Source organism: Anolis sagrei, chromosome 10, assembly GCF_037176765.1.
Source record: "Anolis sagrei isolate rAnoSag1 chromosome 10, rAnoSag1.mat, whole genome shotgun sequence".
Classification (NCBI taxonomy): Eukaryota; Metazoa; Chordata; class Lepidosauria; order Squamata; family Dactyloidae; genus Anolis; species Anolis sagrei.
In genome coordinates this window covers 33,335,516-33,452,566 of record NC_090030.1, presented here as the reverse complement: position 1 = coordinate 33,452,566, position 117,051 = coordinate 33,335,516, and the positions used below count along the sequence as shown (strand labels likewise).

The 117,051-nt window shown below is 43.5% G+C and overlaps 1 protein-coding gene across 1 annotated transcript; it reads right to left on the bottom strand.

The window, feature by feature from the left end:
- Positions 1 to 6,752: 6,752 nt before the first annotated feature.
- On the bottom strand, positions 6,753 to 116,743 carry ATP7A (ATPase copper transporting alpha). The gene is made up of 24 exons (XM_067471685.1): positions 116,664 to 116,743; positions 91,438 to 91,570; positions 76,382 to 76,522; positions 68,736 to 69,216; positions 63,488 to 64,204; positions 59,871 to 60,095; positions 56,866 to 57,029; positions 48,136 to 48,297; positions 45,184 to 45,260; positions 43,235 to 43,460; positions 39,567 to 39,800; positions 37,890 to 37,981; positions 34,889 to 35,016; positions 34,598 to 34,752; positions 30,747 to 30,881; positions 28,785 to 28,979; positions 28,213 to 28,395; positions 27,847 to 28,054; positions 26,330 to 26,476; positions 24,187 to 24,329; positions 19,504 to 19,707; positions 19,151 to 19,268; positions 16,279 to 16,381; positions 6,753 to 13,409 (listed from the first exon to the last, which is right to left on the bottom strand). Exons 3-24 carry the CDS (start codon positions 76,499 to 76,501, stop codon positions 13,142 to 13,144), a joined length of 4,485 nt encoding a protein of 1,494 aa, XP_067327786.1. The 5' UTR covers positions 76,502 to 76,522; positions 91,438 to 91,570; positions 116,664 to 116,743; the 3' UTR covers positions 6,753 to 13,141.
- Between the last annotated feature and the right edge of the window lie 308 nt (positions 116,744 to 117,051).

The window sequence follows — 117,051 nt, the reverse complement described above, 5'->3', positions numbered from 1 at the left end:
TTATGATTGGTGGTGTTCAGAATGCTCTTTGATTGTAGGTGAACTATAAATCCCAGCAACTACAACTCCCAAGTGTCAAGGTCTATTTTTCTCAAACTCCTCCAGTGTTCACATTTCAGCATATTGAGTATCCGTGCCAAGTTTGGTCCAGATCCATCATTGTTTGAGTCCACAGTGCTCTCTGGATGTAGGTGAACTACAACTCCAAAAATCCAAGGTCAATGTCCACCAGATCCTCCCAGTATTTTCTCTTGGCCATGGGAGTTCTGTGTACCAAGTTTGGTTTAATTTCATGCTCTTTGATTATAGGTGAACTATAAATCCCAGCCACTATAGCTCCCAAATGACAAAATCAAGCCCCCCGCCCCACCCTACCAGTATTCAAATTTGGGCATATTGGGTATCTGTATATCAGATATTTCCATTATGATTCATAACAGTAGCAAAATTACAGTTACGAATTAGCAATGAAAATGTTATGGTTGGGGGTCACCACAACGTGAGGAACTTAGGAAGGTCTAGGGGGTTTGATTAGGAAATGTTGCCAAATGCTTTTCTGATGGGGCTCCTACGCATTTAGCAACAGTGGTGTCAACAGATAAATGTGTTTTTTATCCGGAGGACTCCAGGAAATCATAGAATCATAAAGTTGGAAGAAAAATAAACAGTATAATATGGTAGATTCTCACTTATCCAACCTTCGGTCATCCAACATTCTGTATTATCCAATGCAGTCTTTCTCCCACCCGGATCCACAACTGTTTCAATACATTGTGATGTTTTGGTGCTAGATTCGTAAATACAGTAATTAGACTGTAGGATCTAAATAGCAATATTAAATAAGCACTCACAAGGCGGCTTGCTTTGAAATGGATATATTGCTTGTATCTCCGCAGCAAAGAAAGACACTAGTGACTTTTTCCCACCACCACTTCCTTTAATACACCTTTCCTACCCATCTCCCCCTCTTCTCAGTTTACTTATGAGAACTTGTTGCTTCACAAGTTCCACAACATGGTTTCCAGCGGCCTTTGCTGGCTTCAGAATCATAGAATCAGAGAATCAGAGTTGGAAGAGACCTCATGGGCCATCCAGTCCAACCCCATTCTGCCAAGAAGCAGGAATCTTGCATTCAAATCACCCCTGACAAATGGCCATCCAGCCTCTGCTTAAAAGCTTCCAAAGAAGGAGCCTCCACCACACTCCGGGGCAGAGAGTTCCACTGCTGAACGGCTCTCACAGTCAGGAAGTTCTTCCTCATGTTCAGATGGAATCTCCTCTCAGAGAAGGTCACAGAGAGAATTGATTCAGTCAAGATAATTAGTCAGGATGTCGTGGAGGGAATTTGTGATGTCTTCATGCCATCAGAAATTGACTCCTGACATGTTCCCAACTCTCGGCAGGCCTTACCTTAGGTCAGTGATGGGCAACCTTTTGAGCGCGGTGTGTCAAAATTCGCCAAAAAACTGAGCATAATTCAGGTGGTGTGTCACTTCAAGAAAAAAAAACATAATTTTGCAATATTTAGTTCAAATAGGAATTTATTTATCGTGTCATCCACAACCAGAACATTGTATTACATTTCTAACAGAACAAAACAAACAAACAGATTTAAAAAACCACAAATTTTGCAAACTTGGTAGCTGATTAGATGTCCTTTGACCAGTATCTGGCCATTTGGAGTGCTTCCGGTGTTGCTGCAAGAAGGTCCTCCGTCATGCATGTGGCTGGGCTCAGGTTGCATTGCAGCAGGTGGTCAGTGGTTTGCTCTTCTCCGCACTCGCATGTTGTGGATTCCACTTTGTGGCCCCATTTCTTAAGGTTAGCTCTGCATCTCATGGTGCCCGAGCGCAGTCTGTTCAGTGCCTTCCAAGTCGCCCAGTCTTCTGTGTGCCCAGGGGGGAGTCTCTCATTTGGTATCAGGTTCTGGGTTTGAGACTGCCACTTTTGAACTCTCACTTGCTGAGGTGTCCCAGCGAGTGTCTCTGTAGATCTAAGAAAACTATTTCTTGATTTGAGTCGTTGATGTGCTGGCTGATCCCCAAACAGGGGATAAGCTGGAGATGTCTCTGCCTTGGTCCTTTCACTATTGGCTGCTCCTTCCCGGCGGATGTCAGGTGGTGCAATACCGGCTAAGCAGTGTAATTTATCCAGTGGTGTGGGGCGCAGACACCCTGTGATAATGCGGCATGTCTCATTAAGAGCCACATCCACTGTTTTAGTGTGGTGAGTTGTGTTCCGCAATGGGCATGCGTACTCAGCAGCAGAGTAGCATAGCGCAAGGGCGGATGTCTTCACTGTGTCTGGTTGTGATCCCCAGGTTGTGCCAGTCAGCTTTCATATGATGTTGTTTCTAGAGCCCACTTTTTGCTTGATGTTCAGGCAGTGCTTCTTGTAGGTCAGAGCTACAAGAAGCACTTTCTTTGCTGCAGAGATACAAGCAATATATCCATTTCAAAGCAAGCCGGCTTGTGAGTGGTTATTTAATATTGCTATTTAGATCCTACAGTCGAATTACTGTTTTTACGAATTTAGCACCAAAACATCACAATGTATTGAAACAGTTGTGGATCCGGGTTGGAGGAAGACTGCATTGGATAATACAGAATGTTGGATGAGCGAAGGTTGGGTAAGTGAGAATCTACCATATTATAGTGACTCCCAGGTATTTGGGTGTGCTGCAATGCTCCAGTGGGATTCCTTCCCAGGTAATAATCCTCAGAGCTCGAGATGCTTCTCTGTTCTTAAGGTGAAAGGCACATGTCTGTGTTTTAGATGGGTTGGGGATCAGCTGGTTTTCCCTGTAATAGGCAGTAAGGGCACCTAGAGCTTCGGAGAGCTTCTGTTCTACCATCTCAAAGCTCCCTGCTTGAGCAGTAATGGCACGATCATCAGCATAGATGAAACTCTCTGTCCCTTCTGGCAGTGGCTGGTCATTTGTGTAGATGTTGAACATGGATGGAGGAAGCACGCTCCCCTGAGGCAGGTCGTTCTTCTTTTTCCGCCATCTGCTTCTCTGGCCCTGGAACTCCACAAAAAAGCTCCTGTTTGGTAGCAGGTTTCCTCTGAGGCGGGTGAGGTGGTCGTCCTTTGTGATACTATACATTTTTCTCAAGAGGAGGCGGTGGTTCACAGTCTCATAAGCCGCTGACAGGTCTCTGAAGACAGCTCCTGTGATCTGCTGCCTTTCAGAGCCATCTTCTATGTGCTGAGTCAGGTTCAGCACTTGCGATGTGCAGCATTCAAAGCAGCCCTGACAGATGGCCATCCAGCCTCTGAAACACTTTCCGAGAGTGCCGCGCATGCTCAGTAATGAGCCCCCAACTTGAATGTGGGACTCCACTTCCCAGAAACCTCTAGAACATGGCCATATAGCCCGAAAAAAACCTACAACAACCCAGTTATATAGATTACAAGCTTGATATTGCACAGTGTTGTTTATTTATATTTTTACCAAAAAGGTATCAAGAGTGTTTCCTGGAAACAAAACAAAACATGCCTGGCATTTCTGCATTTTGGAGTGGAGGCAACAAAACAGTTGCGAGAGAGGAAAACAATTCTAGCTTTGTCTTTAGGTCAAGGTAAGTTTTATAGCAAGAGGGAGGACATTCCGAAAGTACAAAAAAATACAGTTTTGTTTCAAGAGGATGGACATTCAGATTGCACCAAAAAAAAAAAAAAAACACTTTGCAAAAGACACAAACGTTTCTCCTTGCCATAAGGTGGACCCATTGGGAAATATTATATATATATATATATATATATATATATATATATATATATATATATATATATAATTCAAACTTCTATGCCACCACTCCCCTGGGGCTTGGAGCGGCCTACAAGAACAGGCTAAAATTGAACACAATTTAAAAACAATTTAAAATAATGTAAAAACAGTAATATCAAAGATCAAAGTCCTGTCGAAACAGATATGTCTTACATAACCTGCGGAAAGCTGATAGGTCCCGCAAGGCATGGACTTCAGGTTGCAGAGTATTCCAGAGTGATGGTGCCACTGCTGTGAAGGCTCTGCGTCTAGTTGCTGTTAGGCGCAAGGTCTTGACACTGGGGATTTCCAACAAATCTTGGTCCTCAGAATGGAGGGATTTCTGGGGTTGGGAGGGGGTGAGGCGGTCCCTCAGGTACATCGGCCCCAGCCCATGCAAGGCCTTCAAGGGGAGTCCCATCCCTTTGAAAGTGATCCAGTGCTCAACTGGTAACCAATGCAGCTGCAGGAAGATTGGTGCTATGTGGCATCTCATCGGGATTCCCGCAAGAAGCCGAGCAGCTGCATTTTGTACCAACTTGAGCTTCGAGATCACCGACAGAGGAAGGCCGATGTAGAGGGCGTTACAGTAGTCCAGTCTTGAGATGACCGTAGCCTGGATCACTGTAGCTAGGTCATCCCTGGACAGGGAGGGGGCAGCCGTCTAGCCTGCCGCAGGTGAAAGAAAGAAGGCGGTTCTGCTCACGGCGGAGAGAGACCTGGGCCTCCATCGTCAGCAGAGGGTCCAAAAGGACTCCCAGACTCTTGACCAATGATGACGGGCGTAGCGCCTCGCCATCCAGGGTAGGCAGCTGGATATCCCCACTGCCCGGTTGTTTAGGTGCTAGATTCGTAAATACAGTAATGAGACTGTAGGATCTAAATAGCAATATTAAATAACCACTCACAAGCTGGCTTGCTTTGAAATGGATATATTGCTTGTATCTCCGCAGCAAAGAAAGACACTACTGACTTTTTCCCACCACCACTTCCTTTAATACACCTTTCCTACCCATCTCCCCCTCTTCTCAGTATACTTGTTGCTTCACAAGTTCCATAACATGGTTTCCAGCGCCCTTTGCTGGCTTCCGAATGTCACAGAGAGAATTGATTCAGTCAAAATAATTAGTCAGGATGTCATGGAGGGAATTTGTGATGTCTTCATGCCATCAGAATTGACTCCTGACATGACTTCTTAATGTTCCCAACTCTCGGCAGGCCTTACCTTAGGTCAGTGATGGGCAACCTTTTGAGCGTGGTGTGTCAAAATTCGCCAAAACACTGAGCATAATTCAGGTGGTGTGTCACTTCAAGAAAAAAAAAACCATAATTTTGCAATATTTAGTTCAAATAGGAATTTATTTATCGTGTCATCCGCAACCATACCATTGTATTACATTTCTAACAGAACAAAACAAACAAACAGATTTTAAAAAACCACAAATTTTGCAAACTTGGTAGTTGATTAAATGTCCATTGAGAAGTCTCTGGCCCCTTGGAGTGCCTCGGGTGTTGCCGCAAGGAGGTCCTCCATGGTGCATGTGGCAGGGCTCAGGGTGCATTGCAGCAGATGGTCAGTGGTTTGCTCTTCTCCATACTCACATGTTGTGGATTCCACTTTGTGGCCCCATTTCTTGAGGTTGGCTCTGCATCTCGTGGTGCCAGAACGCAGTCTGTTCAGCGCCTTCCAAGTCGCCCAGTCTTCTGTGTGCCCAGGGGGGAGTCTCTCATTTGGTATCAGGTTCTGGGTTTGAGCCTGCCACTTTTGGATTCTCGCTTGCTGAGATGTTCCAGCGAGTGTCTCTGTAGATCTAAGAAAACTATTTCTAGATTTGAGTCGTTGACGTGCTGGCTGATACCCAAACAGGGGATGAGCTGGAGATGTCTCTGCCTTGGTCCTTTCACTATTGGCTGCTCCTTCCCGGCGGATGTCAGGTGGTGCAATACCGGTTAAGCAGTGTAATTTCTCCAGTGGTGTAGGGCGCAGACACCCCGTGATAATGCGGCATGTCTCATTAAGAGCCACATCCACTGTTTTAGCGTGGTGAGATGTGTTCCACACTGGGCATGCGTACTCAGCAGCAGAGTAGCATAGCGCAAGGGCAGATGCCTTCACTGTATATGGTTGTGATCCCCAGGTTGTGCCAGTCAGCTTTCGTATGATATTGTTTCTAGCACCCACTTTTTGCTTGATGTTCAGGCAGTGCTTCTTGTAGGTCAGAGCACGGTCCAGAGTGACTCCTCCCAGGGATTTGGGTGCGCTGCAGTGCTCCAGTGGGATTCCTTCCCAGGTAATAATCCTCAGAGCTCGGGATGCTTGTCTGTTCTTGAGGTGAAAGGCACATGTCTGTGTTTTAGATGGATTGGGTATCAGCTGGTTTTCCCTGTAATAGGCAGTAAGAGCACCTAGAGCTTCGGAGAGCTTCTGTTCTACCATCTTAAAGCTCCCTGCTTGAGCGGTGATGGCACGATCATCAGCATAGATGAAGCTCTCTGTCCCTTCTGGCAGTGGCTGGTCATTTGTGTAGATGTTGAACATGGATGGAGCAAGCATGCTCCCCTGAGGCAGGCCGTTCTTCTGTTTCCGCCATCTGCTTCTCTGGCCCTGGAACTCAACAAAAAAGCTCCTGTTTTGTAGCAGGTTTCCTATGAGGCGGGTGAGGTGGTCGTCCTTTGTGACATTATACATTTTTCTCAGGAGGAGGCGATGGTTCACAGTCTCATAAGCCGCTGACAGGTCTATGAAGACAGCTCCTGTGATCTGCTGCTTTTCAAAGCCATCTTCTATGTGCTGAGTCAGGTTCAGCACTTGCGATGTGCAGCATTCAAAGCATCCCTGACAGATGGCCATCCAGCCTCTGAAACACTTTCCGAGACTGCTGCGCATGCTCAGTAATGAGCCCCCAACTTGAATGTGGGATTCCACTTCCCAGAAGCTCTAGAACATGGCCATATAGCTCGAAAAAAACCTACAACAACCCAGTTATATAGATTACAAGCTTGATATTGCACAGTGTTGTTTATTTATATTTTTACCAAAAAGGTATCAAGAGTGTTTCCTGGAAACAAAACAAAACATGCCTGGCATTTCTGCATTTTGTAGTGGAGGCAACAAAACAGTTGCGAGAGAGGAAAACAATTCTAGCTTTAGGTGAAGGTAAGTTTTATAGCAAGAGGGTGGACATTTCGAAAGTACAAAAAAAATACAGTTTTGTTTCAAGAGGATGGACATTCAGATTGCACCAAAAAAAAAAAACGCTTTGCAAAAGACACAAATGTTCCTCCTTGCCATAAGGTGGACCCATTGGGAAATATTTTATATATATATATATATATATATATATATAATTCAAACTTCTATGCCGCCACTCCCCTGGGGCTCGGAGCGGCCTACAAGAACAGGCTAAATTTGAACACAATTTAAAAACAATTTAAAATAATGTAAAAACAGCAATATCAAAAATCAAAGGCCTGTCGAAACAGATATGTCTTACAAGCCCTGCGGAAAGCTGATAAGTCCCGCAAGGCACGGACTTCAGGTGGCAGAGTATTCCAGATTGATGGTGCCACTGCTGTGAAGGCTCTGCGTCTGGTTGCTGTTAGACGCAAGGTCTTGACACTGGGAATTTCCAATAGATCTTAGTCCTCACAATGGAGGGATCTCTGGGGTTGGGAGGGGGTGAGGCGGTCCCTCAGGTACATCGGCCCCAGACCATGCAAGGCCTTAAAGGTGAGTACCATCCCTTTGAAAGTGATCCGGTGCTCAATGGGTAACCAATGCAGCTGCAGGAAGATTGGGGTGATGTGGCATCTCATCGGAATTCCCGCAAGAAGCCGACCAGCTGCATTTTGTACCAACTTGAGCTTCCGGGTCACCAACAGAGGACGGCCAATGTAGAAGGCGTTACAGTAGTCCAGTCTTGAGATGACTGTAGCCTGGATCACTGTAGCTAGGTCGTCCCTGGACAGGGAGGGGGCCAGCCGTCTAGCCTGCCGCAGGTGAAAGAAAGAAGGCGATTCTGCTCACGGCGGAGAGAGACCTGGGCCTCCATCCTCAGCAGAGGGTCCAAAAGGACTCCCAGGCTCTTGACCAATGAGGACGGGCGTAGCGCCTCGCCATCCAGGGTAGGCAGCTGGATGTCCCCACTGCCCGGTTGTTTTGGTGCTAGATTCGTAAATACAGTAATTAGACTGTAGGATCTATATAGCAATATTAAATAACCACTCACAAGCTGGCTTGCTTTGAAATGGATATATTGCTTGTATCTCCGCAGCAAAGAAAGACACTACTGACTTTTTCCCACCACCACTTCCTTTTATACACCTTTCCTACCCATCTCCCCCTCTTCTCAGTTTACTTATGAGAACTTGTTGCTTCACAAGTTCCATAACATGGACCCAGCCATAGGATCTCCGTCTTTGCTGGATTCACCCTCACCCGCTGGCACGCAGCCATCCAGTAACGGCCTCGAGGTACTGATGGAAATAATTGGGTACAGAGTCCGGTCTGCCCTCCATCTTCAGCACCAGCTGAGTATCATCAGCATACTGGTAACACTCCAGCCCAAAACCTCGAACCCGCTGAGCAAGTGGTCGCATATAGATGTTAAACACCAGAGGGGAGAGAATGGCCCCCTGAGGAACCCCACAAGATAGAGGGGACCTCTCAGAGACCAGGCCTCCTCTCTCCACTCGCTGTCCATGGTTGTGAAGAAAGGAGGGGAGCCAGTTTAAAGTTCTCCCCCTGACTCCAGCAACAGCAAGGTGGTGGGTCAAAAGATTGTGGTCGACTGTGTCAAATGCTGCTGTGAGATCCAATAACACAAGCAGCGCCGACCCGCCATGGTCAAGCTGGCATCGAAGGTGATGCATGATGGAGACCAACATAGTCTCTGTCCCGTGCCCCGCATGGAAGCCGGACTGGAAGGGATCTAGACCGGCTGTGTCATCGAGAAATTGCTGCAACTGCTCCGCTGTATTTAGTGCCACAACGCTGGTTGCAACCGAAAGCTACAGGGACTCCAGGTCTACAGGTGGAACGCTCATCACAATGAAAAGACTTTGGTTCCGAATCACCTGTGTAGGTGCGTCTCGCACTGCAAACCGACTTCTGCTCCCATCAAGGTGGATTGTAATAGGAAGAGCAGAGACAGAGCAAAGTCTTCAGGGCATACGGCATTAGAAACTTGCAACTTATAACACTCTCTGCTTCATTCGGAAAAATGCTGCACTCGCAGAGCTCAGGCAGTGTTGAATTTCAGTGTCAATGGCATTGACTGGCATTGACAAATTTGGGGCCTCCATGTATTTTGGACTTCAACTCCCAGCCTGAGGCTCTTAGGAATGGTGGGAGTTGAAGTCCGAAACACACAGAGACCCCAAATTTGCACATGCCTGCTATAGCCTCTGATGCAGGATATTGCTCCATTTACTGCCAGTCAAGAGGACGCTTACCCAAGTTGTTGGATGCAGACCCACATAATTGTGGGTTGCAAATTGATGGGACACTTTTTTTATATATAAATAATGATATTTACTGATATAATTGCAAATTGGTGGGACATATCAGTAAATGATGGGTCTCTGGAAAGGAATGTCCTGTGACGATTTGGAAGAAAGCAAAACGCATTCATCTCTAGGCTGCATCCCTTTGAGGGAAGTAATTCAATTACACGGGTATTTTTGGACAAAGTGGGCATCCCTACCCTCAGCTGGGCCCTTTTGGCACACAAGAGATCATCATCATCATGTTTCCACACTCCTTTTCTGCATGAATCTAGAAGCTCAAGAGCTTGCCAGGTTTGTGATGAGAAACCAAGAGGGAACGGAAAGAAAACATGAGGCAGAAGTCTAGTGAGGAGTGCAACAAATAAATAGAATGAAACACACTGCATAACTTTTCCTATAAGTCGGGTCTTAAAGCTGGTTTATAACTTCACATTCATGACAACAAAGTGCCCAAGAAAAGGGAGGCGCACCCTTCAGGCCAAATGGCAGTTGCGCGTAATCACAGTCACCAAGCGTTTGAGGCAGAAGGGCCGTTTTGGTTTCCTTGAATTAAAGCCGAGTATAAAACATTATTCACAAGGTTATTCCAAAAAGACTGCAAAATGACATCTAACTAGAAAAGGGAGAACATTCAGGGGAAAAGGATTTCCTGAATTAAGTAGATATTTAAGAAATCGCCGTGCCATACAATTCCGTCACATTACATTTCTCTATTCAGCAGATCAAAAGGAGGCATGCTTCACTGATTACGTTCCAACATGTCCTGTTGCGTGTCCGGTAAACATGACCACGTTTGCTTTTGTTTGTTCGTAAAGCTGAAACAGACCTTTAGAAAGGGAAGTTTTTCCCACCTAGGAAGAAAATGGGATAAAGGGGCTCCGAGATTCATTCTCGATGAACCCAGATTTCATTGAGCCGTCATGGGCATTCGGGGCTGAGATCACAGAGGTTGTTCTGGCAGGCCGTTAAAACCCAGACACTCATTTCAGAGGGCAACCACCATTACTCCCAGTTTGAACCAATAGAGTCCATTCCAGCCTCTAACACAGTGATTCCCGAACTTTTTTTTTGACCAGGGACCACTTTGACCAGGGACCACTCTCCAACACTAGTACTAGTTTGGTCAACTTCAAATTCAGTTTGGTTATTTGGAGTGCTGATTGAGAAAACTGCATTGGAGAGACCACATCAACTCTAGTTTCTAATACAGAACATATACCATAAGGTAGTTGCCATCTGCTCGCTCACAGAAAACCATATTAGAGCTGATGAGGTACAATAGAGTCTCACTTAACCGACCTTCACTTATCCGACTTTCTGTCTTATCTGACATTCTTATCTGACGCCCCCCTTTTACTCCTACATTTCCCCTTAAATTTCCACGTTCCTCTTCCGCTTCTGGGCACTTCTTGCTGGGCCACTCTATCCCTGAGGCATTGCCTTGCCTTCGCCCTTTGAGTCCCTGTTGTTTGCACTGAATAGCCTTGCAGCTTCAAGGCTTGGCTGCTTCCTGCCTGGGGGGATCCTTTGTTGGGAGGTGTTAGCTGACCCCAATTGTTTCCTGTCTGGAATTCCTCTGTTTTCTGAGTATTGTTCTTTAGCATTGAATAGCATTGAACCAATTTGTGAAGCTTGTTGTCAACCTTTGCAGCTCAAAAGACAGTTGCATCTGTCAAGTAGGAAATTTAGGTACCACTTAACTAATTTACGAGGCCATAAAGATCTCCAGGAAGTATGCAAAGAATGAGGAAGCACTTCCTCATTGTCACAAATGGTCGGTGAAGGGACAGCTCCCCTGGTGACCAGAAGCTGGAATGTTAAATAGCCTCTGAGTATCTGTCTATATATGTTGTGTGTCTATGGCATTGAATGTTTACCATGTATATGTACATTGTAATCCACCCTGAGTCCTCTGTGGGGTGAGAATGGTGGAAAATAAATATTGTAAAAAAATAAATAAATGTGGTCCTGTTACGGACAGGAATCCGTGACGGCTGAGCCCTTGCTGTTATGGATACCAAATCAAACCGAAAAAAAACTTAACTAATTTACGATGCCATAAAAATCTCCAGCAAGTCTGCAAAGAATGAGGAAGTACTTCATCAGTGTCACAACAGCTCCCCTGGTGGCCAGAATACCTTCAAGGAAAGCTGGACTGTTAAATTGCCTCTGTGTGTCTGTATATATATGCTGTGTGTCTATGGCATTGATCTTCATACACTCTCCTGAGAAGCTCTATGTTGACAGGACGTAAATCTCCTTTCTAAGTGCTGAGTCTGTCCGCCTGGACTTTCATTTTTACCATTTATATTATTTATTTATTTATATTTACTCACTTATATGTACATTGTAATCCACCCTAGAGTCCCCTGCGAGATGAGAAGGGCGGAATATGAATACTGTAAATAAATAAATAAATAAATAAAGGATTCCTCCAGGCAGGAAGAAGCCAAGCCTTGAAGCTGCAAGGCTATTCAATGCGAATCAAGGTGATCAATTGCCTCAATATAATTCTTTCTCCCATCCTGGACATAAACCATATAACCTCTTGAGGATGCCTGTCCTAGATGTGGGTGAAACGTCAGAAGAGAATGCTTCTGGAACACGACCGGACAGACCGGAAAACTCACAGCAACCTAGTGATGATATTAATTATTTTTTTGCCTGGCAGTGAGGAAAGAGAGAAAGCCTTGTATATAAGGACATTCCCAACTTCTTCTGCAGCAGATAATTTGTCTCTAACGAAGGTCTCTTGACCACTGAGTTACAATTACGTGATCGGGAGTTGCAAAGAGGCACAGCTTCAACTCACGAAAGTAGTGCGGGTCGTGGCCCCCCAAAACTCACCAAGAACGAATGGAGAGCCCATTTCTGAGAGCAGAGGAGTGTAGCAATGGTCAGTCGGCCCAAAGGGAAAGGGACATAAATAAAGGGCCATGGAAAAGACCACACTCCGGGCCACGGGAAAGACTACTTTCCGGGCCACGGAAAAGTCCACATTCTGGGCCACGGAAAAGTCCACATTCAGGGCCACAGAAAAGTCCACATTCAGGGCCACAGAAAAGACCACATTCCGGGACACGGAAAAGTCCACATGCCAGGCCACGGAAAAGACTACTTTCTGGGTCACGGAAAAGTCCACATTCCAGGCCACGGAAAAAACTACATTTTGGGACATGGAAAAGACTACTTTCCGGGCCACAGAAAAGACTACATTCCGGGACACGGAAAAGACCACATTCCGGGCCATGGAAAAGACTACATTCCGGGCCACAAAAAAGACTACTTTCCGGGCCATGGAAAAGACTACTTTCCGGGCCATGGAAAAGACTACATTCCGGGCCACGGAAAATACTACTTTCTGAGACACGGAAAAGACTACATTCCGGGCCACAGAAAAGACTACATTCTGATGGGAGAATGCCGCTTTTGCAATTTACCCTCGAGGAAGAAGGGAAATCCTGAACGTTAAGCGATAAGGCACATCCGTTTTGCAAATTATTAAAAAAAGACGGAAAACGTCGTGGTTGCCCGCCGACAATAAATGCCACGCAGCTTGCAAAGAAAGGCCTTGGAAACCCTTTCTTGATCCCAAAGACGGTCCTCAGACCCACTCAAAGCACAGCGTGGCATCACTGCTCCGTTTGGCTTCCAGTGCATGATTCTCCCTCCTTTTCTGGCTTCCGAATACGGGCAAAACAGTGCAAGAACTACCTACACGCCTCTCTCGAACCCAAGACATCCCCTGCGTTCTATTCCAACGAGCGATGGGAACCCAAAGAGCGTTCGAACTTGGTTCCAGGTCCAGCCACGTCAACCCCCAGAATGAGAGGCCTGCCCCCCACCGCCGCCCCCTTTTCTCCATCAGAGCGTCGTGTCGTCTTCCTCCCCGACGAGGAGCGAGTGCTTGTCTGGGTCGCTGAGGACGATGCTGCTGCGCGAGCGTTTGTCCGACAGGAGGGAGTTGATGGAGCTCCGGCTGTAGTTGAGGATGCGGTCCATGAGGGTCAGTTTGGGTGACTCCGGCCCGCTCTCGTCGATCCCGATGTGGACGCTGACCTCCGAGGGGCTCTTCTGCCTCGCCTGGCCCCGGGCACGGTGCTCGTACTCCTCCGAGGTGGGCTTCCGATACCTAGGCAGGAGGAGGCGAAAAAACACCTTGGGAACTCTGACTTGGTCACGGTAGTCCACGCTCTGGTCACATCCCGCCTAGACTACTGCAACGCTATCTACATGGGGCTGCCCTTGAAGACGGCCCGGAAGCTTCAATTAGTCCAACGTGCGGCAGCCATGATTCTAACAGGAGCGGAGCGCAGGGAGCATACGACCCCCTTGTTGCACCAGCTCCATTGGCTGCCGATCTGCTACCGGGCTCAATTCAAGGTGTTGGTGCTGGCCTATAAAGCCCTAAACGGTTCCGGCCCAAGATACCTATCTGACCGCATCTCTGCCTATGAACCCACCAGGACTTTGAGATCTTCCGGAGAGGCCCTGCTCTCGATCCCGCCGGCTTCTCAAGCACGGCTGGCGGGGACGAGAGATAGGGCCTTCTCGGTGGTGGCTCCTTGGCTGTGGAACGCCCTTCCTACGGACATTAGGCTGGCACCATCTCTCATGGTATTCCGAAAAAAGTTGAAGACCTGGATGTTTGTGCAGGCGTTCGAGTAATCTAGTGCGATATTGGTAATTGAACATAGGAATGGAACAATGGATGACGAACCTGGACTACGCTTGGATGACGAGACGATTGGGCCGGTTATTGTAATAATTGTTTAGTGTAATTGCTTGTTGTTTATTAAGTGGATAATGTGTTAAGTGGTCAATTGTTATATGTGCATTGAATTATTGCTGTTTTTATTGGGTGTAAACCGCTGTGAGTCACCTTCAGGCTGAGAACAGCGGTATATAAGCAAAGTAAATAAATAAATGAATAAATAAATAAATAAACACAACGTTTCGAGAGGAGAACAAACTAAGGCTGGGAGGCACCTTTGTACTTAATATACACCCCAGTCCAAGAAAAAATAGCAAAACAGATTATTAAAGAATATATATATATGTGTGTGTGTGTGTTAGGGTTCAGCCTGCGTGTGAACCTGAACCTGATTCTCTGATTGTATTTCCTGATGCAACTGAACAGGCTACTGAACATGAATTCGTCCCTGAAGGTTTGGAAACTGTTGATTCTGAGGGCAGAGGCTGGGAAAGTAAAACTATGCATCCTGATGGGAATGTTTCTGAATCAAGCGGTGATAGCTCTCCAGAGGAGCTAACACCTGCCTTTTTTTAATGAGGATAGGAAAGGGCAGATTTGGAAAAACAGGAGTGAATCGCAGAGTCCGCGAAGGTCAAGCAGATTAAAGGAAAGGGAGGCACAGGCTTCAAAGCCTGGCGGCGTGTCCCGAAACAGTTTTTTAGTTCTAAGTGTCTCTCCCCGGGCTCTCTCGTTAGATCAAGCATCTTTTAGACTGAGGCATTACCTTGGCAGATTTCCCGGTTCCCATGGCCTGCATTCCCAGAGGCTTCTAGTTTCCAAGTACGGTTAGAGAGATGCTAACAGGTTCCAGGTTTTTATAGTGTTGCTTTTGGAATTTTGATCTAGTTCAGAGATATTCCTGACTGCTGAATTTTACTGTGGCTTTTTGGACTTTGTATTTTCCTCTATTTTGTAACCATTTTTCATCAATAAAAACGGATTGTTTTTTCCTACAGTCAAGTGTGGTGGATTAATATCTTATGGTCTTGTTTCCTGATCTGGGTTGCAACTATATATACATATATATACACACACACACATATATATATAGCAATTCAGCAAAAATCTATATAAATAAAAATGTAATGTTCGTTTGTGCCATTCACAGAACTCAGAAACCACTGGGGCAATTGACACCAAATTTGGACACTGTGTCCTTAACAACCCAATGTATGTCCTCCACTCAAAAAAAAAACCAACGAAAACCAAAAGCAGAAAGGACTTCTAAACTGCATGTCCACAAAGGAGAAACTGCATGTCTACCGAGACCCATGGCCACGCCCCCTCCTCCTCCTTGTGGGGAAACAGTCGGCCGTTAAAGCCAGGCGCACGTGCACGGCGAGTGGAGGTGGAGGCTTGCCGCATGCAGTCCCTTCTCTTCCCCTCCTATGTCAGGAGAGCAGTCTCTTCCTCCTTTCCCTGTTGGAAAGTGCCAGCAGCAGCAACGGAGTGCTCCACACAAGGAAGAAGGGGAGGAGGAGGAGGAGGAGGAGGAGGAGGAGGAGGAGGAGGAGAGGAAGGTCCACGATGCTTGAATGAAGGACCTTCCTTCTCTCCCTCCCTTCCCTTCTTTCCTCCCTTTCCTTTCCTTCTCCTTCCTTCTCCTTCCTTTCCTTCTTTCCCTCCTTCCCTTCCTTCCTCTCCCTCCTTCCTTTTTCCTTTCCTTCTTTTCCTTCCTCCCTCCCTCCCTTTCCTCCTTCTTTCCCTTTCTTCATTTCCTTCGCCTTCATTTCTACAGAAAGTCCCTCCCCCACTTCCCGGCTTCTTCCAACAGGGAAAGGAGGAGGAGGAGGAGACCGCCCTCCTGGCAGAGCAGGGAAAGAGAAGGGGCTCCATGCGGCAAGCCTCCCCCTCCACTCCCATGGGGCCCACTCTTGCTTGTGTGTGTGTGTGTGTGTGTGCGGGGCCATGCATGCATGCCTGGCTCCTTGAGTTTTAATGGCCGGCTGTTTCCCAGCGCGGAGGAGGAGGAGGGGGCGTGGCCATGGGTCTCTTCGTAGATATGCAGTTTCTCCTTTGTGAACATGCAGTTCAGAAGTCCTTTCTGCTTTTTGTTTTCGTGGATTTTTTGAGTGGAGAACATATATTGGGTTGTTAGGTGTATCGTGTCCAAATTTGGTGCCAATTCATCCAGGGGTTTTTGAGTTCTGTGAATGCCACAAACGAACATACATTTTTATTTATATAGATTATTATTATTATTAGTAGTAGGAACACTAGGAATGTTTCCCTGTATCGTACTTACAGTCTGAGCATCAGGGAAGAGAGGACCACAGAAACGGAGGAGGCTGCCATTGCGGCTGAACCCATCCAAGGCTGCAGCACCAAACCGATGGGAAGGAAGACGCCTGGGAGAGAAAATGGGGACAGCTCAAAGGAACTCAGGGAATGTCTGAAAAGCACAGTGTCTCCTATTATCAGGGTCTGTTTTTATGACCCCCTTCCTTTAGGAGTTTCTCCCTCACAAACAATCTGCTCCACTCCTGTCTCATCCTGATTTTAGTATTTTTAGTATTTTAGTTTTTATTTTGCACATGCGGCCCGCTCATTAGGGCTGGGCGGTTTCATTCGTTAATTTCGTAATTCGTTATTAATTCGTATTTAAATTAGCTTACGATCCGATATTGAGCCATTTTGGAATAGTGTGAGGAGTAATTAAGAATCGAAACAATTTTTCCAATTTTCGTAATTATTTCGTAATTATTTTCGTAATATAATAATATATAATATATAATACAATATATTATAATAATATAATAATAATATAATATAATAATATATAATAATATATATAATATAATAATATAATATATATAATATTATAATAATATAATATAATATATAATAATATAATAATATATTATATAATATATATAATACAATATATTATAATAATATAATATACAATAATGTAATATAATAATATGTAATATAACATATATAATATAATTAATATAATATAATATAATAATATATATAATACAATATATTATAATAATATAATATACAATAATGTAATATAATAATATGTAATATAATATATATAATATAATATATATAATATAATATAATAATATATATAATACAATATATTATAATAATATAATATACAATAATATAATATAATAATATTATAATAATATAATATAATAATATATAATATAATATATATAATATAATAATATATACTATAATAATATAATAATAATAATAAAATATATAATAATATAATATAATATAGTTGTTGTTTGTTTTATCACACCAACAGTCAACAACAGAGGGAGAGGGAAGCTTCAGAAGTTCCCCCTGTCCCGTTTGGAGGGTTTTTTAGCATATTGCGCAATCTCGTCCGCCATTAACGAATCGATTCGTAAATAACGAAATTTTGAAATCTCAAAATTTCGGAAGTATTTAGAATTTGGAAACGCTAGCACCCCCTGGAAACGAATCGAGTTTAGAAACAAATTTTTCCGTGGTTACCCAGCCCTACCGCTCATTGCTATTATATTGTGTATGATTTTGCTTTATCGTGGGGTTTTTTTTGTATTCGTTTGTTGTATGTATTTTACTGTGTTGTTATTGTGTTTTGGTTTTATTTTATTGTAATATGGTGTTGGGCTTGGCCTCATGTAAGCCGCCCCGGGAGCAGTAAAATCAAATAAATGTAATAATAATAATAATAATAATAATAATAATAATAATGCAAAATAATAAATGAAATAATAATAAAATAATGTAAATGTAATAATAAAGTAAAATAATAAATATAATAATAATAAATAGAGTAAAATAAATGTAATAAAATAAACACAATAGTAACAATAATACTATTGTGAACTGCGTTGAGTCGCCTACGGGCTGAGAAACTGCGGTATACAAGCAAAGTAAATAAATAAATAAATAAATAATAGAGTAAAATAATAAATATAATAATAATTAATAGAGTAAAATAATAAATGTAATAATAACTATCATAATGGAGTAAAATAAATGTATTAATAATACAATAAAATAAACACAATAGTAACAATAATAATAGAGTAAAATAATAAATGTAATAAAAATAGTGGAGTAAAATAATGTAAATGTAATAATAAAATAAAATAATAAATGCAATAATGAATAGAGTAAAATAATAAATGTAATAAAAATAATAATAGAGTAAAATAATGTAAATGTAATAAAGTAAAATAATAAATGCAATAATAATAATATTGTAAAATAACAAATGTAATAAAAATAATAATAGAGTAAAATAATGTAAATGTAACAATAAAGCAAAATAATAAACGCAATAATAATAATAAATAGAGTAAAATAATAAATATAAATGCACTAATAATAAATAGAGTAAAATAATAAATGAAATAATAATAATAATAGAGTAAAATAATAAATGCACTAATAATAAATAGAGTATAATAATAAATGTAATAAAAATAATAATAGAGTAAAATAATGTAAATGTAACAATAAAGTAAAATAATAAACGCAATAATAATAATAAATAGAGTAAAAATAAATGAAATAATAATAATATTAAATAGAGTAAAATAACAAAATGAAATAATAATAATAATAATAATAATAGAGTAAAATAATGTAAATGTAATAATAAAGTAAAATAATAAATGCACTAATAATAAATAGAGTAAAATAATAAATGTAAGAATAATAATAAATAGAGTAAAATAACAAAATGAAATCATAATAATAATAAAGTAAAATAATGTAAATGTAATAATAAAGTAAAATAATAAATGCACTAATAATAAATAGAGTAAAATAACAAAATGAAATAATAATAATAATAATAGAGTAAAAATGTAAATGTAATAATAAAGTAAAATAATAAATGCACTAATAGTAAATAGAGTAAAATAATAAATGTAATAATAATAATAAATAGAGTAAAATAACAAAATGAAATCATAATAATAATAAAGTAAAATAATGTAAATGTAATAAAGTAAAATAATAAATGCACTAATAATAAATAGAGTAAAATAACAAAATGAAATAATAATAATAATAATACAGTAAAATATTGTTAAGGTATAAATAAGAAGAAGAAGAAAAAGAAGAAAATAATAAAACTAAGGGATTCAGGTACGTACCAGCAGCTACCGGGACGCCAACCAGGTTGTAAATGAGGGCAAAGACAAAGTTGATCCGTATCCTTCTGACAGTCTTCCGCGATAGATCAATACTTGCCACGACATCCAGCAAATCGTTCTGTCAAGGAAGCAATGACGTTAGTACAAGGCCATTATGGTTGGAATCAGTGGGTTGTTGTGAATTTTCTGGATTGTGTGGCCATGTTAGAGAAGCATTCTCTCCTGACGTTTCGCCTGCATCTGTGGCAGATGTTGTGAGGTCTGTTGGAAACTAGGCGAGAGGGGTTTATATATCTGTGGAATGATTTTTTTAAATGCAAGGACAGAGGCTTATCCGTCTCTGCGTGACTCACCCTGATCAAGACCACGTCGGCCGCCTCGATGGCCACGTCGGTGCCGGTGCCGATGGCGATGCCCACGCTGGCCATGGCAAGAGCCGGGGAGTCGTTGATCCCATCGCCCACCATGGCCACCCGCTTCCCTTCGTCCTGCAGCTGCTTCACTTTGGCCACTTTGTGCGAAGGCAGCACCTCGGCAAACACTTTGGAGATGCCCACCTGCAAAAGAAGAGGCGGCAAGGGAAGCCAAGATCGAAACGGAGACAGAAGAGCTGCAATCGCCAGGAACACAGAGCCAGAACTGTGAAAAAAACTCAGGGAAACTCAAGAGCCTAAGTGATCTAAAGGAAAAAAGTGACTTTTAAACTGAGATTTGAGTTCCCAGTTTGCCAGTTGGTGTTTGGAAAGGGTAGAGAGAAGAAGCGTGGGTGTTATTTAGAGCACTTTGGGTCAGTCTTGTGTGTAGTATTCAGAATAGCTATTGAGAATATAGCTAGAATACTGTTTGGAGCAGTCTGTCCATTTCCTAAGGAAGTCTAGTTCAGGGTATTTGGCTAGATTCCTAAGGGGCATTTTTGGGAGTTACTATCAGAGATTCATTTCCTGAGGTCATTTTCTGTGGTGGAACTTTGAAGACTTGTAACCCGGAAGTTTTTAAAATATTGACTCTAACGCAACCACAAGCTTTCTATGCCAGTATTTTACTGAAACCATTAAGCATTTGTACCTGAAATATTTCAAGCCTGTTCAAAAAACGTTCTTGTTATTTTTATCAACTTATACCAGCCTCAGTGTGAATACCTTTGTGGTCAAAGTGTTAAAGACAGCTTATGTTACTAGCCGTCCCCTACCACGTTTTGCTGTAGCCCAGTCTGTGTATATGTGTTTTGTGTGTGTTTAAATTTGTGTATATATGTGTGTTTGCGTGTATGTGTGTGTGTATACACACACACACACACACATATATGGGTGTATATATGTGTGTGTTTGTATATATTTGTGTATTTCTGTGTTTATATGTGTAGATGCATATTGTGTATATGTGTGTGCTTGCCTGTATGCATATTTGTGTGTATATATGTGTGTATGTATGTGTATATGTATATATGTATATGTGCATGTGTATATGTATATGTGAATATGTCATGATAAAATATGCTGTATGGTTTGAGTGAGATTGTATGAAAGGCGTATGAATGTGGCCCAACTGGGCTGAAGATACCATTCTAAGGAATGAGGCCTGGAAAACTACAAGACAGAGGCAAAGGACTTGTGGACTAATTAAAAATTGCTGATGAGATTTGAGAACTGTTGACATCCTGACTTGATTAACTCTTGGTGGAAAAACAACTTGTTTACATTGCCAAAGACAATGGTTCTCTTAAGTAAGGAAGTCAACACTATGACTCCTTACAGAAATGTTTACAGGGCTCCTGGATAAGGAAAGCCAATCAATCAGAATCAACATCTGTCCAAGAACTGATGGAATCCGTCTGTCAGTAATCTACAACTTTCAGAACCACATCAACAGGAAATACTACATAAAAGGACCCTTCTCTCTCAGAGAGTGTGTCAGATCAACTGAACACCATTTCTGAACGCCATCGTGAACTGCTGCCTCCTCTCAAGAAGCTGATCATCTTCAGCAAGAAGAATGGTAAGAATGCTTGATGAATGAATGGATGATGATTGAATGTTAGAGTATATGTGTAAATGTTAATGCAATATTCCCCTTTTTCTATGTAACCAATATAATTATTATAAAACCTAGTACTGGAGTCTGTCTATTTTTTCTCTGAAAGTGCCGAATGCAACCTGTCTCACAAAAAGCAGAATACAAGAACCTATTTAATATTTTTAAAAGTACTTATGACATGTATATATGTATATTTGTGTGTGCATGTGTATATATGTGTGAATGTATATGTATGTGTGTGTATATGTGTATATTTGTGTGTATTTGTGCATATATATACGAATGTTTGCATGTGTATATGTATATGAGTGTATGTGTATATGTATATATGGTGTTTTGGGGATTTTTTGTGTGTGTTTTTAGGGGTGATGGACACTAATTGGACAGTTAGGTGTATTGTGTCCAAATTTGGTGTCAATTCATTCAGTGGTTTTTGAGTTATGTTAATCCCACAAACTAACATTACATTTTTATTTATATATTATATCATATCATATCATATCATATGTCCCCTGGCCCCCTCTCCCTTCACTCTGGCCTGATTTTACTTCCTGATTTTAGAGTTTTTAAAATACTGTTAGCCAGTTTGTGTTCATTTTCATGGTTTCCTCCTTTCTGTTGAAACTGTTCACATGCTTGTTGATTTCAATGGCTTCTCTGTGTAGACTGGCAGGGTGGTTGTTAAGAGCATTAAAAAAAAACTCATGGTATCCCTTCCTGGTGTGTAATTGTGGCGCAGCTGGCTGTGAGTCAGCTACATTAAGATTAAGATCCACTACTGACCGAAAGGTCATGGGTTCGAAGCCAGCCCGGGTCGGAGTGAGCTCCCGACCAAAATTGTGAAGCTTGTTGTCGACCTTTGCAGCCTGGAAGACTGTTGCATCTGTCAAATAGGAAATTTAGGTACCACTTTGTGGGGGGGCTAATTTAACTAATTTACGAGGCCATAAAAATCTCCAGTAAGTATGCAAAGAATGAGGAAGTACTTCATCAGTGTCACAAACGGACGGTGAAGCAACAGCTCCCCTGGTGGCCAGAAGCTGGAATATTAAATAGCCTCTGTGTGTCTGTCTATATATGTTGTGTGTCTATGGCATTGAATGTTTGCCATGTATATGTACATTAAGATCACTACTGACCAAAAAGTCATGAGTTCAAAGCCAGCCCGGGTGAGAGTGAGCTGCCGACCAGTTTGTGAAGCTTGTTGTCGACCTCTGTGTGTCAGTCTATATATGTTGTGTGTCTATGGCATTGAATGTTTGCCATGTATATGTACATTAAGATCACTACTGACCAAAAGGTCATGAGTTCAAAGCCAGCCCGGGTCAGAGTGAGCTGCCGACCAGTTTGTGAAGCTTGTTGTCAACCTCTGTGTGTCTGTCTATATATGTTGTGTGTCTATGGCATTGAATGTTTGCCATGTATATGTACATTAAGATCACTACTGACCAAAAAGTCATGAGTTCAAAGCCAGCCCGGGTCAGAGTGAGCTGCCGACCAGTTTGTGAAGCTTGTTGTCGACCTCTGTGTGTCAGTCTATATATGTTGTGTGTCTATGGCATTGAATGTTTGCCATGTATATGTACATTAAGATCACTACTGACCAAAAAGTCATGAGTTCAAAGCCAGCCCGGGTCAGAGTGAGCTGCCGACCAGTTTGTGAAGCTTGCTGTCAACCTCTCTGTGTCTGTCTATATATGTTGTGTGTCTATGGCATTGAATGTTTGCCATGTATATGTACATTAAGATCACTACTGACCAAAAAGTCATGAGTTCAAAGCCAGCCCGGGTCAGAGTGAGCTGCCGACCAGTTTGTGAAGCTTGTTGTCAACCTCTCTGTGTCTGTCTATATATGTTGTGTGTCTATGGCATTGAATGTTTGCCATGTATATGTACATTAAGATCACTACTGACCAAAAAGTCATGAGTTCAAAGCCAGCCCGGGTCAGAGTGAGCTGCCGACCAATTTGTGAAGCTTGTTGTCAACCTCTGTGCGTCTGTCTATATATGTTGTGTGTCTATGGCATTGAATGTTTGCCATGTATATGTACATTAAGATCACTACTGACCAAAAGGTCATGAGTTCAAAGCCAGCCCGGGTCAGAGTGAGCTGCCGACCAGTTTGTGAAGCTTGTTGTCAACCTCTGTGCGTCTGTCTATATATGTTGTGTGTCTATGGCATTGAATGTTTGCCATGTATATGTACATTAAGATCACTACTGACCAAAAAGTCATGAGTTCAAAGCCAGCCCGGGTCAGAGTGAGCTGCCGACCAATTTGTGAAGCTTGTTGTCAACCTCTGTGCGTCTGTCTATATATGTTGTGTGTCTATGGCATTGAATGTTTGCCATGTATATGTACATTAAGATCACTACTGACCAAAAGGTCATGAGTTCAAAGCCAGCCCGGGTCAGAGTGAGCTGCCGACCAGTTTGTGAAGCTTGTTGTCAACCTCTCTGTGTCTGTCTATATATGTTGTGTGTCTATGGCATTGAATGTTTGCCATGTATATGTACATTAAGATCACTACTGACCAAAAGGTCATGAGTTCAAAGCCAGCCCGGGTCAGAGTGAGCTGCCGACCAGTTTGTGAAGCTTGCTGTCAACCTCTGTGTGTCAGTCTATATATGTTGTGTGTCTATGGCATTGAATGTTTGCCATGTATATGTACATTAAGATCACTACTGACCAAAAAGTCATGAGTTCAAAGCCAGCCCGGGTGAGAGTGAGCTGCCGACCAGTTTGTGAAGCTTGTTGTCGACCTCTGTGTGTCAGTCTATATATGTTGTGTGTCTATGGCATTGAATGTTTGCCATGTATATGTACATTAAGATCAATACTGACCAAAAAGTCATGAGTTCAAAGCCAGCCCGGGTCAGAGTGAGCTGCCGACCAGTTTGTGAAGCTTGTTGTTGACCTCTGTGTGTCTGTCTATATATGTTGTGTGTCTATGGCACCCCCATTTGTGGTGATAGGTCAGCTCGCGGGACACGGAGGTGTACCTGAGAAGCAATGGACCTTGCCGTCTTGCTGTTGTCACCAGTCATTAAGATGACTTCCAAGCCCATCGCCTTCAACGTACGGACCGCCAGCTCCGCTTCGGGTTTCACCGTATCAGCAATGGCTACCAAGCCGCAGAGTTCGCCTAGAAAGACACCAGGAACAGGTTGCCATTATTCTCCTCCGTTTCTGGATGGTAGGAAATGGAAAGGGAGAAGGAAGCATGGAAGCAAAGAGAGAAGGAAGGAAGGAGAGAAGGAGGGAGGAAAAGAAAAAGGGGGAAGGAAGTTAGAGAAGGAAGAAAGAGGAGAAGGAAAGAAATAGGGAAAGAAGGAGAGAAAGAGCAGGGGAAGGAAAGAAGGAAAGGGAGAAGGAAGCATGGAAGCAAAGAGAGAAGGAAGGAGGGAAAGAGGGAAAGAAGGAAGAAAGGAGAGAAAGAGGGAGGGAAAGAAAAAGGGAAGGAAGGAGAAAAAGAGGGAGGGAAGGAAAGAAGGAAAGGGAGAAGGAAGCATGGAAGCAGAGAGAAGGAAGGAAGGAAAGAGGTAGAGAAGGAAGAAAGGAGACAAACAGGGAGGCAAAGAAAAAGGGGGAAGGAAGGAAAGTTAGAGAAGGAAGGGGAAAAGGAAAGAAAAAAGGGAAAGAAGGAAAGAAAGAGGGAGGAAAAGAAGGAGAGAAAGAGGGAAGGGAAGAAGGAAAGGGAGAAGGAAGCATAGAATCAAAGAGAGAAGGAAGGAAAGAGGTAGAGAAGGAAGAAAGGAGACAGAGGGAGGGAAAGAAAAAGGGGGAAGGAAAGTTAGAGGAGGAAGGAAGGGGAGAAGGAAAGAAATAGGGAAAGAAGGAAGGAAAGAGGGAGGGGAAGAAGAAAGAGGGAAGGAAGGAAAGAAGGCAAAGGAGAAGGAAGCATGGAAGCAAAGAAAGAAGGAAGGAAGGAAAGAGGTAGAGAAGGAAGAAAGGAGACAGAGGAAGGGAAAGAAAAAGGAAAAGAAGGAAAGTTAGAGAAGGAAGGAAGGAGAGAAGGAAAGAAAAAGGGAAAGAAGGAAGAAAACAGGGAGTGAAAGAAGGAGAGAAAGAGCGGGAGAAGGAAAGAAGGAAAGGGAGAAGGAAGCATGGAAGCAAAGAGAAAAGGAAGGAAGGAAAGAGGGAGAGAAGTAAGAAAGGAGACAAAGAGGGAGGGAAAGAAAAAGGGGGAAGGAAGGAAAGTTAGAGAAGGAAGGAAGGGGAGAAGGAAAGGAAAAAGGGAAAGACGGAGAGAAAGAGGGAGGGAAGGAAGGAAGGAAAGGGAGAAGGAAGCATGGAAGCAAAGAGAAAAGGAAGGAAGGAAGGAAGGAAGGAAGGAAAGAAGTAGAGAAGGAAGAAGGGAGAGAAAGAGGGAGGGAAGGAAAGTTAGAGAAGGAAGGAAGGAGAGAAGGAAAGAAATAGGGAAAGAAGGAAGGAAAGAGGGAGGGAAAGAAGGAGGGAAGGAAAGAAGGAAAGGGAGAAGGAAGCATGGAAGCAAAGAGAGAAGGAAGGAAGGAAAGAGGTAGAGAAGGAAGAAAGGAGACAAAGAGAAGGGAAAGAAAAAGGGGGAAGGAAGGAAAGTTAAAGAAGGAAGGAAGGGGAGAAGGAAAGAAAAAAGGGAAAGGAGGAGAGAAAGAGGGAAGGAAGGAAAGAAAGAGGGAGGGAAGGCTTCCTTCTCTCTAAACTCATAAAGCAAAACAATAACATTAAAACAATAGCAATAGCAATGCTCTTTGATTGTAGGTGAACTATAAATCCCAGCAACTACAACTCCCAAATGTCTAGGTCTATTTCCCCGAACCTCCACCAGTGTTCACATTTGGGCATATTGAGTATTCATGCCAAGTTTGGTCCAGATCCATCATTGTTTGAGTCCACAGTGCTCTCTGGATGTCGGTGAACTACAACTCCCAAACTCAAGGTCAACGCCCACCAAACCCTTCCAGTATTTTCTCTTGGTTATGGGAGTTCTGTATACCAAGTTTGGTTCAATTCCATCGTTGGTGGAATTCAGAATGCTGTTTGATTGTAGGTGAACTATAAATCCCATCAACTACAACTCCCTAATGAGAAAATGAATTCCTTTCTCCAATTCCTCAATGTCTTCCATGTAAAATGCTCAACACTGTTGTTTGCACCCAGGCTTACCGTCCACGGCCACAAGAACAGCGGTGCGCCCGCGTCGCTCGTGCTCGGTCATGGCGTGGTCCACGTCGTTCTTGACCTGGAGGCCGTTCCGAGACATCCACTCCCGGTTCCCAATGAGAACGGAGTATTTGTGACGATTCCATGTGGCTGAAAGAGAAACAGTGGCGCCATCATATTTTAGTGTCGCCTACGTATTTTTAATTAAGAAAGTGTGAGTCAAACACCGAAAGAGTTAAATGGATGCAATGACTCAGCAAAATCTGCACTTCAATATAGCTTAGCAGCTCTCAGTCTGAGGAAAACCTCAGTGGGAGAAAGGTCTCAGTCTGTGAGAGGAGGCCTCACAATGTGAGGTAGGCCTTAGTCTCCTGTGTGAGGTAGGCCTCACAGTGTGAAGTAGGCCTTAGTCTGTGAGAGAAGCTTCTGTGTGAGGTAGACCTCACAGTATGACGTAGGCCTTAGTTTGTGAGAGAAGCCTCTGTGTGAGGCAGGCCTCACAGTATGACGTAGGCCTTAGTCTGTGAAAGAAGCCTCTGTGTGAGATAGGCCTCACAGTATGACATAGGCCTTAGTCTGTGAAAGAAGCCTCTGTGTGAGGTAGGCCTCACAGTATGACATAGGCCTTAGTCTGTGAGAGAAGCCTCTGTGTGAGATAGGCCTCACAGTGTGAAGTAGGCCTTAGTCTGTGAGAGAAACCTGTGTGAGGTAGGCCTCACAGTATGACATAGGCCTTAGTCTGTGAGAGAGGCTTCTATGTGAGGCAGGCCTCACAGTATGACGTACACCTTAGTCTGTGAAAGAAGCCTCTGTGTGAGGTAGGCCTCACAGTTTGATGTAGGCCTCAGTCTGTGAGAGAAGCCTCTGTGTGCGTTAGGCCTCACAGTGTGAAGTGGGCCTTTGTCTGTGAGAGAAGCCTCTGTGTGAGGTAGGCCTCACAGTATGACGTAGGCCTTCATCTGTGAGAGAAGCCTCTGTGTGCGTTAGGTGTCACAGTGTGAAGTGGGCCTTTGTCTGTGAGAGAAGCCTCTGTGTGAGGTAAGCCTTAGTCTGTGAGAAAAGCCTCTGTGTGAGGTAGGCCTCACAGTATGACGTAGGCCTTAGTCTGTGAGAGAAGCCTCTGTGTGAGGTAGGCCTCACAGTTTGATGTAGGCCTCAGTCTGTGAGAGAAGCCTCTGTGTGAGATAGACCTCACAGCGTGAGGTAGGCCGTACTCTATAAGCCTCTATCTGAGGTAGGCCTTAGTCTGTGAGAAGGCCTAGTGTGAGAAGGTTTGGTGAAAGAAGCCCCAGGTTAAAAGCCTCGTGTGTAAAGCTGTGTGTAAAGCTACTATGTGAAGCCAGTATGTAATTTCGGTGTGAGAGGAGGCTCTGTGGGAGTGAAACTATTTATCTGCATGAGAAAGAAGTCCAGCGTGGAAGCAAAGAAGGAAGTATAAAGAACCTTGTTTGTGTTATGGAAAGTTTGTTCTTGTAAATAGTGCGACGATATTATTTTACTACAAAGAAAAGCCTCCTCACTTGGCAGCTGTTCATCGATAATCAAGGCGGGCTGCATTGGCTCCCCGTCGTCGATGTTCACCAGGGCAGCGTTCCTCACGTTGTTCTCTTCGAGGCTCTCGCTCCTCCGGTAGATCAGGGATTCGATGTTGGTGACCTTGCAGCGGATGCCGCAGCCGGGGACCACTTGGAAATCCGTGCAGGTTCCAAGGGTCTCAGTGTTCAATTCCTGATGGGGAGGACCATATTCAACTGACCTTGGGCCTTTCTGAGAGAAAACTCACAGTGTGAGATAGGCCCTAGTCTGTGAGAGAAGCCTCTGTGTGAGATAGGCCTCACAGTTCCGTCCTTCCTCTTCTGAGCCAAGCAACCTCATCGGACTCCTACCTGTTTGCAATACTTGGTGATGGCCGCCCCCAGAGGGTGCTCGCTGCTGCTCTCCGCCGTCCCCACCAGCGCCAGGATTGTATTGCGTGGCATCCGGTTGCTCTCAACCAACATCTTCAGTTGCATCACCACCGGTGTGCCATGAGTGATAGTCCCGGTCTTATCAAACACCACAATCTTCACCTGCAACACAACGTTAAGAGACTGAGGATCTTTTTTACCTGCAAGAAGGGTGGTCCATGCCTTGGTCACCTCCAGATCGGACTACTGTAATGCGCTCTACATGGGGCTACCCTTGAAAACGGCCCGGAAATTCCAACTGGTCCAACGGGCGGCGAACAGGTTGTTAACTGGTGCTCTTTACAGAGAGAGGTCAACCCTCTTGTTTAAGGAGCTCCATTGGCTGCCGTTCATTTTCCGGTCCCAAAATAAATAAAAAGGATTGCATTTTTCCTAAACCAAGGTGTGTTATATTAATGACAAGAGGGCCCTGTTTCCAGCTCTGGAGTGCAACATTATGTTTGTCAACAGACCCCTGCCACTGGGTTCCTTAAGGACAACCCCTTTCCTACCTTGTGCGCCATCTCCAGCGGCTCTCCGCCTTTGATCAAGATGCCATTTTGCGCTCCAACTCCGGTCCCCACCATCACCGCGGTTGGAGTTGCTAGTCCCAGGGAGCAAGGGCAGGCGATGCACAGCACGGTAATGGAGGCCTGGAAAGCGAAGCGGATGACCACCTCGGCTTTGGAGATGCTCTTATTGTAACCCTGTGGTGGATGCAGAGGAAGAAAAGGGGTCTTAAGCTTGCATTTCAGCTAAATTATAGGAAACCTACTACAAAACAGGAGCTTTTTTGTTGAGTTCCAGGGCCAGAGAAGCAGATGGCGGAAACAGAAGAACGGCCTGCCTTTATTATTACTTTTATTACATTTATCATTTTACATTCTTTATTAGTACATTTATTATTTTACTCTATTATTATTATTACATTTATTATTTTACTCTATTATTGCTGTTATTACATTTCCATTATTTTACTCTATTATTGTTATTATTTTTATTATTATTACATTTATTATTTTACTCTAGGATTGCTGTTACTACATTTCCATTATTTTACTCTATTATTATTATTATTATTACATTTATTATTTTACTATTATTTTTGGAAGGATACGTGTGAGGAAGTCGTTATTAAACTGCTGCCACCAATTGTAAAGAAGACTGTATTAATGCCACCGAATGCCACCAAATGTGAAGGCGCGCGTGGTAAAACACCCACTGCCACCTAATCTATGAGGGAAGCTGGGCAACGATCAATATCAGCCTAGGAACTACTTTACAAAGGAACTGTTAATTACAGAAGGCTTTGTTTCAGTGATAGCATAGCGTTTACTTTCCTGGCTTGACTTTACTATTCTAGGCTGTTCAGCTTATAAGGAACTGTATCAGGCCAGGCTTGAGGAAAACAGTAACAAGTTTATTTTAACAGGAGTATAACAATGTATAACTGTTCTTCAAAAGAGGCACAAATCTTGATGGATACATTGGAAAGGTTTCATGAGTAAACTCAGGCAAACACTTCATAAGGTTTCACAGCTGGCACAACAGGCTTAAACCCAGCCAAACCTTGATTCTTAATTCAGAATCAACAACCCCCTGTACCGCGTCCTTCTCTGCAACCACTTTGGTCACCAATTGATTCCCTGAATCTCCAAGAGATTCAGTTTTTTCCTATAGCACACTGGCTACAGACACATTCCCTGAATCTCCACCAAAAGATTCAGTGTCCTCTCAGTAGCTCTCCGGCCACTGACTCATTCCCTGAATCTCCACCAAAAGATTCAGTGTCCTCTCAGTAGCTCTCCGGCCACTGACTGACTTTTTAAAACACAGCTGCCTCTGAAGAGGCGGTTGGCTCCGCCCCTGTTGCTATGGCAACTTAGCTAACATCAAGCCACTCTCTCCAACAAAACATAATCTCCCATACTTACCATCCCTAAACCATTGTCCAAACTACACATAACCAAAGGAATAAAATCTACACATCGTCACAATACGTAAGCACATTTAGGTTGAAGACGGTTAGAATAACAGTTTAATTAGAGCTGGACAGTCTTATCTTAATTTACAGTTTTATGTAAATATTCAAAAACATGTCACCTCTGGATGCCTCAATTAATGTTATTTTATTGGTATTCATTTTTATTTTGAAATTTACATGTAGCTGCTGCATTTCCCACCCTTGGCTTATACTTGAGTTAATTCGTTTTCCCAGCTTTTTGTGGTAAAATTAGGTGCCTCAGCTTATATTCGGGTCGGCTTATACTCGAGTATATATGATATATCTGAACTTTAGATCATATTTAGTGACTCTGCATAATAGTTCATAACAATCTTCCAGAGGTCACAGAAAGCAAAACGAACACAGAGCACGATAACAGAGCTGACGGGAGGCAATCTTGCAGCTCCATTTCCCACTGTAAATGTCTTCGGAAAAGCGTCAAAAGGAGTCACACACATCACAGACTTACAGGGAAGTAGGTCTCCACAATTTCGAAGTCGACAAACCCAATCACTATCCAGGCAAACAGGGTAAGCACCGAAACGCCAACGATAAAAGGAACGAAGTAGCCACTGATTTTGTCAGCAAACTGTTGAATTGGAGCCTGAAACAGGGAGAGAAAGAAGCAAGGAGTCAAAACAGGAGCTTGGGCCGGTGCTTCAACATACTGCTTATATCTATCTGTTGCAACCCAGAAGCAGGAAACGAGACCCTAAGATAACCATCCACCACACTTGACTGTAGGAAAAAAAATCCCTTTTTATTGATGAAAAATGGTTACAAAATAGAGGAAAATGCAAAGTCAAAAAGCCACAGTAAAATTCAGCAGTCAGGAATACCTGTGAACTAGATCAAAATTCCAAAAGCAACACTGTAAAAACCTGGAATCTGTTAGCATTCCACTAACCATACTTGGAGCACTAGAAGCCTCTTGGGTTGTAGGCCACGGGAAATGGGGAATCTGCCAAGGTAATGCCTCAGTCTAAACGATGCCTGATCTAACGCGTCAACTCGACGAGAGGCACTTAAAGCTGAAGAAACTGTTTCGTGACACGCCTCCCGGCTTTGAAGCCTGTGCTTCTTTTTCCCTTAATCTGGTTGACCTTTGCAGACTCTGCGATTCACTCCTGTTTTTCCAAATTTGCCCTTTTCTATTCTCATTAAGGATGCCAGGTGTTAGCTACTCTGGAGAGCTATCACCGCTTGTCTCATCAGAATGGGTAGTTTCGCTTTCCAAGCCTTCAAGGCCTGCAGGAGTTTCTTCTATACTAACCTCAGAATCAACATGATCATTACCATCAGGGAAAAATACATTTTCAGTAGCATCAGGAAATACAATCAGAGAATCAGGTTCAGGTTCAGACCCAGGCTGAACCCCAACACTATCTATCTATCTATCTATCTATCTGTGACGATGTGTAAGTTTTATTTCTTTAGTTATGTGTAGTTTGGACAGTGGTTTAGGGATGGTAAGTATGGGAGATTATGTTTTGTGGGAGAGGGTGGCTTGGTGTTAGCTGAGTTGCCATAGCAACAGGAGCAGAGCAAATTCCCTCTTCATGAGGCAGCTGTGTTTTAAAAAGTCAGTCAGTGGCCGGAGAGCTACTGAGAGAACACTGAGTCTCAGGGTGGAGATTCAGGGAATGTAGTTGTAAGCCGGTGAGCTACAGGAAGGGCCTGATTTCTCTAGTGGGAGAAACAGGGAATTAGTCAGTGGCCGGAGAGCTACTGAGAGAACACTGAGTCTCAGGGTGGAGATTCAGGGAATGTAGTTGTAAGCCGGTGAGCTACAGGAAGGGCCTGATTTCTCTAGTGGGAGAAACAGGGAATTAGTCAGTGGCCGGAGAGCTACTGAGAGAACACTGAGTCTCAGGGTGGAGATTCAGGGAATGTAGTTGTAAGCCGGTGAGCTACAGGAAGGGCCTGATTTCTCTAGTGGGAGAAACAGGGAATTAGTCAGTGGCTGGAGAGCTACTGAGAGAACACTGAGTCTCTAGGTGGAGATTCAGGGAATGTGTCTGTAGCCAGTGTGCTATAGGGAATTCTGTGAAAATAAGCCTTTTAGCTTAGTTGTTATATTAGGGCAGTTGTCCAGAAGGGTTACATCTGCTTAAAGAAACTTCTTGAAGACTGTGCCTGAGATTACTCATGAAACATTACTATTGTAACCATCAAGATTTGTGCCTCTTTTGAAGAAACAGTTAAACTTATTATACTGCTATTAAAATAAACTTGTTACTGTTCTCCTCAAGTCTTGCCTGATATAGTTTCTTATAAGCTGAACAGCCTGCGATAGTAAAGTCAAGCCAGGAAAGTAAACGCTACGCTATCACTGAAACAAAGGCTTCTGTAATTAACAGTTCCTTTATAAAATAGTTCCTAGGCTGATATTGATCGTTGCCCAGCTTCCCTCATAGATTAGGTGGTAGTGGGTGTTTTACCACTCACACTTTCACATTTGGTGGCATTCGGTGGCATTAATACGCTCTTCTTCACAATTGGTGGCAGCAGTTTAACGACTCCTTCACACTATCTATCTATCTATCTACACATACATACACACACACACACACATATATTGACATTATGTTAAAGCACCAGCCCAAGCTGAAGTAGTTGTTTATATCTAAGATGTTCCCTGCTTAAGTTTTAATAATGCTGTATTTACTTGGTTTTATCTAGTTTTTAACCATGCAGGTGCTAGTCCATGCAGTATCTTATGTTTATTAGTCTAACAACTGAGAAACCTAATTGCCTTGAATGAATGCCAAAAGGTTATGACTCTTAACAGGTCATGCTTTTTACCAAGAGGCGATGGCATCATTTTTCAAAAGGTTATGACTTCTAACAAGGCCATGTGTGGTGATCCTTACCTCATAGGCCGCAGTAGGAGATTTCCATTTTCCAAAAAAAAAAAAAAAAGGGGGGGGGTCTTTCTGGCCAATTCAGGCACAAGGGGGCAAATCCTGCTAGAGACTTGGGTTTCTCTCTCTTTCATAGAATCATAGAATCAAAGAGTTGGAAGAGACCTCCTGGGCCATCATCCAGTCCAACCCCATTCTGCCAAGAAGCAGGAATATTGCATTCAAATCACCCCTGACAGATGGCCATCCAGCCTCTGCTTAAAAGCTTCCAAAGAAGGAGCCTCCACCACACTCCGGGGCAGAGAGTTCCACTGCTGAACGGCTCTCACAGTCAGGAAGTTCTTTCTCATGTTCAGATGGAATCTCCTCTCTTGTAGTTTGAAGCCATTGTTCCGCGTCCTAGTCTCCAAGGAAGCAGAAAACAAGCTTGCTCCCTCCTCCCTGTGGCTTCCTCTCACATATTTATACATGGCTATCATATCTCCTCTCAGCCTTCTCTTCTTCAGGCTAAACATGCCCACCTCCCCAAGCCGCTCCTCATAGGGCTTGTTCTCCAGACCCTTGATCATTTGAGTCGCCCTCCTCTGGACACATTCCAGCTTGTCAATATCTCTCTGGAATTGTGGTGCCCAGAATTGGACACAATATTCCAGATGTAGTCTAACCAAAGCAGAATAGAGGGGTAGCATTACTTCCTTAGATCTAGACACTAGGTTCCTATTGATGCAGGCCAAAATCCCATTGGCTTTTTTTGCCGCCACATCACATTGTTGGCTCATGTTTAACTTGTTCCCCACGAGGACTCCAAGATCTTTTTCACACGTACTGCTCTCGAGCCAGGCCTTGTCCCCCATTCTGTATCTTTGCATTTCGTTTTTTCTGCCAAAGTGGAGTTGTTTGAATTCTTCTTTGGTGGTTTCTCCCTTTTTCCACTTCTTGTGCAGGTCTCTTTTGTGTCTTAGCACAGTTAGAAGTTCTTTGGAGTATCTTGCATTTGTCCCTGTTGAACTTCATTTTGTTAGTTTTGGCCCATCTCTCTAATCTGTCAAGATCGTTTTGAATCCTGCTCCTGTCCTCTGGAGTATTGGCTATCCCTCCCAATTTGGTGTCGTCTGCAAACTTGATGATCCTGCCTTCTAGCCCTTCATCTAAGTCATTAATAAAGATGTTGAACAGGACCGGGCCCAGGACGGAACCTTGCTTGTGGCACTCCACTTGTCACTTCTTTCCAAGATGAAGAGGAAGCATTAGTGAGCACTCTCTGTGTTCGTCCACTTAACCAATTCCAGATCCACCTCACCGTAGTTTTGCCTCGCCCACATTGGACTAGTTTCCTTGCCAGAAGGTCAGGGGGGACATTTGCTAAGATGAAGTTAACTATTCTCTTGCCTTTTGTGCCAAAGCTTCCTTCAAAGAAAACAGGATGAAAACATTTCTGATCCTTTTTGAAAAGTACCTTGGAGGTTTGGGCTTCTTCCACCAGTTTGACAATCTGGGAGAGAGTGGTGTCGGCCCCAACGTGAGTCGCGGAGACCAGCAGGGAGCCATTCTGGTTGATGGAACCGGCAATGACGGTGCTGCCGGGTTTTTTGGTGACGGGCATCGCTTCTCCTGTGGAACAGAGACAAAGAAGATACTCTGAGTGAAATTTCAGCGCCATGCTATATAGCATTGCCTTCTCGCTCTTCTTCCCAACCACCTCAGAGAGTTACACACAAACACAACGCACAAAATACATATAACTTGCCTGTGATGAGTGACTCGTCCACCATCGAATGCCCTTCGATGACACGGCCGTCCACCGGAAACTTGCCCCCCGGGACCACTTTGATAACGTCGCCCCGCTGAACCAGTTCGACATCCACTTGCTCTTCGCTGCAAAGAGTACATGTGAATTCTGCAATTAATTTTTGGGAATTGCAACTTTCTTATAGCCTCCTATATTAGTTATTGGTTATGTATATAATTCAAATTGCTTACTGTATTGTCTATGTGTATATTGGTATGCATTTTTTTCCTTGGCTCTTTGTTGTGAGAGGGGCTGAAGACCATGTGATCAGGTCTGGGCCTGTTCAGGACTCAGACTCAATTTTAAAACAGTTTTGTTTAGACTTCCATAGGAACAGTATGCCTAGAGACTCCAATGGAGTTTCAGACTAGACAGAGACAATATTAGACTCTCAGAATAGAAAGATATGTTGTGAGAGGGGTTGAAGACCATGTGATCAGGTCTGGGCCTGTTCAGGACTCAGACTCCATTTTAAAACAGTTTTGCTTTAGACTTCCATAGGAACAATATGCTTACAGACTCCACTGGAGTTTCAGACTAGACAGACAATATTAGACTCTCAGAATAGAAAGATATGTCGTGAGAGGGGTTGAAGACCATGTGATCAGGTCTGGGCCTGTTCAGGACTCAGGCTCTATTTTAGAACAGCTTTGCTTTAGACTTCCATAGGAACAGTATGCTTAGAGACTCCAATGGAGTTTCAGACTAGACAGAGACAATATTAGACTCTCAGAATAGAAAGATATATTGTGAGAGGGGCTGAAGACCATGTGATCAGGTCTGGGCCTGTTCAGGACTCAGACTCCATTTAAAACAGTTTTGCTTTAGATTTCAATAGGAACAGTATGCTTAGAGACTCCATTGGAGTTTCAAACTAGACAGAGACTTGTAGATAGTCTGTAAATAAAGCTACTTGGTTTATTGCTTAATGGCTGTGTGTCGGAACAGTTTTATCGCCTCGTCAACCAACAATTAACAATTCTGCAACCATTTTGTCACATACTGTCTTGACATGATGTCCTCTCCATAACCTGAAACAACTTCGCGATGAATCGCAGTGGCGTTCATGCCCTGAGCATTAGCGTATTACAGCGTGAACTTCACACTTGGAGGGAAACGGAATGAGGATGCTCATCTCTAACCTTCACCACAATACCAGTTGATGAGCTACTGACGACTGGCACTGCTCATTCGCTTCCACTGCCTTCCCACTACACAGCAGTGATACCAACATTCCCGTGAGAGCTACATGCCTTGTAACATTAGTTTCTGGATTACTCTCATATATGTGTGTATTCTTATGCTGTTTTCCTTAACTCAAAGTTGTGGGAGGGGCTGCAGACCATGTGACAAGATCTGGGACTGTTCAGGACTCAGACTGCAATTTAGAAACAGTATGCTTTTAGAAGTCAGTAGAGACAGAATGCTTTACAGGGTTTAGGGCTTTCTAGGTCAAAGCCAGCACTTTGAATTGTGCCCGGTAGCAAACTGGCAGCCAGTGGAGCTGGCGTAACATGGGAGTTGTGTGCTCCCTGTATGCCGCCCCAGTTATTAACCTGGCTGCCTCTTGTTGGACTATTTGAAGCTTCTGAGCAGTCTTCAAAGGCAACCCCACATAGAGTGCGTTGCAGTAGTCTATCCTAGATGTAACGAGAGCATGGACCACCGTAGCTAAGTCTGACTTCCCAAGGTAGAGTGTAACTGGTGCACAAGTTTTAATTGTGCGAACGCTCCCCTGGCACCGCCGAAACCTGGGATTCCAGGCTCAGTGATGAGTCCAAGCTGCAATCCTGTGTCTTCAGGGGGAGTGTAACCCCGTCCAGCACAGGTTGTGACCCTATTCCCTGTTTGGCCTTGTGACTGACCAGGAGGACCTCTGTCTTGTCTGGGTTCAACTTCAATTTGCTCACCGTCACCAAGACCGTCACAGCGGCCGGGAACCGGTTGAGGACTTGGACAGCCTCCTTAGCATCTGGTGGAAATGAGTGCTAGAGTTGGATGTCATCTGCATACAAATACCCTTGGTCCTAATCTACAGATGCAATAAATCAGCACTTGTAAGTGGACCGGTGCACATTGAGGCTCCTTCCAGCCTTGGCACATCCTTAAAGAATATTTTAGAGGGCAAGTTCCTTGCACAAGGGACTGGACTTCTGCGAAATCTACTCTCGCCAAAATTCAATGTATACAGATCATGATATCAAAGGAAACCAGAGTGGAAGGAGCATAGAAATGCCAGATGTGCGTTTTCACAGCAAAACCACGTAGGGAAAGATTAATTTGCATACGTGCAGCTGATTGGTCGTAGGCAGATGAGTGTAGGCCAGGATTTGAAAAGGCCACTGAGCCAGAATGGCAGTTGGGGAGAAGAGAGCTGAACATTCCAAAGGGGCGGAGTTAGGTTTAAGAATAGGCAGTTAGAGAGTCAGAAAAGATTCAGTTAGGGATTCATGTTTGTGAGGTACAGTTAGGAACTTCTGTGAGAGAAAAGCAGTTAGGAAAATGGAGCTCAAGTGTTAAGGAAAATAAAGAAATGCCAGTGTTGTTTAAGGCAGGATATAGTTCTGTCAAAACTATATGTATGATTTGAAACAGTTGAAGTTTGATAGGAAAAGTTAACCAAGTGAATGATATTGAATGTACGATTTCAAGACTGTAACAGAACACACAAATGTAACCATCAGCGTTGGAGCCAGAAGCTATAAATAAACTCTGTTACTTTGTTTACTACAAGAGTGTCTCAAGCCTGTGATATAAAGCCTCAAAGTAAAAGCTCACAAGAAAGCCAATTTTTAAGGGAAACTGTTTCAGTACAAGGCAAGTAAAAGATTTAAAAGAGAAATATTTTACCCCCCACATCGTCACACATAAAAGGCACCTGTGAAAGGACTGAAGTAGTGATACGTTGTCCCAGGCCTCTTTTAATGTTTCAAGAAAAAGCAGGCAAAACCCAACCAACCTCAGCAGGATGTTGTCTGAGCCCAGCGTCACAACAGTCGCCTCCGTGGCTTGCAGCGAGATGAGCTTTGCGAGCGCTTCTGAGGTTTTCCCCTACGAAAGCCCAAAGCAACATGTTTTACATTCAAAACAACATCGAAGGCAAGCAAGCCACCTTTTAGACAAATACTGACTGCAGAAAACAGAGACTGAGTTAAGTCTAAATTCTAAGTTTGTTCTAAACAGAGAGCAAAAGAAAGATTTGTCAACAGAGACAATGAAGTCGGCTTCAGACCCATTTATCAGGCTTTATGTTGCCAAAAGGGTCTTTGTAGGGTAAAGTATAAGAGAAGGTCTGTTTTCTGTGGCATTGCTACTCAATGCAGTAAATGAGTTTGCAAACCACTTCTGCCAAATTTAGTGATAATATGATGTTTTCAGATTTAAAAGTCCTACAACCATCATAAGGTTTTATGTTGCCTTAACCCATGCATGCTGTAATGAATCCCTCGACTTAACAGGCTAGCTTAAGCCTAAGGAAGTGGGCCTGGCGAAACCACGGCACCCATTTTGGGAAAGGGAGACAGGGAGACAGGTTAGGTTTGCCTCTAGTCTTGGAGGGAAAGTTAGAAGACTAGGATTGGTTAGGAAGATGAGGGCGGAGCCTAAGTGATCTAAAGGAAAAAAAGTGACTTTTAAACTGAGGTTTGAGGTCCCAGTTTGCCAGTTGGTTTTTGGATCGGGTAGAGAGAAGAAATGTGGGTGTTAGCGAAAGCAGTTTGAGTTTTTGAAGAAGAAGTTTGGGTCAGTCTTTTGTGTAGTATTCAGAATAGCTATAGAGAAGATAGCTAGAATACTGTTTTGTGGAACAGCACCCCGTTAGTGGTCTGTTCATTTCCTAAGGAAGGCTAGTTCAGGGTTTTGGCTAGATTCCAAAGGGGGATTTTTGGGAGTTTTCATTTCAGAGATTCATTTCCTGAAGTAATTTTCTGTGTTGAAACTTTTAAGACTTGTAACCCAGAAGTTTAAAGATCTTTACTCAAACGCAACCACAAACTTTTTATGCCAGCATTTTACTGAAACATTAAGCATTTGTACCTGAATTATTCAAGCCTGTTCAATAAACGTTCTTGTTATTTTTATCAACTTATACCAGCCTCAGTGTGAATACCTTTTTTAAAAAAAATATCAGATCAGTAAGCCAAATTCCAAGTGTTACACATATAAGACCTGAATAATTCAACAAATATTAAATACATTATGCTAATTTAAACTGGTGTATATTACATTATCTCCACCTTCCCTCCCTCTCCCTCCCTCTTTAACCACAGTATATTTCTACTAATCTTGCAGATCCAGCCACTGGTAGAGTCTTTGTATTTTTCCTTGATGTGAATACCTTTGTGGTCAAAATGCTATTCAAGTCAGCTTTAACAACCTCTCAAAAATACCTCAGCCTGTTTATTAGTAATATGGTGGCAGCGGAAATCTTTTGAGGAATCATTTTTAAGTCTCTCCGTTCCAGTGGTTCCCAGTTCCTAGATTTTACATATACAGTTGGTTCAGCAACTATACTCCCTCTATATTTTGGTGAGCTAGTCTGTAGTAGTGGAGGTGTTATCATTATAAGTTGAAGGAGCAGCATTGGGATTATTTTTCTATATTTCCCCGTCAGATAAATCCCCCCGCACCCCTTTACCTTGGCAATGTGCTCCAGCCATCGTCCCAGGGCTATGAAGACGAAGAGCATTGGCGGGGTGTCAAAGAAGGTCACGGGGTTGACCTTTGCCCTCTCGGCCATCGCCACCAAGACGACAACAAGGGAGTAGACAAAGGCAATGGTGGTGGCCAGGACAATCAGCACGTCCATGTTGGCCGTCCGGTGCTTCAGCGCTTTGTAGGCCTGGATGTAGAAGTGCCAGCCCCCAAAGATCTGCAGCAAAGCCAAAGACACGTTTCGTAACCAAAAGGCAGAAGAAGCAAACAAACAAATCTGATTCCAGGGAGAATACTAGCCCCCGCCACCATTGAAACAGCTCCACTGGCTCCCAATTTGTTTTCAGGCCCAATTCAAGGTGCTGGTTTCATTTCACTTCTAAAGCCCAACACGGCTTTGGTCCAGGCTACTTGAGACACCATGTTGTACCACACAGACCGCGCAAACCTTTAAGGACTAGCAAGGAGACTCTCATCTCCACTGTTAAAAATCTCTAGTGAATGCACTTTTGGGTTGCTGTGAGTTTTCCGGGCTGTCCGGCCATTTTCCAGAAGCATTCTCTCCTGACGTTTTGCCCACATCTATGGCAGGCATCCTCCGAGGTTATGAGGTCTTGTCAAAGGCTTTCATGGCCGGAATCACTAGGTTGTTGTAGGTTTTCTGGGCTGTCTGGCCATGTTCTAGAAGCATTCTCTTCTGATGTTTCGTCTCCATCTGTGGCAATCATCCTCAGAAGTTAGATAGGAGATTTACATTCCATCAACATAGAGCTTCTCAGGAGGGTTTCCAAAGGTTAAGATGCCTATTAGCCAAGAAGTCCTTGCCGGTTTTCCAGAGGAGAAGGCATGATTTTCTGTCTACATTAGCAAGACCAGCAGACTGTTTCACCAGTCGAGGCAACTTTGGTTATTGAGTATGGAACTTCTGTCACGTCAAGGAATTTCTAGTTCCATGTTGCATTTTCCCCTGAATGTCATGTTTTGGCTTTATTCTGCTTATGTATTCCTGTTTTTTTATGCTACTCATGTACTTTGAATTCTGTGGATTATTCCCGATATTTGGGACTTTAGTTTGCTAAATTGCTTTTCATATATATTCTTCAATAAACTTTCATATTTTACCTTGGATTAGAGTGTGTTAACAACAGTGGTGGCTCCCAGCCTTGGAGTACAACACTTGTTTGTTCTCATCTAGAAACGTGGTGTTTCTTCGCCTCCTCTTGTCTACGTATCAGAAGCCTACCAAGCCTTGAAACTACAAGGCTATTCAATTCAGAGCAGGCTGTATTGGGACAAATGCAGCAATTTTTGGATGACACAGCTGGCCTGGACCCTTTCCAGTCAGGCTTTCGCCCGGATCATGGTACGGAGATGGTCCTGGTTGCTATTACAGATGAACTTCATCTGTCTGATAGCGGCGGATCGGCACTTCTGGTACTTTTCGATCTTACCACAGCGTTTGACACCGTTGACTACGATTCAATGATCCACCGTCTCGCCATGTCCGGAGTTTGCGGTCAAGCCCTCAATTGGTTCAGTTCATTCCTCCGATATCGGAGTCACTGCGTGGAATATATGGACCGTCTCTGAAAGTTCCCCCCTCCTATGTGGGATACCCCAAGGTGCAATTCTCTCCCCTCTTCTCTTCAACATCTACGTGAGACCCCTTGCCAGTTTGGCTTGGAGATTCGGCCTGGACTGCTATCAATATGCGGACGACACCCAACTCCTGTTGCGCTTGGAGCCTGGAGTCACGTCAATACCTGACAATCTCACCTTATGCTTGGAGGCTCTGTCGAACTGCCTACGTGCTAGCAGACTGAAGGTGAATCCGGCGAAGACTGAGATCCTGTGGCATGGCCGCCTGATAGGTCCGACCCATCCGTTACCTTCCTTTGATGGCGATGCTCTATCTCCACCGCCTACCGTTAAGAGCTTGGGTGTCGTTTTGGATTCGCAGCTGACGATGGAAGCTCAGGTCGCTGCCGCCAGCAAACAGGCCTTTTTCCATCTACGGCAAGCGAGGCAACTGGCACCTGACCTGTCGGATGAGGCTCTGGCAACGGTCATCCATGCCACCGTTACGTCTAAGCTGGACTATTGCAACACCTTGTATGTTGGCCTTCCTATTTCTACGGTCCGAAAGCTCCGTATTGTCCAGAATGCTGCAGCCAGGTTACTCACAAGAATGCCCACGAAATGCCATAGAACACCAGTGCTGCGGCATCTACACTGGCTCCCAACTGAGTATCGTGGTTTGTATAAGATGCTGGTCCTGACCTTTAAAACTATATGGCCAGGGTCCATTGTATCTTAGAGACCGTCTCTCCTTCTCCCATCATCGGAGGTCACCACGACCATCCCAACGCAATTTGCTCTATATGCCGGGTCCTAGGGAAGTGCACGTGGAAAGCACCAGACACAGGTGGGCCTTCTCTATTTCTGCCCCTGCCTTATGGAATTCCTTATGGCCTCCCTATTTGAGATGAGCCATGCGCGACTCAGGGCATGTTATCCTAGCACTTAAGACCTGGCTTTTTACGAGAGCATTTGACCCATGTTAATTTTAATATTTGTATGTATGTGTTTTATCCTGTATAATTTATGCAATGTAAATCGCCTGGAGCATCTCGGTTGGAGGGCCATTAATAAGTAATTAAAGAATCGCTGTGAGTTTTCTGGGCTGTATGGCCTTGATCTAGAAGCATTCTCTCCTGACGTTTCACCCACAACAACGGCAGGCATCCTCAGAGGTTGAGGGATGTGTTGGAAACTAAGTAAGTGAGGTTTATATATCTGTGGAATAATGTCCAGGGTGGGAGAAAGAACTCTTGTCTGTTGGAGGCAAGTGTGAATGCTGCAATTGATCACCTTGATTATCATCTCATCATCATCATCATCATCATCATCATCATCTTTAACTCTAACAAAACTTTCAAAATTTCAGTATTATTTCATTATTGATTATTGATTGATTCTATAGTGTTGCTAAAGTTCTGGTGGTGAAAATTTCAGAACTCGAACAAAATTTTCAAAATTTCATTATAAGTGGCAGTTACTAATTGGTTCTGTCATAATAATAATCAATAATGAAATAATACTGAAATTTTGAAAGTTTTGTTAGAGTTAAAGATGATGATGATGATGATGAGATGATAATCAAGGTGATCAATTGCAGCATTCACACTTGCCTCCAACAGACAAGAGTTCTTTCTCCCACCCTGGACATTATTCCACAGATATATAAACCTCACTTACTTAGTTTCCAACATATCCCTCAACCTCTGAGGATGCCTGCCGTTGTTGTGGGTGAAACGTCAGGAGAGAATGCTTCTAGATCAAGGCCATACAGCCCAGAAAACTCACAGCGATCGAGTGATTCCGATCAATGTTGATCACTGTTTTCTTTTGTTTATGTATCATGGTTTTTTGATTGAATATTGTTTGTCTTGGCTGGTCGAGTATTATTATTATTGTATTTTTTTCTATTGCGAGGAGGCAGGATATGAATTAAGTTATTAGTAAGGTGATGATGATGATGATTATTATTGCTCCCTCCCATTGTGTCCCTAAGATTTTGGCCCATGTTGTTCACCAAACGAAACCTCAGCGTGAACTTTAAAGGCAAGCTTACGAAGTCCTCCTACTTGCCTGGACAGGGACGCAGAGCAGGAAGGAGAGCAAATTCATGACGGACAGCCCAGGGAGGACTTGCTGCTCCAGGAACATGGCCGAGTGGTGCTCCTCCGTGTCTCCTTGGGTCACGTTCCCAGCGTGGTGTGTCGCAGACATGTGGCTGTCCATTGCCATCATGTAAATCATGAGCCCCATCACAGGGATGCAGAAGAACAGGCTGACGAGGAAGGAGCGTTTCCACCTGACAGACAACAACAATATAATATAATACAATACAATACAATCTATATAAATAAAAATGTAATATTCGTTTGTGGGATTAACATAACTCAAAAACCACTGGTCGAACTGACATGAAATTTTGACACAATACACCTAACAGTCCAACGTGTGTCCATCACCCCTAAACACACACACACAGTAGAAAAGACTTAAAAACCTAAAAAATTACACCATACATACATATACACATACACTCATACACATGCACACATTCATACACACACACATATATATATATGCACAAGCACACACAAATATACACAAATATACACATATACACACACACATAAATATGCATACACACATATATACATATACACATGCACACATATACATATACACATGCACACACATATACATACACACACATACACATGCACACATACATACATACACACATATACACACAAATATGCATATAGACAAGTACACACATATAGACAATACGCACATTCATATGTAAACACATGAATATATACACACATATATACATATACATACACACTTATATACATATACACATGCACACACATATACACACATATACACATGCACACACAAACATACATATATACCCACACACATATGCACACATACATATACACATATAAACATATACACATGCACACACATATACATATACACATATATACACACAAATATGCATATAGACAAATACACACGTATATGCACATACATATGTAAACACATGAATATATACACACATGTATACATATACATACACACATCTATATATATACACACACATATACACATGCACACACAAACATACATATATACACACACATACACATGCACACATACATACACACATATATACATATACACATGCATGCATATATACATATACACATGCACACACAAACATACATATATACACATACATGCACATACACACATACATACACACAAATATGCATATAGACAAGCACACACATATAGACAATATGCACATACACATATAAACACATGAATATATACACACATATATACACAGACATATATACACCCACATAGATATACGCAGGCATACATATGTACACAAATATATACACAAACAACACATATATATACACACAAAACACATATACACAGACTGGGCCGCAGCAACACTTGGCAGGGGACGGCTAGTATAACATAAATAATAATTACAAGAACCACTTCATAAATTGGGTTGCTGTGAGTTTTCCGGACTGTCTGGCCATGCTCCGGAAGCATTCTCTCCTGACATTTTGCCTGTATCTATGGCAGGCGTCCTCAGAGGTTATGAGGTCTGTTGGAAACGAGGCAAGTGGAGTTTATATATCTGTAGCAGGCATGTGCAATCTATGGTTCTAAATGGTTCTAAAGTACTTACAAAACTAAAGTTCTGGTGGTGAAAACTAGGGGGCGCTGGTGCTTTGCTTCTACAGTGTTACTAAAGTTCTGGTGGTGAAAATTTCAGAACTCTAACAAAAATTTCAAAATTTCATTATAAATGGCAGTTACTAATTGGTTCTGTCATAATAATAATCAATAATGAAATAATACTGAAATTTTGAAAGTTTTGTTAGAGTTATTCCAAATGCACACAACTAATTCTGAGAAAAGAATCAAAATAGTTTTAGCAACATTAACCAACCCCCCCCCCCCCAAAAAAAAACAACAACAACAACACTTACTGCCTTATTTCCTGCTTGTGATCTAAGTGGCTTGCACTTCGGTCTTTCTTCACCAACGCAGCTTTAAATCCTAAATCCTAGGAAAAGAGGGAAGTTTAACTTTAGTATACAATTCCCATGACATAGTCGGTGCTAAAATGTCAATAGAATCATTTTGAAATACTTCAAATATTTTTTAAAAAAATAGTTCAAGCAAAGATAATAATATTATTATAATTACTATAATATAATTATAATTATAATTATATAATAATAATAATATATTATTATATTATAATAATTATTATTATTATAATATTATTATTACAATTATTATAATATTAGGTTCTTGTGGGTTTTTTCGGGCTATATGGCCATGTTCTAGAGGCATTTTCTCCTGACGTTTCGCCTGCATCTATGGCAAGCATCCTCACTTCCTCCCCTCACTACTTCTGAGGATGCTTGCCATAGATGCAGGCGAAACGTCAGGAGAAAATGCCTCTAGAACATGGCCATATAGCCCGAAAAAACCCACAAGAACCTAGTGATTCCAGCCATGAAAGCCTTCGACAATACAGAACAAGCCCTATGAGGAGCGGCTTAGGGAACTGGGCATGTTTAGCCTGAAGAAGAGAAGGCTGAGAGGAGATATGATAGCCATGTATAAATATGTGAGAGGAAGCCACAGGGAGGAGGAGGGAGCAAGCTTGTTTTCTGCTTCCTTGGAGACTGGGACGCAATGGAACAAGGCTTCAAACTACAAGAGAGGAGATTCCATCTGAACATTAGGAAGAACTTCCTGACTGTGAGAGCCGTTCAGCAGTGGAACTCTCTGCCCCGGAGTGTGGTGGAGGCTCCTTCTTTGGAAGCTTTTAAGCAGAGGCTGGATGGCCATTTGTCAGGGGTGATTTGAATGCAATATTCCTGCTTCTTGGCAGAATGGGGTTGGACTGGATGGCCCAGGAGGTCTCTTCCAACTCTTTGATTCTATGATTCCATGATTCTATGAATACAATTATAATATTACTATAATTGTTATATTATTATAATTATTATATAACAATAATAATAATATAATTATTATATTATTATAAATATTATAATATATAATAATAATATAATGTTCGTTTGTGGGATTAACAGAACTCAGACACCACTGGACGAATTGACACCAAATTTGGGTACAAGACACCTAACGAACCAATATAGATTATAATATAATCATTATAATCATTATATTATTATATATATATTATTATTATATATTATTATATTATAATCTATATAAATAAAAATGTAATGTTCGTTTGTGGGATTAACAGAACTCAGAAACCACTGGACGACTTGACACCAAATTTGGACACAAGACACCTAACAAACCAATATAGATTATAATATAATAATTATAATCATTATAATAATAATATAATAATAATAATATATTATTATAATTATTATTATAATATAATAATAATATTATAATTATTATTATATTATTATTATTATTATTATTATTATATTATTATCATTATTATATATCATTATAATTATCATTATATTATAATCTATATAAATAAAAATGTAATGTTCGTTTGTGGGATTAACAGAACTAAAAAACTACTGGACGAATTGACAGCAAATTTGGACACAAGACACCTAACAACCCAATGTATGTCCTTCACTCAAAAAAATTGATTTTGTCATTTGGGAGTTGTAGTTGCTGGGATTTATAGTTCACCTACAATCAAAGAGCATTCTGAACCCCACCAATGATAGAATTGGGCAAACGTGGCACACAGGACTCCGATGACCAACAGAAAATACTGGAAAGGTTTGGTGAGCATTGACCTTGAGTTTGGGCATTGTAGTTCACCTACATCCAGAGAGCATTGTGGACTGAAGCAATGATGGATCTGGACCAAACTTGGCACGAATATTCCAAATGCCCAAATAGGAACACAGATGGAGTTCGGGGAAAATAGACCTTGACATGTGGAAGTTGTAGTTACTGGGATTTATAGTTCACCTACAATCAAAGAGCACTCTGAACCCCACCAGCGATGGAAATGAACCAAACGTGGCACACAGTTCTCCCATGACCAACAGAAAACACTAGAAGGGTTTGGTGGGCATTGACCTTGAGTTTCGGAGTTGTAGTTCACCTACATCCAGAGAGCATTGTGGACTCAAACAATGATGGATCTGGATCAAACTTGGCACGAATATTCCAAATGCCCAAATGTGAACACAGATGGAGTTTGGGGAAAATAGACCTTGACATGTGGAAGTTGTAGTTACTGGGATTTATAGTTCACCTACAATCAAAGAGCACTCTGAACCCCACCAGCAATGGAAATGAACCAAACTTGGCACACAGTTCTCCCATGACCAACAGAAAACACTAGAAGGGTTTGGTGGGCATTGACCTTGAGTTTCGGAGTTGTAGTTCACCTACATCCAGAGAGCATTGTGGACTCAAACAATGATGGATCTGGATCAAACTTGGCACGAATATTCCAAATGCCCAAATGTGAACACAGATGGAGTTTGGGGAAAATAGACCTTGACATGTGGAAGTTGTAGTTACTGGGATTTATAGTTCACCTACAATCAAAGAGCACTCTGAACCCCACCAGCGATGGAAATGAACCAAACTTGGCACACAGTTCTCCCATGACCAACAGAAAACACTAGAAGGGTTTGGTGGGCATTGACCTTGAGTTTCGGAGTTGTAGTTCACCTACATCCAGAGAGCATTGTGGACTCAAACAATGATGGATCTGGATCAAACTTGGCACGAATATTCCAAATGCCCAAATGTGAACACAGATGGAGTTTGGGGAAAATAGACCTTGACATGTGGAAGTTGTAGTTACTGGGATTTATAGTTCACCTATAATCAAAGTGCATTCTGAACCCCACCAAAGACAGAATTGGGACAAATTGGAACTAGGAAGGGGACTGTGGGCTTACCTCTATGACCCGCATGATGCTGCGAGGGCCAATGATCTCGGGGTCGTACTTAATGTGCGCCTTGTTGGTCGCGAGGGCAACCGAACTGTACAGGACCCCTGTGGTTTTCATGAGCGTGGATTCGATCTTATGGACGCAGGAGGCACACGTCATTCCTTTCACCTGTTAGGAGGGGGAAAAAAACCTGTTTTTTAATCAATGTTTACAGAGCACCGCATCAAGGGCGGAAATCGGCATGCATTAGAAACAATGAAGATGGGCATGAGGATGTTAACAAGTGAGACCTGTGGTACACGCTCTTGTCACATCCCGCCTAGACTACTGCAACGCTCTCTATGTGGGGCTGCCCCTGAAGACGGCCCGGAAGCTGCAACTAGTCCAACGCGCGGCAGCCATGATCCTAACAGGAGCGGAGCGCAGGGAGCACACAACCCCCCTGTTGCACCAGCTCCACTGGCTGCCGATTTGCTACTGGGCCCAATTCAAGGTGTTGGTACTGGCCTATAAAGCCCTAAACGGTTCCGGCCCAAGCTACCTATCCGACCGCATCTCGGCCTATGAACCCACCCGGACTTTGAGATCTTCCGGGGAGGCCCTGCTCTCGATCCCGCCAGCCTCTCAAGCACGGTTGGCGGGGACGAGAGATAGGGCCTTCTCGGTGGTGGCTCCTCGGCTGTGGAGCGCCCTTCCTGTAGACGTTAGGCTGGCACCATCTCTCATGACATTCCGTAGAAAGTTGAAAACCTGGATGTTTGTGCAGGCATTTGAGTAATTTAGTGCAATCTCTGGTAAATTGAACATAGGAACGGAACAATGGACGACGAATTTTGGATCACGTTTGGATGATGAGGCGATTGTGATAACTGTGTATTGATGATGGTTTATTAGCTAGTAATGGAAATGTGTAATTTAACTGTTTTGAATATTAATTATTGCTGTTTTTATTGTCTTTGCTGTTTGCTGTCTGGAAACCGCTGTGAGTCGCCCTCGGGCTTGAGATACAGCGGTATACAAGAATAGTAAATAAATAAATAAATAAATAAATTATTTTAATCCATGTCTACAACAAAACGGACCTTACTTAAAAAATACCCCTCGTACCTGCTTCCCTCTTTTATCTTGCCCAACTTTTTAATTAGTTTTAATCAGTTTGCCCTTTTGATTACTACATGTTGCCTGCCCATTATTATTGTTGCTGTGCTTATTCTTTATTTTTCATATTGTTATGTATTCATGTGTTTTATATAACTATGATGTTATTGTTTATTGTTCGCATTTTTATTTATTTATTTATTTATTTATTTATTTACGTCGCTTATATCCCGCCCATATCAGCCCGCAGGCGACTCAGGGCGGTCTACATATCGGCACAATTCGATGCCATCAATACAATACAAAAGCAAAAACAGTTAAGTGCAATTAGACAAAAAAAGAGCTCTATCCTCTCATTCCAATCCTTGTCCATTTCATCGTCTTGGCTGTTCCTGGGTCATTCTCCATCTCAAGCTTGACTATCTATTCCGGGGTTTCGAATGCCTGCTCGAAGAGCCAGGTTTTCACTCTCTTACGAAAGGTCAGGAGGGAGGGGGCTGATCTAATATCCCTAGGCAGGGAGTTCCACAGCTGAGGGGCCACCACAGAGAAGGCCCTGTCTCTCGTCCCCGCCAAGCGTGCTTGCGAAGCAGACGGGATCAAGAGCAGGGCCTCCTCAGATGATCTTAACGTCCTGGAGGGTTCGTAGGAAGAGATGCGTTCGGATAGGGTAGGCTGGGCCAGAATTTTCGGTTTGTGTTTTTGGTTTTTCTTTATTGTAATTGTCATTTGGGCTTGGCCTCATGTAAGCTGCTCCGAGTCCCCATTGGGGAGATGGTGGCGGGGTAACAAATAAAGATCATCATCATCATCATCATCATCATCATCATCATCATTATTATTACTATTTAATGGATCTGTAATTGCTTAAGTGACTGAACCAAAATTATTATTATTATTATTAACTTTATTTGTACCCCGCTAGCATCTCCCGAAGGACTCGATGCGGCTTACACGGGCCGAAGCCACAAAACACAATACAATAGAAAACATAACACAGCAATAAACAAAGCAAATCAAACAATTAAGCAAAATAACCACAATGACAATACATCAAGACACTATTAAAACTGGTTCGGCCAGCGCAATGGGGTACAGGGTTAAAAGTGCTGAGATGGCAGGAGGAACGTAGGATTAAAGTGCGGTGTGCAGCAACATTAGTTGTGCTAAAGTGCATCTAGGACTTGGGATGGGGATTCCTAATCTGCGAAGGCACATCGGAACAGCCAAGTTTTTAGGTTCCTTCTGAAAACTGCCAGAGTAGGGGCCTGACGAAGCTCTTTTGGAAGGGCATTCCAAAGTCGGGGGGCCGCCACAGAGAAGGCCCTGTCCCGCGTCCCCACCAAGCACGCTTGCGACGTAGGTGGGATAACGAGCAGGGCCTCCTCAGATGACCGGAGCGAGCATGTGGGTTCGTAGATGGAAATGCGGTCACGCAGATAGGGTGGTCCCAAACCGTTCAGGGCTTTGTAGGTGAGCACCTGCACCTTGAATTGGGCTCGGAAAATAAATGGCAGCCAGTGGAGCTCCTTGAACAGAGGGGTAGACCTCTCTTGATAATGAGCCCCGGTTAGCATCCTAGCTGCTGCCCGCTGGACCAATTGTAGTTTCCGAGCCGTCCTCAAGGGCAACCCCACGTAGAGCGCATTGCAGTAGTCCATTCTAGAGGTGACCAAGGCGTGGACCACCCCGGCCAGATCTGCCTTCACGAGGTACGGTCGCAGCTGGCGCACAAGTCTCAGTTGTGCAAAGGCCCTCCCGGATACCGCCGACACCTGAGCCTCAAGTGTAAGCGATGAATCCAAGAGGACTCCCAAACTGCGGACCTGTGGCTTTAGGGGGAGTGTAACCCCGTCCAACACAGGTTGCCACCCTATACCCCGATCCGGTTTACGATCGACCAGGAGGACCTCTGTCTTGTCGGGATTGATCTTCAGCTTGTTCTTCCTCATCCAGATCGACACAGCGGCCAGGCACTCGTCCAGCACCCGAGAAGCCTCCTTGGAATTAGGTGGAAAAGAGTAGTAGAGTTGTCTGTCATCTGTGTAGAGATGGCACCCAACTCCAAAACTCCGGATGACCTCTCCCAGCGGTTTCATGTAGATGTTGAAGAGCATGGGCGACAAGATAGATCCTTGCGGGACCCCACAGGTCAAAGGCCAGGGGTCCGAGCAGGCATCTCCCAGCTTCACCATCTGGGTGCGTCCCTCCAGGAAGGACCGGAGCCACGACAGAACCGTGCCCCCAAGGCCCATCCCAGAGAGACGACCCAGAAGGATACCATGATCGATGGTATCGAAAGCCGCTGAGATGTGCTTCTCCCCAATGGTTCCTCTTCTTCATCCTGGAAAGAAATGAATATTTCGGGGCCACGAAGAGGGTTCAGTCCAGGGCCCAGTTCAATATCTTCATTAATTAATATCTTCATAATTCTGCCTTGGTTAGACCACACCGGGAATATTGTGTCAAATTCTGGGCACCACAATTGAAGAGAGATATGGACAAGCTGGAATGTGTCCAGAGGAGGATAATAAGCCCTATGAGGAGCGGCTTAAGGAGCTGGGCGTGTTTAGCCTGAAGAAGAGAAGGCTGAGAGGAGATATGATAGCCATGTATAAATATGTGAGGAGGGAGCAAGCTTGTTTCCTGCTTCCCTGGAGACAAGGACACAATGGAACAATGGCCTCAAACTACAAGAGAGGAGATTCCATCTGGACATGAGGAAGAACTTCCTGACTGTGAGAGCCGTTCAGCAGTGGAACTCTCTGCCCCGGAGTGTGGTGGAGGCTCCTTCTTTGGAGCCTTTGAAACAGAGGCTGGATGGCCATCTGTCAGGGGTGCTTTGAATGCAATTTCCCTGCTTCTCGGCAGAATGGGGTTGGACTGGATGGCCCAGGAGGTCTCTCCCAACTCTAGGATTCTATGAGTCTAGCGTCCAGATTGAGGGAAGTCCTGGTGCCTCTCTCTTCTGCTTTGGTGAGACCTAGAGTCACACTGTGTCCCATTCTGGGCCCCACAGTTGAAGAGAGATATCTAAGCTGGAAAGAGTCCAGAGCAAGAAGGAGACTCAGAGGATCAAAGGTCTGGAGCCCATGAATAATCCCTCTGAGGAGCATCTTAAAGAGCTGGGTCTGCCTCAGAAGAGAAGGTGGAGAGAAGACATGAGAAGAGCCATGTATAAATATGTAAAAGGGCGTGATAAGTTAGAAGGAGCAGGTTTGTTTTCTCTGCCCTTGAGACTGCGACTCAATGGAGCCATGGGTACAAATCCCAGCAAAGGAGATTCCACCGGAACATTAGGAAGAACTTCCTGACCGTAGGAGCTGTTCAGCAGTGGAACTTTCTGCCTCAGAATCCGGTAGAAGCTCCTTCCTTGGAAACTTCTGAACAAAGGTTGAATGGCCATCTATCGGGGGTGGTTTGATTGTTATTTCCTTCATAGCAGGGAGTTGGACTAGATGGCCCACTTGGTCTCTTCCAACTTTATTATTATTATTATTATTATTATTATTATTATTATTATTCTACTGACACAAAAGCACAGTATGTCACAGCAAATGAGATATGCAGGATTTCGTTATAATTATTATTATTTTACTGACACAAAAACAACTTATTATTATTATTGTTATTGTTATTGCTATTATGTCTGGATGGCCATCTGTCAGATACTGAGATTGTGCTTTTCCTGCATGGTAGAATGGGGTTGGACTAGATGGCCAATGGGGTCTCTTCCAACTCTATTATTATTATTATTATTATTATTATTATTATTATTATTATTATTATTCTACTGACACAAAAGCACAGTATGTCACAGCAAATGAGATCTATATGCTGGATTTTATTATTATTATTATTTTACTGACACAAAAACAGATGATGATGATGATGATTATTATTATTATTATTATTATATTATTAGGTCTGGATGGCCATCTGTCAGATACTGAGATTGTGCTTTTCCTGCATGGTAGAATGGGGTTGGACTAGATGGCCCACGTGATCTCTTCCAACTCTATTATTATTGTTGTTGTTGTTCTTGTTGTTCTTGTTATTATTATTTTACTGACACAAAACATATTATTATTATTGTTATTGTTATTGCTATTATGTCTGGACGGCCATCTGTCAGATACTGAGATTGTGCTTTTCCTGCATGGTAGAATGGGGTTGGACTAGATGACCCACGTGGTCTCTTCCAACTCTATTATTATTATTATTATTATTATTATTATTATTATCTGACACAAAAACAAATTATTATTATCGTTATTGCTATTATGTCTGGATGGCCATCTGCGAGATACTGGGATTGTGGTTTTCCTGTATGGCAGACTGGGGGTGGACTAGATGGCCCATGCATTCTCCTCCAACGCTATTATTATTGTTGTTGTTGTTGTTATTATTATTATTATGATTTTACTGACACAAAAACAGATGATGATGATGATGATGATGATGATGTCTGGATTGTGCTTTTCCTTCATAGCAAGGAGTTGGACTAGATGGCCCACGTGGTCTCTTCCAACTCTATTATTATTATTATTATTATTATTATTATTATTATTTCACTGACACAAGCACAGCTTATTGTTGTTGTTGGACAGCCATCTGTCAGATACTGAGATTGTGCTTTTCCTGCACGGTAGAACAGGATTGGACTAGATGGCCCATGGGGTCTCTTTCAACTTTATTATTATTATTATTATTATTATTATTATTATTATTATTATTATGCGAACACAAAACAAATTATTATTATTGTTGTTGTTATTGCTATTACATCTGGATGGCCATCTGCCAGATACTGAGATTGTGCTTTTCCTACATGGTAGAACGGGATTGGACTAGATGGCCCACGTGGTCTCTTCCAACTCCATTATTATTATTATTATTATTATTATTATTATTATTTTACTGAGACAAAAACAGATGATGATGATGATTATTATTATTATGTCTGGAGAGCCATCTGCCAGATACTGATATTGTGCTTTTCCTACATGGTAGAATGGGGTTGGACTAGATGGCCCACGTGGTCTCTTCCAACTCCATTATTATTATTATTATTATTATTATTATTATTATTATTATTATTATTTTACTGAGACAAAGACAGATGATTGATGATGATGGTTGTTATTATTATGTCTGGATGGTCATCCATCAGATACTGAGATTGTGTTTTTCCTGCATAGTAGAATGGGATTGGACTAGATGGCCCACGTGGTCTCTTCCAACTTGATTATGATTATGATTATGCCAGAGAAGTAGATGGCGGAAACAGAAGAATGGCCTGCCTCAGGGGAGCGTGCTTGCTCCATCCATGTTCAATATCTACACAAATGACCAGCCACTGCCAGAAGGGACAGAGAGCTTCATCTATGCTGATGATCGTGCCATCACCGCTGAAGCAGGGAGCTTTGAGATGGGTGAACAGAAGCTCTCCGAAGCTCTAGGTGCTCTTACTGCCTATTACAGGGAAAACCAACTGATCCCTAATCCATCTAAAACACAGACATGTGCCTTTCATCTCAAGAACAGACAAGCATCCCAAGATCTGAGGATCACCTGGGAAGGAATCCCACTGGAGCATTGCAGCGCACCCAAATACCCGGGAGTCACTCTGGACCGTGCTCTGACCTACAAGAAGCACTGCCTGAACATCAAGCAAAAAGTGGGAGCTAGAAACAATATCAAACGAAAGCTGACCGGCACAACCTGGGGATCACAACCAGACACAGTGAAGACATCTGCCCTTGAGCTGTGCTACTCTGCTGCTGAGTATGCATGCCCAGTGTGAAACACATCTCACCACGCACAAACAGTGGATGTAGCTCTTAATGAGACATGCCGCATTATCACGGGGTGTCTGCACCCTACACCACTGGAGAAATTACATTGCTTAGCCAGTATCACACCACCTGACATCCGCCGGGAAGTAGCAGCCAATAGTGAAAGGACCAAGGCAGAGACATCTCCAGCTCATCCCCTGTTTGGGCATCAGACAGCACGTCAATGACTTAAATCAAGAAATAGTTTTCTAAGATCTACAGAGACACTCGCTGGAACACCCCAGCAAGCGAGAGTCCAAAAGTGGCAGGCTCAAACCCAGAACCTCAACCAATGGCTGATACCAAATGAGAGACTCCCCCCTGGGCACACAGAGGACTGGGCGACTTGGAAGGTGCTGAACAGACTGTGCTTGGGCACCACAAGATGCAGAGCCAACCTTCAGAAATGGGTCCAAAGTGGAATCCACGACATGCGAGTGCGGAGAGGAGCAAACCACTGACCACCTGCTGCAATGCACCCTGAGCCCTGCCACATGCACAACGGAGGACCTCCTTGTGGCAACACCAGAGGCACTCCACGTGGCCAGATACTGGTCAAAGGACATTTAATCAACTACCAAGCTTGCCAACTCTGTGTCTTCTGTATGTTTGTTTGTTTGTTCTGTCAAAAATGTAATACAACTGTTCGGTTGCCTGACACGATAAATAAATAAATTATGATTATGATTATTATGATTATTATTCTACTGACACAAAAGCACAGTAAGCAAGTGAGATCTATATGCTGGATTTCGTTGTTGTTGTTATTATTATGACTGGATGGCCATCTGTCAGATACTGAGATTGTGCTTTTCCTGCATGGTAGAATGGGGTTGGACTAGATGGCCCATGGGGTCTCTTCCAACTGTATTATTCTATGATAAGAGGGGGCTGTGGTGCCTTCAATGGGAGTTGGTGAGTAAAGTTGGGCTTGGAAAAGTGGTCTGCACTCTCCCTTCAGAGCTGTATTGCCATTTCAAAGAGAGAGGCCATTACTTCAAATACTGCAGTGTTGTTGAATTCCTCATACACAATATACATATATTTCCCTTCATGATGGAAGAATACGAGGCCCAGACTTGTTAAAGCTTATCATAGAATCATAGAATCAAAGAGTTGGAAGAAACCTCCTGGACCATCATCCAGTCCAACCCCATTCTGCCAAGAAGCAGGAATATTGCATTCAAATCACCCCTGACAGATGGCCATCCAGCCTCTGTTTCAAAGCCTCCAAAGAAGGAGCCTCCACCACACTCCGGGGCAGAGAGTTCCACTGCTGAACGGCTCTCACAGTCAGGAAGTTCTTCCTCATGTTCAGATGGAATCTCCTCTCTTGTAGTTTGAAGCCATTGTTCCCTTGCGTCCTAGTCTCCAGGGAAGCAGAAAGGAAGCTTGCTCCCTCCTCCTCCCTGTGGCTTCCTCTCACATATTTATACATGGCTATCATATCTCCTCTCAGCCTTCTCTTCTTCAGGCTAAACATGCCCAGCTCCTTAAGCCGCTCCTCATAGGGCTTGTTCTCCAGACCCTTGGTAATTTTAGTCGCTCTCCTCTGGACACATTCCAGCTTGTCAATATCTCTCTTGAATTGTGGTGCCCAGAATTGGACACAATACTCCAGGTAAAATGGTCTAACCAAAGCGGAATAGAGCATGGGGAGCAGGACTTCCCTAGATCTAGACACTAGGCTCCTATTGATGCAGGCCAACATCCCATTGGCTTTTTTTGCCGCCACATCAAACTGTTGGCTCATGTTATTATTATACACTTGTCTGTGGCGACAAGAGACGGCCCCGCTCACCACCAGCTCCAGGACGCCATCTCCTTGGTCATAGTTCTCCAGGACGGTGGCTCCGAACCCCAGTTCTCGAATCAGTTCGGCAACAAGCGGCGGCTGGATGATAGCGGGATTGTACCTGACTTCCGCCTTCCCGGCCATCAAGGCCACGAGGACAGAGGATATCCCTTGAAAGAGAGGGTCAAATAGGGCAAGCGTTAGTGGAGGAACTATCAGCGCAACACACAACATTTTAGTCCAAGCAAAAAGGCACAGATCTCTATTTAGAGCAATGTTTCTTAACCTTCCTAATGCCGCGACTCCTTAATACAGTTCCTCATGATGTGGTAAACCCCAAACAAAACATTATTTTCGTTGCTACTTCATAACTGTGATTTTGCTACTGTTATGAATCGCAATGTAAATATCAGATATCCAGGATGTATTTTCTTTAACTGGACCAAATTTAGCACAAATACCCCATACGCCCCTGGAAGGTCACAGGAGAGAGGAGGGATGATTTATTGTTGCCACCAATTTGAAAGGAACCAGTATTCAGGAGATTTTACCCCAGTTCCCAATTTTAAAAAGAACTAGCCGATTTGCAATGGAGGTTGCCGATTAGGAACCAAATTTACCACCAAGTTGGAAGGGAGGCTGTTCAATTGCACCTCCTCCTTTATTAAGAAAGTAATAACTTAGTAGTAATTACACTGTATATACTATAGCGTGACTGGGGAGAAGAATGTAGATTTATTTGGTTACTTTTCCCTATGTTTCTGCCACCACGTGAGGTAAGTTGTGATATTGTGAGAAATGGCACTTTGGACACAGAATAGACGGAGCTGAGGCAATCTTCAAATAAAAGTTAACAATTTTATTAAGTACACAGCATGTGGTTGCAAGACGTAACTTTTCCTTGTTGCACTTGGAATAATACTTGTAACTTTAACAGTTCATTCTTTCAAGTAACACAGTATCTTTCTGACGTAGAGCACTTGTTTCAGACAAAGTTTCAATACAGGGATGTTTCCCTTATTTGATCCTCCCTAGATCAAATACTAAGTAAACTATTCTTTAGCCTCTCCTTAGACTAAAAGAATACCAGCTATATTTCACCATTCAGCTGCACTAGCATGAGAAACTTCCAATAGCCAAACCCAGCTTTTCAAAGCCTCAAAGCTTTGCTTCACAAGTCACTCCGCCACCTTTCCTTTCCTTCTCTCCCAACTCCTAACTCCTCACTCCTCTGAACCTAACTCCTGACTCCTCTAAACCTAAATCCTGACTGCTCATTCCTCTAAACCTAACACCTAACTGATCTTTAACTGTCATTTTTTTAAACTCTCCCCTCTAAGCTCCTCCCACTTCCCTCTCTCCTGCACCGGTCTCCATGGCAACGCACATGGAGGACTCCTCTGACTTAGGCCGCTCCAGCATTACTGCAGCCAATCTAAACACAAATACAGTTAAAATCATACAATTTATAATCAACTCCTGTACAGCCCCAATTTGAATACTGGTAGGGTTTGGGTAGGTGTTTGGAGAGGGATGGGTTTGCAGATATCCTGAATCTCTGATAAAGTGCGTTGGGGGCAAAATGCTTGGAGTTTCCTTATTCTGGGAAGGCACACTGGAACAACAACGTTTTCAAGCTCCTCCTAAAAATTTCCAGTGATGGGGCTTGCCTGATGTCCTTAGGGAGAGAGTTCCAGAGTCGAGGGGCCACCACTGAGAAAGCCCTATCCCTTGTCCCCACCAATTGTGCTTGCGATGCAGGTGGGAGCGTCAGCAGGGCCTCTCCAGATGAACGAAGAGATCGTGTGGGCTCGTACACAGAGATGTGGTCACGCAGGTAGGCGGGTCCCAAACCGTTTCGGGCTTTGTAGGTAAGCACCGGCACCTTGGATTGGGACCGGAAAATGAACGGCAGCCAGTGGAGCTCCTTAAACAGGAGGGTTGACCTCTCCCTGTAAGGAGCACCAGTTAACAACCTGGCCACCGCCCGTTCGACCAATTGAAATTTCCAGGCCGTTTTCAAGGACAGCCCCATGTAGAGTGCATTACAGTAGTCCAATCTGGAGGTGACTAAGGCATGGACCACCCTGGCCAGATCCACCTTCACGAGGTATGGTCGCAGTTGGCGCATGAGTCTTAATTGTGCGAAGGCCCTCCCGGCCACTGCCAACGCCTGAGCTTCAAGCGACAGTGATGAGTCCAGGAGGACACTCAGACTGTGGACCTGTGACTTCAGGGGGAGTGCAACCCCGTCCAGCACAGCTTGCCACCCTATACCCCGATCCGGTTTACAATCGACCAGGAGGACCTCTGTCTTGTCGGGATTGATCCTCAGCTTGTTCCTCCTCATCCAGACAGCCACAGCGGCCAGGCACTCGTCCAGCACCCGAGAGGCTTCCTTGGAGTTAGGTGGCAAAGAGTAGTAGAGTTGTGTGTCATCTGCATAGAGATGGCACCCAATTCCAAAACCCTGGATGACCTCTCCCAGCGGTTTCATGTAAATATTAAAAAGCATGGGGGACAGAATGGAGCCTTGCGGAACCCCACAGGTCAAAGGCCAGGGGTCCGAGCAGGCGTCTCCCAGCTTCACCATCTGGGAACGGCCCTCCAGGAAGGACTGGAACCACGACAGAACCGTGCCCCCGAGACCCATCCCAGAGAGTCGTCCCAGAAGGATACCATGATTGATGGTATGGAAAGCCGCTGAGATGTCCAAGAGAACCAACAGGGTCACACTCCTCCTGTCCAGTTCCCTGCAGAGGTCATCCACCAAGGCGACCAAAGCCGTCTCGGTGCTGTGGCCAGACCTGGAACCAGACTGTGACTGATCTAGGTAGTTGTTGTCATCTAGAAACCCCTGGAGCTGGGAGGCGACCACCCGCTCCAGCACCTTGCCCAGAAAAGGGAGGTTGGAGATCAGTCTGTAGTTGTTCAGCACCGTGGAGTCAAGGGATTATTATTATTATTATTATTATTATTATTATTATTATTATAAATACAGTATTTCTCACCTTCTTCTCTCTTCAAGTTCCTTTCAATGTTGGCCACGCACGAAGCGCATGTCATACCAGTGACCTGAATGTAGCATTTTGAGGGTGGGTTTCCATCCTGATTCTCATGGACCGGGGACGGTTTGGAGCGAGTCTCTGTTTTGGAGAGTTTATTATTCTGGGATTCTGCCATCCTTTCCTGGGAAGGCTGGGTTATGAGCACCACTGGATCCGGGCTTGGTGTCCCTGGAAGCAGAAAGGAATACTTTCGAATGCTTTACAGACAAAAATCTCCATTACTAAAAAGGTCATAAAGATATCCAAACTGGGAGAAGTGTGCCTGTTGCTTTGCCAAAACCTTCCCAGACAAAGCGGGTTCTTAGAGAAGGGAAAACACACCTTACAACAGGAGTCCTCAAACTATGGCCTGCGGGCCGGATACGGCCCTCCAAGGTCATTTACCCGGCCCTCGCTCAGGGACAACCTAAGTTTGAAATGACTTGAAAGCACACAACAACAACAACAATCCTATCTCATCAGCCAAAAGCAGACCCACACTTCCCATTGAAATGCTAATAAGTTTATATTTGTTAAAATTGTTCTTCATTTTTAATTATTGTATTATTTTAAGTGTTTTTTCCCACTACAAATAAGGTATTTATTATTTATTTTATGTATTTACAACATTTGCATCCCGCCCATATCAGCCCGAAGGTGACTCAGGGCGGTGTACAAGTCGGCAACAATTCGATGCCATATATAAAAATACGTACATTGGTAAAAAGCAATAACATCACAATACACTTAAAAACCATAAAAGCAATGAATAATAAAAATTATAAAAAACATGTCTTCTTGTTCAAATCCTCAGCCGTTCCTAGTTCATTTTCCGACTTAAGTTTTTCTGGTCATGCTATGGTTCCAAACGCTTGCTCAGACAGCCAGGTTTTCACTCTTTTTCAAAAGGTCCGGAGGGAGGGGGCTGATCTAATATCCTTAGGCAGGGAGTTCCACAGCTGGGGAGCCACCATTGAGAAGGCCCTGTCTCTCATCCCCACCAAACACGCCTGTGAGGCAGGCGGGATCGAGAGCAGGGCCTTCTCAGACCATCTCAACTTCCTAAAAGCTTGGGATAGATGTGCAGTGTGCATAGGAATTCATTCATTTTTTTTCAATTTATAATCTGGCTCTCCAACAGTTCGAGGGACTGTGACCTGGCCCTCTGTTTAAAACGTTCGAGGACCCCTGCCGTTCAACATTCATGTTGGAATTTAGCCTGTGATTGTGTTTCAGGATGAGGGTGCTTTGGATTTGGGAAGTGATGCCAATGAATTTCAAGATGGCAATGGTTTGGTCAATGACACTGATGCAGAGAAGGACCAGGAGACCCCTATGTAAAGTGTAGTTTCACATGAGAATGTGTCTGAAGAGTGTGGGGATGATAAGTGTACTCCCTGAATTGCTACCAGAGACTTCCCGGGATTTGGGGCTTGAAAACAACTGGGCACCTGACCCAGCTGTGAGACTTAAGGAGCAAATAGATAGGTGAGAGGAAATTAGTCAAAACAGACAGGCCGAACAGTGCCTTCGGCATTCTGCCAGGCTCCGACAGAAAAAGATAAGCGAATACAAATACAGTATTTTGAACCAGGCTTTCCACACGGTTAAGTGGATGCAATGACATGATTTAGAATTGCTGTTCCAGGGGGGTGGGGGGAATGGGGGAGGGGGGGTTTGTTGGGCAATACATAATTAAGGAATGTAAGAACTATCTTTAAAAGGGTACCTCAGAAACACAATCCTGAGGGCTAAAACCATCACACTCTTTCACAAGATACCCCCAAGTAAGCCAAGGGCTTATCAGTGCTTCTAAGTGGGTGGGTGCCAGTGTGCTTTCAAAAAGGGTTTTTCGGGCTGAGAAAGGCAGTACACAAATACAGTAAATGCAGTAAATAAATAAATACTGTATATACTCAAGTATAAGCCTAGTTTTTCAGTCCTTTTTTTAGGTTGAAAAAGTCTCCCCCGGCTTATACTTGAGTCAATGTTATTTATTATTTTACTTTGTTGTTATTATTATTAATATTATTATTACATTTATTATTTTATTATTGTTGTCATTATTACATTTATTTTACTCTATTATTGTTATTGTTACATTTATTATTTTACTATATTGTTATTATTACATTTATTACTGTTATTATTACATATTACATATTATTACATTCCATTATTTTACTCTATTATTTTTGGAGGACATGTAAGCATATTCACTTTGAAGGTTAGAATAATGGTTTATTCAGAGTTGGACAGTCTTATCTCGAATTACAGTTTTATGTAAATATTCAAAAATATTTAACCTAACGATGCTTAAATTAATATAATTTTATTGGTATCAATTTTTATTTTGAAATTGACCCGTAAATGCTGCATTTCCCACCCTTGGCTTATACTCGAGTCAATACATTTTCCCAGTTTTTTGTGGTAAAATTAGGTGCCTCGGCTTATATTCGGGTCGGCTTATACTCGAGTATATACGGGGTAAATATTTTTTTCTCAAATAAAAATTTATTAAACTAGTAAATATTTTTTCTCAAATAAAAATTTATTAAACACGCGTTGCTGTGGCCAACCTTCCCTCCCTCTTTCTTCCCTTCCCTCTTTCCTTCCTTTCCTCTATTTCTTTCCCTTCCTATTTCTCTTCTTCTTTCTTCCATTTCTACCTGTTTCTTTGTTCTTTGGTTACATCTATCCTTCTCTCCTTCCTTCTCTCCTTCCTTCCTTAGTTCCTTCTCCCCTTCCCTGTCTTTTTCACTTTTTTATTTTCACTTTTTTATTTCCTTCTCTCCTGCCTTGCTTCTCTACCTTTCTTTCCTTTCTTCATTCCCTCCTGTTGGGGTTCAGCCTCCGTGTGAACCTGAACCTGATTCTCTGATTGTATTTCCTGATGCAACTGAACAGGCTACTGAACATGTATTTTTCCCTGATGGTTTGGAAACTGTTGATTCTGAAGGCAGTGGCTGGGAAAGTGAAACTACACATCCTGATGAGAATGTTTCAGAATCAAGCGGTGATAACTCTCCAGAGGAGCTAACACCTTCCTTTTTTAATGAGGATAGGAAAGGACAGATTTGGAAAAACAGGAGTGAATCACAGAGTCTGCGAAGGTCAAGTAGATTAAAGGGAAAGGAGGCTTCAAAGCCTGGAGGCGTGTCCCGAAACAGTTTCTTTAGTTTTAAGTGTCTCCCCCTGGGCAGTCTCGTTAGATCAAGCATCGTTTAGACTGAAACCTTGGCGGATTTCCCATGGCCTGCATTCCCAGAGGCTTCTAGTTTCCAAGTACGGTTAGTGAGATGCTAACAGGTTCCAGGTTTTATAGTGTTGCTTTTGGAATTTTGATCTAGTTCATAGATATTCCTGACTGCTGAATTTTACTGTGGTTTTTTGGACTTTGTATTTTCCTCTATTTTGTAACCATTTTTCATCAATAAAAAAGGATTGTTTTTTCCTACAGTCAAGTGTGGTGGATTAATATCTTATGGTCTTGTTTCCTGATCTGGGCTGCAACACCTCCCTCCTGGATTCATGGATTATGAAACAAAACAAAACAAAAACAACATCAAGGGCAGGATTACCTGTTAAGGAAGCATCAAAACCCATGTCCTCAATGGCGTTTCGTAAGTCATCCGGGGAAGTCTGCGCGGGGTCATACTCGATGGTTGCATTACGGTTCTGAAGCGACACACGGATTGACTTCACCCCTGGCTTTTGAGAAATCACTCCCTCAATAGACTGGACGCAAGACTGGCAAGTCATTCCCTCCACATCCATCACAGTGACGTGCATCAAGGGGTGATGCGCAGGACTGTTGGCGACCCTTGGAGACTTCGGGACCTCAGTGTTTTCACGTCCGTCGCAAAGGCTGACCGTGAAGGTCTCGGGGGACACGGCTTCTATGGCTCTTCTCAGTGCGTTGATACTGATGAGGCTGGGGTCGTACTTTACGGTGGCCGATCTGTCCTCTAACGAAACGTCAATGCTGGCCACGGCAGGGAGCGTCGAGAGGCTGGACTGAATATTGAAGACGCACGATTTGCAGTGCATGCCGTCCACCCGGAACCTGGCAGTCTGTAAGTTGAGACCGTCCTTCGGACTCAACGGTGGGGATGTCGGTAAGCTTTTGGCTTGCGCGTTCTTCAGCCGCTCCACATCGATAGCGCCGAGGTTGAGGAGTTTGGGCGGCTTCTTTATGGAGGCCAGGAAGCCTGCCGCTTCGATTTGGTTTTTGATTTCCTCGGCCGTGATGATGTGAGGCTGGTACACAACCACCGCTTCCTGATTGTCCAAGGAGACTAGAGGAAAAATGGGGAAAGACTTACTGTAAGAGTGTAGGTTTTATATAGCAAAATTAAATAATCACTCACAAGCCGGTGTTGCTTGGAATATATTGCTTGTATCTCTGCAGCAAAGAAAGACACTACTGACTTATTTATTATTTATTTATTTATTTATTTATGGTACTTTTACCTCGCCCTTCTCAACCCCCGAAGGGGGACTCAGCGCGGCTTAAAGAAAAGGCAGAATTCGATGCCTATACAAATTACACATAATATACAAAAACGTAATTAAAACAGTTATCACAATTAAAACAATCAACAACCAGTACATAACACATCATATAAAACATCATATAAAAGTCGTTCTTATAATCAGCGTTTCGTTTTCCAGAGTTCCATAGATCCAATCCGTTAATGATTTCCTAGTCATCAATGAAGTTCTTTATCTGCCCGCTTGTCCAAATGCCTGGTCCCAGATCCATGTTTTTAGTTTTTTCCTAAAAGAAAGGAGCGATGTTGCAGATCTAATTTCCCCGGGGAGTGAATTCCACAGGCGGGGGGCCACCACCGAGAAGGCCCTGCTCCTCGTCCCCACCAATCTCACTTGTGATAGAGGCGGGGTCGAGAGCAGGACCTCCCCAGAGGATCTTAGGCTCCGGGGTGGGACATAGAGGGAGATCCGTTCGGACAGATACACTGGGCCGGAACCGTATAGGGTTTTGTAGGTCAAAACCAGCACCTTGAATTGTGCTCGGAACTGGATTGGCAGCCAGTGGAGCTGACACAACAGGGGGGCGGGATGATCCCTGTATGACGCCTGGTGAGTAGTCTGGCTGTCTCCCGCTGGACTAGATGGAGTTTCCAAGCAGTCTTCAAAGGCAACCCCACGTAGAGTGTGTTGCAGTAGTCTATTCGGGATGTAACAAGAGCGTGGACCACCGTGGCCAGATCAGACTTCCCAAGGTATGGGTGCAACTGGCGCACAAGTTTTAATTGTGCAAAAGCTCTCCCGGCCACCGCCGAGACCTGGGGTTCCAGGCTCAGCGATGAGTCCAGGATCACTCCCAAGCTGCGAACCTGTGTCTTCAGGGGGAGTGGAACCCCGTCTAACACAGGCTGTAACCCTATACCCTGTTCGGCCTTACGACTGACAAGGAGTGCCTCTGTCTTGTCTGGATTCAGTTTCAATTTGTTAGCTCTCATCCAGTCCGACACAGCAGCCAAGCACCGGTTCAAGGCCTGGACAGCCTCCTTGGTGACATGTGAGATGGAGTGACAGATTTGGACATCATCTGCGTAGAGATAACATCTGCGTAGAGATAACTTTTTCCCACCACCACTTCCTTTTATACACCTTTACTGCCCATCACCCCCTCTTCTCAGTTTCCTTATTAGAACTTGTTGCTTCACAAGTTCCAATACAAGGTTTCCAGCGCCCTTTGCTGGATTCAAAATGTCAGAGAGAAAACTGAGGCAGCCAGGATGATTCAGTCAGGATATCACGGAGGGAATTTGTGATGTCTTCATGCCGTCGGAAATTGACTCCTGACACTTACTATGTTTCTCCCGTGATGTTGAATTGAAAATCTATATATATAAAAATGCTCTGCGCATAATGAGTACCTTAAAAACAAGAGAACCAATGAATGAAATCACACCAAATATGGCAACAAAATGTCTCACTACACAAGGAGTGACCATCACTCAAAAAATACGATTTTGTCATTTGGGAGTTGTAGTTGCTGGGATTTATAGTTCACCTATAATCAAAGAGCATTGTGAACTCCACCAACAATGGAATTGAACCAAACTTGGCACACAGGACTCCCATGACGAACTGAAAATACTAGCAGCATTTGGTGGGCATTGACCTTGAGTTTGGGAGTTGTAGTTGCTGGGATTTATAGTTCATCTACATCCAGAGAACACTGTGGACTCAAACAATGATGGATCTGGACCAAACTTGGCACGAATATTCCATATACCCAAATATGAACACAGATGGAGTTTGAGGGAAATAGACCTTGGCATTTGGGAGTTGTAGTTGCTGGGATTTATAGTTCACCTACAATCAAAGAGCATTCTGAACTCCACCAATGATGGAATTCAAGCAAACATGGCATATAGGACTTCCATGACCAACAGAACACACTGGAATGGTTTGGTGGGCATTGACCTTGAGTTTGGGAGTTGTAGTTCACCTACATCCAGAGAGCACTGTGGACTCAAACAATGATGGATCTGGACCAAACTTGGCACGAATATTCCATATACCCAAATATGAACACAGATGAAGTTTGGGGGAAATAGACCTTGGCATTTGGGAGTTGTAGTTACTGGGATTTATAGTTCACCTTCAATCAAAGAGCATTCTGAATGAACCCCACCAGTGACAAAACTGGGGCAAACTTCCCACACAGAACCCCCAGGACCAAGAGAAAATACTTAAGGCCATCCAGTCCAACTCCCTTCACCAGGGCAAGAAAACATAATCAAAGCCCTCCTGACAGAGAGCCATCCAGCCATAGATATTGATAGATATATATGATTCACACACAAACAGATAAAGTATTATACATTTGAAAGGGGCTCCTAAAGATGGACAATTATATGTTGCATATTCCAGAGTAGGCAAACCAGACAATCTCTACGTCAACACTGGCAACGAAACATCAAGAAATACTGTTTACCCACAAACATAAAGACATTACATATATTAGAAACCAACACTTTCTCATTACTTTATTTTCCAGATCAACAGACTGGGCCACAGCAACGCATGGCAGGGGACAACTAGTGTTTTATAAATAATAATAATAATAATAATAATAATAATAATAATTTATTTATACCCCGCCACCATCTCCACAAGGGGCTTACATGAGGCCAAGCCCAACAACACATCAAAAACAACAAGCAGTAATAAAATAACAAGCAATAAACAAAATAAACAATACAATTAATACAACTCACAAGTAGACAATAAACAAAAGAATTTAAAAACCTATGGCTGGGCCAAATGTAATAGTTAAAACTTTAAAAAATAAATGCTGGACATGAACAGAGGAAGTATCTATTTAAATGGAAATGATTATTATCATTCTATGGAAATTATTATTATTATTATTATTATTATTATTATTATTGGATTATTGTAGGTTTTTTCGGGCTATAGGGCCATGTTCTAGAGGTATTCTCTCCTGATGTTTCACCTGCATCTATGGCAAGCATCCTCAGAGGTAGTGAGGTCTATTGGAACTAGGAAAATTGGGTTTATATATCTGTGGAATGACCAGGGTAGGACAAAGAACTCTTGTCTGCTGGAGCTAGGTGTGAATGTTCAACTGACCACCTTGATTAGCATTTCATTGCCTAGCATTTGTTTGGTGTGGCTTGTTAGTGCCTGGGGCAATCTTTTGTTGAGAGGTAATTAGATGTTGTAGTGAAATTGCTACTCTATGTTAAAGTTTTGGTGTATAGCTCTATGTTTCCATATGGCAGTTAGGGAAGAATAGGCACAGACAGGGTAGCAACAGCAGATATAGGATTCATTTGCATATGTGAAGCCGATTGGTCATATTCAGATTAGTGTAGGCCCAGGATTTGAAAAGGCTGCTAGGCCCAAAATGACAGTTGGAGAGAGCGAGCTGAACATTCCAAAGGGTTCTGAAAGATGCAGTTAGAGTGAGGGAGTTTGAAAATGACAGTTAGGAATTTGTGTGTGAAGAGGAGAGTTGGTTTTTGAGTGCCTGATAGAAATAAACAGTTATGAAGATGTGTTAAAGACTTCTGATATAGAGAAGCAGTTAGTTAAATAGAGCTCGAGTTTTAAGGAGCATAAAGAAGGCTAGTGTTGCCTTAGTTCAGAATATAATTCAGCCAAGAGTGTGTGAAGCAAGTAACATGTTTGTGAATGTGAAACATTGATAGTTTATTCAGAAAAGTTAACCAAGTAACTGATACTGACTGTAAACCTCAAGATTACAACAAAACACAAATGTAACCACAAGCGTTGGAGCCAGAAGTTATAAACTGTGTTACTTTGTTATAAACAAGAGTGTTTCATTGCCTGTGACATAAAGTACAAAGGTTTAACAGCACACAGAAAGTCCCAGCCAATACAAAAAAAGAAACTGAATCGGCATAAGGCAGCAAAGAGGTTTTTAAAGAGGAAATAGTCTCTCTCCCTCACCACAGATGTCTCTGATTGTTTCCTCTCTGTTGTTTTGCTGTTGTGATTTTAGAGTTTTTTAATACTGGTAGCCAGATTTTGTTCATTTTCATGGTTTCCTCCTTTCTGTTGAAATTGCCCTAGGCACTAAAAAGCCACACCAAACAACTGCCAGGCCATCAAATGTTGTGTCCAAATTTGGTGTCAATTCATCCAATGGTTTTTGAGTTCTGTTAATCCCACAAACGAACGTTACATTTTTATTTATATATTATTATTATTATTATTATTATTATTATTATTATGCGAGACTCTATTGTGCTGGGGAACGAACAGCAGTGCATAAAGGCATGCAAATAAATTCCCATTCATTACCTTTGACTCGCGTGACGCCTTGCAGTTTCCCGATCTTCCCTTCAATTGTACTGGTGCAGGAGTGGCAGGTCATTCCCTCCACTTTGAGCCTCAGCACAACGTCCCCCATTTGGGACACGTTCGCATCTTCGGGGGCTCTCTCTCGAGCTGCATGGTCCAAACTCAGCCCGGGCACTATTTGGCCGATCTGCTTCCCATTGATGAGAGTGGACACAAAAGTGACCACCAGGGATTTCTTATCGGAGGAGGTTTTCACGTCCAAGACGCCCTCGGTCTGCAAGAGGCGGCTGCGGATTTCGTCGAGGGTGGAAGCAGCCTGAGCAGGAATGGCGAGGAACACGGTGTCCACTGGGACAGGTTGCGGGTCTGCAGCTGTAGGTGCAGCGACAAACCCCATGTCCTCTATGGCTTCCCGTAGGACTTCTGGAGCTTGTTCTTTGGGGTTATAAATAATGGCCGCACTCTTGTCTCGAAGGGAAACCTGGCAGGAAGAGAAACGCACACACAAACTTCAGACAACGAGGCTTAAGTAAGATTAAGGGTTGTCTTATTACAGTGACACCTTGCTTCGCGTTTTCATTCGCCTAAGAAGGAAGCGTAAGCTGATATGCCTATGGAACCATAAATTAACCTGGATTTACCTGTAAAAGAAGATTGGCTGGCCTGTTGGCTTACGAAAACATTCCACATGCAAAGATTATACTAATCTCCAAGCTTTATGCAAACTGGCAAATACCGAATACAGAGTTACATTTAGTGCTTTGAGAGAATCCAAGCCAATCCGGCTCGCTAGGAAGTATTTGTTGGCGTTCAGCCTGTGATTGTGTGTAATGATCAGATCACTCTGGATGTTCGGAATGACAATGAGGTTCATGTATCTAATGATGAGGTTTCTCTAGATTCAGAGAATGACAATGGGATTCCTGTTCAAAGTGACTTTTCTGATGGGAATGTTCCTGAAGGGTTTGGGGATGATGTTATGGTCCCTGGAAGGGGGCTATAACGAATGACACCTCACCAAAGAGCTTCTTTAGCAGGGAGAAGGAACAGGGAATTCTGAAATAGTGAATCCCACAAGCTACCAGCAATTATAAGGAACTTCACACTAAGGATCACACTGCTGGGAATATCACAGGAGGAAAAAACAGGGAAAAATATAACTGTGTATACATATATTTGAATGACATCTGAACTGGGAGGTTTTCAAAAGATTTCTTCAATTGGGTATGCTGCCACTTTATTGTTTAGGACTCAGGCTGAATTATATGTGTGGAGAGGGTATTTAGTAACACCCTTCTGTGTTACGATAGTGTTTATTTTCTTCAGAGGGTTTAAATACCAATGACGTTCACACACAGGCTGTTGTAAAGTGTTAACTATAATAAAACGTTTATTTAACAGGCTTAAACTCTTCTGGTACAAATGCGTAATGGTTTCTGTAAGTTAATGGCACAAAAGCTTTTTGGTTACGTTTGATGTACAATTCTTAGATGGGTACTGGGTTCAAATCTAGGGTTAACAAACCGGATATTATCTCAGGAAACTAATCTCTGATGGTAATTCCAAACCAAATTCCCACTTTCTGGAATCTAGCCAAACCACCTTGGCTTAGCCTTCCTCGGGAATAAAAGAAACAGATCATAAGCAAGGTCCTATTTGCACTGTCAGTATTCCTGGCTAATTCCTCTGGCCCTTGAATAGTACAAAAGGTTAAACCAGTTCTCCTATCTAGCAGTATCCAACTGTGAACACCAACCGACTACCTAACTCCCAACATAAAATGGCGTCTCCCTGTTTCCCTAATCTAAAATGGCCGCCAGGGCTTCGCTAGGCCCACATTCTAACTGTTAAGGCCACTAGGTTTCGCTAGGCCCACATTCTGGCTGCTAAAGGTTCTTTACAAGGGCCTGAATTGCTACCAGAGAATTTGAACCTGAGTAAAACTCGGCACCTGGGTCAGCTGCAGAAATTAAAGAGCCAGTAGATAAAAGGCATATTTTCAATCAACACAGCCAAACAAACCAAACTCTCAGGCACTCTGCCAGACTGAGAGAGAGACTGATAAAAGAGTCAAGCCTGAAACGAAATCCGTTCCTGGCCCCTTGGGATATAGAGTAGATTAGGGGATAAGAGTGCCAAATACAGAATCTGTAGCCAGACGAAGCAATGTTGGAATTGAGTCAAGACTTCTTCCCACGTCCCTGGAAGCCTTGCCTTGGATAGATTCATGTGTTAAGTGCCTTGTTTGATTCATGATTCAAGTTTTGTGGTTTTTCCTTGGAAGTTTCAGTATTTGTTTTTCATAGAATCATAGAATCACAGAGTTGGAAGAGACCTCATGGGTCACCCAGTCCAACCCCATTCTGCCAAGAAGCAGGAAAATCGCATTCAAAGCACCTCCCGACAGATGGCCATTATTATTATTATTAACTTTATTTATACCCTGCTAAAATCTCCCGAAGGACTTGATGCAACTTACAAAGGCCAAGGCCACCAACAAAACAACAGCATCCAGCCTCTGTTTAAAAGCTCCCAATGAAGGAGTCTCTACCACACTCCGGGGCAGGGAGTTCCACTGCTGAACGGCTTTCACAGTCAGGAAGTTCTTCCTAGTATTCAGGGGCAATCTACTTTCCTGTAGTTTGAAGCCATTGCTCTGCATCCTAGTCTCCAGGGCAGCAGAAAACAAGCTTGCTCCCTCCTCCCTATGACTTCTTCTCACATATGTATACGTGGCTATCATGTCTCCTCTCAGCCATCTCTTCTTCAGGCGAAACATGCCCAGCTCTTTAAGCCACTCCTCATAGGGCTTGTTCTCCAGACCCTTGATCATTTTAGCCGCCCTCCTCTGGACACATTCCAGCTTGTCAACATCTCCCTTCAACTGTGGTGCCCAGAATTGGACACAATATTCCAGGTATGATATAACCAAGGCAGAATAGAGCATGGGGAGCATGACTTCCCTGGATCTAGACACTATACTCTTCTTGATGCAGGCCAAAATCCCACTGGCTTTTTTTGCCACTGCATCACATTGTTGGCTCATGTTTAACTTGTTGTCCACAAGGACTCCAAGATCTTTTTTACATGTCCTCCTCTCGAGCCACGCCTCCCCCATTCTGTATCTGTTGGGGTTCAGCCTGTGTGTGAACTTGAACTTGACTCTCTCATTGTATTTCCTGATGCCCATGTGAATTCTGAGGCCAATTTAGATGAGGATGGTTTGAGTAGTGAAAATCCCACAGCCTTGGAAAGTGAAAGTCAAGATTCCCCTGAGAACATACATTCCGAACCAAGCGGAAACGGTTCACTCCCTTTTCCTCCCAGTTTTAGCTCTCCACAGAATCAGGCACCTGGCCTCCTTAATGAGGATAGGCGGGGGCAGATTTGGCAGAGTCGGGGAGAAGCTCAATGTTTACGCAGGTCAGCCAGATTGAAAGAAATCCAAACAAAATCTTCAGGTGTGTCTCGTAATAGATTTCTTGGCCTTAAATATGCCTGGGATGAATACATCTTCAGACCAGGCATTGTTCCACATTCATGTGCCAGCGTTTGCAGGTCTCCTGATTCAAGTGGCCTTGTTCCTCGGAGGCTTTCTAGTTTTGCTAAGTACGGTTAGTGGATTGCTAACAGGTTCCAGGATTCAGCAGTTTTGCTGTGGGTTTCATGATCTTGTTTATGGACATTTCTTGTTGCTGATTTTTATGGTGGCTTTTTACTTTGCATTTTTTCCTCTATTTTGTATTCATCTTTCACCAATAAAAAAGAATTGTTTTCCTGAAGCCAAGTGTGGTGAATTGTTGTCTGAGGGTCCAGTTTCCTGCTCTGGGTCGCAACAGTATCTTTGCATGAACTCTGATGGACTAATTTCCTGGACTACTTGTTTCTACTTATTTTTCTACCTAGTTGGATTTACCTATTTTTATGGAGTGTTTTTTTTTATTGCTACTGCTTTTTAAATATTTTCAATAAACTGCTTGCAATTTTACTCAGCTGTGTGGTGTTTAAAGTCAGAGGGTTTCCTGGCTTGGAGTGGAACAGTATTTTGAAGCGTGACAGGAAGAAAAAAACCTGAATTTCCCAACCAAGAGAACATTGGAAGAGGCCAGAAACAGAAGCGTCCCATCTGAACCCGAAACAGCCTCTGCTCTTGTTCTCAACGGCATCATGCAAACCTGCTAATGTCATATGCTTCCCAATAAGAGAGGACCAAATGCTTGAAATCCAATTTCCTTCCCACAGGCACGGCTCTTGTCCTGCCGTTTCGATTTTTAAAAGGGTAAACTGATGCCACCGAAAGGCCCATTGAATTAGCTTCGAGGTTGAAATTATCCTTAGGCAAAGTACAACCAGGAAGCCATTGTTGTGATCTAATTACACAAACGTAACCTATTTAAGCATCTCTGTTCTGCCTTTGGGTAGGGCTATGCTTATTGGTTTACCTGCAATTCTACACAGGATGACCAAAAAGACAGGCTTTCTGACATGGCATTAAGAGGACAGATCTTCTCCCCCGCCCCGCTTCCGCTTTACAACTGGGCCATTGACACTTATTCCATCTCCAAACACTGGTGTTGTATGTGTTGGGGTTCAGCCTGTGTGTGAACCTCAACCTGATTCTCTGATTGTATTTCCTGATGCCAATGAAGATGTTGATTCTGATGACGGTTTGTGTAGTGAAACTCCTGCAGCCTTGGAAAGTGAAAGTCCAAATTCTCATGAGAATATTTCAGAGTGAACTTTCACTCCCTTTTCCTCCCAGTCTTAGCTCTCCAGAGAATCTGACACCTGGTCTCTCTAATGAGGATAGGAGAGGGCAGATTTGGCAGAGCAGGGGAGAATCTCAAAGTTTACGAAGGTCAGCTAGACTGAGAGAAATGCAAACAAAGCCAGCAGGCGTGTCACGTAATAGATTTCTCGGCCTTAAGAACCTCTCGCCTGGATGCATCTTCAGACCAGGCATTGTTCCAGATTCAAGCATCATCCTTGGCAGGTCTCCTGATTCCAGTGGCCTTATTCCTAAGAGGCTTCCTAGTTGCTTCAAGTACGGTTAGTGGATTGCTAACAGGTTCCAGGATTTAACAGTGTTACTGTGGGTTTTTTATCTTGTTCATGGACATTTCTTGTTGCTGATTTTTACTGTGGCTTTTTACCTAGCATATTTCCTCTATTTTTGTACTCATCTTTCTTCAATAAAAAAGGACTGTTTTTCCTGAAGTCAAGGGTGGTGGATTGTTGTCTGAGGGTCCAGTTTCCTGCTCTGGGTTGCAACAGTATGTCTGCCTGTTCAGCCTGTGATTGTGTTTGATGTTGATGATGGGAATGGGGATGATGTTCCTGATGATGGGCCTCGGCCTGTTGGCAATGGGAATGCGGGTTTGCCTGGGCCTGAGTGAAGCTCAGAGGAAATGTCCGAGCAGTCTCAGGAAGATTCACAAGGCCACATTCCTGGGAGAGGCCTTTCACGGTCTTTCTCAGAGCAACTGTCTGAAGATGATTTGTCAGGTGCAGAAGTTAATGAGTGTCAAGTCAATGAGAGTGTAGATAGAAAACAAGACTTTTGTAAACAGACAGTATGTTCAGGCGTAGCAAAGATCAGTTTGTTTACAAGAAAAGAGAGATAGGAAACCTTATCTATCCAAATGCGTCTCTTCCTACAAACCCACCAGGAACTTGAGATCGTCGAAGGAGGCCCTCCTCTCGATCCCGCCTGCTTCGCAAGCACGTTTGGCAGGGACGAGAGACAGGGCCTTCTCTGTGGCAGTCCCTCAGCTGTGGAACTCCCTGCCTAGGGATATTACATCAGCCCCCTCCCTCCCGACCTTTCGAAAAAGAGTGAAAACTTGGCTCTTCAAGCAAGCTTTCGGAATCTCAGCATGAACAGACAAACTTGAATCGGAAAATGACCCAGGAACGGCCAAGACGATGGAACAGATGAGGATTTGAACGAGAGGACATAGTTTCTAAAAATTTTATTGTTCATGTTTTTATGATTTTAAATGTACTGTAATACTTTTTTTTTTTTTTTGCTTTTTATCAATGTATGTATTTTATATATGGCATCGAATTTTGCCGACTCTGTACGCCACCCTGAGTCGCCTTCGGGCTGATATGGGCGGGATAGAAATAGCGTAAATAAATAAATAAGAAATAAATTGATCTGGTAGTAAGGTCAAGAGAAATGCTTTCCTTTTGGTTTTGGGATCTGGAAAACCCTTATATGGATTCATGGGAAAGAGATGTCTCAGTCGGGTCAACGTTGGAATTTCATGACGATCTTGCTGTCAAGTGTTCTTAGTTTCATGTACCAAGTTTTTGCCAAGCACCTGATTTGTGCTTTGGATTATTCATGTTGCCTTGTGTACAGGAGTTGATTATAAATTGTATGATTTTAACTGTATTTGTGTTTAGATTGGCTGCAGTAATGCTGGAGCGGCCTAAGTCAGAGGAGTCCTCCATGTGCGTTGCCGTGGAGACCGATGCAGGAGAGAGGGAAGTGGGAGGAGCTTAGAGTGGAGAGTTTGAAAAAACGACAGTTAAAAATCAGTTAAGGTTTAGGTTTAGAGGAGTGAGCAGTCAGGAGTTAGGTTCAGAAGAGTCAGGAGTTAGGAGTTGGGAGAGAAGGAAAGGAAAGGTGGCGGAGTGACTTGTGAAGCAAAGCTTTAAGGCTTTGAAAAGCTGGGTTTGGCTATTGGAAGTTTCTCAGGCTAGTGCAGCCGAATGGTGAAACATAGCTGGTATTCTTTTAGTCTAAGGAGAGGCCAAAGAATAGTTTACTTAGTATTTGATCTAGGGAGGATCAAACAAGGGAAACACCCCTGTATTGAAACTTTGTCTGAAACAAGTGCTCTACGTCAGAAAGATACTGTGTTACTTGAAAGAATGAACTGTTAAAGTTACAAGTATTATTCCAAGTGCAACAAGGAAAAGTTACGTCTTGCAACCACACGCTGTGTACTTAATAAAATTGTTAACTTTTATTTGAAGATTGCCTCAGCTCCGTCTATTCTGTGTCCAAAGTGCCATTTCTCACAATACTACAACTTACCTCACGTGGTGGCAGAAACGTAGGGAAAAGTAACCAAATAAATCTACATTCTTCTCTCCAGTCACGCTACAGTATATACAGTGTAATCACTACTAAGTTATTGCTTTCTTAATAAAGGAGGAGGTGCAATTGAACAGCCTCCCTTCCAACTTGATTGTAAATTTGGTTCCTAATCGGCAACCTCCATTTCAAATCGGCTAGTTCTTTTTAAAATTGGGAACTGGGGTAAAATCTCCTGAATACTGGTTCCTTTCAAATTGATGGCAACAATAAATCATCCCTCCGCTCCCTTGCTTCTTTTCACCTTGTTTCATGGATTGTTGTTCCAATTGGTATTTTATTTTGCCCTGAAGCTCATGGACTACCCTTTGTTTTGGAACTTTACTACTTTTGCCAATTTTATTGCTTTCCCAACTTATATTCTTCAATAAACTGCTTGCTGATTTTACCAAGCTGGTGTGGTGTTGAAGGTCAGACATGTTCCTGCTCTGATGTTCGACAACTATTGTGGGAAACCATGAGGATGTCTAGATTATAGAAGCAAGACCTTTAAGTACCTATCACAATCCACTCACCCCAACAGAATAATTTTACTTACTTTAATACTAAGAACTCCATTTAGTTTTGCGATGTGGGCTTCGATCGTCTCTACGCACGAACTGCATGTCATTCCCTCCACAGAGATCACAACAGATCTGGCCCCGGATGCTGGATCCATTCTGTTCACAGCTTCGCATCCCTGTTTTCAAGGAAAAACAATGAAAACATTTAGACGTGGCACTTAGTCTCGGGCAAAAGATAGATAGAAGAAAACCTCTAGGAACACTGGTTTAATTATCTCCGTCAGCTGACTGGCACAACCTGGGGATCACAACCAGACACAGTGAAGACATCTGCCCTTGCGCTATGCTACTCTGCTGCTGAGTACGCATGCCCAGTGTGGAACACATCTCACCACGCTAAAACAGTGGATGTGGCTCTTAATGAGACATGCCGCATTATCATGGGGTGTCTGTGCCCTACACCACTGGAGAAATTACACTGCCTAGCCGGTATTGCACCACCTGACATCCGCCGGGAAGTGGCAGCCAATAGTGAAAGGACCAAGGCAGAGACATCTCCAGCTCATCCCCTGTTTGGGTATCAGCCAGCACGTCAATGACTTAAATCAAGAAATAGTTTTCTAAGATCTACAGAGACACTCGCTGGAACACCTCAGCAAGCGAGAGTCCAAAAGTGGCAGGCTCAAACCCAGAGCCTCAACCAATGGCTGATACCCAATGAGAGACTCCCCCCTGGGCGACTTGGAAGGCGCTGAACCACGAGATGCAGAGCCAGCCTTCAGAAATGGGGCCACAAAGTGGAATCCACGACATGCGAGTGCGGAGAAGAGCCAACCACTGACCACCTGCTGCAATGCAACCTGAGCCCTGCCACATGATGCACAAGGGAGGACCTCCTTGCGGCAACACCAGAGGCACTCCAATGGCCAGATACTGGTCAAAGGACATCTAATCAACTACCAAGCTTGCAAACTCTGTGTCTTTTGTATGTTTGTTTTGACCAACAGAAAATACTGGAAGTGTTTGGTGGGCATTGACCTTGAGTTTGGGAGTTGTAGTTCACCTCCATCCAGAGAGCACTGTGGACTCAAACAATGAGGGATCTGGACCAAACTCGGCATGAATATTCAATATGCCCTAATGTGAACACTGGTGGAATTTAGGAAAATATACCTTGACATTTGGGAGTTATAGTTGCTGGGATTTATAGTTCACTTACAATCAAGGGCATTCTGAAACCCACCAATGATAGAACTGAGCCAAACTTCCTACACAGAACTCCCATGACCAACATAAAATACTGTGTTTCTTAATGGTCTTTGGCAACCCCTTTGATACCCCCTCATGACCCCCTTAGGGGTCCCGACCTCCAGGTTGTGAAACACTGGTCTATATAAACAACTAGCTTGGGGACCCGGCTTGCCCGGGTTATTTAAGAAAGGCATTGTGCACCAAGGTTGGTTTTTATCAGTTGTTTATGTGGCTCGCAGTGCTCTCAGGAAGTTAGTGAAGGTACTGCGAGCCCCATCATCCATAGTCCATTGTCCTCTAAACAGCACCAGGATGTAGAGTGGGTCTTGCGGGCTCTATTTGCCAAGTTTGGTTTTGATCAGTTATTGGATGAGGTTCACAGTGGTCTCAGAAAGTGAGTGATAGCACTGCAAGTCCCATCATCCATGGTCCATCCTCCTCCAAACTGCTCCAGGATGGAGAGCGGGTCATGGGGGCTCTGTGTGCCAAGTTTGGTCTTTATTGGTAATTGGATGAATGTTGCTGTGGTCTCAGGAAGTGAGTGAAGGTACTGCAAGTCCGATCATCCATGGTCCATCCTCCTCCAAACAGCGCCAGGATGTAGAGTGGGTCTTGCAGGCTCTGTGTGTCAAGTTTGGTCTTGATCAGTCATTGGATGAGGTTCACAGCGGTCACAGAAAGTGAGTGATGGTACTGCTAGTCCCATCATCCATGGTCCACCCTCCTCCAAACTGCAGTAGGATGTAGAGTGGGTTATGAGGGCTCTGTGTGCCAAGTTTGGTCTTTATCGGTCTTTGTTGGGGGGCACGGTAGTCTGTGGGAACAGAAGGTGGGAAAGTACTACAAATCCCATCGTCAATTGTCCATCCTCCCCGAATCTTCACCAAGATGTAAAGAGGGCCATGGGGGTTATGTATGCCAAGTTTGGTCTTGATTGGTCATTGGATGAGAGTTGCAGCGGTCTCGGGAAGTGAGTGGAGGTACTTCAAGTCCCATCATCCATGGTCCACCCTCCTCCAAACTGCAGTAGGATGTAGAGTGGGTTATGGGGGCTCTGTGTGACAAGTTTGGTCTTTGCTGCGGGCCACAGTGCTCTGTGGGAACCGATGGGTTTGAAAGTACTATAAATCCCATCATCCCTAGCTGCAGTTCCCGCTCAAGCTGACCCATTGAATCAGTGGTGTGGCTGCAGTTGGGACTCACAAACCTTTGGGAAATGATTAACCAGAGAAAGGGTTTTATTGTTCTGCCTTTTATTGTTCTCTTTTTGAGCAGTGCTTCAATGCTGTTAAAACTCTTAATCTCAACATCTGAATGTTTCTTCTATTGTCCTTTTCTGCCCTTTGTAAGCTGCTTTGAGTCCCATTCTGCAGAAAGGAGGGATGTAGGTGAACTACAACTCCCAAACTCAAGGTCAATGCCCACCAAACACTTCCAGTACTTTTTGTTGGTCATGGGAGTTTTGTGTGCCAAGTTTGGTTCATTTCCAATGTCGTGGAGTTCAGAATGCACTTTGATTGTACGTGAACTATAAATCCCAGGAACTATAACTCCCAAATGGAAAGGTCTATTTTCCTCAAATTCCACCAGTATTTACATTTGTGCATATTGAATATCTGTGACAAGTTTGGTGCAGACCCATCATTGTTTTGAGTCCACAGTGCTCTCTGGATGTAAGTGAACTACAACTCCCAAACTAAAGGTCAATGCCCACCAAACACTTCCAATATTTTGTGTTGGTCATGGGAGTTCTGTGTGCCAAGTTTGGTTCATTTCCAATGGCATGGAGTTCAGAATGCACTTTGATTGTACGTGAACTATAAATCCCAGGAACTATAACTCCCAAATGGAAAGCTCTATTTTCCTCAAATTCCACCAGTATTTACATTTGTGCATATTGAATATCTGTGACAAGTTTGGTACAGATGCATCATTGTTTTGAGTCGACAGTGCTCTCTGGATGTAGGTGAACTACAACTCCCAAACTCAAGTTTAATGCCCACCAAACCCTTCCAGTACTTTTTGTTGGTCATGGGAGTTTTGTGTGCCAAGTTTGGTTCATTTCCAACGTCGGTGGAGTTCGGAATGCTCTTTGATTGTAGGTGAACTAGAAATCCCAGCAACTACAAGTCCCAAATGACAAAATCAATCCCTCCCAAACCCACCAGTATTCAAATTTAGGTGTATTGGGTAGTGAATGAAAATACATCCTGCATACCAGATATTTATACCACAATTCATAACAGTAGCAAAATGACAGTTGTGAAGTAGCAACGAAAATAATACTATGGTGGGGGGTCACCATAACATAAGGAACTGTATTAAGGGGTTTGTTGGGGTTCAGCCTGCTCTGTGTGAACCTGAGCCCCAATCTCTGTGTGAACCTGATTCTCTGATTGTATTTCCAACTGAGCAAGCCACTGATCATGTATCTCTCCCTGATAGTGTTGAAACTGTTGTTGATGCTGAGCTCAGTGGCGAGGAAAGTGAAACTGAACAACCTGATGAAAATGTTTTGGAATCCAGCCGTGATAGCTCTCCAGAGGAAGTCACACCTGGGTTTTTTAATGAGGACTGAAGGGAACAGAAAGCTAGAAACAGGAGTGATTCACAGTTTCTACGAAGGTCAAATAGATTACAGGAGAGACAGGCCCAGGCTTCAAAGTCAAGGGGTGTTTCAAGGAATAGTTTCTTTGGTTTAAGGGGCCTCTTTCCGGGTGTCTTGTTAGATCAAGCAATGTTTGGGATTGTGGCTGTGCCTTGGCAGAATTCCTGTGTTCCATGGCCGGTAATCCCAGAGGCTTCTAGTTTTCAAGTACACGGTTAGTGAGATGCTAACAGGTTCCTGGTTTTTGTATTATGGTTTTTGGAATTTTGCTCAAGCTCAGAAATTCCACCAGTGTTCACATTTGGGCATATTGAATATCTGGTGACAAGTTTGGTCCAGATCCATCATTGTTTTGAGTCCAAAGTGCTCTCTGGATGTAGGTGAACTACAACTCCCAAACTCAAGCTCAATGCCCACCAAACCCTTCCAGTACTTTTTGTTGGTCATGGGAGTTTTGTGTGCCAAGTTTGGTTCATTTCCAATGTCGTGGAGTTCAGAATGCACTTTGATTGTAGGTGAACTATAAATCCCAGGAACTACAACTCCCAAATGTCAAGGTCTATTTTCCACAAATTCCACCAGTGTTCACATTTGAGCATATTGACTATTCGTGCCAAGTTTGGTCCAGATCCATCATTCTTTGAGTCCAAAGTGCTCTCTGGATGTAGGTGAACTACAACTCCCAAACTCAAGGTCAATGCCCACCAAACACTTCCAGTACTTTTTGTTGGTCATGGGAGTTTTGTGTGCCAAGTTTGGTTCATTTCCAACATCGGTGGAGTTCAGAATGCTCCTTGATTGTACGTGAACTATAAATCCCAGGAACTATAACTCCCAACTGGAAAGGTCTAATTTCCTCAAATTCCACCAGTGTTCACATTTGGGCATATTGAATATCTGTAACAAGTTTAGTCCAGATCCATCATTGTTTTGAGTTTTGAGTGCTCTCTGGATGTAGGTGACCTACAACTCCCAAACTCAAACCCTTTCAGTACTTTTTGTTGGTCATGGGAGTTTTGTGTGCCCAGTTTGGTTCATTTCCAACGTTAGTGGAAATGAACCAAACTGGTTCATTTCTAGTTCACCTCTTTGATTGTAGGTGAACTAGAAATCCCAGCAACTACAAGTCCCAAATGAAAAAATCAATCCTTCCCAAACCCACCAGTATTCAAATTTAGGTGTATTGGGTAGTGAATGAAAATACATCCTGCATACCAGATATTTATATCACAATTCATAACAGTAGCAAAATGACAGTTGTGAAGGAGCAACGAAAATAATATTATGGTGGGGGGTCTAGTTTTCAAGTACATGGTTAGTGAGATGCTAACAGGTTCCTGGTTTTTGTATTATGGTTTTTGGAATTTTGCTCAAGCTCAGAGATTTTCCTGACTGCTGTGTTTTCATTGTGAATTTTTGACTTTGCATTTGCCTTTCTTTTGTAACCAATTTTTCATCAATAAAAAGGGATTGTTTTCCCTACAGTCCAGTGTGGTGGATTTAATCTTATGGTCTCGTTTCCTGATCTGGGATGCAACAGAGTTGCGGTATTAGGCACGTTGTATAGACCAAAGGGCAGTACTGGAGTGTTGCCTGCACCTGCTGCTTATAGGCAACAATATAAAAACCCTGTTTGTCGCACAACAATGAAGGCAAATGCCCGACGGTCAATACAGGCACAAAAATGGCATGTCACCTGGCAATTAACGAACAGGTGGCAACAAACCCCCTTAAGACAAATGGCTTTCACAGACATGAATCAAAACAATAGGAAAGGATCATAGAATCATAGAATCATAGAATCAAAGAGTTGGAAGAGACCTCCTGGGCCATCCAGTCCAGCCCCATTCTGCTAAGAAGCAGGAATATTGCATTCAAATCACCCCGACAAATGGCCATCCAGCCTCTGCTTAAAAGCTTCCAAAGAAGGAGCCTCCACCACACTCCGGGGCAGAGAGTTCCACTGCTGAACGGCTCTCACAGTCAGGAAGTTCTTCCTAATGTTCAGGAGTGTCAAGCCACTGCGGCATCAAAGGGCTTTTATGCGTCGCGCTCCTCCTTCCTTGGGAAATCATGGGAATGCAAAATATCGTCTCTCCTAGCACTGACAGACTCAGCACTTTGGAACCCATCAAGCCCGTTGATATCCTAGAAATTCTCAGCCGCTTGCTATAATAATAATAATAATAATCTATATATATATAAATGCTCTGTGCATAATGAGTACCTTAGAAACAAAAGAACCAATGAACGAAATCACACCAAATTTGGCAACAAAACGTCTCACAACACAAAGAGTGACCATCAAAGAGCATTCTGAACCCCACAAACGAAAGAATCGGGGCAAACTTCCCACACAGAACCCCATGACCAATGGAAAATACTAAAGGCCATCCACTCCAACTCCCTTCATTACGTCAAGAAAGCGTAATCCAAGTTCTCCTGACAAAGAGCCATCCAGCCATAGAGATAGATAGATAGATAGATATGTATTGTCGAAGGCTTTCATGGCCGGAATCACTCAGTTCTTGTGGGTCTTTTTGGGCTATATGGCCATGTTCTAGAGGCATTTCTCCTGACGTTTCGCCTGCATCTATGGCAAGCATCCTCAGAGGTCTGAGGTCAGACCTCTGAGGATGCTTGCCATAGATGCAGGCGAAACGTCAGGAGAAATGCCTCTAGAACATGGCCATATAGCCCAAAAAGACCCACAAGAACAGATAGATAGATAGATAGATAGATAGATAGATAGATAGATAGATAGGGAGTTGTAGTTGCTGGGATTTATAGTTCACCTACAATCAAATAGCATGATAGAATTGAACCAACTGGGGCATACAGGCCTCCCGTGACCAACAGAAAACACTAGAAGGGTTTGGTGAGCATTGACCTTGAGTTTGGGAGTTGTAGTTCACCTACATCGAGAGATTACCATGGACTCAAACAATGATGGATGTGGACCAAACTTGGCATGAATATTCCATATGCCCAAATTTGGGCATATTGAGTACCTGTGCCGAGTTTGGTCCAGATCCATCATTGTTTGAGTCCACAGTGCTCTCTGGATGTAGGTGAGCTACAACTCCCAAACTCAAGGTCAATGCCCACCAAACTCTTCCAGTATTTTCTATTTGCTCATGGGAGTTCTGTGTGCCAAGGTTGGTTCAGTTTCCACCACTGGTGGCATTCAGAATGTTTTTTGATTGTAGGCGAACTATAAATCCCAGCAACTATAACTCCCAAATGACATCCATCCCCTCCAACTCCACCAGTATTCAAACTTGGGCGTATTGGGTATTTGTGCCAAATTAGGTCCAGCAAATGAAAAGACATCCTACATATCAGATATTAGGAGCCCTCGGTGGCGCAGTGGGTTAAACCCCTGTACCAGCAGGACCAAAGACCGACAGGTCACAGGTTTTAATCCGGGGAGAGGTGGATGAGCTCCCTCTATCAGCTCCAGCTCCTCATGTGGGGACATGAGAGAAGCCTCCCACAAGGATGATTAAAAAAACATCAAATCATCTGGGCGTCCCCTAGGCAACGTCCTTGCAGACGGCCAATTCTCTCAAAACAGAAGCGACTTGCAGTTTGTCAAGTCACTCCTGGCACAACAAAAAAAAAATCAGATATTTATATGACGATTCACAACAGTAGCGAAATTACAGATATGAAGTAGCAACGAAAATAATGTTATGGTTGGGGGTCACCACAACATGAGGAACTGTATTAAGGGGTCGCGGCGTTAGGATGGTTGAGAGCCACTATTCTAACCTAATTGGATTTACATATTTCTTTAAAGTGCTTTTTTACTTGCTGCTTTTAAATTAACTTCAATGAAAGGATTGTTGTCAGGGGGCTTTTCCTGTCCTGGAGTGCAACACACACACAAAGCCAACTGAAACCTATTGCTTCGTAATCATACCCAAAACCTACAGTCTGGCAGGGCTAAGAAAAATAAATTATCACTCTCACACAGATGGCAAGCTATTCAACCTCAGCAGACTGAAAGCCAAAACCAAGGTTACAACAACATCTGTTATAGAACTCCAGTATGCTGATGACAACGTCTTCTGTGCGCATTCAGAAGAAGATCTACAAGCCACTCTAAACACCTTTGCAGAAGCATACGAGAAGCTCGGCCTGTCATTGAACATTGAAAAAACCAAGGTGCTGTTCCAGCAGTCGCCAGCCATCCCCTCTCTAATGCCAGATATATAGCTTAATGGTGTAACATTAGAAAATGTTGATCATTTCCGCTACCTTGGGAGCCACCTCTCCACCAAAATCAACATCGACACCGAAATACAACACCGCCTGAGCTCTGCAAGCGCAGCATTTTTCCGAATGAAGCAGAGAGTGTTTGAGGACCGGGACATCCGTAGGGAGACCAAGGTGCTTGTTTATAAAGCTATTGTCCTCCCAACCCTGCTCTATGCCTGTGAGACGTGGACAGTCTACAGACATCAAATGCAACTCCTGGAACGATTCCATCAGCGCTGCCTCCGGAAAATCCTGCAAATCTCCTGGGAAGACAGGCAGACAAACGTCAGTGTGCTGCAAGAAGCAAAGACCACCAGCATTGAAGCGATGGTCCTCCAACATCAACTCCGCTGGACCAGCCACGTTGTCCGGATGCCCAACCACTGTCTCCCAAAGCAGTTGCTCTACTCTGAACTCAAGAACGGAAAACGGAATGTTGGTGGACAGGAAAAGAGATTTAAAGATGGGCTCAAAGCCAACCTCAAAAACTCTGGCATAGACACTGAGAACTGGGAAGCCCTGGCCCTCGACCGCTCCAGCTGGAGGTCAGCTGTGACCAGCAGTGCTGCAGAATTTGAAGAGGCACGAATGGAGGGCGAAAGGGAGAAGCGTGCGAAGAGGAAGGCGCGTCAAGCTAACCCCGACCGGGACCACCTTCCACCTGGAAACCAATGCCCTCACTGCGGAAGAAGATGCAGAGCAAGAATAGGGCTCCACAGCCACATACGGACCCACAAGAATGTTGGAAGACAATCATCCTCGGAAAACGAGGATCGCCTAAGTAAAGTAAGAACCAAGCCCTGACCAAGTCCAGATTTATGGACCACTTCCTTCTTCGAAAGCACGTAATCAACAAGGTGCAAGCAATGGGAAGTGCCCGAAATGCTGCAGAGATTGTGCCACGCCAAGGACACGATAGACTTAGATTGCCGACTGTTGTCTTATTGGGTGCGTTGCCCTTCATACCAGCCACCTCAGCACCCAAGGACAGATCTGAGAAAGCGCCTTAAAACAATACCATACTTAACCAGGAAAATAGCGACAGGTTCCAAAGATCATCCACCCCACGCCTTGGTTCAGACAATAATCAGCCTCAAAGCCACTTGTCGCTTTCATATAGAGCTAGCAGTCCATTATCAATATCAAGAGCATTGCTTGCATGGACAATAAAGGAGCAGTTAATGGTTTTACAGGCCTGTGAATCACTGTTGTGGGAACAGGGATGTGGGAGAAAACGTACCACTCTAAACCAGGCACAGGCAAAGAATGCAGATTCCCTGGGAGGTCCAACAAGATGCTTCTTGTTGGAGTTCAGCTACAGACCAATCTCTCTGTTGTGCCACCTCTACAAAGTTCTGGAGAGACTTATTTTGCATAGAATTACAGAAAAAATATGTCCCCAACTATAAGGCCTCAGGAAGTTCGATTTAAACGAAGATTCAACTTAAGAAAGGCAGATTGGACTAAATTCTCAGACAAGAGGAAGCATTCTCACCAATGCTTCCTCTTCATCTTGGAAAGAAGTGACAAGTGGAGTGCCGCAGGGTTCCGTCCTGGCCCCTGTCCTGTTCAACATCTTTATTAACGACTTGGATGAAGGGCTAGAAGGCAGGATCATCAAGTTTGCAGACGACACCAAATTGGGAGGGATAGCCAATAGTCCAGAGGACAGGAGCAGAATTCAAAACGATCTTGACAGATTAGAGAGATGATGGGCCAAAACTAACAAAATGAAGTTCAACAGTGACAAATGCAAGATACTCCACTTTGGCAGAAAAAATGAAATGCAAAGATACAGAATGGGGGACGCCTGGCTCGAGAGCAGTACATGTGAAAAAGATCTTGGAGTCCTCGTGGACAACAAGTTAAACATGAGCCAACAATGTGATGTGGCGGCAAAAAAAGCCAATGGGATTTTGGCCTGCATCAAGAGGAGCCTAGTGTCTAGATCTAAGGAAGTAATGCTACCCCTCTATTCTGCTTTGGTTAGACCACATATGGAATATTGTGTCCAAATCTGGGCACCACAATTCAAGAGAGATATTGACAAGCTGGAATGTGTCCAGAGGAAGGCGACTAAAATGATCAAGGGTCTGGAGAACAAGCCCTATGAGGAGCGGCTTATGGAACTGGGCATGTTTAGCCTGAAGAAGAGAAGGCTGAGAGGAGATATGATAGCCATGTATAAATATGTGAGAGGAAGCCACAGGGAGGAGGAGGGAGCAAGCTTGTTTTCTGCTTCCTTGGAGACTAGGACGCGGAACAATGTCTTCAAACTACAAGAGAGGAGATTCCATCTGAACATTAGGAAGAACTTCCTGACTGTGAGAGCCGTTCAGCAGTGGAACTCTCTGCCCCGGAGTGTGGTGGAGGCTCCTTCTTTGGAAGCTTTTAAGCAGAGGCTGGATGGCCATCTGTCAGGGGTGATTTGAATGCAATATTCCTGCTTCTTGGCAGGGGGTTGGACTGGATGGCCCATGAGGTCTCTTCCAACTCTTTGATTCTATGATTCTATGTTAGATGACATGATCACATCGGCCGCGCCAATCCCTGAGGAATACGAGCATTTTATTGAAATTGTGAAAACCTGCTCACGGGCCTCCATACCGAGAGGCTGCAGAACCAACTACCTTCAGGGCATTACTCCTGAAACAGCTGCCTTGTTGGAAAACTATTACAGGCTCCACAACGAAGACCCATTTAGTGAGCAGACCCTTCTTCAGGCAGCGCAGAGCATCGTGTCCTCCATCTCTGAAGCCAAGAAAGAACAGTGGATCAAGCTCATCACAGAGGTCGACATGGGCAGGAGCAGCCAGAAGGCGTGGAGGCTGCTGAGACGGCTGAGCAACGATCCCTCACAAACTAATACCCATGCCAACATAAAGGCAGATCAGATCGCACACCAACTCTTGAAGAACGGGAAACCCAACCTTGCCACCAAAGTAGGAAAGAAACCAATAGCCAGACAACCAGAGATTGAGAACAACAACCTCCATGAACCCTTTACATCTACTGAATTGGACATGGCTCTCAATAAATGTAAAAATGGCAAAGTAGCAGGCCTGGATGATCTACGGATGGAACAAATCAAGAACTTTGGCCCAAAAGCAAGGCGCTGGCTGCTGGAGCTGATGAACAACTGCACTGCATCCTGTCAGATCCCCAAAATCTGGAGGAAAGCAAGAGTCATCGCCATCTTGAAGCCAGGCAAAGACCGTAATGACCCAAAAAGCTACAGATCAATCTCCCTGTTGTGCCACCTCTACAAAGTTCTGGAGAGACTTATTTTGCATAGAATTACAGAAAAAATAGACCCACGTCTGATCCCACAGCAAGCTGGCTTCAGGAAAGGCAAAAGCTGCACATCACAAGTGCTGAAAGGCAGCAGATCACAGGAGCTGTCTTCATAGACCTGTCAGCAGCCTATGAGACTGTGAACCACCGCCTCCTCCTGAGAAAAATGTATAGTATCACAAAGGACGACCACCTCACCCGCCTCATAGGAAACCTGCTGCAAAACAGGAGCTTCTTTGTTGAGTTCCAGGGCCAGAGAAGCAGATGGCGGAAACAGAAGAATGGCCTGCCTCAGGGGAACGTGCTTGCTCCATCCATGTTCAACATTTACACAAATGACCAGCCACTGCCAGAAGGGACAGAGAGTTTCATCTATGCTGATGATCGTGCCATCACTGCTCAAGCTGGGAGCTTTGAGATGGTAGAACAGAAGCACTCCAAAAATCTAGGTGCTCTTACTGCCTATTACAGGGAAACCAGCTGATCCCTAATCCATCTAAAACACAGACATGTGCCTTTCACCTTAAGAACAGACAAGCATCCCGAGGTCTGAGGATTATTACCTGGGAAGGAATCCCACTGGAGCATTGCAGCGCACCCAAATACCTGGGAGTCATACGAAAGCTGACAGGCACAGCCTGGGGATCACAACCAGACACAGTGAAGACATCTGCCCTTGCGCTATGCTACTCTGCTGCTGAGTACGCATGCCCAGTGTGGAACACATCTCACCACACTAAAACAGTAGATGTGGCTCTTAATGAGACATACCGCATTATCACGGGGTGTCTGCGCCCTACACCACTGGAGAAATTATACTGTGTAGCCGCAAGAAGCCGAGCAGCTGCATTTTGTACCAACTTGAGCTTCCGGATCACTGACAAAGGAAGGCCAATGTAGTGGGTGTTACAGTAGTCAAGCCTCGAGATGACTGTCACCTGGATCACCGTAGCCAGGTCGTTCCTAGATAGGAAGGGAGCCAGTCGCCTAGCCTGACGAAGATGGAAAAACGCAGATCTGCTCACAGCAGAGACCTGGGCCTCCATTGTGAGCAGAGGGTCCAATAAAACACCAAGGCTTCTTACAGAAGGTGACGGACGTAGTGTCTCGCCATCCAGGGTAGGCAGCTGGATCTCCCTCCCACCCGGGCGGCCCAGCCAAAGGATCTCCGTCTTCGCTGGGTTCACCCTCCACCTGCTGGCACGCAACCATCCAGTCACGGTGTCAAGGCACGGATGGAAATTTTCGGGTACAGAGTCCGGCCGGCCCTCCATCCTCAGAATGAGCTGAGTGTCATCAGCATACTGGTGGCATTCCAGCCCAAAGCTCCGCACCAGTTAGGCAAGCGGTCGCATGTAGATGAGAGAGAATAGCTCCCTGCGGGACCCAGCAAGTTAGCGGAGATCTCTCGGAAACCATCCCTCCCCTCACCACTTGCTGTCCCTGATTCTGGAGGAAGGAGGACACCCATTTAAGGGGTACCCCCCTCACCCCAGTCATGGCTAGGCGGTGGGTCAAAAGATTGTGATCGACCGTATCAAATGCTGCTGTGAGGTCCAATAACACGAGCAGCGCTGATCCGCCTTGATCCCCTTCGGGGTGAGAAGGGCGGGGTACAAGAACCCCAAATAAATAAATAAATAAATCTGGCAGCGAAGCTGATCTGTGATGGCAACTAGCACAGTCTCCGTCCCGTGCCCACTACGGAAGCCGGACTAGAAGGGATCGAGTTCTTTTATTAAAGCTCAGTAAAATAGCCAGTACAAATAAATGCTTGTAAATAAATAAGAAAGTTCCAAAAAGTAATAAGTCCATAAAAAACAGTAACACAAAGCAATGTCCACATAAGGAATAAAAGCAATCCAAGACAGCATTAATCCAGACAGGAATCAGACAGGATGCAAAGACAATCCAAAAGGCTAAAAAACTTCACAGAAATAGGAACAGGATTTCCATGGCACATGAACTTGGTTTCCAAACAATGCCTGATCTACCAGGTGTTCCCTTGAGGCAAACCTTATAGCCCAAAACTCAGAAATTGGTTTAGTTTCCCCCCACATTTCCCCCTTATCAGACAAAGTCTTTCGGAGCGACATAAACACTGGGTTTGCTGCCGATCCGGGCTAATCTCCAGCCGCCTATTTTTCAGCTCCCTACCTGGCTGCTCATTAAAATTCCCAGGTGTCAGATTGTTTTCCAAACCCAAATCTTGAGAGCTCACAGAGAGAGGGAGTGAACCATCATTGCTAGGCCCAGCAGGGATATTCTCATGAGAAACTGCCCTTTGCACTGCGGCCTCTCTGTCATTGTCTGCCTCAAAATCATTGACCAAACCATCTCCATCTTGTACCTCAGCCTTAGCATCATCATTGCTCTCATCATTTCCCTCATCATTTCCCACATCAGGATCCTGAAACACAAACACAGGCTGATTCCCAACAATGGGAATGTTCCTGAAGGGTTTGGGGATGATGGTATGGTCCCTGGAAGAGGGTCTGAATTGCTACCAGAGAATTCCCATGATTTTGAGCCTGAGAAAAGCTCAGCACCTGGCCCATCTCCTGAAATTAATGAGCCAGTAGATAGAATGCATGTTTTTAGTTAGCACAACTCAATCTCTCAGGCATTCTGCCAGGCTGAGAGAAAGATTGATAACAGAGTCAAGGCTGAAACGAAATCTGTTCCTGGCCATTTGGGGCAATGAGCAGATTAGGGGATAAAAGTGCCAAGTACAGAATCTGTAATTCAGACGAAGCAACGTTGGAAATTGAGTCAAGACATATTTCACGGTCCTTGGAAGACTTGTCTTGGATAGATTCATGTGTTAAGTGCTTTTTTTGATTAATGGTTCAAGTTTTGGAGTATTACAAAGAATCAAAGAATCAAAGAGTTGGAAGAGACCTCATGGGCCATCCAGTCCAACCCCATTCTGCCAAGAAGCAGGAATATTGCATTCAAATCACCGCTGACAGATGGCCATCCAGCCTCTGTTGAAAAGCTTCCAAAGAAGGAGCCTCCATCACACTCCGGGGCAGAGAGTTCCACTGCTGAATGGTTCTCACAGTCAGGAAGTTCTTCCTCATGTTCAGATGGAATTTCCTCTCTTGTAGTTTAAATCTCCTCTCTTGTACCTTGGAAGTTTCTGGATTTGTTTTTTTATGAACTCTGATGGCCTAATTTCTTGGACTATTTGTTCTTGCTTATCTTTCTACCTAATTGGATTTACCTATTTTTATGGAGTGCTTTTTACTGCTACTACTTTTAAACTATCTTCAATAGACGGCTTGCATTTCTATTCTGGTGTTTAAAGTCAGAGGGCTTTCCTGGCCTCTGACTTTAAACACCCCACAGCTGAATAGAAATGCAACCCTTCTACAACCCACCACAAAAACAGAGTAAAACATTAAAGAAGATTCTTGGACCCTGTAATGTGATCCCCCAAAATGTGTTGGATATAAACAACCACACTAGGATTAGGTAAAATCATCCCCGTAACAGTCAATTGCCATATCAGAAATTAATCTTGCCCGGATTCTCAATGCTGCCAGGGCCAAAGGAGACACCTTGTGAGCAACCACGCAATTTTTCAAAATATCCCCTTGCCTGATAGAAATGCCTGCACAAGATAAAAAACATTCTGAACAGTTGTAACGCTAATTGAAGAATCGCTATTACCTTTGTAATGCACACAAAGAGGAGGAGGTTCACATGTTGACAAGTCTAGCGGACGGAAAAGTTTCTGTTCTTCCTCTATGCAGTTGCCGATCCGCCATCTGAAATCAGACGTGACCCATAACATCTAGAAAGTCTGCAAGGAGAAAGAGAAGAGTTTCGTATTTCCAAAAGACGCCTTTTTTCTAATCACTGGGTCTCCAAGCTAGTTGCTCCATCAATTTGTCTCAACCCTGGAGTCAAAGGCTCAGCGATTCTCCCATGGGAACTTGATAAGAATAGAGAACTAAGTGTTGGATTATACGGGCCATGATTTATAATTGCTAACACAACCCACACGACGAGAACTAGCTCATTATCTCACTAAGCAGCAGCATAAATGGATTAATTATGGTCAGGAAAACAAATGAAAGTGGAGCATGAGAAAAACAAATCAGAAGTGTTTATCAAGTCAAGCAAGTCAACTTTATTTATGGGTTGTTGTAGGTTTTTTGGCCATATGGCCATGGTCTAGAGGCATTTTCTCCTGACATTTCGCCTGCCTCTTTGGCAAGCATCCTCAAAGGTAGTGAGGTCCGTTGGAAGTAGGAAAATGGGTTTATATATCTGTGGAATGACCAGGGTGGGACAAAGGACTCTTGTCTGCTGGAGCTAGGTATTAACTTTATTTATACCCCATCCCATCTCCCCTTGGGGACTCAAGGTGGCTCATAACATAAATAGCAGCTGTTCTATGCCATACAATACACAGTGAAAATACAAAAACATTGATTTTTGTCATTTGGGAGTTGTAGTTGCTGGGATTTATAGTTCACCTACAATCCAAGAGCATTGTGAACCCCACCAATGACGGAATTGAACCACACTTGGCACACAGAACTCCTATGAAACAACAGAAAATACTGGAAGGGTTTGGTGGGCATTGACCTTGAGTTTTGGAGTTGTAGTTCACCTACATCCTCAGAGTATTGTAGACTCGAACAACGATAGATCTGAACCAAACTTGGCACAAATACTCAATATGTAAACACTGGTGGAGGTTGGAGAAAATAGACCTTGATATTTGGGAGTTGTTGTTGTTGTGATTTATAGTTCACCTACAATCAGAGCACTCTGAACTCCACCAATGAACTCTACAATCAAATTATGGAATTGAACCAGACTTGGCACAACAGAACTCCTATAAACCAACAGAAAATACTGGAAGGGTTTGTTGGGCATTGATCTTGAGTTTTGGAGTTGTAGTTCACCTCCATCCACAGAGTATTGTGGACTCAAACAACGATAGATCTGAACCAAACTTGGCACAAATACTCAATATGTAAACACTGGTGGAGGTTGGAGAAAATAGACCTTGATATTTGGGAGTTGTTGTTGTTGTGATTTATAGTTCACCTACAATCAAAGACAGTCTGAACCCCACCAGTGAACTCTACAATCAAACGATAGAATTGAACCAAACTTGGCACACAGAACTATAAACCAACAGAAAATACTGGAAAGGTTTAGTGGGCATTTACCTTGAGTTTTGGAGTTGTAGTTCACCTCCATCCACAGAGTATTGTGGACTCAAACAATAGATCTGAACCAAACTTGGCACGAATAATCAATATGTAAACACTGGTGGAGGTTGGAGAAAATAGACCTTGATATCTGGGAGTTGCTGTTGTTGTGTTTTATAGTTTACCTACAATCAAAGAGCACTCTGAACTCCACCAGTGAACTCTACAATCAAACGATGGAATTGAACCAAACTTGGCACACAGAACTCCCATGAACCAACAGAGAATACTGGAAGGGTTTGGTGGGCATTGACCTTGGGTTTTGGAGTTGTAGTTCATCTACATCCTCTGTACTGTGGACTCATACTATGATGTAAACACTGGTGGAGTTTGAAGAAAATAGACTTTGACATTTGGGAGTTGTCGTTGCTGAGATTTATAGTTCAATTACAATCCATTAGACAAATTGACACCAAATTTGGACACAAGACACCTCTCAGGCCAACGAGTGTCCATCACTCATAAAAACATTGAAAACCGGCAGAAGAGACTTAAAAAGCCAAAAAACAAAACAAAAAATACAATGCATGCACAAAACCACATACACCAATATGTACACACACATATATGTGTATATATATATATATACACACAAAACACATATACACAGAAAGGGGGAAGGAAGGAGAGAAGGAGGGAGAGAAAGAGGGGGAGAAGAAGAGAAAGAAGGAGGGAAGGAGAGAAAGAAGCAAGGAAGGGTAGAGAAGGAAGGAAGAAGGAGGGAGAGAAAGAGGGAAAGGAGAGAAGGAAAGAAAGGTAGGGAAGGAAGGAAGGAGAGAAGGAAATAAAAAGTGAAAGAAGGAAGGAATGAGAGGAAAGGAATGAAGGAGAGAAGGAACAAAAAGAGAAAGAGGGAGGGAGGGAAGGAAGGTAGGAAGGAAGGAAAGAAAGAAAGAGAGAAGGAAGGATGGAACTAAAAAGCAAAGGAAGGGAGGAAAGAAACAGGTAGAGAAGGAAGAAAGAAAAAGGGAAAGAAGAAGGAAAAGAAAAAGAGGGAAGGAAGGAGAGAAGAAAAGGAAAGAAAGAAGGAAGGAAGGTTTGGCCACAGTCACTCATAAAAATACTGAAAAGTACAGCGGAAGAGACTTAAAAAGCCAAAAAAAAAAAAAAACTTTACAACGCATGCGCATAACCACATAAATACACATATGCACCAATATATAAATACACACATTTACACATATATACACACACAAAACACATATACACAGACTGGGCCACAGCAACGCGTGGCAGGAGACGGCTAGTGTATAATAAATTAAATTCTGGGCACCACAATTGAAGAAAGATATTGACAAGCTGGAATGTGTGTCCAGAGGAGGGCGACTCAAATGATCAAGGGTCTGGAGAACAAGCCCTATGAGGAGCGGCTTGGGGAGCTGGGCATGTTTAGCCTGAAGAAGAGAAGGCTGAGAGGAGATATGATGAGAGCCATGTATAAATATGTGAGAGGAAGCCACAGGGAGGAGGTGGGAGCAAGCTTGTTTTCTGCTTCCTTGGAGACTAGGACGCAATGGAAGAATGGCTTCAAACTACAAGAGAGGAGATTCCATCTGAACACGAGGAAGAACTTCCTGACTGTGAGAGCCGTTCAGCAGTGGAACTCTCTGCCCCAGAGTGTGGTGGAGGCTCCTTCTTTGGAAGCTTTGAAACAGAGGCTGGATGGCCATCTGTCAGGGGTGATTTGAATGCAATATTCCTGCTTCTTGGCAGAATGGGGTTGGACTGGATGATGGCCCATGAGGTCTCTTCCAACTCTTTCATTCTATGATTCTATGAAATGCACTACATCAAGGACTCAGCCCACTTCATAGAAAAAAAGAGCAAGGTCAAGCTAAACACCAACAACAAACTGATCCGCTTCGGTGTGGTGTCACCATCACACTAATCAACCAGAATTTCCAGAAGACATCTCAGCCCATTTTCACCATTGCCTCACCACAAGCTACTTCCAGTGGGTCAACTATGAAACAGAAAAGATGGAGTAGCCTTGGGGAGCCCTCTCAGCCCAGTCATAGCTAATTTCTACATGGAACACTTTGAAAAACAAGCCCTGGAAACAACAACAAAAAAGCCCACTCTATGGTTCAGATATGTGGATGACACCTTCACCATCTGGAGCCATGGAGGAGAAGAACTCAAAACGTTCCTGGACCACCTCAACAGCATCCATGCAAACATCCGAACTCAAGAATGGAAAACGGAATGCTGATGGGCAGGAAAAGAGATTTAAAGATGGGCTCAAAGCCAACCTTAAAAACTCTGGCATGGACTCTGAGAACTGGGAAGCCCTGGCCCTTGAGTGCTCCAGCTGGAGGTCAGCTGTGACCAGCAGTGCTGCAGAATTTGAAGGGGCACAAAAGGGAGAAACGTGCCAAGAGGAAGGCACGTCAAGCCAACCCCGACTGAGACCGCCTTCCACCTGGAAACCAATACCCTCACTGCGAGAGAAGATGCAGATCCAGAATAGGGCTCCACAGTCACCTACGGAGCCACCACAAATACACTAATTCTGGAGAACCATCCTACTCAGACAATGAGGTAAAGTAAAGTAAATATCCAATACATCATGGAAAAAGTAAAGTAAATATCCAATTCACCATGGAAAAAAAAGGAAATGAAGGAAAAGTGCCTTTTCTGGATGTTATGTCAGAGTAAAATTTGGGGGTGTATGCGCAACGGAAGAGGTTGCTAGATCAAAGAGACACAGGACTCCAAAAATTCCAGGACTCTGCAGTTTCTCAGTTTCAAAAATAACACAAAGTTTACTAAGTCTATCTACACACGTCCATTCTAAGCGGGCATTCATCAGGAACTACAAAGCACAGCACAAAACAGTTTTCTGAACATCTGCTTATCTCACTTCACTCGCCGGACCCTCTCTCTTTTTTCCCAGCCAGAGAACGCGTTATCTTGCTTCTATCAAGGTTACTTCTTCTCTGCTTCTTTGCTTCTTACAGTATTTCTCATGCACAATTGAACATAACAGAATCCATATTGAATTACATCTTAACCCATTCTTAATTCCATAGAAACACATTGAAAAAAACATACATAGAATCCTAGAATCAAAGAGTTGGAAGAGACCTCATGGGCTATCATCCAGTCCAACCCCATCCTGCCAAGAAGCAGGAATATTGCATTCAAATCACCCCTGACAGATGGCCATATAAGCTTCCAAAGAAGGAGCCTCCACCTCACTCCGGGGCAGAGAGTTCCACTGCTGAACGGCTCTCACAGTCAGGAAGTTCTTCCTCATGTTCAGGTGGAATCTCCTCTCTTGTAGTTTGAAGGCATTGTTCCATTGCGTCCTAGTCTCCAGGGAAGCAGAAAACAAGCTTGCTCCCTCCTCCTCCCTGTGGCTTCCTCTCACATATTTATATATGGCTATCATATCTCCTCTCAGCCTTCTCTTCTTCAGGCTAAACATGCCCAGCTCCTTAAGCTGCTCCTCATAGGGCTTGTTCTCCAGACCCTTGATCTGCTCCCTCCTCCCTGTGGCTTCCTCTCACATATTGATACATGGCTATCATATCCCCTCTCAGCCTTCTCTTCTTCAGGCTAAACATGCCCAGCTCCTTAGGCCGCTCCTCATAGGGCTTGTTCTCCAGACCCGTGATCATTTGAGTCGCCCTCCTCTGGACACATTCCAGCTTGTCAAGATCTCTCTTGAATTGTGGTGCCCAGAATTGGACACAATATTCCAGGTGTGGTCTAACCAAAGCAGAATACACACATACCTTCAATAATTCTGACATGTTGTAGTCATCCACAAACCAGATCAACAATTGGGTCACACAGTTTACGGAAAAGCTACACACACATAAAAACTCCAACCATCACCCAAGTCAAAGAAGAAGCACAATTAAAGCCCAGGCAGACAATGCAAAAAGAATATGTGAAGCTCACCTCCTCTATTTTCTATTTGTCGTGGGAGTTCTGTGTGCCATATTTGGTTCAATTCCATCACTGGTGGAGTTCAGAATGCTTTTTGATTGTAGGTGACATTTGGAGCCATGGAGAAGAAGAACTCAAGAGGTTCCTGGACCATCTCAACAGCATCCACCCAAACATCCAATTCACCATGGAAAAAGAGAATCAAGGAAGATTGCCTTTTCTAGATGTCCTAGTCATCCACAAACCAGACCAACAATTGGGTCACACCGTTTACAGAAAACCCACACACACAGATAGATATCTACATCAAAACTCCAACCATCACCCAAGTGCAGACCGTGCACTTCTTGCAGACCATGCAAGAAGAATCTGCGCAGCCCACCTCCTCCAAGATGAACTGAAGCACCTCAACTGGGCTCTCCAGGCCAATGGAGACTCCACCATAGACATCAGAAGAGCTGGAAGATCAAGAACGAGCCACAAGAGTCAAGACAAAGTTCCACCCAGAGGAAAAGTGTAATTACCATACATTAAGGGAACCAATGATTGCGCAGGGAAGCTGATGAGGAAACACAACATACAAGCTATCTACAGTCCCACCAAGGAAATCCAACCATTGCTACCTTCAGCAAAGGAAAAGAGAGATCCTCTCTCACCTCTGGAGGAGTGTAACGTATATCATGGACAAGAAGTCTACAGAGGGACCACCAAATGCAGCAGCATTGTCCAAACACGAATCAAGGAACATGAAAGGCGCTGGAGACTAACTCAACCAGAGAAGTCAGCCATAGCACCTGATGAACCAGTCTGGACACAGCATATTATTGGAGAACATGGAAATGCTGGACCATTCTCACAACCACCATGTCAGGCTACACAGAGAAGCCATTGAAATCCACAAGAAGCATGTGGACAATTTCATAGAATCTTCGTGACTTCATGGACCAGTCCATGCCAGAGCTCCCTGTCAGCCATCACCACCCCCAGCTCCTTCAAGGTCAATCTAGTCCCTTCAAGGATGCCATCCGTCCATCTTGCCCTTGGTTGGCCTCTCTTCCTTTTTCCTTCCATTTTCCCCAGCATAATTATCTTCTCTAAGAATCATAGAATCATACAGTTGGAAGAAACCTCGTGGGCCATCATCCAGTTCAACCCCATTCTGCCAAAAAGCAGGAATATTGCATTGAAAGCACCCCGGGCAGATGGCCATCCAGCCTCTGTTTCAAAGCTTCCAAAGAAGGAGCCTCCACCACACTCCGGGGCAGAGAGTTCCACTGCTGAACAGCTCTCACAGTCAGGAAGTTTTTCCTCATGTTCAGATGGAATCTCCTTTCAACAGAAAGTAGGAAACCATGAAAATGAACACAATCTGACTACCAGTATTTTTCTTTAAAAAACTCCAAAATCAGGGAATAAATAAAGAGGAACACTCAGAAAACAGGGTAATTCCAGACAAGAAACAATAAGGTCCAGCTAACCACCTCCCAACAAAGGACTCATCCCAGGCAGTAAGAAGCCAGACCTTGAAACTTCTAGGCTAATCAAGGGATCGTGGCGCAGCTGGCTGAGTCTCAGCTGCATTAAGATCACTCTGACCAAAAGGTCATGACTTCGAAGCCAGCCCGAGTTGGAGTGGGTTTCCAACCAAATGTGTAGCCTGTTGTCGACCTTTGCAACCCGAAAGACAGTTGCATCTGTCAAGTAGGAAAATTAGGTACCACCTTAAAGTGTGGGGAGGCTAAATTAACTGATTTATGAGGCCATAAAGAAGACTCCAGCAAAGCATTCCAGCGGGGAAGCATGCGGGGAATGCGGAAGTGCTTCATCAGCGTCGCAGATGGACGATGAAAGCGACAGCTCCCCTGGCGGCCAAAAAAAGTTAAATAGCCTCTGCGTATGTCTGTATATGTTTGTATGTCAAAATTGGTATTGAATGTTTGCCATATATGTGTACACTGTAATCCGCCCTGAGTCTCCTGCGGGGTGAGAAGAAGGGCGGAATATAAATACCGTAAATAAATAACTAAATAAATAAATAATCAAGGTGGCCAATTGAATCATTCACGCCTACCTCAAACAGACAACAGTTCTTTCTCCCACCCTGGACACTATTCCACAGGTATATAAACCGCACTTGCTTAGTTTCCAACAGACCTCACAACCTCTGAGGATGCCTGCCATAGATGCAGGCGAAACATCAGGAGAGAATGCTTCTTGAGCATGGCCAGACAGAATGGAAAACTCACAGCAACTCATTGATTCTGGCCATGAAAGCTTTCAACGATGTATAATCAATTAAATGCAGATAATTAACTAAACATGAAAACAAATCATAGAATCATAGAATCAAAGAGTTGGAAGAGACCTCCTGGGCCATCCAGTCCAACCCCATTCTGCCAAGAAGCAGGAATATTGCATTCAAATCACCCCTGACAGATGGCCATCCAGCCTCTGTTTCAAAGCTTCCAAAGAAGGAGCCTCCACCACACTCCGGGGCAGAGAGTTCCACTGCTGAACGGCTCTCACAGTCAGGAAGTTCTTCCTCGTGTTCTGATGGAATCTCCTCTCTTGTAGTTTGAAGCCATGGCTCCATTGCGTCCTAGTCTCCAGGGAAGCAGAAAACAAGCTTGCTCCCTCCTCCCTGTGGCTTCCTCTCACATATTTATACATGGCTATCATGTCTCCTGGTGCCCCTGGTGGCTCAGGAGGTTAAAGCACTGAGCGGCTGAGCTTGTTGATCGAAAGGTCGCAGGTTCGATTCCGGGGAGCGGCGTGAGCTTCCGCTGTCAGCCCTAGCTTCTGCCAACGTAGCAGTTCGAAAACATGCAAATGTGAGTAGATCAATAGGTACCGCTCTGGCGGGAAGGTAACGGCGCTCCATGCAGTCATGCCGGCCACATGACCTTGGAGGTGTCTACGGACAACGCTGGCTCTTCGGCTTAGAAATGGAGATGAGCACCACACCCCAGAGTCAGACATGACTGGACTTAATGTCAGGGGACTACCTTTACCTTTACCTTATCATGTCTCCTCTCAGCCTTCTCTTCTTCAGGCTAAACATGCCGAGCTCCTTAAGCCGCTCCTCATAGGGCTTGTTGTCCTAACCCTTGATCATTTTAGTCGCCCTCATCTGGACACATTCCAGCTTAGAGTCAATATCTCTCTTGAATTGTGATGCCCAGAATTGGACACAATATTCCAAGTAAAGTGGTCTAACCAAAGCAGAACAGAGCATGGGGAGCATGGCTTCCCTAAATCTAGACACTATGCTCCTCTTGATGCAGGCCCAAATCCCATTGGCTTTTTTTGCCACCACATCACATTCCTGGCTCATGTTTAACTTGTTGTCCATGAGGACTCCAAGATCTTTTCCACACGTACCTCTCTCGAGCCAGGCCTCATCGCCCCCCATTTTGTATCTTTGCATTTCGTTTTTCCTGCCTAAGTGGAGTATCTTGCAAATCAATAAAACACACACGACAATAGGGATTAAAGGGAGATTTAAAAACCCTGCTGTTTACCAAGAAGACAAGTGAGATTCCCCGCTTTGTTTGCCAAGAGGTGTGATCAAGGATACCCCGCACAGCTTTGAAGGCAATCCATTACTGCATTTCCTCCTCAAGTCCCTGCCGTTCCTGAATTCCTAAACTTTGTGTTTCATCCCTTCCTTAAGGAAGACTGACTCATGGACTTCACCCATGAACTACATTCTTTCAATGTATTTTGCTATCAACTCTGGAGTCAGGAATCTTTCTTCTCCAGCTTATCTTCTGCTCTTGTTTGCCAATAATGACTAAGCCATGTGCTTGCTAAGCTGAGCCACCAAAGAATGCTAAGTTGATTAAATGTCCTTTGGCCAGTATCTGGCCACTTGGAGTGCCTCTGGTGTTGCCACAAGAAGGTCCTCCCTTGTGCATGTGGCTGGGCTCAGGTTGCATTGCAGCAGGTGGTCAGTGGTTGGCTCTTCTCCACACTCGCATGTTGTGGATTCCACGTTGTGGCCCCATTTCTTGAGGTTGGCTCTGCATCTCGTGGTGCCAGAGCACAGTCTGTTCAGCGCCTTCCAAGTCGCCCAGTCTTCTGTGTGCCCAGCGGGGAGTCTCTCATCTGGTATCACCCATGGATTGAGGTGCTGGGTATGTGCCTGCCACTTTTGGACTCTCGCTTGCTGAGGTGTTCCAGCGAGTGTTCTTGTAGATCTAAGAAAACTATGTCTTGATTTAAGTCATTGGCGTGCTGGCTGATACCCAAACAGGGGATGAGCGTGAGATGTCTCTGCCTTGGTCCTTTCACTATTGGCTGCTACTTTCCGGCGGATGTCAGGTGGTGCAATACCGGCTAAACAGTGTAATTTCTCCAGTGGTGTGGGGCGCAGACACCCCGTGATAATGCTGCATGTCTCATTAAGAGCCACAGCTACTGTTTTAGTGTGGTGAGATGTGTTCCACACTGGGCATGCATACTCAGCAGCAGAGTAGCACAGCGCAAGGGCAGATGTCTTCACTGTGTCTGGTTGTGATCCCCAGGTTGTGCCAGTCAGCTTTCGTATGATGTTGTTTCTAGCACCCACTTTTTGCTTGATGTTCAGGCAGTACTTCTTGTAGGTCAGAGCATGGTCCAGAGTGACTCCCAGGGATTTGGGTGCGCTGCAATGCTCCAGTGGGATTCCTTCTCAGGTAATCCTCAGAGCTCGGGATGCTTGTCTGTTCTTAAGGTGAAAGGCGTATGTCTGTGTTTTAGATGGATAAGGGTTCAGTTGGTTTTCCCTGTAACAGGCAGTAAGAGCACCTAGAGCTTTGGAGAGCTTCTGTTCGACCGTCTCAAAGCTCCCTGCTTGAGCAGTAATGGCACGATCATCAGCATAGATGAAACTCTCTGTCCCTTCTGGCAGTGGCTGGTCATTTGTGTAGATGTTTAACATGGATGGAGCAAGCATGCTCCCCTGAGGCAGGCCGTTCTTGTGTTTCCGCCATCTGCTTCTCTGGCCCTGGAACTCCACAAAAAAGCTCCTGTTTTGTAGCAGGTTTCCTATGAGGCGGGTGAGGTGGTCGTCTTTTGTGATACTATACGTTTTTCTCAGGAGGAGGCGGCGGTTTACGGTATCATAAGCTGCTGACCGGTCTATGAAGACAGCTCCTGTGATCTGCCGCCTGTCAAAGCCATCTTCTATGTGCTGAGTCAGGTTCAGCACTTGCGATGTGCAGCTTTTGCCTTTTCTGAAGCCAGCTAGCTGTGGGATCAGACATGGGTCTATTTTTTCTGTAATTCTATGCAAAATAAGTCTCTCCAGAACTTTGTAGAGGTCCTAATGTACAAAAACACCCAAAACAAATGTTGGAAGTACCAAACCGAAGTGGGAACATTCTACCACATGTGGTGGTCATGTACCAAAGCTAGAAAATATTGGAAAACAATACAGGAGGCCTCTCAGAAGATCCTTCAAACAACAATACAACTAAAACCAGAATACTTCCTTCTCGGCATTACGGATGAAGACATACCGTTCGAAAAAAATAAAGACAAGCTATTCACTTTCCTGACAACAGCAGCAAGGATAATATACGCTAAGAAGTGGAAACTAAATAACTGCCAAACAAAGAAGAATGGGAAGCTAAGGTATCCGAAATAATGGATATGGACTTATTAACATACTATCTTAAAGACCCAGAGGGCAAACCAATAAACCCAACAGACCGGACCCTTTTCAAAAATTACATGGAATCACAACGAATCCCACCAAGACTTGCTACTCCCGAGTGAGTACAAGTTACAGAAATGAAAACAAGAAATCAGAGATTTGAAAAATCCTGTTGCATCCCAGTTCAAGAAACAAGACCATAAGATTAAATCCACCACTCTAGACTGTAGGAAAAGCAATCCTTATTTATTGATGAAAAATTGGTTACAAAAGAAAGGTAAATGCAAAGTCAAAAAGCCACAGAAAAACACAGTAGTCAATAGGATCTCTGAACTTGAGCAAAACTTCAAAAGCCACAAAACAATAACCAGGAGTCTGTTAGCCTTTTACTAACCATGAACTTGGAAACAGAAGCCTCTGGGATTACTGGCCATGGAACACAGGAATTCTGCCAAGACCAGCCACAGTCCCGAACGTTGCTTGACCTAAAGAAGCACCCGGCAGGGATGCTCTTAAACCAAAGAAGCTATTTTTAGAAACGCCCCTTGACTTTTCTGTTTGGGCCTCTTTCTGCTGAAGGCGCTGTGACCTTCGTACAGACTGGGAAACAAATCTATCTCTGACTATCTGTTCTCTTCGGACCTCATTATCAAGCCCAGGTGGGGAGATATCACGGCTAACTTCCAAAACATTCTCTTCTAACTGTTGGGTTTCGTTTTCATTCCCACTGACCTCTGCATCAACAACAGATTCCACATTGTCAGAGTCAGGGAGAGCTTGCTCAGTTTGAAAAACTATCAGAGAATCCTGTTCACACAGATCAGGATCAGGCTGAACCCCAACAAATCCAAAGAAGAAGTGACCAATACTAAACAAAAATACGGCGCCAGTGTGAAAACCAAAACTACCCAGGGAAGATAAAGGCGGAAGTCAACAAAAAGAAACTACTTCTAAACTGTCTTTTAACTGTTATATATCTGTCTCTCTTTGTTTTCTTTCTTTTCTATTACTTACCTTCCTTTTTTCTTATTCTCCCCCGCCTTTCGCCATCCCCCTTCTTCTTCTTTGCCCCCGATATTCGACACTCGATTGCTTCCCCCTCCATTCCCAAACCTATCCCTAACCTATCCTTGCTCACCCCCACACCCAACCATTTTTCACTACCCTCTCCCTAAGAACTTTTCCCTTTTCTATTGTTTTTAAAATGTTTGTAAGCAAAACTACAATAAACATAATGTTGGGGTTCAGCCTGAGTTTGAACTTGAACCTGATTCTCTGTTTGTTCCTCCTGATGCTAATGAAAATATATTTACTGATGCTAATGGAAATGTACCTCTTGATGCCAATGCTCCTGAAATTAGTGAGGAAGAAACTGCTGTAGATTTGGAAAATGAAAATACCAGTGTTCATGAGAATGTTTCAGAGGGAAGCCTTGACCTTTCCCTCCCTTCTGCACCTGTTAACTGTAATGACAACAGAAGGGGCCAAATTTGGCAAGATAGAAATAAATCACTCAGCATGCATCGATCCTCCCGAATTCAAGAATTAAAAACATTGGCTTCAAAGAAGAGGGGCGGTTCACGGAACCAATTCTTGGGCTTTAATTGCCTTCCGCCGGGCTGACTGTCTCAGTTCAGGCATCGTTTCAGAATTGATGAAGACCTTGGCAGTTCTCCCAGTTCCCTGGCCATAGCTTGGGAAGATTTCTAGGATATCAAGTACGGTTAGTGGATTGCTAACAGGTTCCAGTATTTTACAGTGTGGCTTTGGGTTTTGTTCTTGTGCATTTAAATTCATGTTTGCTGATTTTGCTGTGGCTTTTGACTTGCATTTTTCCTTTATTTTGTAACCATTTTTCTTCAATAAAAAAGGATTGTTTTTCACAGTCAAGTGTGGTGGATAGTTATCTTAGGGCGTCGTTCCCTGCTCTGGATTGCAACACATAAACTGGAAAAAAAAAAGAACTTTGTAGAGGTGGCACAGGAGGGAGATTGCTCTGTAAGCTTTTTGGGTCATGACAGTCTTTGCCTGGCTTCAAGATGGCGATGACTCTTGCTTTCCTCCAGATTTTAGGGATCTGACAGGATGCAAATGAGGCAGCAAGACATGGACCTCGGGAAATAAAATCAGGTCCATCCTTCACTTTTATTCTCATCTCAATGAACTAAAGTTCAGCTAAAGTTTGTAGTCACAATGCTCTCCTTCAAAAGCACAATTGTGTCCTGTTCAGCACTTGATCTTTCCCAACTGCTTCGTTCAGCAAGATGAGCTTGCCTTCCTTTGCCTGCGGGAAGGGTGTCTCTTCCTCTGTTGTGCCACAACCCACTGATGCCAAGGCCACACTCATTCATTTCTCTATAGTGTGCACTTACACGCCGAGGACAATTTAATGAGAAACTCTTCACACTGTCCTTTGGCTTACAGACAATTCAAATCGTACAAATAAGCAATGTCAACACCAGCATGGCTCCAACGGGGCCAGACAACCCAGCATTATATTTCAAGGCAAGGGAAAGATGGCCATCCAGATATTATTGGGGAGGGAAGTCCCATAATCTTAAAGTGCTACGAGGCGAAGAAGTATTTTCCACTTCAACAGCCCAACCCTGTTGTATTACTTTGTACTATGGCCCCTGGCAGAACAGGACAGAGCAATGCAACCTTAAGGACGATCTAGACACCAATCTAGCTGGGTTTAGCAAAGGCAGAGGAATGAGAGACCAAATGGCCAATACTAGCCATCCCCTGCCACGCGTTGCTGTGGCCCACAGAATCATAGAATCAAAGAGTTGGAAGAGACCTCATGCGCCATCCAGTCCAACCCCATTCTGCCAAGAAGCAGGAATATTGCATGATTCTATGATTCTTAGAGAAGATAATTACGCTGGGGGAAATGGAAGGAAAAAGGAAGAGGAGCCGACCAAGGGCAAGATGGATGGATGGCATCCTTGAAGGGACTAGATTCAAGATACCCAAGATACCTATCCGACCACATCTCGACCTACGAGCCCTCCAGGACTTTGAGATCTTCCGGGGAGGCCCTGCTCTCGATCCCGCCTGCTTCACAGGCACGGCTGGCGGGGACGAGAGATAGGGCCTTCTCGGTGGTGGCCCCTCGGCTGTGGAACACCCTTCCCGCAGACATTAGACTGGCCCCTACCCTGATGATATTCCGCAGGAAATTAAAGTCTTGGTTGTTCAAGAAGGCATTCGAACAAGAAGTGCAACGACAGGAATGGAACAACGGAAATGATACTGGATTGTGGCCTGGACGATGAGACGACGCTGAATGGTTTTCGTAGTAATGATGATGTTTTGTATAATGCTGGATTGTGAATTGTTTTTATACTGTGTCTTGAATTTTGTGGTTCCTATATTGTACACCGCTGTGAGTCGCCTTCGGGCTGAGAACAGCGGTATATAAGCAAAGTAAATAAAATAAATAAATAAATAAACTGACTTGAAGGAGCTGGGGGTGGTGACGGCCGACAGGGAGTGTTGGGGTTCAGCCTGAGATTGAACCTGATTCTCTGTTTGTACCTCCTGATGCTAAAGAAAATATATTTACTGATGCTAATGAAAATGTACTTCTTGATGACAATGCTCCTGAAATTAGTGCGGAAGAAACTTCTGTAGATTTGGAAAATGAAAGTACCAGTGTTCATGAGAATGTTTCAGAGGGAAGCGATGACCTTTCACTCCCTTCTGCACCTGGGAACCTTAATGAGAATAGAAGGGGCCAAATCTGGCAAGACAGGAGTGAATCACTCAGCTTGCGAAGGTCTTCCAAATTAAAAGAAAAACAAACAACGGCTTCAAAGCAGGGAGGCGTATCACGAAACCAATTCCTCGGCTTTAAGTGCCTTCCGCCGGGCTGACTTTCTCAGTTCAGGCATCGTTTTAGATTGATGAAGACCTTGGCAGTTCTCCCGGTTTTCCTGGCCATCGTCTTGAAAGATTTCTAGGGCATCAAGTACGGTTAGTGGATTGCTAACAGGTTCCAGTATTTTACAGTGTGGCTTTGGGTTTTGATCTTGTCCATGGACATTCATGTTTGTTGAGTTTGCTGTGACTTTTGACTTTGCATTTTTCCTTTATTTTGTAACCATTTTTCTTCAATAAAAAAGGATTGTTTTTTCACAGTCAAGGCTACCAAATGGGAGACTCCCCCCTGGCCACACAGAAGACTGGGCGACTTGGAAGGCGCTGAACAGACTGCGCTCTGGCACCATGAGATGCAAAGCCAACCTCAAGAAATGGGGCTACAAAGTGGAATCCTCGGCATGCGAGCGTGGAGAAGAGCAAACCACTGACCACCGGCTGCCATGCAACCTGAGCCCTGCCACATGCACCATGGAGGACCTTCTTGCGGCAATACCAGAGGCACTCCAAGTGGCCAGATACTGGTCAAAGGACATTTAGTATCATGCCAAGTTTGCAAACTTTGTGTTGTTTTTAATGCAATGCAACTGTTTAGTTTGCTCCTGACACAATAAATAAATCCAAAGCCAACACAGACAGGTTGATAACTATACAGAACCATGTTCATTAATTAATTACCCGATTTATGGTATATTTTGCCTCTAGAAGACAACTCTTTCCAATCCTCAAAGTTAGAATTTCTAACTTAGCTCAGTTAGAACTTCTAACTGGGCTAACACTCCAAAGAGACATGCACAAGAAGTGGAAAAGGGGAGAAATCACCAAAGGAGAATTTAAAGGAATAACCAACTCCTGTAGGGAGAAGGTTTGCAAGAGGAAGACCTTCACATAAATATTTCTGACCTGGGCAGAAGGTCCTGCGGGGAGTTGAGTGTAAGACATACTTAACATTCATTCGCTTCCCCTAATAAAAGGAACCAAATAAATGAGCACAGCCATTTAAGTGCAATAGTTGCAAAACACACAGCACATCCCTGTAATTAAGTTTAATGAGATCAAATAAGCGCCTTGCCACAAAGAATCAAGTCTGAGATGTGATGCAAGAGCTCACCTGAAAGGAAGCATAAATGCCTTTCCCCTCCTGAAAAATTCCCTTGAGCAACTCTCAAACAGGCTCCAAAGAGAAGGGAAAGAAACAAGCAGAAAGCTCTGCCCAAGCTTCTTGAATCTTACAGTTCAGTGGATCTGTAATTGGTTAAGCAAACAAACTCAGAGGGTGATTCTCCCCAATGATTCCTCTTCATCCTGGAAAGAAGTGACGACTGGAGTGCCACAAGCAGGGTTCCCTCCTGGGCCCGGCCCTGTTCCACATCTTGATTAATGAGTTAGGTGAAGGGTGAGAAGGCATGATCATCAAGTTTGCAGATGGGACTACATATAAACACAAATACACAAAAATACACACCCGTATACCCACATAAATCTTGAAGCCAGGCAAAGACCGTAATGACCCAAAAAGCTACAGACCAATCTCTCTATTGTGCCACCTCTACAAAGTTCTGGAGAGACTTATTTTGCATAGAATTACGGAAAAAATAGACCCCTGTCTGATTCCACAGCAAGCTGGCTTCAGGAAAGGCGAAAGCTGCACATCGCAAGTGCTGAACCTGACTCAACACATAGAAGATGGCTTTGAAAGGCAGCAGATCACAGGAGCTGTCTTCATAGACCTGTCAGCGGCTTATGATACTGTGAACCACCGCCTTCTCCTGAGAAAAAATTATAGTATCACAAAGGACGATCACCTCACCTGCCTCATAGGAAACCTGCTACAAAACAGGAGCTTTTTTGTTGAGTTCCAGGGCCAGAGAAGCAGATGGCGGAAACAGAAGAACGGCCTGCCTCAGGGGAGCGTGCTTGCTCCATCCATGTTCAACATCTACACCAATGACCAGCCACTGCCAGAAGGGACAGAGAGTTTCATCTATGCTGATGATCGTGCCATTACTGCTCAAGCAGGGAGCTTTGAGATGGTAGAACAGAAGTTTTCCGAAGCTCTAGGTGCTCTCACTGCCTATGACAGGGAAAACCAGCTGATCCCTAATCCATCTAAAACACAGACATGTGCCTTTCACCTTAAGAACAGACAAGCATCCCAAGCTCTGAGGATTATTACCTGGGAAGGAATCCCACTGGAGCATTGCAGCACACCCAAATACCTGGGAGTCACTCTGGACCGTGCTCTGACCTACAAGAATCACTGCCTGAACATCAAGCAAAAAGTGGGCGCTAGAAACAATATCATACGAAAGCTGACTGGCACAACCTGGGGATCACAACCAGACACAGTGAAGACATCTGCCCTTGCGCTATGCGACTCTGCTGCTGAGTACGCATGCCCAGTGTGGAACACATCTCACCATGCTAAAACAGTGGATGTGGCTTTTAATGAGACATGCCGCATTATCACGGGGTGCCTGCGCCCTACACCACTGGAGAAATTTCACAGCTTAGCCGGTATTGCACCACCTGACATCCACCGGGAAGTGGCAGCCAATAGTGAAAGGACCAAGGCAGAGACATCTCCAGCTCATCCCTTGTTTGGGCATCAGCCAGCATGTCAATGACTTAAATGAAGAAATAGCTTTCTTAGATCTACAGAGACACTCGCTGGAACACCCCAGCAAGCGAGAGTCCAAAAGTGGCAGGCTCAAACCCAGAACCTCAATCCGTGGGTGATACCCAATGAGAGACTCCCCCGGGGCACTCAGAGGACTGGGCGACTTGGAAGGCGCTGAACAGATTGCGCTCGGGCACCACGAGAGGCAGAGCCAACCTCAAGAAATGGAGCCACAAAGTGGAATCCACGACATGCGAGTGCGGAGAGGAGTAAACCACTGACCACCTGCTGCAATGCACCCTGAGCCCTGCCACATGCACAAGGGAGGACCTTCTTGCGGCAACACCAGAAGCACTCCAAGGGGCCAGATACTGCTCTAAGGACATTTAATCAACTACTAAACTCACAAATGTTGTATTTTGTCTGTTTGTTTGCTTTGTTCTGTTAGAAATGTAATATAATGGACTGGTTGCCCTGACACGACAAAAAAAAAACCCACATAAATACACACACACACACACATATATATATATAGGTAAAGGTAAAGGTAGTCCCCTGACATTAAGTCCAGTCATGTCTGACTCTGGGGTGTGGTGCTCATCTCCATTTCTAAGCCGAAGAGCCAGCGTTGTCCATAGACACCTCCAAGGTCATGTGGCCGGCATGACTGCATGGAGCACCGTTATATATATATATATATATATATATATATATATATATATATATATATCTACACACACAGAAAAAAATATATATACACAGACATAATACACACATATATACACGCACAAAACACATATACACAGACTGGGCCACAGTAATGCGCGGCAGGGGACCGCTAGTGGGAAAATAAACCCACAAGACAAAACCAGCAAGAGCGGGGCCGTGGACTATTTGCAAACGACTTCCTCAAAACAGATTCAAAGAGCAGCGTTTTAATCTTTGAGGATCAGCAGCGCCACACGGTCTTTATCACAAATGCTTCTGAGCACAGAAGGTACGAAAACAACCCGTCGTATTTGAGAGATAGCAGGAGGAAAAGGAGAAGTCCGAGGCCGGTTTGCAGAAGCAATTTGCAAATCTTTGGCTCCGGGCCTGTGCTTCGGTCCGGACAATCATTTCCGCTTGTATTGTTTTTCAGCACCAGCGTTTTTCAAACGTCTAGCCAAAGTTCAGCACAAGACACAGAACACCAGTCTCATGACCATCCACAGCGTTGCAAGCAAATGACTGGACGATGGGACCCTTTGAACTTGAGCTTCCTTTGGTCTTTCATCTTATCTGCTGCAGCAAACTCAGCAGGAGGCAAAAGGAAGAAGTTCAGCACAGTTGGTTTTCCCTACGACAACGTTTCTCAACCTGGGGGTTCTGTATGGGAAGTTTGGCCCAATTCTATCGTTGGTGGGATTCAGAATGCTCTTTGATTGTAGGTGAACTATAAATCACAACAATGACAACTCCCAAGTATCAAGGTCTATTTTCCCCAAACTCCATCACTGTTTACATATTGAGTATTGATGCCAAGTTTGGTTCACATCTATTGTTGTTTGAGTCTGTGGATGTAGGTGAACTACAACTCCAAAACTCAAAGTCATGCCCACCAAATGCCAGTATTTTCTCTTGGTCATGGCAGTTCTGTGTGCCAAGTTTGGTTCAATTCCATCATTGGTGGAGTTCAGAATGCTCTTTGATTGTAGGTGAACTATAAATCTCAGCAACGACAACGCCCAAATGTCAAAGTCTATTTTCTCCAAACTCCACCAGTGTTTACATATTGAGTGTTCACGCAAAGTTTGGACCAGATCTATCACTGTTCGAGTCCACAGTATTCTATAGATGTAGGTGAACTAGAACTCCAAAACTCAAGGTCATGCCCACCAAACGCCAGTATTTTCTCTTGGTCATGGCAGTTCTGTGTGCCAAGTTCGGCCCAATTCTATCGTTGGTGGGATTCGGAATGCTCTTTGATTGTAGGTGAACTATAAATCTCAGCAACGACAACTCCCAAATATCACAGTCTATTTTCTCCAAACTCCACCAGTGTTTACATATTGTGTATCGATGCCAAGTTTGGTTCAGATCTGTCATTGTTTGAGTCCACAATACTCTGTGGATGTAGGTGAACTACAACTCCAAAACTCAAGGTCCATGCCCACCAAACCCTTCCAGTGTTTTCTGTGTGCCAAGTTTGGTTCAATTCCATCGTTTGATTGTAGAGTTCATTGGCAGGGTTCAGAGTGCTCTTTGATAGTGGGTGAACTATAAATCACAACAACGACAACTCCCAAATATCAAGATCTATTTTCTCCAACCTCCACTAGTGTTTACATATTGAGTATTTGTGCCAAGTTTGGTTCAGATCTATCGTTGTTTGAGTCCACAATACTCTGTGGATGTAGGTGAACTACAACTCCAAAACTCAAGGTCAATGCCAACCAAACCCTTCCAGTATTTTCTGTTGGTTCATAATAATAATAATGGTCCAACGTGTGATCAAATACAACATCATGTCTCCTCTCAGCCTTCTCTCAGCCTTCACTTCTGCAGGCTAAACAGGCCCAGCTCTTTAAGCCGCTCCTCATATTATTATTATTATTATTATTATTATTATTATTATTATTTCTATTACTATTATTTGAAACACAACAAGATGAGTCCACAGGAGACACTCGGCTGGCTGTTGTATTGGATCACATGTTGGACCATTATTATTATTATTATTTTACTGACACAAAAGCACAGCAAAATCATAATCTATATAAATAAAATTGTAATGTTCGTTTGTGGTATTCACAGAACTCAAAAACCACTGGAAGAATTGACACCAAATTTGGACACAAGACACCTAACATCCCAATGAATGTCCTTCACTAAAAAAAATTGATTTTGTCATTTGGAGTTGTAGTTGCTGGGATTTATAGCTCACCTACAATCAAAGAACATTCTGAACACCAATAATTGAATTGAATCAATCTTGGGACACAAAACTCCCATGATCAACAGAAAACACTACAAGAGTTTGGTGGGCATTGATGTTGAGTTTGGGAGTTGTAGTTCACCTACATCCAGATATCACTGTGGACTCAAACAAGGGTGGATCTGGTCCAAACTTGGAATGAATACTCAATATGCCCAAATGTGAACACTGGTGGAGTTTGGGGAAAATAGAATCTTGACATTTGAGAGTTGTAGTTGATGGGATTTATAGTTCACCTACAATCACAGAGCATTCTGAACCCAACCCATGACAGAATTGGGCCAAACCTTCCACACAGAATTGCTGTGGGCCACAGCAATGCGTGGCAAAGGACGGCTAGTAATAATAATAATAATAATAAAGGTCCGACGTGTGATTATTATTATTATTATTATTTCAAAGAACCATCGAAAGGGGTGCTTTGAGCCCCATTTGGGGGAAAAGCAGGGACACGCATGAGTAAATACTAATAATAACACAGTACTTAATATTAATCTATATAAATAAAAATGTGATGTTTGTGGGATTAACATAACTCGAAAACCACTGGACGAATTGACACCAAATTTGGACACACCTCTCAAGCCAACGAGTGACCATCTCTCATAAAAACACAGCAGAAGAGACTTAAAAAGCCAAAAAACCAAAAAATTCATTACAACACATGTGCAAAACCACGTCTATATACAAACACACATATTCACATATATACACACAAAACACATATACACAGACTGGGCCACAGCATCGTGTGGCAGGGGACGGCTAGTAATTAATAATAACACAATAATAGCAATAATATTTCTCTACAAATTGGCAGCAAGAATAATATCAGTAATGTTACTACTAAGAATAATACCACAATTGGCCCTAATATGTTTGTTTTTCTCCCTGTGGATAGTTTTTAAATTAATAATTATTAATAATACAGTAACATTTGAGCCCACGGAGGCGCAGAGGGTTAAACCACTGAGTATGCCAAACTTGCTGAATGAAAGATTGGTGGTTTGAATCTGGGGAGCGGGGTGAGCTCCCGCTGTTAGTCCCAGCTTCTGCCAACCTAGCAGTTCAAAAACATACAAATGTGAGTAGATCAATAGGTACAGCTTAAGCGGGAAGGTAACAGCGCTCCATGCAGTCCTGCTGGCCACATGACCTTGGAGGTGTCCACGGACAACGCCAGCTCTTAGGCTTAGAAATGGAAGAGACACCACCTCCCAGTCGGACTCAACTAGACTTCATGTGTTCTAGCCTTTTAGATTTTAATGTACAATGCTCTTATAAGGAAACAACCGTAATGATCCAAAAAGCTACAGATCAAGCTCCCTGTTGTGCCACTTTTACAAAGTTCTGGAGAGACTTATTCTGCATAGAATTATGGAAAAAATAGACCCATGTCAGATTCCAAAGCAAGCTGGCTTCAGGAAAGGCAAAAGCTGCACATCGCAAGTGCTGAACCTGACTCAGCACATAGAAGATGGCTTTGAAAGGCAGCAGATCACAGGAGCTGTCTTCATAGACCTGTCAGCGGCTTATGATACTGTGAACCACCGCCTCCTCCTGAGAAAAATGTATAGTATCACAAAGGAAGACCACCTCACCCGCCTCATAGGAAACCGGCTACAAAACAGGAGCTTTTTTGTTGAGTTCCAGGGCCAGAGAAGCAGATGGCGGAAACAGAAGAACGGCCTGCCTCAGGGGAGCGTGCTTGCTCCATCCATGTTCAACATCTACACAAATGACCAGCCACTGCCAGAAGGGACAGAGAGTTTCATCTATACTGATGATCGTGCCATCACCGCTCAAGCAGAGAGCTTTGAGATGGTAGAACAGAAGCTCTCCGAAACTCTAGGTGCCCTTACTGCCTATTACAGAGAAAACCAACTGATCCCTAATCCATCTAAAACACAGACATGTGCCTTTCACCTTAAGAACAGACAAGCATCCCGAGCTCTGAGGATGACCTGGGAAGGAATCCCACTGGAGCATTGCAGTGCACCCAAATACCTGGGAGTCATGCTGGACTGTGCCCTGACCTACAAGAAGCACTGCCTGAACATCGAGCAAAAAGTGGGTGCTAGAAAAAATATCATACGAAAGCTGACTGGCACAACCTGGGGATCACAACCAGACACAGTGAAGACATCTGCCCTTGTGCTATGCTACTTTGCTGCTGAGTAGGCATGCCCAGTGTGGAACACATCTCACCACGCTAAAACAGTGGATGTGGCTCTTAATGAGACATGGAGTGTCTGTGCTCTACACCACTGGAGAAATTACACTGCTTAGCCGGTATTGCACCACCTGACATCCGCCGGGAAGTAGCAACCAATAGTGAAAGGACCAAGGCAGAGACGTCTCCAGCCCATCCCTTGTTTGGGTATCAGCCAGCACGTCAACGACTTAAATCTAGAAATAGTTTTCTAAGATCTACAGAGACACTCACTTGAACACCTCAGCAAGCAGGAGTCCAAAAGTGGCAGGCTCAAACCCAGAACCTCAACCAATGGCTGATATCCAATGAGAGACTCCCCCCTGGGCACACAGAAGATGAGGCGACTTGGAAGGTGCTGAACAGACTGCGCTCTGGCACCACGAGATGCAGAGCCAACCTCAAGAAATGGGGCCACAAAGTGGAATCCACGGCATGCGAGTGTGGAGAAGAGCCAACCACTGACCACCTGCTGCAATGCAACCTGAGCCCAGCCACATGCACCAGGGAGGAACTCCTTGTGGCAACACCAAAAGTACTCTAAGTGGCCAGATACTGGTCAAAGGACATTTAATCAACTACTAAGCTTGCAAATTATGTGTTTTGTCTGTTTGTTCTTACGTGGTCTATGACCATAATAAAAGTTTGAAATAGGAATGACAACAATATCAGGAATGCTACTACTAAGAAGAGCACCACAACTGACCCTCCTGGGTTTCTTTTTCCTCTTGTAGATTGTTTTCAAATAAATAATGAATAACATCATGGTAATAGCAATAAAAATGATCTACACATGGCAACCAAAACAGGATCAGGAATGCTACCTCTAAGAAGAACTCCACAACTGGTACGAATAGGTTTCTGTTTCTCCAAGTAGATAGTTTTTGAAAAAAATACTTAATATTTCTGTATTATTATTGTATTATTAAATGAATAATTAATATCACTGTATTATTACTGTATTATTAAATGAATAATTACTATCACTGTATTATGATTGTATTATTAAATGAACAATTAATATCTCTGTATTATTATTTATGTACTACTATTATTAAAAAGCATTATTAAATGGGTAATTAATATTTCCGTTTTAGTATTACTGTTTTATAATTATTAAACAAATCATTAATATTTCTGTATCATTCCTTTATTATTATTAAATGAATACGTAATATCCCTGTATCATTACTGTATTATTAAATGAAAAATATTACTGTATTATTATTACTGTATGATTATTAAATGAACAATTAATATCACTGTGTTATTATTTCTGTACTATTATTATTAAATGGATAATTAATGTTTCTGTACCATTATTACTGTATTATAATTATCAAATGAATAATTAATATAACTATATTATTATTAAATAAATAATTAACATATGTATAATATTACTGTATTATTAGACAAATAATTAATATCTCTGTATAGTTATTACTGTATTATTATTATTAAATGAATAATTAATATTTCTGTATCATTACTGCATTATTAAATAAATTGTGTTATGTTCTACTGTACTGTGTTCTGAGGCTTCGGCCTGTGTAAGCCGCATCGAGTCCTTCGAGAGATGCTAGCGGGGTACAAATAAAGTTAATAATAATAATAATAATAATACTGTATGATTATTAAAACAATTAATATCTCTGTATTATTATTTCTGTACTACTATTATTAAATTGATAATTAATGTTTCTGTACTAATATTACTGTATTATAATTATTAAATGAATAATTAATATAACTGTATTATTATTAAATGAAGAATTAATATCTCTGTATTATTACTGTATTATTAGATAAATAATATCTCTATATAATTATTACTGTATTATTAAATGAACAATTAATATCTCTGTATTATTATTACTGTATCATTATTAAATGAACAATTAATATTTCTGTATTATTATTTCTGTACTATTATTAAATTAATAATTAATATTTCTGTATTATTATTACCGTATTATTATTAAATGAACAATTAATATTTCTGTATTATTATTTCTGTACTATTATTAAATTAATAATTAATATTTCTGTATTATTATTACCATATTATTATTAAATTAATAATTAATATTTCTGTATTATTATTACCATATTATTATTAAATGAACAATTAATATCACTGCATTGTTACTGAATTATTGTGAAATAAATAATTAGTATTTCTGTATGATTACTAAATGAAAAATATATAATATCCCTGTATTATTACTGTATTTCAAGGGACTAATCAATAAAACACCAATAATATTGCCATTTCTTCAAGTAAATCCTTAATAATAACTCAGGAATAATATTTCTGTCTTCTTCTTAAAGGGACAGCCATGACCCACACCCAGCTCTAAGACCCAGATCAGGAATGAAAGGGGAGGAAAGCCTCCTCTTCCGGTTTGGGGGCTTGACCCCCGGAACCTCTTCCTTACTTCCGGGTCAGGCTTGGCCTCTCCGCACGCTCCTCTGCGTCCTTCCTCCTCGGCGTCCTTCTCCTTCTGAGGCGAAGACAAGGCTGCCTCACACAAGCCACGCCCCCTTTGCTCCGGCCACGCCCCCTGCTCCGGCCACGCCCCTTCCCAGCGACGGCTGAAACACTCTCTCCAGACGTCATCATGCAAGAAGGAGCCGCGCATGCGCTTACTCACCACTCGGAAGTCATCCCCCTGTTGATTATTGCCTGGCTAGAACTGTCTCCATAGACCTCTCAGCACACTAGGATCCATCTATCCATCATCTATCAATTATCTATTTATTATTATATTATTACATATTATTATATTATATTGTTATTATATTATTATTATATTGTTATTATAT

Bases quoted from the DNA above. Each gene is read 5' to 3' on its own strand.
- ATP7A (XM_067471685.1), bottom strand. From the start codon at position 76,501: ATGGATCCAGCATCCGGGGCCAGATCTGTTGTGATCTCTGTGGAGGGA. The intron at 69,217-76,381 runs GTAAGTAAAATT...TCTTCCTGCCAG, and splicing joins ATGGAGTTCTTAGTATTAAA to GTTTCCCTTCGAGACAAGAG. The intron at 30,882-34,597 runs GTACTTTTCAAA...TCCCTGTTTCAG, and splicing joins AAGAAGCCCAAACCTCCAAG to GCTCCAATTCAACAGTTTGC.